The sequence below is a fragment of the Gavia stellata genome, chromosome 12, assembly GCF_030936135.1.
Source record: "Gavia stellata isolate bGavSte3 chromosome 12, bGavSte3.hap2, whole genome shotgun sequence".
Classification (NCBI taxonomy): domain Eukaryota; kingdom Metazoa; phylum Chordata; class Aves; order Gaviiformes; family Gaviidae; genus Gavia; species Gavia stellata.
The window spans coordinates 17094856-17216751 of record NC_082605.1 but is presented as its reverse complement, the minus strand read 5'-3'; the positions used below and the strand labels follow the sequence as shown (position 1 = coordinate 17216751).

The 121896-nt window shown below is 45.7% G+C and overlaps 1 protein-coding gene across 2 annotated transcripts; it reads right to left on the bottom strand.

Moving 5' to 3' along the window:
* Positions 1-347: 347 nt before the first annotated feature.
* Positions 348-110050, bottom strand: SYNPR (synaptoporin). 2 transcript variants are annotated; one of them, XM_059823358.1, is made up of 6 exons: positions 109894-110050; positions 109749-109814; positions 28831-28955; positions 10712-10910; positions 1382-1573; positions 348-614 (listed from the first exon to the last, which is right to left on the bottom strand). In XM_059823358.1, the coding sequence occupies exons 1-6, from the start codon at positions 109909-109911 to the stop codon at positions 348-350; spliced, it is 867 nt and encodes a 288-aa protein (XP_059679341.1). In that variant the 5' UTR covers positions 109912-110050. The 2 variants fall into 2 exon arrangements, with proteins under 2 accessions (XP_059679341.1, XP_059679340.1); XM_059823357.1 differs by lacking the exons at positions 109749-109814; positions 109894-110050 and adding an exon at positions 32286-32429.
* Between the last annotated feature and the right edge of the window lie 11846 nt (positions 110051-121896).

Here is a 121896-nt window from a genome sequence, read left to right as displayed (position 1 = left end):
ATATTAAATACTACAGACTTGAGGCTACAAAATGCTTCTACCATCTTAACACATACAAAACTACCATAAAGTTATCTCTACAGTACATACTACAACACTGACTCCAGATCACCACCTGCGATGAGTGCGTCCCCTGGATCTGCCTAGTCAGGGAGAAAAAGGCCAACTCCAGCCCACCGGCCACCTCCCATCTGTCTCAGGAGGTAGGCTTAGATCTTCAGTCGCCATTAAACACCGTGTTGTAGTAGTAATTTATGTAAAACCCTTAAAAACCTGGTGCCACTGAAACTTCAGACCTGTTAAACTCTCTACATGTGAGGGATGCAAGAGCTTATGCTGCGGGAGCTCTAAATTTGATTAGTGAAGGAGGTTGGCCCGCTCTGGCCGTAGCTCTGGGACTGGCCGTATTCACCCACCTGGCCGTAGGAGCCCGGCTGGTTGTAGCCGCCGGCCGGCCCGTAGCTATCTTGGTTGTAGCCACCTTGGTTGTAGCTGCTGGACTGCTTCTCCATGGTGTCTGGAGGGTGCCGCTGGCCCGAGGAATGCCAGCCCGTCTCCTTAAACACAAACCAAATGTTGCCTGCCCAGAGGATAAAGTTCAAGAAGCCAAAGACCTGGGTGGGGAAAAGAGCAGCTCATCATCCTTTAGGCAGCCACGGTCTCACAGCCCAGCCTGACGTTTTGGACCCTGCATGGTCCTGGGAGAAATCAAAGCTGCTCCCAGTCCATCCTTCTCCCCAAACTTGATGGAAAATTTTCTCAGCTTTGGAGCAAATTCCCAAATTCACCTTTCTTAGCTGTAAGCTCACAAGGTGACTGTTTTCCTTTTTGTTTCCAAATAAAGGTTGAGTTTTTAGGCCAAAATATTTTTTTTTGCTTGAAAACATAATCTAGTTTAAAGAAACTGTGGAAAGATAAAATTGAAAGAAAATATTTAAAAAGAGAGAAATTAATTGTTCTGCTGGCCTAAAGTATTTTTTTTTTTTGTTTTCTAAACATACTGAAGACCAATTTTATGTTGTATTTTGAGGATTTTTAAAGGAATCTGTAAGACACAAAACCTTTTCTTCCAAAAGGTGCGCACAGACCCCTTTTCAAAAGTGTTGCAGCGAGCAAGCTAAAAGCAGACAGGCCAACCAATGCACTTGGACAGACACTTCGCTTTCTCCCCATCCCAACCCTGCATGCTCATCCCGCTGCTGCTCCACTGCAGAGAGCTGATGTGAGTCACGCTCTGCTTCCCCTGCAGCAGGACTGTACTTCCAATTAAATCATTTCAGCTAAGTGGTTTACACCAGCTGATTTAGGTCAATACATGGGTAAAAGAGATGAAAATAGGTTTGCAAGGTAAGGGTGAAAAGTGGTAATCAAAGTCACTTACGACCGAAGTGTTGAGGCTTGACATAACAGGGCTGCGAACAGGCAAGCATTTGTTGGACTGCTGTTTGCAGGCAGACATCAGTAATAGCACTTCGTCTGGGTCGGTCGCAATCTTTACGTCTGACAGTCCTTTAGCCCAAGCAGATGAGCTCACTAGCCACAAGAATGAGAAGACCACTGTCACAATGAAATCCTAAAAGACAAATTAGTTAGAATCAATATACTGGTGTGTCCATTGGGAAGAAAAATATTAAAAATCACCAGAAAACTGAAAGCTTGCATCAGAGGAGAGAAAAAACAAGAGCTTGTTATTTCGTGGAAGGTTATGATTACTGTCATCACCTACAGAGCTAATTTTCAGAAGTGCTTGATGTGCCTAACGGGGCACAGCCCTTCGGCTGCCATTTGCGTCTCTGACCCCGAGGCCAGATTCCCACAAGCATGTGGCTGGTACCCAGGATGCTGAGCTGCCTTGGAAATCTGGCCATTCATGGCACCTGGCTGATGAATCGGGATCAACTAAAAAAAATATAGATGCCTGGAAAGGAGCTGGGCCTTCCTGAGGGCTGGCTCTCACCCCGGGTGCTCCTACAGAGAGCCGGGGCGGGTTTCCGATAGGAAGCGTTTCCATCCGCGGCAGCATCTCAGGGAGAACCTGGAACTGGCTAATCCTCGGCTACCGGATGAGGAGTTTTCTCACCAGCTACAGGTAAGGCCAAATGTCCCTGCTCTGCACGAGCCGTGCAGCTGCTAATTATGAGCAAACAAATAAACAGCAAGACTTGCCAAGCACAGAGACTCCTCAGCTCCTCTCTGTCCCGGTAAAGCATTTGCTCCTAATTCCCGTTCACATGAAAAGAGGGGAGAAGGGGTGGCGGTCCCTCCAGGATCCAGTGCCTCCAAACAGCTCTGCTCTGAACCACTCTGCTCACTTTTCCCTCGAAAGACTCTCAGGAGCACGCACAGGCATAAACTTCTCCTTGTCTTAGCCAGAACAAGTGGCCAAGTGACACTGTTGTTGTGTGGGTTTGGGGGGAAAGGAGGGAGGAGGTGTGATTTTTCAAGCTTTCTTATGTCTTGCTAAAACAGAAGAGCCTTTCTGCTGTCATATTTCATCCCATCTGTCAGCCCACAACAGATGGTAGAGGTGCCAAAGTCTAACATACCACTAACTGCATTGCTGCGTCTTGATATCCCACCTCCCATGGGGGCTGCTTCCCCTTCCCCCTTACAAAGTAAAGGTGTACATGGAAGGAAGAGAAACCGTTCATTAAGGACACAGCGTCTGGGGCTGCTATCCAAAGAAATAAGTGATCCCTGGGAAACATCATTCTCCTTTTCTACAAGCACACCTGACATTTGGGGAAGGAACTCTCCGCAGCACTGCAGGGACGGAGGATGCGAGCTTCTTCCATGATGGAAGGCGCACCAGTCAATAAACCAGCCGCACAAGTAAGCCATGAACAAAGGATTTCTCCGCTCACACAGATGGGATTAAATTAACTGTGCTTGGATGCTTTCCCAAAGGATACATCCTTCTCTTTTAACAGTGCCACAATTTGTTTTCTGCAGGCCTGTATCTGCTGCCGAGCTTTGAGTTCCTCTGACCTCCCTTCCTGCGGGCCAAATGGGCTTTCTTGAAGAGCGTGAAGCCCAGGAGCTGACAACTATCTTAACACCCAGAAAGACTCTGGGTAGGCAGAGGCATATAGCCCAGAGTAATTTTTCTTCTCAGGGAGATTTCCAGCAAAAGAAATTACTGTATCTTATATGTCCTAGCAGTAACTGAATGAGAAACGGACTCCTAGAGGCAACAGTTCAATTGCAAACATTTCCTAAAAATTCCAGCTGGTAGAAACACCATTGAGCTACGAACTATGATGGAATACGCTCTTTATTTGCTATGAGGCTTGCCATGTTATCTACCTGGATGCCAAGCCTCCATATAGGTTCTGATTGACACAATAGACAGGGACACACCAGAGTTTCGGAGAATACGTTTTTTAAATGACAAGAAATTTTCTCTCCATGCCACCACACTATTAGACTTCGCAAGGTAAATCAAGCTCTGCAATCAGTGCATTGGCAATAACGCTAAAATAAATGCATAACAGCAGGTAGAAATTCGAAGCAAACAGAGACAAATTGACCAAAACTAACACAATGTAGGAGCTTAAACTTGCTAAAAAGAGGAAAGTTTTAAAAGTGAGCAAAGTTCTTCAAGCAGGTGACAGCAGCAGGGGTACAGACCTGTTGCTGAGCTCGTAGATCCTGACCCCATGTTGGTGAGGCATTTGCACAACTCGTGGCACAAATGACTGCAATCTGCAAGAGTCCCTCCCTCTAATTGCTAGTAGCTCATGTCTTGGGCTATAAAGTACTGCTAGGAACATCGAAGAGCACTGTGCAGTTGAGGGGCTGGTCCTAAAGGGACTAAGTATTTCACGTTATTTCTCAGGTCTTGTCTTCTCCATCTCACCCCATCCTCCAGCCTTCTGCTGACTTCCTCCGCTCCCCTGCACCAGGGTGTCCATACAAGCCTACCCCCGTCTGATCCTGCCCTCTCTGCCTCCAATTCCCCTGTCTGAGAGCAGATCAGAGCCTTGGGGAAAGGGTCTCCCCTCCTGGGGGGCTGAGATCAGCCCTTTTATACAGGAACTCCCAAAAACCATAAAGTCTGGCCAGGTGCAAGAAACGCACAAAGCAAAGATTGCACAGCGGGACTTGGAGAAGAACCCACCTAAAGCCCTCCACCAGCCAGAGGACATGACCGCTCCCAGAAACATGTTACGAGGCCAACAGCTTGGCAAGAAGACGGGACAGAAAGGCTAATGAAACATGAGGAATTTTTCAGTGGGTGCTCTCACCAAGGCTACACAGCCAGACTCGGGCTCTTGGAGGATTTGTTCCATTTCCTCTGTGCTGTGCAAGGAGCAAAATATACGACTAGAGCAAACTTGCATCTTCCTATTTATTTTGAATCTTTGCTAACCTTCAGCTTTGGCTGGAACCTGAACTTCTCTTGTTTTCAAGTGGGTTTGGATTTCTGGCTGAACATTTTCACAGCTCTGGGTGGAACAGAGTTACAAGATAATGACATGCTGAAAATAAAAGTGAATTTCAAGCTAAGCTGTTCTGTGGCTTAATGTCTATCTGGGGAATTTCTCCTTGGTAATTAAAGCCAGAGCGTCTGCATACTAAAACAAATCTTGCATTTGAATGTTTAATATCCCCATAGCACGGGTGATTTTTTTTTTTCCTTTGGAACAAAGCAATTTTTGTAGTTGCTCTCTTGAAATGGTGTCTACAGATCTCTTCAGTGTGTGGTGTTGTACAGTTACGCTATACTCCTAATTGCAAAGTTTCTTTCTCAGATCTCAACTGAGATACTTTGGTCTGCCTACAGGTGCCTTTGGGAAGGAGGCAAAATAGGAACTTGTAGGAGAAAGCAGAAAACAAGATTTAAAATGTGCTGAATATCCAAGGAGGGAGTTTTTAAGAGCCTGAAGTATGTGTAACAAGAAAAAAAATTCTTGCTGCCTTTTTCAAGTTGAAACTTGCTATTACTGAGTTTGCCAAAAATGCCTACTTGGAACAATTTTATATATTATATGTTTTAGAATAGAACTGAGAATGCGCCTTTTCTTTTCATGGTAACTGAAACATTTCTCCTTGCTATCAAGATACCGGCTTTTACAAAATGCCCGTCTTGGGAGGGGGCAGTCACTTAAGTCTCCTGAGCACAGTTTCGGATCCCCCAGTGTCCAGCACAATCTCACCCAGCCAAAAGCATCTGCAGAAGCGGCTTGTTTGCTCGGAAAGGGGACGCGTTTCGCCTGCTCTGAGCTGGTCGGTGCCTTCAGCAACCCCCGGAGCGCTGTGACACACGTGTCCCCGTACGCTCTCTGTGCCCTGCTCTCCCTCCCGGCCAACGGGGTCCAAGCGTGGCATGACAGCCCTGGGCTGTTAAGTTTGAAAAGATGCAAAATCTCAGCTCTGGCCTGGCTGGAGGGCACCTGGCCTCCCTGCAGTGCTAACGCTCCCTCCTCCCTCGCTGAACCACAGCTGCTCGCTCCGTAACTGGCTTCCACACAGGGCTTTCGGTGCCTCTCTGCAAGCGTTTCCATCTGCTAATGCTCATGCTACAAAACCTTTTCATTTGAGTAAACCCTCTCATACATTTACAGCATACAAGGGAGCAACTCCTCAAACACTGAAGCCTATAAACCCTCCCAGCCAGAGCCTGTCTAGCCCGGCGGCACTGCCAACAGGTTTCAGGCAGAGCCACGCAGGAGCATAGGGAGATTTCCTTACTCCAGGAGGGACAAACCGCTCAGGGGATTTGCTTTCACAGTCACAACCGACCCAATAATTCAAGAACCACCCCAGCGAGAGCCATAACCCCAGCCCCAGACCAAAAAAGTGGCCAACAGCAGGTTGCTGCAGGCACCAAACGCCTTCCTACGGTGGCATTTTAGCTCTCTTTTGGTTTGAACAAGGTCCCACCCCAGATTTTCTGCAGAACGAAGCTTTGAAATAATTACACGCTTCTTGCAACGGTGTATGGCCTTGCAAGCTTGCTTCTGACAGGGATGTGCGGAGCCCTTTGGGAGGCACCAGTGTGTACAGCAAGGTCACCGTAGCTTGTGTTTCAAAAAGTAGATTACAAAAGAGGGCTGAAATTGGTCTTTGAAATGCAAAGAATTATTCAGGTCATTCATAAGTTCATTTTTTAACTGCAAAGGATTCAGTCTTTGTTTTTACAGATGGCTCTTTATTCTTTCCCTATCTATTTTCTAGAAAGCCAGACAAAGGGGCGGAAATAAAACAAGTTTAATCAAAGACATCTCCAAAGACCAGACTAGGAGCGTACTTAACTCACTTGGTCCGCAACATATGTAAAGAACCAAATGCCTTTCTGCTTAATGTGATTATTCACAGGACTCCAGATGCAAAGGAAAGATCTCATCTTCTTACATGTAAGCATCTTTATGCACTGTAAGAATGAGATTATCAAGTAATCACTATAAAAATGAAATATCTCTTTTCAGGACTATGTCAGTCACTTTTCTTGGCTAAATGATTTTATGCTTTTCTACTAATTAATTGGAATACTAATAAAGTGATTTACATTTATACATGAATGCACATGGTTTTTCATGGCCAATCTATAACTTCCCAAAGACAAACTTGAAGGCTCATAGAGATGGAGTTGTCAGAGTGTGGGTTTTAAATGGGGTATAGAAACTATGGAAAAAGAAGTAAGAAGTCTGAGTGATGGGTAGTGATATACATTGACGATGACTATTCTTTCCTTTATTTTCCCACTCCAGAGGTAGAAGGAAGCGTGTCCCCCTGATCCCCTAAAACTTCAGCACAGGACTAACTGTTGGGTCGGTTACTCTGCTTGCAAGCAGCTGCAAACATACAGATCTGAAACAGGGCGTCGAGACAGAGGTGCTTGGAGTGGCAGTCCCAGGGTGCAGCTCATCTCTGCTCTCATTGCAAACCAGCAATACCTCCCCAGGGTGGTACATGGTGTTACACAAGTGGAAATCAGCTTAGGTTAGGCTTAGAGATGCAGATATACTGAAAACTGGGGAGATTTTGTACATCGCATTCATTAAAAATCTAAGTCACCATCTCCAATTAATTTCTTTAAAATGTTTCTGGCTCTTGAGCACTAATCAGTCATTTAAGAAACTGGCTTGCACTTGTAGTAACCGCCTGATCCACACACGTGCATCGGGTGAGAGTTTGCAACTAAATTAAAATCACAGCTGTGGTTTGCACAGCTCAGAAACACATTGCACATATCTATTAGGTATTTAATCCCTGGTAAACTGTTCCTTGTTCCTTTAGGAACTGGGAATCCAAGGTCCTCTCTTAGGTTTGTCTACCTAGTATGAACCCCCCCGAAGATCTCTCCACGGAGCCAGCGAGGCAAGCGGAGGGCGCACACGGCAAGGGCTCGCTGCTGACAGCCCCGTGGGAAGGGGTGACTCCCACCTCCGTCGCAGATGAATAACACGACCGGGGCCCTGTGCAACCCAAAGGAAGATTTTTATCCCCAAAAACCTGACAGAAAATGTTAGCAACAGTCACAGCTCACTGCGCAGTGAATAAAACATGCCGGTGCCATGCAAACAGCCGTAGAAGGAGTTAACGGCTTCTCCTACTGAAATATTTCCTTGCCATGATGTCTCACTTCACACTGAACGTTAAAATATTTTTCCACAGTTAAAGTGATGCTTCGCTGAGATCTCAGCACATGCAGTTGGGTTTCCCTATATTTTTATAAATAAGGTAAACTTGAAACATTTGTGACTGAAATTTTATCTGGGAGTTTCTCATGACTTAGTGGTCATTAAATTCTTTATAATCATATATTCTGCATCCAGTCAGGCCACTGCAAGTTGGTAATGCATTGATGGTGCTCTGACTGTCTGTGCAAGGGCTTCTTAAAAAAATATTTTTAAATTTCAAGTGAAAGGGTTTTTTTCCTCTCTCCACTTCTCCTGTCATACTCCTTTTTCAAATCCTGAAAATTTTTCAGGAGGAAAGGCAGCCAGCTCTGAGAGGGTGCCGCTTAAAGGCAGATGTCATCCCAGACTGAGCAAATATCAAGCCAAGAGGAAGTACAAGGCTTAAAATGGGAATGGTTTTAAAGATGAGATTGTGATCAGGCGCTGCAGCAGAAGCAAGGACAGATGAAACTATCATCTTCTAACTCTTCACTAAGAGGCAAAAAAACTGGTGGTCTGGAAATGGTGCCTGACGCACGGTGAGGAGGAAGGAGCGAGGACTGCCCTGCTACCTGCACCCACATGTGCTGAGTAACTGCTGGCGGGAGTCAGGTGTGCACAAAGCACCCGAGCAGCACTTTTCTGTGGGAGAAACAATCTCAGGGATGAGACATACTCACACATCTGATTTGATATACGTGTGATCTTGCTGGGTACATCAGCTCAGTGTAGCATCTGCCTGGAGCTGGAGGATGCATCGCCTGCCTCCTTTGCACAATGTGTTACATCCCTTAGGTGAATCCTGCAGCCGTGGGAAGCTGGTTTTCACTCTGAGTTTCCCTTCACCCTTGAATTCCTCTGCCTACAGCTGCTTGTTCTCTGCTTGGGGCTCTGCATTTTCCCTACATCTCCACTGCACAGTAGGACCCACACCCTGTCCCAATCAGGCTGTGATGCTGCAACCATTGCACTGGGAAGAGACCAGCAGGGACGTTGTCCACGTGAAAAAGGGTCTTTTTTCTAAAAATACCCAACACGACAGAGCTGGCAGTGCAGAGGAGATGCTGGAGCATGTGGCTGGGGCAGGCATAAGCCAAGCGTAACCCTAAGCCACTTCCTAACACCACTCACCGGCAGCTTTTGCTGTAGGACACACTCAGAAGCATATTCTGAACAAATAAGGTCATTTAGGCTTGGTTTAAAGACTGGGAAATTGCAAACAGTGGCTTTGGTAACGGACACCGGTTAAATTTAACCTGTAGATTCAATTACAATCCATTACACAGAACAAATTAAATCAATGCCACGTTAATGCTGCAGCGCATTGCACCATGCATCCTGTGACAAACACGACTGCAGCAGCTGTATCAGGAAAGTCCTGGACAACGGCAAACGGCCACATCACAATCTGACACATTAGTGTCATTTTTTCTCTTTCCTTTTTCTATTGCTACACAAGACAATGTTGTTGGTCAGAAGAAAGAATTATTTTCCACAAGAAAATTAAAATGGCAGATCTCTGCAACTAATCCTTTGATGAGACAGTTTGAAATGAGGTATTATTTGATATCAACTGAATCAAGCAGAAGCAAGGCACTTTATTTATTTACTGTTTCTGTAGGGACCCCTTTATCTTGCCTGTTCTACCTCTCCTCTGTGAAGATTTCCCCTCCTTTCCTCACCATTTTCTAGGGAGAGAAGAAAGGTCCCAACAACCCCAAAATGAAGAGAATTAATTTCCTTTGATATGGAATGAGAATTTTTCCTTCTGTAACAATTCACCAGTTTTGAATTACGCAAACTTAAATAAAACAACTCCCATCTCCTTGCAGTAGGAAAATCTTTCCCTCAAAACCCCGTGATGCTAAGATTACCTTCCTACAGTTTAATCTTTTGCTTACTGTTACTGTAGTTATTTCCTTTAACAGGTATAGCCTTTCTGTGCTGGTGATTTATTTTCCTTTCTGTTATATTTTTCTGATGCTCTTTATTGGTGGCTTTCAGTCATTTAAGGCACAAGCCTCAGCCAAATGTCTGGTTTCCGTCAATCATAAACTTTGGTTTTTTCTTAAAGCCAGAACTAACTCTTTCCTTACGGCGGTCCTCACTAAAGTCCTGCCGCCTCCCCTTTGAATTGCTCTTCACACCAAGACTTCAGAGAAATATTTCCTCTCCCTTAGTGTAACCTTATAGTTGCAGTCATGGAGGAGAGGGTTACCCGTGGAAGGGAGAGTGTGAAGCAACCCTACAGCCCGCCGATGCAGAGACCTGACCCAACTTCAGCGCAGCGGAGGATCAGCACACAGCTGCCTAGCAAGACCAAGGGGTGCATCCCGGGGCGGGATGCACTAACAGGTAACAGACACCTAGAACAAAATAGCTCTCACTGGCTTCACAGTCTTGATTATAAGAAAATGAATGCACAGCAGCACTTGCTTTTTATCACAAGCCTTCAGGAATCAGTAAAAAGAAAAATAAAGGCACAATCAGCCACAGCTTGATGGGTGCATAGAATGATAAACTGGAAAGTGAGAAGCCTCGTAAACCAGTGGAGACACAAATGTGCTGGGAGCTCAGGGTAATTCTGGAAAACCAGCCACATAATTCTCCAAAGCAAAATAATTTGACTGAACCCAGCAGTAATGAGCAATAAACAATCTCCCTGGCTAGGCTTTGGTCAGGGGCATGGTTTCATTTGTCTGCTAGGATGATGCCTAAGATCTCCTCTTCCCTTTTCTCCCCACTGATGAAGCTTTGCTGTCACAGACATACAGCTCAGACCCCAATCCTGCAACCACCCAGCTACACGTTCATTATTTGTGCGAACGTCATCACTGCAGGCTGGGAGAGAAGCAGGGCATCCCACAAGTACATACAAGATTAGGACTAAACTCCACTTGCATATAGTCTCTGTTACCCTTGATGTTACAAGTTTAAATCATCATTAAGATAAAAAAAACCAGGTGAATGCAGAGATGCTTTGGGCATTGGGCCACTTGGATCTCCCAGACCACGCCACAGCCTCAACCACCAAAAAAGCAAGAGGTTAAGATCTACGGCTGAAAACGCTGCAAATGCACACTTACAATTAGAGGTCCTCTGTTGTTTTCACGGTACTTGTTCTGGAAGAAGATATAAACCACGGTGGCAGCCAGCGAGTAGAGGAAGGCGAAGACTGCAATGGTGACGAAGAACTCCGCCGAAGAGGAGAAGTCCCCTATCAAGGAGAGCTTTTCTCGCTGCTTGCCTTCACAAGTGGGAGCATCGAAATTCACTTGATGCAACCTGGAAAACATCCCAAGGAGTGGCAGGTGAAGTATAGAAAAAGGAAACTGTTACCTGAATAAAGATATAAATACATTCACTCTGTCTCCCTATCTCATTCCTGATGCATATTGATCCCCTGCTTGAATAACTGGCCCTGTAAGTAGTCTTGCTGTCTGTGCCCTTCAGAGCTGCTCATACACGTGAGGTTACTTCCATGTGAGTGTCTAGGTATGACTGAGGACCTGAACACATCTTTTAATCAATCTCAGAGAAAAGTTGATGTTCCGATGGTTTGGTACAATCCCCCCCTTCGTCTCTGGGGTTTTGCTATGGCAACAACTGAAAAAGGATAAGATGAGAAACGATTTGATTCTTGAATTCTTACAATCACGGTGGCGCAAAACAGGTCTTATCCTCTACATTAAGGCCATGGGATACCTGTGTTTGGAAGCTCACGACTTCCTTGTGTAAAACTGCCTAGTGCAGAGCTACCTGTGGCTGTCAGCCCATGGGGCTGCGAGTCATACAGTGCCTCTGCATTAAAAGCTTTTAAAACAGCAGAAATACACAACCTGGGTCGAAGAAACAGTCCGCATGCCCCGGTTTAATCAATCAAAGCCCTAACCTTGTACTCACGCAATGTTTGCAATCAGCAATCAAGCTAATAGTTTTGTGGTTCTGTCTGGCAGCTCCTGCCAGACCCTTTTGGCTGTAATAATTTTAATTTCTGATTCAGAAAGAGAAGGGGGATCCTTGGAGGGGGTACTGTGGCAGGTCCCAGATAACCATCACTGGGGACATGGGACCCAATAAGGGATCACGCTGTTCTGTTCTGCACAGAGAGAGCGGAGAGGACGAAGCCAGCAGCAAGTTAACAGCAGCAATTAAAGAAGTTATGATCTGGTGCAGAGAAAGGATGAGGCCTTCTGGGAGACATTCCTCTGCTCAAGGGCAATTAATGTGTGCAACAGCGAGCCAACAGCAGCAGCAGCCATGAATATATGACTAAATAAAAAGTTAGGTCCCCAGAGGAAAATGAAGGACCCGCAGTAGAAATCACAGAAGATGGATTAATGGATGTTGAAGGATTGCATGACTTTTTTGCTTTTCCTGGTCCAAACCAAATGTACCCGAACGTGTAGGCAGAACCTTTTCATCAGTGGTTGATGCATAACGCCGGTTATTTGCCTCAGGCACTTTCTTCCCTGAGCTTCTGTCGCTATAGTAGTGGTGGGATGAAAACAAGAAATGCGTCTGCCTAGATTGCGGAGATGAGCAGCAGCTGACTCGCCTCCCCTACGCGAACACAGCAAAGTCTGATGAAAATTGAACACATGAGAGAGACTCTAATGCTCATGATCAGACAGTTTCCTGACTTGGTTTCCAAGTTTCCTGGCATCAGTGCACACACACTTTTCGTCAGGGCTTATTGTTCTTTCCTAAAGGAGGGGAAAAAAGGGGAGGATTTCCTAGCGCCTGTCATGCCAATTCTGCAGCCTGGAGAGAAAGCGGCTTTGTTTTATCCCTCACTAGGATTATGGAAAGATTTGAAATGCATGATTCGCATGGTCAGAAAAGAAAGCTTTCTCTGCTTTCCTCATGCACAGATGCTTGGGCGCTGTATTGACACAACGAAACTGGGAACCCGGTCCAAAACCCCTTGAAAACAGTGGCAGCCACTGTGGAGTTTTGGATCAGGAAGAAACTTGACCCTATCCCTCTTCCCCAGGGGAACGCAATGCTGGGTCGCCAGAGGCTGTGCCCACAGTCCTCCTCAGGTCCCATCTTCAGGGCTTGAGGCTGGGTTCCAGCCAGGTTTCACCTTCCACTCAGCCCATGGGGCTGCAGCCTGGGACAGGGTCGCAGCACCTGCGATGCTGTGCGGAGCCAGAGCTGGGGACCACCCTGTGCTCCCATCCACTGGCAGATCCAGGGTCCCCCAATCAGCCCAGGCTTTGCAACTCAACACGAAGGCATTCAAGGTTGGGTGGCGATCTTTTGTTTGTTTGTTTTTTGGTGTTGGTCCCCCCCTAAACCACCAAATGCTTAAGTGGCATTTTCTGGTTCTTAAGTAATTAACCACATTTGCTGTGTTTGAATGGCCACACTCAGGTACTACAGCTGCTTTTTAAGGGCCCCGCTGCAGGATGCAGTATCTGCTTTTCCAGCTGAGCACAGCAAGAAGGCTCTGTCCCCTCATGGGAAAGCCAGGCTTTGCTGCGATGGTGGGAGTTCCACGGTTTTACGTTACCACCTCACACTGCAAATAGGCTTTAGAGAATTGCTCTGGCCCTCACATTACTTGCACAAGCACAATGGAACTGGGCCGAGCTACATTGAAGATAATCCAGTTGCTTTGGGGAAAAAAAAATAGGAGGCAATTCTGCATACATTTTATTGTGTAAAACACAGCTTTAGGCTGGGTTGTTTTTTGTTTTTTTTTTCTCTCCTGGAGTCCTGAAATAGCACACCGGGCAAGGCATGGTGTTGCAAGCAGCAGTTCAAACTCCTGCGCATATCAAAGATGAAATAACTTAAGGAATGTTTCTATCAAGATTTAGACTGGAAGTTGCTGCCCACCCTCGGCACCTCCGACTGGCCTCAGTCACCACAGCCCCATCCAGTCTAATCACCAACAACCCACAAGCCTTTCTGAAACATGGTAAAGTAACTGAGACCGCTTTCCTCTTCTATTCCCTGTTTTCCTGATTGCACCTTAGCTCTGAATCATAAGCCAGAGAAAATGTTCATGAGTGAGATGTTAATATAATATATATCTTCCCAGCAGAGCTTTTGTGGCCAAGCATCTGTCAGGGATACCAGATCACAGAAGCCTTCTTCCATCAAGTTATTTTTATTCCCTTGCTTTTCTTTTTAGATTTCCCTAGCCTCTACGAGGACGTGCAGTAATTAGTGCCTCTTGTGGCCACCTCACCTCTGCCCAAACAACAGAGATCTCAGTTGTGCAAAGGGCCCCAAAATAGACCATGACTCAGACCCGGGAAGAGGAGATGGTGGCAGGGAAGAGAGGTGTGTGAGCCAAGCCCTGGGGTGGTTAGGGTGGATGCTGACTTTGCAAGATGCGTTTGAAAAGTTTCTTTAAAGCAGGGGAGGATCACTGACAGAAAATCCAGTTTTACTAATCGAAACCTCTTTGATCTAGAATGGCATCTCAGAGAGAAAGCTCTGATTTTTCCACCGATGTTGCTGAGTCAGCCTTTCTGGGGGCAGGATGGCTTGGTGATGACTCACAAAAAATTAATTGCCTCTATCTCTGCCTCCCACTTTTGATGTAATTCTACCTGTTCTGCCTCTTACTTCCTCTGACTTATTCTTCTTTCATCTTCTCTTATCTCTCATTCTTTACACCCCACCTTTTTCTTCAGGTGATCTGTGGCTGGTGTCTTCCTTCTGCTGCTTTTCTACCTCCAGCACCACCCCTGCATTTCACCTTTGCTTCTCCATTTCCTAAATAAAATCAGGAGCCCCGAGAGTGACCCTTTGCAATCACACCCTTTGCACGTTGTTAACATCTGAGCAATACTGTTGGGCTGCATTAGAAGTGATTTTCACTGACTGATGGACAATGCAAATAAGGAACACTTTGTAACAAGTTTACCTAATTAGGGGAAAAAGAAATGAAAAACCTTTCCCCCCAGGTTCCTCTAAAAATGAGCTGGACAGTGCTTTTTGCCTTATATAGTGCTAAGTATTGTTATTAATTCAGAAGCAAAGCTGATGACTCAGGAATGTGACCTTGCACCCCACACTCAGCAGAGCAGCACTAAGGTCAGCCTCGCTGCTCATCGCTACTGGCACCATCCCCTTCGCCTGCTGGGTCTATTTGCTAACTACAACCACCATTGCCAAGCCATCCAGGTCTGAATTCCCTCAAATTCACTTGAATCTGAAGCAAATCCACCAAAGGCAGTCAAGTTTCACTGATGAAGTCACAGTAATTAAGGGCTTCTGAGGTTTCTTCTACCATTTGGCAAACTTTCTGTTGCCGTGGGAAATACGATGACATGAGAGCTGTATTGTCTAGCTTGACAAGATCAAAAAGAGGGCAGGAATGTTTTACAGTAAAAAAAAGGATTTTTACATTGTTCCACAATAGCGAAGAGCAGTTACGTTTTCAGACACTAATTACCCCTGCTCTGAAAACAATACATGGAGCCAGAAACGCCAAACAAAGCTACAGCTGTTACATGTGCGTGGGGGAGCAGAAGCTGTGCTCTCTCCATGTAAATGCGAAGTTGCCTTTCTTTCCTGAATTTCTTCGTACAATATTCAGGCCACAATTTGCTTTTAATTATAGTCTCTTTTTTTCAGGCAGCCCAGTACACCTTATGATCCTTGAGCACAAAAATGGTCAGAGCCAACCACCTCAAAGACTCATCTTGTCCCATGTCCCACTCTACCAGCAGTCACAGAAGAGCCCAAGCAGGAGAGTGTGCACCAAGTGATTTAATCTCGTCCCACTCACAAACCCACCCCCACCCCCCTGCTTTAGCAATGCACACAGGGCTTAGACTTGAAACCAACAGAACATGCAATTAACAGCAAGTATGTGCTCAAGTATTATTGATGAACTGGCACAGATTTCCTCTCCTGGGTTTTGATCAATGCCTGGATTAATGAATAACAGATAAAGTTCTGTCTCCAAAAATTCTCAATGGGGGTTAGTGTTCCTCCATTCCTTTACTAGGATGTGGGGAAAAAACAGGCAAAAAAAAAAAAGCTATCTGTTTTGGCAGGTTGTCCTATTTTCTGAAAATAGCATCTTGTAATCCACCCTCCAACCCGTCTATGACATGCTTGAACAAAATCTGCAACACCCACACACGTGCTTGCAAAAATGCAAAGATCCATTTTCTTTTCATTGGGATTTATTTCCCCCTCACTTGTTTCTGGTAGTCAAACTGTCAATTGTATTTACTGTCTGCAAAGCAATGAGAGAAATACACCACTGGAAATTAGTTACTGCAGGTAGCGCTCATGGAGGAATTTGTCACGAAATGTTTATCTTGGCTGATAATCTCCAAAATGAGGGAAAAATGAAATTTCAAATACAATAGTGAAACGCTGAAATGCACAGGCCCCCTTAGCGAGTCAAACTGCTCTGGAGAGACACAAGAACAGGACAAGGGGTTTTGCCTTTCTTTCTCTGAGATACGAAGTAAAGGCATTTCTTTTAGTTAGCTCTGGAAACACTGCAGCTCCCTCCTTTCAGAGGATTGTGATGACGTACTTTCACACCAGTGCCTCCAGCCAGCCAGTCCCTGGGCAAATGCCCCTTCTCGAGGTGCCGAATATGGATTTTCCTTAGGTTTAGTGGAAGAACGCTAATAAATGAGAGCCTTTCCTCTCACAGCAGAGCTCATCAATCCCATAAGGCTTCCCTAGAGATATTACCGGCATGAAGAAAAATACTTTAAAAGTGACCTTTAATACTCAAGTGAAAGTAGAAATCTGCCTGAGAAGGAAAGGGCTTTTCTTTAACGAAATCGAGGTCCATTGACTCTTCCAACACTCTTCACAGCCTGTTCTCAAGGAGGAAGCAATGCACACAGTGCTCCTCACTGCAAAGAACATTTGCCCCGGTGCTGGGCATCCCTGCATCTTCAGTGCTAAATCCTGGCTATCTGGAAGGCTTCCCACACAGCAAGGAACAGGCTTCCTTCCAGCCGTTGGGAGGGTGGATGGAGCTGAGCTCTGCGGCTTTCTCCTCCTGTCCGCTCTCCGAGGACAGACTCCTGCGGGGGGGAACCCTGCAGCAATGGAGCCGCGCTATGAGCTCTCATACACACCACGAACTCTTGCAGAGGCAGCCACTGCTAAGCAGTTGCCCTCAGTCCATATTTTTTGCCAATTATAACCATTATCCAGTAATTCCCGTAGGATCTGAATGTTTGCACCCAGGCACCCTGGAGCTGTTAAAGTCAGTCTCTTTTTGAGGCAGCCAGCCTGGTAATACCACATTTGAACTGCTTGAAGTCATTAATGCTGAAGTTCTCTCCAGCCCTTCAAAGTCAAATAGCTGAAGTGTTACCAGAGCCCTGGACAGCTGTGGGGATGCGACGGGCTTAGCCCAGCAGCGGGACAGGAGGTACCACGGAGGGAACTGCTCCCTGGACCTTTTGCACCTGTGACGTTCTGGCAAAACCAGAGTTTTCCACCCCTTTGCTAGCAGTGACAAGACTGTTTCTCACCCCAAGCCTGCTCTCTAACAGCTCTTTTCCCAAGATGAAGAAATAACCATTTACTCGAGCATTCCTGTCCCCCACCTTTCCACTGCCCATCTGCCATGATGCACATCCCAGCGCTGCCTGCATATGCCACAGCCATTTGACACTGTGAGGTGCTTATCGATATTTCCCGTGTCCCAGCAATTTTCCATACCTCAGTCTACCAGCCCCCAAAAAGCAACACCCCCTCCAGACTCCCCAGCATCCAAAGGTGCCTTCAGTACCCTCTTCTCCTTGATCTCCTCCCCTTCCAGAGCAGCAGCGCATAAGTTTGTACCACATACCCATTCCTACAAAATCAGTTCATTTTTCTCTGGAGAAAGGAAACAAAAATAAAATTCTCCAGCTGACTCAGCAATCCAAGCTTGGTCTTTTGTTTCTTTGCTTTCTAGAGAAAGAAAGAATGCAGTTTGCTGATCAAAGAGTATTTTAAAGTATTTAACTTGGAACTTCTGCCCTCTCAATGAAACCTCTCAGTTTCTTCCAAAAAATATCCTAAAGCCCATATCTCTCTAGAATTAGTCAACACCACCAGTAGTTTCACACAAATACATATTTCATCTTGCAAGCATACATTCGTAACTCCTGTTCTGGACATTTGAACATCCTAAAGATCCCCTTTGTCGCAGCTGCCTTCAGTGGCTTATACCCATCCAAATGCATGTCCAGAGCAGCATCACCAAAAAAACCCCAGAAGACACTGCTGGGAAGCTGACCAGGAAAGCTGTAGCAACCTACGTTCTCTTCTGCTTTATGTCCAGTCAAAATAATGGAAAATATTCCTCCCCCCATACTGTCAATCTCTTAACTTGTCAGGTTCCCAGCCCTCACTCGCACATAGCTGTTGTGCAAACATTTGGCCAGTACTATTTTCCTACAGTACTGTTTTTAATAGGACAAGCTGTCAGCCACAGTTGCTGTCTCAACACACCACATTGCGCACGCCGTGCTGGGAGAGGTGGTAATTCCTCCAGCGCCGGCAGCTCGGAGCAGGCACGCAGCGATGCCTACCCAGAGCACTGCAACACGCATGTCCTCTGCTCCATCCCTCTCCACCTCTCATGTCTTCTCCCATTAACATAGCAAGTCAGAGACCCTCTGAGGTGCTCAGGTCTCCAGGAAGAGAAGCTACAAAACCCTTTTGAAGATGGAGTCTAAAGACATTGGAAAAGGGACAACCCCAGCGGTGGTGGGGAGAGGGTACCAGTACCACGCCTGCAGCTTGGGATCCCTCTTGCAGGACCCGCTCCCAGTGATTGCGTTCACAAAACTCTTGGAAAACAGCCTGCACAACAGCTTCATCACACTCCGGAGGAAGAAACGTCCCAGACACGTGCCAGCCATACCAATGAACCTCCACAGACTGTACATGTAACAGTAATGCAAACCGTAGTACTCCGCCGTAGCACCAAAAAGGAAATAAAGTGGCTCGTTATAGAACACACGCTGCCGGGAGCACTTGGAAAGCTGAGTGGGTGATCCCAGCCCCACTTCCAAGCCTACATCCAGACCCAGATTTATCTCCCGAGATATTTTCACAGCTCTTCTCAGAAACACACGCTTTTCCTTGCTGTGAAAGCACAGCATAGCACTCAAAGACATGTTCCACTGGTCTTTACAAACCCAAATACCTTCTCAGACTGGGGGCTTACATTCTTTGTGGTACAGACTGGTGGCATTGCTCTCTGATTTCCCTTCACCGAGCTATCTTCTTGGGGTGAACTGCTTCCTAGTCACTGGAAAGTTTAGCTACTACCTCTGAAGGAAGGTAACCCTTGATTATCTTAACAAAGTTATCGTACCATGGAACAACACAAATTAGGAGGCCTGGAAATGCCACCGGCATATATTTGCATTGCCATATACACAACTGTCCAACATTGCCCGGTCCCACCATGAGATCCTGACTGAACCCATAGCTCTGATGTCCCTCCTCCTGCCCTCTCCTCTGGACAGACAGGGCAATCAGCTTCCAAACTAACAAGCCTCTGTCAGAGCAGAACAAAAGCTTCCATTTGGAGAAAAATCTACAAAAATCTAAACAGCTAGAGATATAACATAAGCAATAGAAAGCATAAAGCAAAGGCCTAAAAAACAAGTCATGGACCATTTCTGAGAAGTGGGTGTATCAAATCCCCAGGTAGTGCTTTTGCATGGAGCAATGTGGGACTGCTGAGCCCCCCCTTCCTGCACCCCAACACGCTCTGCTGCCGCTCGCATCGGTTCATAACACTCGCACCGCTTCCAATCCACCTTGCCTTCCAGAATCAAATGGGCTTTCAACTCCACGTAAAATCAATCCAAATTCTTGCACACCACCTGATGTTCAGCCACAACCACCTGAAAGCATAAATCCTTTGCCCTGTGAGAAGCAGGGTTCACATACAGTTTAATCTAGGTCTATAAACCCTGAAGGCAGCAATTTCACCTCCAAGACCAGCTGAGATAAATGTAAGAGCAATTACAGAAGATGCAGCAATGTTTATTCCATTGTATTTTAACATTACTTTGCATTTTACCTATAATTTTCCCAAGTACATTGTCCTGAGGTACTTAAAGCAATCAATTAAGTCCTCTGTATAGTTCTACAGCATGACTCCAATAAAACTCCCAGTCAAAACATTTTCATTCAAAGTACATGTCAAATCCTTTTCTCAGGGAACCCGTGGGCTCAACCGCAGGCTGAGCGGCACACAGGGCAGGAGTCAAGGCAGAGCTGTGGGTCTGCTGACGGACCTGCGGACAAACTGCCAGTACCTTCACACTGAATAACCCATGGCAAATAAATGCATGTAGAAGCCAGGTGTGAGAGGAGACCAAAGACATCCCACGTATACAGTTCCCTTCGGTCCTGGGGAAACCTTCGGGGCTGCTGCACAGCAAATGCACATTTGGGAGCAGGGAAAAGGGGAAGGATGTGTGTTTGATTGTCCCCTAGCTGGGTCACCTCATGCCGTCTGGGGTATGGGATCAAATGCCAAACAAAGCAAAGCTAAAGGGTTTCTGCTTTGGTTGCTTCTGTACTGGCAGCATGAAAACGTGCAAAAAGACATTTGCAAGGGAAGTTGTAAAAAGCCTAACTTTTAGAAAAAGCCTTTGTGGCAGGCACAGATAAAACACCATCACTGCACAATACCACAGAGAGTATTCATGAATATATATTAAAAATTCAAATTGTGAAAAAGTTGCATATATTAACAAATCCAAAAGTGACTTCCACTTGAAGAACAAATTCTGGCTAAAGTATTAATGAAGAATTTTTCTGGCACCAAAACAGTGTTAAGCATAAAAAATATAGTCTCTATGAAGCAAAATAAACCAGTCAGGATTTTTGCCATCCAAATTCATCAAGAATCCAATTGTTTTGAGTGCCAAAAGAAAAGCTTCTACAATTTAACAATGATATAAGAAGCAGCATTCTCTTGCCTCCATGGCAGACACCATCTCCAGAAAATTGCTACCACTTTCCTTCCCCATTTACTTCCCATCCAGCTGTGTGTCCATGAGCTCTGTGTTCATGCAATGTTTGTGCATGGAGGTTCGTAACAGAAGACAGCAGCTGACCAGTCTGAAGAGCTGCAAAGCAAGATAAGCCTCCTCTACGACCCCAGTTCAGCACTCAAGGATGTGTTTGCTTCAAGGGAATAAAAACTACAAAGTAGAAGCTGGAGAACACTGAGGATAGCGGCAACTGGAGACCTCAACATGTGGAAAAGTAGTCTTGTCTGCAGAGCTGCTGCCCTGTGACAAGCCTACTGACTGGAGCAATCAGCCTCTCCACGGTTGTGCAACAGACTGGGGACATTACAGTTTTAGAAATATTGACAGCCAGACCCTCTCTGACCTACTTAAGCAGAGTATCATTGCGCGTAACCCAACACACCAGCGGCATGAATGAGCAAAGACTTTGCCACTTACGTAGCCACCCTTGGGCTGTGGCTTCTTGGCTGTGTACAAAATAGTTTGGCACAGAAGCTAAGCCATTGGGGGGTGGTGGATGATCTCTTCCTTCATATGACACAGCGCATGGGTTGTGCTAAGGACCACGTGCACTGGGTCAGCCTCAAAGAGAAGGTGAAGATGTGGCTGTATCAGATAACTGGTGGTTTTCTATAGAAAAATGTTTCCATAGAAAAATATGTTTTGCAGGAACAAAGCATCAAGTGACTGGAAGCATCTCCCAGTCCCTCACTGCTGGGAAAAGGGTACTTACATTTATCCGCAGTTGAAACAAAAGCGCAAACTGGCAGTAATAACCATTCTTTGGCCAAGCTGCCAATCTTGAAGATTTCTACAAGGTGGGTTTTGAAGACTGTAACTGGGGTCAGGGAGAGGAACTCAAAACTAGAAAAGCCACAAAGTCATCCTTATTTTTGTCTGTTTTAATCAGACCAGCAATGATTTCAAACTCCCTGACAACAGGAATTAAATTGTACATTGTGCTCACAGCCAGCCACTACTGCAGACCATGACTGTCCAAGTACAAAAGCACAGACATTTTCTCCCATTCTACTATCCTCTTGGTCTAAAAAAACCCATCCCACCCACAGGACACGCAGGAGCAGAGAGAAAAACCAAAGACAGTATTCCCAGAACCAGTGTGGTCCTGGAAGACCCATGGACACTGGATAACACTGATTTGCAGATTTTAATTACTTCAGTAGTCTGTAGCCATGCACAAGTAAACAAAAATCATATCAGGGCTCTGAATTATGGTGTTCACTCTCTAATAACAATTAGAGCTTGTTACAAAAATGTGAAATATTCCTTCCTGTTAAAAACTATGTTCATTCAAAGCTGAAAAGAAACAGATTTATTTTGCAGACCTGGATTACCTTTTCCCTGATCCAGGAGACGATGTAAGAGCAAACAGCTCTAACCAAGCCCGTAGCTCATTGATTGGACCACTCAGCTTGGCTATGCAAGCTCCACGTTCAGGTTGCTTATGGACTCGCTTCAGTACAGAGACTTGACCAAGGTCTCTGATGCCTTCACTGCCAGGGAAGTGATGTGCTGGGGCTATACTTTAAATAGCTCAGAAAGTTCTTGCGTTCATGTCACTATGGAATAAAATCTTTTTACTGGGTTTCCATTGGAAAAAAAGATTTTGAAAAAATGGAGCTGCAATTTTCTGGACAGCCCTATAAATTGTCAGAAAGCATGAATCACAACTAAGGAAAAAATAACATCTTTATTTCCTAGTTAAAAATAAATCTTAATGCTTCGGTCTGCTTTGCATCATTAGGTCACATTAAATATGAAGAGACTTTTGTGAAGGTGTCACAATTAGGGAGAGATAGCTATATCCTGAAGAATTTATTTTATGAATGTTGCTCAGCAGGATGCAACATTAGGCTCCACACTCACATCATTTCCACGTTCAGCTAACAGTAGTTAAAACTTAGAAGTGCTTGTTAGGCAAATCTCTTCAACAAAAGGCAAAAATTAGGTATAAAAAGCCCTGAGATCAGGGTTTGAAACTGTTGTGGAAGAAAGTAATTAAAGCCATGACCAAGCTCTTAGCACCCATCCTAAAGAGCCATTTTTTATAATCAGAGTATTGATGAAAATCTCCAGCTTCACTGATATATTATTGAACTTCACCCGACCACCCCTGCAACTGCTGTTTGTGCAAAAGCACAGCTTTTCAAAAGGCACCAAGTTTTAATCTAAGGAGTTCCAGGACAGAGATTTCTCCCTTCATTAAACTGGAATGGGTCATGCAGAGTTTAACCAGCGCCTCTCACCTTCCCGGGAGCTCTGCCAAATGTGCCAGGGAACTGGGGCATCTACACCTCTGTGCCAAAGCACAGAGCACACCTGTAGCTCGTGCAACTTCTGCTGGCTTGCTTTTGCTTCCGTCTACCCACAGAAGAGTTATGAGGCCACAATTTGCCTTTGCAGAAGGGGCATCTTCTGTGTGATGAACATGTGCAAAATAAAACATGAACCTTAGGGAGTTTAACTGACTAGATGACTTTATTCCTTCCTATCTCCCACCCTCAACTGGTACGGCAGTCCAAGACAGCTGGGAGGAGAGCCTGCCATAGTTGCCTGAAAGTCAGCATTGAAGGCAACTACTTAAAGACTTCCTATTTACCAGCAGCTTCTGGTCTCCCAGCCATAACAGACATTTATTATCTTTTGGCCAAAATGTTTTTCACTGAATTCTGAAGCAAGATTTACTACAAATGGATAATAAGAAAAAAGAAGGCTAGTAGGCTCTGGCACAGAAATGTGCCAATATTAATGGAGGCTTTTTGCAGAGAAAGATAGTTGCAAAGCACAAAGAGTTAGCTACTTTCTCCTTAATTATCATCTGTAGCTTCTAAGTAGGCAATTTAGATCTGGCTGTCATACATCAAATGAAAGACTAGCCTACCCATCGCATGCAGATGAGGCATGCACTTTAAAGGGTGCTCAATGGGAAAGTTTTTATTCAAATGAGATGCTTAAAGAGTGAATGAAAAGCTCCCATGAAATACAATTTCCTTCTCCTTCAGAAGCAAGGATTACTTCAAGAGACAGTTTTACTAGCACACTGGAAAGATACTAATAGGTGATTTAAAATAAAATGGAAAATAACTTTTGTTTTGCTCGCTGCTGTGATACAAAGACGTGCACAGACATATCCTTTCATCAGGCTCTCACGTTAGCACCACCAGGCAACCCATTCTGTTCCACTAGTAACTATGGCTCAATCCTCCTAACAACTATGCACATACTTACCTTAACCATCGGCTTAGGTGAGACGGTGTTTAAAATTTAACGATGTGATCCTCTGGGCCAGTATTTTCCTAGTGGCTCACAGGATGAAAGCCACAAGAAAAGGCAAGATATACTCCAAATGAATTCCTATGCGGCGTTTAACATGGAGATACCCTGGGTATGTAGGCTGGGCTAAAGCACCTCCAAAAGCTAAAGGCAAAGAGGTTTTAGTTCAGGATCTGCCTCAAGACTTAACAGACAGCACACTTACGGGATTGTATTGAAATGCTCCTCCCTGCCATTGCACTGCAGACCTGTGCAGCTCAACCCCTCCGCTCCTGGTGCTCACCCCTACCACGGGCCCTGGGCAGCATCGCCCTACAACCAGGGGCTGAGCACGGCATTCCTCCCTTGGTCAGGACAGGGATTTGCAGAAGTGAGGTGACCACAAAGTAGCAGGTGATGATATCAGCAGATAATATCTCTGGCTGGCAGTGTGCTGCCTGTCCGTGCAGCACAGCATCATGAGAGCGCTTCTACTGTGCAAAGTTTTGTTTAAATCAGTAGCTGAAGCACAAACGTTTCAGTGCAACTCTGCCAGTTACAAGAAAAACATTAAGTTCATGACATAAGCAATTATACAGCAAAAATCTTCAGTACAGACTTGGTAAGTCAAGCCTGACAACTGAGCTGGCAACCAAAAAAAGTTTACTTTTAGGAGGATTGGTTAAAAAGCACCTTAAAATGATGAATACCAGCAACAAATACGTGCACGGCAGGTATACTATTCAACCACTTACTAGTAAAGTAAAACCAATGAATAGCAAAGTACATGATAAAATGTTGCTGGGATCAGAAGAAAAAATAAACAAACAAATAGGACCTTCACCAGGACCCTCGCTACAGAAAAAAACACTGCTTCAGGGCACTTGGATGAGCGACAAATCCGATCTGAAAGGATGATGGACTGCAAAAGTAACAAATAATACCAAGATGCTGATTTCCCCCACCCCCCAAAGAATCATTACTGGGGTGAGTGTCAAGTTGATGAACATCCTAATGTGTGCCAAATTTGCCATAGATACTGTACCAAGCACAGATCCTAATGCTGAGAAAAACTGCTAGTGTAGGACCAGAAGTTTTTTCCCCATTTATGAACCTGTAAAACTTTTGAAATACATATACAGGTATCCAGAAGAAAGGCTGATTTGTGTTTTAAAGCATGAAAAGGTAAAGAAATCCTTTGTGATAAAACCAGAAGCAGGCAGAAGAAATGAGAGAAAACTTCAGGTGATTATTTAAAACAGCCTTATGAAGATCAGCTTGGACATGGAAGGATCTGGCAGAATATGTAGAAAAGCATGGCACAGCTCCAGGAGACACTGTGGAGAGGTATCAGGCTTTGGACTACAGGTTTCTTTGCACATTATAGGGTGACTACAGGGTCACGGATCTGGGTTGCAGGAAGCTTAAATGAATCAGCGTAGTTGTAGATGGGAAAAGTGTTCACCTTGCCTCCTGTTCTAGGAGGGATGGTGGAACCAAATTTGGGTTCAATTACCCATCAGTGACACTGGAGAGACTCCGCAGTAGCAGAAGCCCAGAGCTGTTCCCCAGCACGGGGCACCCCTCAGATGGGGAACAGCTCTGCCTCCCCATGTTCCTGCTACACGACAGTCCCACACAGGTACCCACCACACGGGCTTTTCTCTAAAGGGATCGCTTCTCCCAGCCCTGCGTAATCACCACTTTGCCAAATTACTCTGATGAGCTTCTGTAGTGATTAATGTACTTATCTGTATTTCCTCACTTCTCCCTTTTCAAAGGGCAAATGAATCCAGGTCCAGAATTGAAGGGGGAAGAGAATGTGATTCGGGCAGAAATGAGAAGCAACCACCTTGTACAAGGGGTTTCTTTGGTGCTCCACAAGTTCCTGCTGCCAGAGTTACAATGGCAGCAAGATAATGCAGGAGCCAAGCATAACTATAATCTTATCATAACTTTAAACTAATATTCATTCTTTCTTGATTTTAACTGTACCCTTCAAAACTCCCTGTCTGCTAGTACTAATGATTTCTCTTGAATTCGTTTACATTGTTTGCTGGAAACTGTTGCAACTTCTAGGTTGGTGCTGAGAAAAATCTCAGTAAGAGAGTATGGAGATGCTTCTTGGTTTGCAGGAGCATCTGGAGCTACCTGCTGTGGAGTGCAATGCTTCTCCAGTACATTCAGGACTGGCCTGGGGCTACAGGAATCACTGGTTTGAGGTCAGCTTAGCAGTCGGTATGTTTTAGTCACACATCCCCAGGCCCCATCAGCACTGGTTTTGCCCTCCTTCATCCTCCGTTTTCTTTATCTAAGGTGATTGGCCCCAGAAGCACATGGTCACAAGTGAGATGCCTCCCCTTTCAGTCTGGAAAACTCCCTCCCCCATTCTGATCTTGCTTTAATGGGAACATTTTCAGGCTCCTTCAATCTCATTTCCAAAACATCCAAGTCCTCTTGCTTTGCCAAGCTGTCCTGTTGAGCCTTACAATTTTGCTTACTTGCTTAAAGCACTTGACACTTATCAACTAGCCAAGGTCTAGCCGTTCAGCTTCTAGGCGAAGAAAACAAAGCCTCAAACTCACAGCAACAGGAATGAAAGCAGCTGCTAGCACAGCTGCATGGCTTTCTTCATTTCAAGTCATGCTGGAAGGCACAGCTTGAAAAGCAGCACTCAGGTATTCAACTGCTTTGGTGTCATTGCTGACAGCCACAACAGCACTGTGGTGTCAGATGCTCACCAGCACCTCTCCTTCCACCTACATCTCCCCCAGTTGTCAGCCAATAATCAGAACACTGAAGGCATTTGAAAGGAAAAGGACATGGGAATATGGACTTATTTGGACCTGGATGCAAGACAACTGGTGGGAAAATCATCCTACCTACACAAAGCCTACATGCCCATGCAGGCAGAGAAGCTTCAGGATCACGGTCTTGATGAGGGAGCCTGAACTTAAGATGTGCCTGCTTTTTCCAAGGGTATCAACTGCTTTAATACGAGATGTTACCTTTCCCAAATAAGTTCACTTCTCTTTCTAGAGCATCCCCTCTCCAATCTGTCAGAGGAGCACTGGAAAAAAGTGGAAGAGCAAATGTATGAGGAAGTCATGGAAATATTTAGATGAAACAGTAAAATGACACCAAGTTCCACAGGTAGCACCAGGCCAGGTTTTCCAGGCACACATCTGCTACCCCACATAGTCTGTACATCTTTGGACACTTTTTGCACGTGCCTCAGGTTTGCATGCGAAGTTCCAAATTGCACAGAAATTGAATATCTTCACGCTTCTTCCAAAACACCAGCTGGCCAAGTGTCATCTCCTTTCTCACCTGCAAATTACAGGTATATTTCCACCACGTGGCCAGCTATCCCGCTGTACATGCCATACACGCTGTACATGCCATACACGCAGTCTTCAGGTGCAGGCTCCTCCTATGTCCCACTCTGCTCCAAGCACACCCAGCCACAGCTGGGAGCCACACAGACACTTCAAGGGCCAGCTACAGCCTCAGTTGGATCTCTTCTGCAAATAAATCCTATTTTGCATCATCTTTCCAACATGCTGGAATGCTACAATTACCCAGCAATGTTTGCAGTTTTCTAATAAGCAAGACTGGGGGAAATTGCAGATCCAGCCACATCCTTCTAAAAGCAATGGTCAATGTGCCGGGTAAAACACCAGGAGATACTTGCTGGCTACTTCTCTGTTTTCTTAACTTCTTTACATAAAGTACATTTTATAATCATGCAAATTAAAAGCACTTTACTGTAGGGTGTATTCTGTAATGAATTCTGGAGATATGACCTATTTGGAAGTGAATCACATTACAAATTCACATAACTCAATTTTCAAGATCTCTCTCATGCATACTAAGCAGAAATGAAAGAAAATGCAGACAAGTTCAAGACAAAAAATAAGCATTTGTAATACCAGAAAATGTGACTCTTTGGAGTAATAAATGTGTGTCAAGGAAAAACAACAGTTCAAGGAATCAAATTCAGTTTTCACGGTTTGGAAGATTCTGTATTTTAGATCATGTTAAAGAAGTAGATGTCATTACAACTGGTCTGTGCGTAGCAATCATAAGCAAAACAGCATGTGATTTCCCAAGGAAGCAAAACAATTTTAGAGTCATAGTGTACTGGGCTTGAGATTGGATTATGCATTCTTTTCTTAATCATCTCAATTCCTTAAAGAAATCACTTATACAGAAGTGAAAGGTTTCTACAGCGGACTTGACATCTTTAAAAACAGAACTGCAGATGTTCTTTTGAAGCAGGATCCTAAATGGCACAAATGCTTTTATATATACTTATATATGTATTTTAACCGCACTACAGCTTTCAAACTTGAACAACATAAAATCTGTTTTCTTAAGTCACTGGGTTCCAACGTTTAAAGTATTCAGGCACCGAGAGATGCAGACAGGCAATTAGTAGAATTTTCAAAAGCATTTCAAAATTACAGATCAAACTTATTTTGTCTTTTTCTTCCCCATGGAGTGGCTCTTCCAGGTCCTTACTACTCCAGTGGTTGGGAATCCTTCCTCACTTCCAGCTTAATTAATGGCTACTTTATCTCCATTTTTTTCTTGGGCCAACGTGTTTTTGTTCTTTTTCCTTGCCTGCTATTTTCCACCCGCTGAGCTGTCCAGGCCTTTATGGGGCTCTGCATGTCTACAACTGCTCTTCTCCTTCACTACCTCCCGTTGCCCAGTGGTTCCCATGGCCCCATCCACACCAGGTCTAGCCGAATTAATTCCTCCTGCACACCCAGAGCCTGAACAATACTGTGAGGAGAATTCAGGAGCCCCAGATTGGTGCTTAATCAAAAGCTGCTATAAATGACAGGAAACCCCCCTGAAAATGGGCTTCTCATCAGCCCCCGAACGCCTGCCTCCCTGCAAACGAACCGCCACGAACCAAACGGGGTTACCTGAAGGGGTAGGCAAAGGCTATGTCAATGTTGAGGTCACTCTCTGACTTGTTTGCACAGTCCACACTGAGGCGCAGTCCTCCAGAGTACCCACCGCATGTTGCAAATGCAAAGATTGCAAAAAGCTGTCAAAAACAAACAACATTTTTATTTTGTTTCGTTTCAGCAACCACCACAAGCAGATCTGTGCAGCAGCTCTCGCTGCAGCACCAGCCCCCTCGGGTCAGGTTATCCATCACTCCGTGCACTCAAGGCATTGCCATACATTATTCCTGTGCCCTTCCCGAAAGCTGATACAAAGAACCACAAAACGTGAAGCTCTGGTGGCACACGTGGACAGAAACATCACCTTTTGTCTGTGCCAGGCATCTCAGCCCTCCCCTCTTGAACCCCATTTGGGATTCACAACCCAGGCAGCTATTTAAATCATCCAGCTGACAGGCAAGCTTGGACAAGAGAAGGATGAATATTGACCGAGCATAATGAGTCAGTCTTTATCCAAATAAAACACTGGCAGAAGTATTTATAAGGAGCAACCAGGAGTAGCAATAGTAGGCCAAGACAGTTCATGTGGCTGCCATCCCATTACACAGCAAAACACAGAATCATGCTGCCCCGCTTCCATTTCATGTATGACTTGGAAAAAACAATGCTTTTTTGATTATTTTTCCTAAATTACTAGCATTACCCAAGATGGATATAGAGGTACAGTAAACTGACGCTCAGCAAAACAGAAAAAAGAAAATCAAGACTTAAGATAAGCTCAGGCAAACCGGACAGGAACAAAGAGCTTGGGTGGTTCTGAGGCAAACCCAGATCACATCTTAATCTTCCAGGAGAAAAATGTGAAGGAGATAGCATGCAGGCCAGGGAGACACATCAGCATTTATATTTATATCAAGGGTTCAGACAGAGGAATTGGAAACAGGAATGGGTGTCTTAAAACATCATTGATGTAGGCTTCCTTGGAAGACCATGAGCAGAAGTAGGGACATCTTATTTATGCAGTTGTAATTTAAATTAAAGGACAGGCTAGATTTTGTTGATTGTAGCACTATAGATCTGAAGTGACCCCATCAGCTTTAACAGAGTTACTCTGAGATCTACAGTGGGGCAGATATGGGAAATAACAAGTAAACCCCTGATCCCAGTCACAATTAAATAAGCTAAAAGTCAGCAACACAGAGCTAACAACAGTGCATGCATCTGGAGAAGAATATGTATACTTGGACACTGAAAAAATATACAGCGGCAAATCTAATGGCAAAATAAAGGACTGAATGATTCAGTAAAAGCACTATGGAAATATAACAAATAGAAAAAATAGACCTATCCTTGCTGCACAAGGCTCTGCAAAACATGCCATTAATCCGAGTTCTCCCAATTCACAGCATGAGCAAGGCCAGGCATTTCAGCAGCCTCCTTGGACTTCAGCTTTGCATGTGCATCTTCTCCCCAGACACTGCCAGGTTGCAGGGGTGACTCCTGAGCACTGGGGTAGGGAGAGCCTCCCTGGCTGCAAGGTGATGGGCTGAGCACGATGGAGCACAGAGAATAACAGAAGAATAATCCAAGTTCCCACCCTGCTACTCACTTCCAATGTGACCAGGGCATATCACCAAGGCTAGATTGGCAAAAGTATTTAGGTGCCCAATGATAAGGAGAGTTGATAAAAACTTTGATTGAATCAATTCTTCATGCTGAGCTCACTGAAAAAAGGCAAGCTGAACTTTACTGTGAATTGACTTGTTAAATATGTGCCATGAAATAAATGCTTCAACTATAACTTGAATACTGTTCCTTCATCCTAAATGAGACACTTCCTCTGTAAATACAAGAAGTTTCTGCCCTTACACATAGCACAGCACTGAAAATCAGAATTAATCATCTCAGTTTAATTTGCGAGGTGATGTCAGAAAACAATATATTAAAGGAGAACAAAAAGAAATTAGTGCTGACCTGCTTTCTGGCCTAATTAATGGGGTTGCAAATGCAAGTGTTTTGCAGATACATAGGGAGGCACAAAGATTAATGCAGTGGTATATAAAGGAGGAACAGAAGGGCTGCTGTGTGAGATGGACCTGCCATAAAGGAAGAGCCATCACCTCCCAGCTACAGCACTCAGCTGTAAATCAGCGTAAATGTGTGTCACCGTGTTATTCACCAAGGAGCCATGCCCAAAAACACAGCTCAGGCTATTCCTTCTCAGAAAGGATCTCCTCCAGAGTTCCTAGTTTTTCCTCTCCTCTATTGAGATTTCACAGCAGACTCAGACACCTGAAGCCTCAGTCCCTCAGACAGTTCAAATCTAGCCTTTACTCACCCTTTAGCCTCACGTTCAGGTCTTAACCAGAGGCTTTTCAGATGCTTTCACTCCTTCAGCAAACCCTTCAGCCTCCTTCCTTTCCAGCCACAACCCACCAGGGCTGCCCACCAGTTCCCATCCTCACTCAGCACACGCTCCGCTGCAAGCACCCAGGCAACATCCCCAAGGCAGGTGGGAGAGGGAAAAGGACCCAGCTGGAGATTTTTATACCGAACTTCAGCAAGGCTGGGGCCAACCCGAGCTTGGCTCTCTGCCGTGGCTGGATCAGATGCTGCTAACGGCTGGGATCGCCCCGCTGCCAGTAACGCCCGGCCGGTCCCCACAGCTGTGTGCCGAGGCCACGCAGCACCTTTTGGAAGCATGTTTATGTTTTGCATTGAAGGAGAGCCGGATGAGGGCTGTAGATCAATGCTATTTCCCTGGGGTACCTTGGCCAAGCAGCAGGCATAATTCTCCTCTTGTCCAAGCAATCTTCTCCTCCTACCTCTGCGTTTTTCCTTCCCCCCCCAAGTTTTGCTGCTTTATGTTGTCAGTGGAGTGTCTGGAGCATTAAGCCAAGATTTACTCATCAGTTTTTGTGCACACTGTAATTCTGTGGCAGTTGCAAGAATGCTGTAAACACCACTGTATTTTATTATAGCAGGATTTGTGTAAATGGCAGTTGTAAACCCCATAATGGGAGCCTTATGGGCCAGATTCAATAAAACCTCCATCTGCAAGATAATTTTATTGAATCTGGCCTCTCTGAAATTGAAAAGTTTATGGAGAAAGGGAAAGCGTCTCCCTATGTTCCTATTTACTCTTTGCCTATAAATCCACACTCAGTGCTAGTTCCATCTGCAGTGTGCATGCATAACACTTTTCTCCTTCATATTAGATAAATCTCCCCAGCACACCGTTACTTCTGGTTATCACATGGCTGCTGCCCCAACAGGCCAGTGGCTTCCCCGGAGGAGCGGCAGCCAGGAGAAACACGGTGCCCTTGAGGCAACAAATCTTTGCTGCTGTGGCGGTGCTGGGCTGCTCCTGCCCGTTGGCACAGGAGTGGGGCAACACCCAGCCGTCCCCTGCGCACCCCATCCCTCCTGCAACAGCGATGCAATGGGGAGGTCGGTGCCTCTGCTCCTGCCCGGAGCCTTGAGGGAAACGGAAAATGCCTGTACCCCACCTGGATCAATGGTCCACCGTTGATGTGGGGTAACACCCCAAGCAAGCATCGCATGCGTTTGATGTGCGCTATCAAAGCAGTTAGCAACCCACCTGATGAGGCCATAGACTGAAGGGAGGGGGAGGAAGGGGCACTATTTGTGCTCCTCAGCACAGACTGGAGCAATGCACATCTTCTGTGTCCAGTCTAGCCTGGCTGGAAGATCATTCTTCTTCCACATGGTTTCAGACACATCTCTAACAAGGCAGCACATCTCTGAAGCTCGCAATGTCTTTCTGTGTGGTGATTAACACCCCATCCCCTGCTCCTGTTACAGTGATAGTCCCTCTATGACCTTGCACCCTTGGCCTGCACTATTGGTATAGTTTTGTAAGGAAGTCAGGTGAACCCCATAGTCTAACTTAACCAACAGAAATTATATTTATTATGGTACTGTGCAATAATAAACAGCCTTAACTGTAAAATCGGATTAGCATGTTGTAAAGATCAGTTGGCTCCTTAGCACTTTGAGAAAAAATAGCAGTATAATTTCCAGCAGAGCGCATGCTTCTCTCACCGGCTCAGGGCAGACAAAGGTTCATCAGCTGATTTACAGGATCAGCTGGAAGCCCTCCTTCTTCTGATGCCAGGCTTCAACGCAATGGCAATGGCTCCTCTAATTCAGTATTCAGAAGCTGTTATTTATCCAGACTCCAAACTCAAGGCTGGACCTCTTGTTTCCCAGCCCAGCCATCCTCGGTGGCTGGGGGCTCAGGGCGTGCGATGCCCTGGGGGAGCTGAAGTCCCAGCTGTGCATTAGACAGTTGGCAGCACCTCAGCAAGCGACCCCAGACATCACTCATCCCACCGTGGAAGGGAAAAATGGGATGACTTCCCATCGCTTCTCCACGTTTGGCTTTCCAACAATTCCCCTCAATGCCTGCTGAGCCACAGGCTCACTGTGCACACCAGAAAAAGACAGAATGGTTCCTGACAAGGCAAGTTAAAAGGCTTATGTAGAGCATGTTACAGCTAAAACATCCTGTTAGGAAGATAACACCATCATTTAAAATTGATGAAACTTTTATATAAGCCACTTGTTTTTCCCTGGAGCACGTCTGCCCTGTGCAGCAGCCTTTGGCAGCTCACTGGCAGACGAGATGGAGCTGGCCTGGGGATGCACCCCAAATCCCCCTCATGCAAAGGGAAGATCCCCACTCCGCCTAAGGGCTCCTTGGCCACTCCTCCAGGATGGTGAGACCTTAAAAAGAAACCATGTCGGTCTCGCCTGGAGCTGTGGTGGCCAAAGATAGGCTGCGAGGGACACAGAGCTCACTACGTGGGTTGGTCTTCAACACTTTCTCTTGGGGTTGAGGGAGGAAAATGGGAATCAACTTGCTGGACGCTCTCCCGGAGAGGTGCCCCCCGCCCCCCCACTCCTCCCCTAACACTAGAAAGCCGAGGGGAACTCCTGACACTTTTAAAGAGCAACATGAAATATTGAACCACCTACTCTTTTATCAGCCATTTTACACGTTCGAAGTATTTTACTAAAGACATATTTTTCTGGCATCATTTCTGGATGTAAGACTTCCCTTTCTCCGGATCGCCATAATAAAGAGACTGCAAAACATTTGCCAAATGCTATATTGCTTTACACTTTCTGCTGCTCACTGTGGCCAATGGTGTGCGTGAGAGCGGGGAGGGAGCACGCCGCTCCGAGGGCCCCGGAGACGTCCCCCCACAGCCAGCATCACTCGCCCAGCAGAATGTCTCATTAAACTGAGATTATTTATTTATAGAGCAGAACCAGTAATTGAACATTATTATTAAGACTGTAAAGGGAAGGTTCGAAGGCACTAAATGACTGTACGGGAAAACATTTACTGCAGAGCTGATGGCCCAAAATATGTCACCAGTGAAGGATTAGGAAGCACTGTCTCCTCCAGGTCTCTGACTGTTTCTTTTTTAAAATCTGGCATTTTTCCTGCACAGATCTGAGCTGCAGACTTCCTGGAATCACTTCTCCTACATACAAGCCTTTGTGCACTGGAGATTATCAGATTATTGACTTTGGGATTCCTAATTATATCAACTTGACTGGCTGATGAATTGGAGGTGGATAGCATCGCAGCCGACGCAGTGCTGGGGGGGTAGGCGATGACTAGCAGGAGTCATTTTCCTCCAACAGCTATACAGGGAGAAAGCTGAAATATATTTTGCTCCTGTTGAGAAATAAACCCTAAAGCAATTGTTCACTAATTGCTGGGATTTAGCGTGCCCCTTTACAAGTAAACAGCAGCATTGCAAAGAACGATCCTGTGCCTGCCTAGACCTGGTCTTCTTGAAGGGGAAAGCCCAGGGATGAGGGAACATCTCAGAGTTTGGGGCTTGAAGAACCACATATGCCCCATCCAGGGAATGTTGTACATCTGCCCAAACATCGACCCCAGAGGTGCCTCAATTTTAGCACACCGCTGAAGGACCACTCAAGCAACTGTCCCACACCAGGAGGCACTTGCAGACCACGGGCACCTTCAGGATGTGGTGGCAGCTGGGAAAGGGCTTTTGGTGTCACCATATTGGAGATGGGGACATACAACCTGTCCAGATCTCACGCAAAGCACCTCATAGCTATCACTCGGCTATCAGACTTAATGTTTCCAGCATCTTCTGAAAGGGGAATGGAAACGCAACTACAGTTGTGTTGGAGGAAAATCCTTGCGTCAATGATTTTGTATGGCTTTACACTGAGCTAAGTGAATGAGGCCCTTATGCATGCCATGTGGCGAGGACAGCTATTGCTGGAAAACATCGTGCCCTCCAGCCCCCAAGGCTGGCAGGACCCACACAGCATGAGCTGCCATGTCCCCAGCCACTGCCACCCACCTGGAGGAGACCAACCCACCCCAAGACCTCCCCACTTGGCTGGGGTCTTCACTGGGACATTTGCAGCAGCAATTTTAGGGCTGCTGCAAATTTAGGCATTTTAGGGCACCCTGCAGAGAGCCGCCCTCGATGCTGCCGACTGGACAGAAAGACCTGACCCCATGGTGGGCAGGAACCCTGCAACATCCTCTGCTTGAAACACATCATTTCATTTAATGCTTTGCGTTTTTAAAATGAAAAAAAATTGCTAAATTTGATTCTTAATGGAAAGATTTATGGAAATGAAATTGGGGTATTTTTAGTGAGTAAAGATCATGTTATAACAATTTGGTTCTACAAGACTTTAATCCCAAGGAGACAATTTTCTCTCTTTTTCTTTGAAGAAAACCTTTATCTTTTTTATTCATCTTTCATTGATTATTCTAAAAATCCCATTTAGCTCCACCACATAATGGTATGGTAGTCTTTTCTCATTATATTTTAATAGAATAAAATCCAACTGTATATGAGAGGATTAGATAGCCATTCGTTGAGGTAAAGAGCATTGTTCCTCCAGATGGCCAGACAGAATCTGTGTAATGCCTTTTCTATTTATTAAGTTCAAAATGTAATGCAAGCTGATGAGATGTGTTTCATCCAGTATTTAATGGGTCAGCCATAAAGTTGAAAGCTAATGCTAAGGTTGGCAGGATGCATGGAAGAGTTAACAAGTGGAAAATAAAGACATATTTAGAGCATTTCTTCTTGGACTCAGTGAAATGAAAAGTTGTCAGAGGACAAAGCTACTTACACAAGCAGGGCAGAGATGCTAAGCTCTTCCAGCCCCTCAAACCATTTGTCAAAGGTTTGAGATAATTGAAGATATTTACAAGGACCTGAGGTTTGGTTTTTTTTATTTATCGTATAAATTGCCTTCTGCACGTGGACATTGACAGATTGGCAACGAGTCTTCCACAAAACAAAATACACTGACACTTGCTGCAGACAGATTTACAAGTACCTGGGGTAATTACTGGGTGTATGCTACTTCATTTGGGCTGTATCACAGAGCAGTACTTTTGCTGCATTTCCAGCCTGCAGCCCTTTTTTCCCCCCAGCTGTAGAGCAGTCTGGAAGCTACAGCTCTTCCTCTGCAGTCTCCACAACTCCACATTTGTACCCTCTTCTTTTAAGGAGGTGGGAGCACAAGTTGGACAGATTTGTTTAGATTTGTACATATGATCCCTGAATAACTCATGTTGTGACATATATCATTTCAGCAGAGACATGCGTTCCTTTTTGGGCCTGAAAACTTTTCCAGTCCTAGACTGCTGGTAAAAAAGACAACCATGGTGGTCTCTACCAGGATCCACATTGCGACAGTGCCCAGCGCATCGCAAGTGCCAGCCCAGGAGAGTGGCCACCCCCAGCCTGGGTCCCCTTCCTCTTGCCCATGCCAGCCATCCCCCCCCGTGTGCCCACATCATCTCATGAGCTGCTTTGGCGTCAGTCACCTGTGACCACCACAGGCAAAAAGCAAGGAAAGCCATGGTCAGGTAAAGGAGAGGTTTTCTTACAGATGATCTTAATTCTTATTTTATTTACAGGTATGGTTCGGCAACCCAGCAAACACTCAGGTTCATGCATAAATGTAATTCTGTTCCTGCTCCCTCTTGAAAACACAGATTTTGCGCAGGCTTTACAAGCTGATTATATGGGATTTATTGTTTAACAAGTGTAAACATTTAATTATAAAATAAAAGAGGTTGGACGGTTGCTCATTTCCTTGCTCACTTGGTGCGTTTAAAAGCATCTGGGTTTAAAATAGCCCACGATCGAACATAAACGCATACAGAGCATGATCCAAGCTATTACTAAGTAGGATTTACTCCCTTCAATAAACACAGGAATTTACATTATGGCTGAGTGACATCCACACATGAGAAGCACTCTGAGAAGGGCAAGTGCCCCAGAACTTAATGCCGCTAAACCCATGATGGTCAACACAGCCTCAGGAGCTCAATGACAACCAAGACTACACCGTACCTCCTCCAGCGCAGCACTGGATGGCAGGGGACTGCAAATCCAGCTTGCAAAAGCGGTGTTGTACACGATGCACACGCCATCTGGCCCGGGCTGGGGCTGGGACAAGACACCTCTCCCATCCGGAGAGCCCGGCCCCATCCCCAGCTCTCCCAGCATCACCACCAGGCACCACCAGGCAGGTCGAGGCCCCTGGCAGCACCGTCTGATGACTGCTGTAATTGCTTCGTTATCTGATTTGCATCTTTATTCTTTCCATTAGCTTCAGCTCCTCTTTCCCAGCACTACCTGGTAGATCTGGGCTCCGGTGGAGCATTTTCCTGCTCTGACGACAGATGCATACAGCAGAAGCAAGAGGTGGGAGCGCTCCTCTGACCAGAAAATGCTCTGGCAGCTCCATCCCCACAGCGCGGCACAGCATGGGGGCTGCAACAAAACCCTCCCTGGGTCAGCACCGACTGAAAATTATTATTAGAGGAAAGGCTCCTCTCCTTCAGTCACACTGTATTATTTCTGACCTAATGATTGCCCATTGACTAGCAGGGATTATACATTAGCTAAGATGTTTCTGGGTGAATGAAAGGGCATTAACCTCATTATTATCACATCCTTGCTCATCAGAGGCCATTAGTAGCTTCCTGCCAGCTCCCTGTGCTGCTGTGTAGCTATTTGGTGTCATCTGCTGCCTCTCCACCCGCCTGCCCCACACGCATGCATGCCATGCATGCCATGCATGCCTGCATTCGGCTCTGTCTCCTTTCCGCAGCAGATTTAAGGGAAAGGGTGAAAATTATTTGGTTTGGGAAGGAATCCTGAAAGCCCTTGGGATTAATAATCTGGCGCAACAGCTTTTTCCCATGAGGATTTGAGAGTGCTTTCAAATTGCTAAGCAATGGGGCCTCCAATACTTCTTACACAGCACTCTTTCAGATGATGTCTGGCCATTTTTTTCCTTTTTTTCAGCCCCACAACACCCGTACAAGCAGGACCACTGCAAACCAAGGCTCTGCTTTTGGAAAAGCACGGCTGGTTTTCTAGGCAGTACGTCTGCAAAGCCCCGCAGGGACCACCCAGCCCCAGCCACTGAGGCCCATTAGGGTTGTCCTTCGTTAATCCAGCCATCACAGATGTCCCCTTCTTGCTCCAGACCCAGCCTCGCCATGGCACCTTTAACAATGGAGGATGGCTTGAGCCCTTGGTACTGGAGCTCTGCCAGGCGTCCCATGCAGGTGGGACCCAAATGTGGGACCCATCGGCTCATCTCAAACCAGTTTTGGATGGAAAATTCCACTGGAGCTGGCTCCGATCTCAGGACCCACCTCTGTGCAGAAGGCTGGAAGAAGAATTTGCTCCTGGCTAACTATCAGCCCACATGGTGAAAATAATCTCTTTTCTAATAATTAAAATGATGGGCTATAAATGAATGTTTGCCTTGCTGAGCTCTGGGAATTAACAGAGAACATTTTGAGCAAGAAACATTTTTAAAATTAAAACTTCCCTTTTCTCTTCTTTTCTGCCACTCCTCTTATACTTTGTCCCCAGAGATGGCATTGCTCTCCTTACCCACACTTAATCATAAGAAGCAACACCTAAACATGAACATTTTTAGGAAATGCTAATAAGAGTGTCCTTAAATTGAAATAAAAAAATATTCCTTATCTCACTAGCTCTTGACACACTTCATCTGGACAACTTGAGTTGTCCTGTTTCCTCTACATCCTCCCCCTTACTGTGCTCCTCCACACCTCTTGCCTTTCTCTTTTTCTTTTTCTGCCCTCTCATTCACGTTCCCTGAAATTGGCAGCCACGCCTGCTTCTAAACACACAGAAAGATAACAAAAAACCCTTGGCAAAAACCTTGCCTGAATGTTCCCCATTTCCTTCATGGTTCAAAATACTTAATTCTGAAATAACCCGGCGTCCTTTTCTTTCTCTCAACTGCTAGCAGCTGCTGTACGTCTTCTGTGCCACTTCCCAATGTACTTCAAATCCTCCCAGACCCCGGAAAAAAGCAGGCACTTGTACAAAACCAGTAATGCATCAATATGTTTTTGGCTGTTGCAATCTTTATATCCGCACTGCTGGAGATGATTATCTACCTTTTTTATCTGTAGATTCAGGCCTGTGGAATAAAACCGGGACCAATAAAATAAGGAAGCAAAGAAAACACAAGCAGAATGAAAAAAGCAATTGAACATGCTATAAATTCAGAATCAGGTGAAAGCTAATTATGGTCACGCTCACTAAAAAGATGAGGACACAGCGAGGGAGAGAGACTTATTAATTATTTGTGTTATGGTAGCACTTAGAAGCCCCAATCCTTTATCTGGGACTAGCTGTGCTATACATGGCAAACACTCAAATATATCTTTGGGTAATTGCACACAGTTTTAAGGAAAAGGTGCAAATGCTCTGTTCTTTCACCTTCAGCAGTTTCTGGTTTGTTAATGCTGTTAAAAGAGTCGGAGTTCACCATCAGTCTCATTCTGAGCAGCTCGCGGGATGGTCTCGTGGGTCAAAGACCAAATAATTCAGCATGAGGGCACCCTCCACCCATAGCTGGATTGGGCAAACCACAGCAAACTCCCCAAGGTGGGCATGAGATACATTCATCGCCATCCCCATCCCCTGGCATGGGGGACAGAGCGCTCACTGCTGCCAACAGGGACGTTTCATCCTCATTGACTCTGTGCAACTTTGATTGCTTTTCTAATTAAGGTACATTTTATGGTAATCTACCAAGCCCTTTAGACTAAATCACTCAGTTAATCTGTTGTTAGTGCCCATATGTTTACAGCTTTCCAGCCTGCTGCAGCATATTTGCTTTGCCACGGCGCTGGGGAAGTTTAGTGACAGATGAGCCGCTGCGCCGCCATTCAGGTGATGCAGAGCCCTTCCACCCAGCCAGCCTGCGCACGGCACGGATGGACAGACGGACAGCCCTGGCACCTGGTGGTTTGGAGAGGAGAGGAAAGGTGCAGCACTGCAGATACGGCATCCCATGCTGATCACCTGTCTCTTCCCCTGTCTCTATGTAAGGGCTCAGCACATCTTTCTCATTTTCCTTTCTTTCCTTTTCTTCTTTTTTCCTCCAAAATAAGAGGTTGTACATGACAGGAGAGGAAGGCTGAAGAGTTTGACAGTATTGTCATGTCTCTGGCCCCAGAGCTCACTTACTGAGGAGTTTCACTGAGGGTTCAAGGGCTTTGAGCAGCCCTTTGGGTGAAGGGCAAAAATCACATTTGCATACTAAGGACAGGCAGAGTCAGCCCCCCACCTGCACTGGACATCGAATTAAATAAAAACTGACCAAGCACTCCACAGCTTTGCTCCCGCTGACCCTGCGAGCCCAGGGCAGGAGTGTGTGTCCCCAGCCCCAACCCCGCCTGCAGCCCAGACCTGCCGATGGGCCCCTTCCAACTTCTCCAGGGCTGGTGCTATGCCACCGCACACCCTGGCGAGGAGCTAAAACTCTCCTTCGGGCTCGCCTGGGCTCTCTAGCAACCCTGCTTCCTACCTATGTATATGTGTGTCCTGTGCCGGCAGGCAGCAGCTTCATCTCTTCATCTTGCATCAGGCTGCCCACGCCGGTTCTGGACAAGGAGCAGGGATGTGCTGAACGGTGATGTGGCCCTCGCCTGTCCCAAATCCATGGCTCTCCTCACACCCTCCTACATGCCTGCATCCTGCGGTGGTACCCATGCAGGCAGAGCTCAGGCAGGGACCCGGGGACCCCAGTTCTGCTCAGACTAGCTGGGCTGAGTCCCCAGCCCACCACACACAAATGTGTTGTATTTACGAGGGTGTACCACACTGCTATTTGAAACGACCTGTGCCCAGTTTGCTGAGGGAAAGAGAGCCCAAAGGCAAAATCAGGAAAGACCAAGCTCTAGGTCACGTTGCCATCTGCCGTCTTACGTGCAGGGAAATATTCCCTGAAAAAAATGGTCATATAATTGTACAGGAACTCCTAATGAAGAGTGACATGAAGAATAAAACACCACCTGCCATCACCAGCTGTGACAGGCAGCTGCTATCCACTATCAACACGAATACCTTTCCCCCTGTAGAGCACCTATTGATCTGCACAGGATTAACAGAGGTGAAGGAAGTACTCATTAAGTCTTCCAAGGACTTGGCTAAAAAAAGAGTATCTGGCATTCAGGAGGAGCCAGATATTTAAGAAATCAATTTTTTAAGAGTTTAAGGAATTTCTCTAGGAACTGTTTGAGCTGCTAGAGGAGCAGCCAAGGAGACAGGTCTCAAGGGAAAAGAAGCTCCCCAGGATCAAGGCACCCCTAAAATAATGTTTCAAACTCCTTTCAAACCCTGATGCACCTGCTAGAAAGGGACAGCAAACCCCCCACCCACTGGCACAAATCTCACGTTTTCAGCCCTGGAGCTTGTGAAGCACCGTGCTGTGAACCTGTCCCTGCAGCTGCACCAAGCCCTGGTTTGCTCATCAGCCTGAGGTCATCTTGGAGAGAGGATGTCACACTCCTGGGGAGGTGATGGAGGCTGTTCCAAGGGCTGAGAGGCAAGTGGTGGTTGAGGGTACTGGACTGGGGAGAAGCTGCCCCCAGACCTGTTACCACCAAGCAGCTGGAGATGAAGGAGCACCACACATTGCAACGCTAGGATGGGCAAAAGGCAACAGATGGAAAAATATGAACGCTGAAGACTTTTGTATGTACAGCATGAGGAGCAGGGCCAGCTCTCCTGTCCCCCTGAGTTTTTCTCAGCCATATCCTGTAGAGACGGCATGTAGGGCTGAAGGGATCATTTCTGCTCAGCCACAAGTTCCTCTGCCAAGGGAAAGTCTTGCAGCGACGGACTTAACCATATTATTCACTTTGTGCCTTACACTCCCTTGGTCACTGGTGACCTGTATTTGGGGACAGGGGTGAGACATCCCCTTCCTGCAGTCAAACCAACCATCCCTGGCCACTTTTCCTGCTTCAAAGCTATTGAGATGAGCTGAACCGGCTTCTTAATAAACCGCAGCATGCCCAGCTTTCAGGGCAGTCTGGCACCCCTGCTACGATGAGTTATGTGGCACAGAAACCCCAGGCCTTTAGTTTTGCAGGGTAGGAAGCAGGAATTGTGCTCCTCAGTTCATGCTATCCAGCCCCTTCCCCTCCGGGGTCACTCAAATGTGCTCTTTGACCATCAGCCTTCTTCTCCCCTGGAGGACACTGCACTGAGCCAGGCACCAGGGCTCAGTGAAGTTAGAAACGCTTAACGCTGTCCTCGGGCAAGCAGGATTATACCTAGAAAGTGTGTGAGATGTGCACTGCTCAGACACCCATGCCCTCCACACCTGAGGACTTAAATGACTGTGAAAAAGACTATTATTTTTACGTACCATGTTCTCCAACACTGTGCCGAGCGCATACATTTAAGTTACACAGGTGGTATAAATATATGTGGTCCTTAGGAAACAGCAATTGTGCAAATACCAAAAAGCCACTGAACTGAGTGCCTATTAACTACGTTTTCAGGAAGGAAGCAGAACCAAGCTGCTGGGCTTGCCTGTGCAACGCCCTGCGCCCGGCTGGCTGCCCGTGGGAGGCTGCACGCCAGCACCGGCTCCTGCCCGGCCAGGGCTTGGGCAGCCACGGCACAGACCCCAGCAGAGCTCATGAGCCCGCTGGCGAGGGGCACGCTGCAAAATATTCCCATCAGCTGCTCTTCAGGCAAGTGCAACTATTCTGTTTTGAAAAAAACGGGAACAATTAAACTGGTCCAAATGACTAAGCAGTTATTGCCAATCTGAAATTTCTCTCTGGAAGAGTTTAGCTTGGACTGGCAGAGGCAACATCCTTACCTTCTCCTGTGGGTTTAATAAACGCAGTTACAGTCCTCTAACATCTTATTAAAGTACACTTCATATATCTATTAGCACACCCTGGTATCATGAGAGTAGGCAGATTATTCTGGGACTAATATGTTGATTTTCTGGGCAGGTATGTACTCAAGCATGTTCTCACTGCAGCTCCAGCTTGTGCTACAGCTTGAGTTTTTAAAGACTTCTGAAACACCAGAGCAATCGACTCCCATGGATGTGATTCAAGTATGAAAGAATCAAAGTGCCAATAAATAAATTAATATAGTCCTCCAAATTCAAGTATTTATTATGTAGTCCGAATGTATTACAGCTATACACCTTGTTTTCCTCAGCCGTACTATTACAATCACTGTCTTGTACTGCCTGGAAAGCACACCAGGAGCTATGACAGGGAGAGATAAATAACTACACCTCGCTATCATTTACAGGCAACAAAGAGGTCTCCAAGTTAGCCAAGAGCGCTGAGGAATGAGGCTGCTGAGCCATACAAAGCAGAGGCAGGGAGCAGAAAGTCAGAGCAACCGTCTATTGACTTGTATTAATGATGTTACACTCTGAAAAAAAAAGCTATTTTCTTAATTACTTTAAAGATTTTCTTTATTTCATTAATACATTTTGATGAGGAGCATGTTGCTGCCAACCTGCCATACTTCAGATTGATCTTTCTAAGCTAATATGCAGTCAGATATTCATACTTCAGCTTGATCAATATTAAATAGCTCTTACTAATTTTTTTCCTATCAAATATTGCTGCATTATTTTTGAGGCATCTTTGATTTAAAATGCCAGAAGGAACATGATAAATCAGAATTCCTTTTCCCTTTAATCCTCACTCTCCACGTTTCTGCTGGAAAATGAAGTGCAAAACAAGTTTTCAAAGCAGGCACCCCCCTCTGCAAAGCAAAATACAAACCAAAAATATTTCAACGTATCTAAAAACCATGGAACAGTTGGGCTCAGCATGAGACTACAAAGAAACCAAACCTAAAACCAATTTTGTGGGCTTCACAATTCCCGTAAAATCCCACTTCTCCCCCAAACAGTACATTTACAGAAATAAATAAAGATGCATATAACTTACCGGAGCAAATATCACCATACACATTTACAAAAGGATTTATAATCCAACTTGTGTCTCCTGAAATAAAGCAAGGTTTGTCTCATACTAAAAATAAAGGCTCCCAAAAGCTTCTCACAGTAGAGAGAGCGAGCGAGAGGGAGGGAGGGAGGGAGAGGGAGCAAGCGAGCACCAGCTCCTTGCCTCGCTTTTTATGAAGCAAATAAGGAGAGCAAGAAAATCAATGCCGAGAGAAAGTGAGATGATATACCAATCAGGCAGCAGCCTCAGCCTTATTTGCAGAGGGATGGTAAAATGCTCATATTATTAGACAATGACTACACACAGCCTAAGTAGAGAAAGCGAATACTTTCCCCGCGGTGAGAGGCTGATTGCTTTGTTGTGGTGCAGGTACCACCACAGTGGGCTGGGAGATGCAACCCCTTCCTCCCCACTGCTAATGCAGCATCGCTTTGTTCCTTGTGCCTGCTCTATAGGAAAGAAACAGTTCACAATTCTGGGCTAAAGTTGTACTGAGCTTAAAAAGCCTCCAAACCTCTGGCACCTACAGAGTGTCATCGGAGCAGCGCGTCTTCGTTGCTGGGTTTGAGGGCTTTTTGGACTCTTATATTTTCAGATGCCTTTCAGTGCATCTCAGAAATCTGGCCCACAGCGACAGCAAGGAGCCCATCCCGAAAGGGGAAAAGACCTCTCAGGTCCCCCATACTCTAGTGTGCACTGAGCTCCTCCTGTGCTCGCACAGGACCAGACCTCCAAAGCGCCTTCCTGGAGCATGAGCTTTTGTCCCTTTTTGTGTATCAGAGAAAACCTATGGGAAACCCATGGGTGCCCTTGTGCCAAAAGGGAAAAATTCTGTGCTATTAATCCACCCAAACAAAATCTTTGCTGTTCCCCTGTGTGTCTTGGGAAGAGGAGAAGGTAGCAGGAGGTAAGCTCATTGCCTCAGACATACAGGCACCTGCTTGCAAACAGGGCACATCCGTGACAAATGCATGCCACTTCTTTGGAAAGATGCCACATTTGCTCCCCCCCGCCAGCAGCTGTACAAAGGCACAAACCCCACGCCTTGTCACTGCAAGCCTCCTCACAAGAGGGGTTTCAGGCTGATCCCGTGTCTCTGCTCTGCGTTCAGGACTTCAGCACGTTACGAGCACAAAATGGATCCACGGATCCCTCTCTGCAAGGCGCCTGGCTCTGCGCTGACCCTGCGAGCCTCCGTCATCACCAGCCCATCACCCCAGCGCTGTTTGGTGTAACTGAGACTGTGACTCACGCTCTATGCTATTTATTTATCAGCCCTGGGTTTATCACTAGTTTGCCCTCTTTTCTACACTCTGCATCAAATATTTTCAACTACATGTGAGTTAACGGATGAGACACAGGGTGAACTTTCTCTTTTATTTGAAGACCAAAGTTACATGCTGGTACACGGAAACACCTGCTGGGTGACAACAGTTCCCTACGCAGCAAAATTGGAGCACAATTGCTTTTCCCTGGCAGCTTGGGATTTACATTGTGCAAAGAGAACTGGAATCCACAGGGAAAATCCTGAAGACAAAACTAAGGAGACTGAATTCATCTGATAATTCAATTTATCTGTTCGGGGCTGGCACTTCTAGCACAATCCAGGCACAGAGGAGATGCCAACAGCCCTTTATGAGTGCTGAACCTCCGGGCCCCTTTCCCACGAGCAGGAGCCGCATTGCCATGCTGACAGATGTCACTGCTGATGATGCGGCCCTGCGTTTCCAACACATACAGCCTGATGCAGGCTGATGCTGTTATGAGGAGACATTGTGGTGCTGAGAGAGTTCTCCAGGCTGAAGCACTGTTCTGCTGCTCGGTGCATTTTAACATACGTGAAAGCATTTGCCAGCTACTGTGCGCACTGCCTGAGTCCCAGCCACAAAGATTAAGCTCAGCACCTTTGGTCTGCAGGGCTGGGCAGCATTTGCCTCCCGCTCCACCATAAGCAGCCCTTTGATGCCTTATCCATGCAGGAACTACACTCTGCAGCCACGCTCACAGCACACAGGCTGCAGTAGTGTCTTGGCATTCGCCTCGTTAGAGTTGGCCAACACACCTTCCTCCCCGAGGACAGGGCTCACACATCTCACTCCTTCTTCCCTGCCATCTCTGGAAAAGACAGAGCAGCCCAGACAAGGCGTGGAGGAGCTTTTGTAGGAATAACACAGACCCAAAGAGGAAGATGAACCAAAAGCCAGCCATGGGCAAAGGTGACTGAGGACCACACAAAACTTACCACCCACTGCATCAGCACGAGGGGCGATGCTGGCTCTCCCACACCCCTGGGAGAGCACTTCTCTGGTCTGTGGGCACCTGGGTTGCTCCCACACATTGGTGGAAGACGGCAGGAGGATGCTCAGCCTGCCTGAGCTCCCCAGCTGAGACATCTCATTGCTCGTGGCCTTTTTCATTGCATTCAGCTCTCCAGCTGGCACTGAAACTTGCTGTATCTCATGGTGACCAGCTTCTTGCTGTAAGGTGTGACAGTAAGTGAAATGCAAACACCTCTCATTTTCATTTTCCAGCGAGATAATTTTATTTTCCCTTCCCACAGCTACACAACTGCTGTTACTTAAACTCACTAAAGTCTTCTGAAAACTTTGAAAAACATCCACTAAAATAGTTTTGCAGAGGTGCCCCTGGAAGCTGCTGTATCTCAGCCCTCCAAAACATGTGCCCACTTGGGCATCTGCACGGGATGCAGGATGCAGTTTTAGCCAGAGCACAATGTGTTGCAGCAGGTGATGACCCGTCTTGTCACACAGCTCCTTCAAACAATGCTGCAACACAGACTCCACAGCATAAGGAGATCAAAGCCTGTTTTTTTCCCAAACTGGTGACATGCCATGAATTCTGTGCATCGGGTCTAATATTGCTGAAAGCAGATGTGTGTTTGCTGACAAGGCAAAACACTTGTCCGGCTGCGGGGGACCCTGCAGCACTGCAGGCTAGTGCTGTCTTCAGTTTTAGATTCCTTTGCAAAAATTCATCTGAAACACTGGATGGGGCACTCAGCATCGCAAAGCATAAAAAAGGCTGCTGCCAATGCCAGCACTGTTCTGCCACGTCTCTCTCTGTGTTGTATCACAGCTTTCTGCTTTTGATTTTTAAGTTGGTAGTTTCAAAGCAGACTGAAAAGCTTCATGGGATTTAAGGCCCAAACTCCTTTAGATACTACTGAAAAGCTGTACACATCCAGCAGATTTCCGCCAGCTTTGCCACATCGCTGGAGGGTCTGAAGAGATTTAACCCCTCGCCTGTTCATGGCCAATGTAGCTAAAAGGGATGCAGCAACATCAGTAACGGCAAGGTCTGCAGCCCGGGGAAAAGACCTCTCCTCCCCAGGTACAGCAGTAGTCACAGGAGGCATCTGCATGAGGACAGCGTGAGATATCAGCTCCTCTCCTGGCTCCCCACACCACTTTGCTGTCTCTTCCCCCAGCCCACCGCAGGGTACCTAAAGCCCGCATAGTAGGAGCCCAAAAGCACTGGTTACACTTAGACTCTCTCATTGCTGTGCTGCTTTACTCTTGGCATATTTGCTCCCATTACCCTGGGAGCCCAGTTCATGCTTGCATGTATGCATCCAGTTTTAGAGATGCCTATAAATCACACACTGCATGGTGGAGATGAAGTTTTATTGGTCCTGCCATGGAGGACCTGAGCTGGAGCTTTTTCAGCATCATGGTCCTCAGCTCTGCCCGAGGCTGCCTCGCACCCACGCTCACCCTGGCCAGGCTAAGGCAGGAACAGGCAGCACCACCACGGGCCCGCTGGACCATGCCGCTACATCTGTGCCCACTCCACGTTTAATAATATCAGAGCCTCCATCCCGCCTGTGCTGCAGAGAAAATATCAATCAGGTCAGCAGTGGCTGTGTGAGCAGGCTGGAGCCTGGCAGAGGGTCTGCAGCCCCGGCCAGGGAGAGGGGAATCGGCCAACCTGGAGCTGCTGCTGCAAATAAACCTGCCAGCCCAGGAAATACTAAGATGAGCTGCCCATTTGCCAACAGAGATTTTCACATTTCCCTCTCAATCTTTATTTAAATTCGGGAAGACAGAAAATTAACGAAGTCTGAGATATATAACTGGAAACCATTTGTTTTTCTTGTAGAAATGGAACGTTTCCTAATGAACCTCCCCTCCCCCTGTGCCGTTCGGCTCTAGATGCAAATATTGCTGTGAGTTTATCAATCTGCGGCTTGTTTCACGCAGTTTGCAATGCTAATGAGTAAACCAATTTTGACATATTATGTAAGCCAGTTTCTGAAACAGAGATTCTTGGCAGGCCAAATGTAAACACAGACACCCTCTTGCATCCAATTTAAATGAGCATGTTGCTGAAAGCATTAAGGGCTTGATTCTGTTGACTTATTCCTGATTTACTCCAGTGCAAAAAAAAAAAGAAAAGAAAAACAACAAAAAACCACCCTCCAATTCAATTACTAGTGCGACAGCAATTTGCAAAATGGATCTAATTTTGTAACAAGGAAATGTGCTGGAATAAGCTAATGCAGAGTGGTGACTCGGGCACTGTATGAGCATCAGCTCAGCACACGATTGGGAACACACATGCCGTTTCAGATGGAGCTAACGGGGGAGATGACAGGTCTCCTCTCGCTCATCCTCCCAAGCCAAATTTAGATCCAGGTAGTGCCCCATGGGTTGGGCCAGCCCCTGAAGGTGACTCCTTTCAGCCTCCCTGCTCTTCCACCACGGCTTTGCAGGAGGACGTTGCCTACCTGGGCAGCAGGCAAAGGCCAACAGCAGCACTGGGCTTCTGAGCCACAATCTGCCCTTGGTGCAGTTACACTGGGGGTGGTAACCCAGGGCATGAGGGAATATTTGTCTCAGCAGGCACTGAAGATCTGTGCCACCCCAGTGCATGGCCAGGTGCCAAGATCCCGTGAACCGCTCACTACCTTGTCCACCTGGCCCAAAACTGGCAACTGGCCCCACCACTGAGACAGTTGGACACCCTGATTAATGGATCATGTCCAGTTTTTACAGACTATGATCTGAGCACCAGAATGACGTGCTGGAAGGCACATGCGTTGGATGGCAGACTGGAATGACCAGCAGCGCACCTTCCAATGACACAGGGATGAGCTGAAGGTCACAAGCTCAGAGTGAGGGGTAGGAGAAAAGAGAAGGGATGCATTTTACAGGTCCCTAAAAAAAAAAACAAAAAAAAAAAGGATCTACCAGAGACTTGAACAGGATTTATTAAAGTGAGGAAGGGCTGGAATCAAATCTTTCATTCGCACTTTTCCCAGTACCATCTGGAGCATTTGCATCTGCCAAAAGCACAGCACATTTCTGTCGACAAGCGGAAGCAAATGGGGTAGCAGCATACCTGGAGGTGGCCTTTGTCCTGTTAATGGCTCTGGGCATCTCCAGAGTGTTTTAAAACTAAAACATGAGTGTGAAGTTGAACTCTGATGTTCCTGCCATGGCAGGAAAAGAAATAAAATGAGACATGCTCTGCTCTGAGGTCGGGTGTGCTGCTGCTGCAGAGCATATTTATTGCATGTGTCAGAGATCCCAGTAGGCGCCAGAGCTGCAAAACACAACCTCACGCTCAATCCCCTTCACAACATCAGGACCAGGATATCATTTATCATACCTGTCTCTTTTACATTATAAAGTAAAGGAGAGCAAGAGGAAGAATACTTTTAGCCTCCAAGCAAATACCCCATCCTGAGCTTTCAAAGATGAGAGCAAACCTGAGAGCTCTTTTCTTCGTGCTGCATAGTGCTTTCAAGCTATGATCATAAGCAGCCGAAATGCCACACATTTGCTGGCTCATCAAGTTTTACCCTGAAAGTTTGGAAATACACAGTTGCTAAAGTAATTTGAGTTTTTATGGCATAAGAGAAAACTTACTGTTGTCTAGACACAGAAAAAGAAAAGGACAGTGCTTGAAAGGTGGGCAGCTGACAAGTAAGCATCACTTGGGATGTAAATGACAGGGAGATGAGATGCCTGTACAGCCGCAGCCTGTCAGCATGTTATAGAATCATTTAGGTTGGAAAAGACCTGTAAGATCATCAAGTCCAACCGTAAACCTGAAACTGCTAAGTCCACCACTAAACCATGTCCCTAAGCGCCCCATCCACACGTCTTTTAAATACCTCCGGCGATAGTGACTCAACCACCTCCCTGGGCAGCCTGTTCCAGTGCCTGACAAACCTTTCAGTGAAGAACTTTTTCCCTAACATCCAGCCTAAACCTCCCCGGCACAATTTGAGGCCATTTCCTCTTGTCCTATCACTGGTCACTTGGGAGAAGAGACCAACACCCCCCTCCCCACAACCCCCTTTCAGGTAGCTGTAGAGAGCGATGAGGTCTCCCCTCCGCCTCCTCTTCTCCAGACTGAACACCCCCAGCTCCCTCAGCCGCTCCTCATCAGACTTGTGCTCCAGACCCCTCACCAGCTCCATCGCCCTTCTCTGGACACATTCCAGCACCTCAATATCTTTCTTGTAGTGAGGGGCCCAAAACTGAACACAGGATTCGAGGTGCGGCCTCACCAGCGCCGAGTACAGAGGCACAGTCACCTCCCTACTCCTGCTGGCCACACTGCTTCTGATACAGGCCAGGATGCCGTTGGCCACCTGGGCACACTGCTGTCGACCAACACCCCCAGGTCCTTTCCCGCCAGGCAGCTTTCCAGCCACTCTTTCCCAAGCCTGTCGCGTTGCATGGGGTTGTTGTGACCCAAGTGCAGGACCCGGCACTTGGCCTTGTTGAACCTCATACAACTGGCCTGGGCCCATCGATCCAGCCTGTCCAGATCCCTCTGCAGAGCCTTCTGACCCTCCAGCAGATCAACACTCCCACCCAATTTGGTATCATCTGCAAACTTACTGAGGGAGCACTCGATCCCCTCATCCAGATCATTGATAAAGGTATTAAACAAGACCGGCCCCAAAACTGAGCCCTGGGGAACACCACTTGTGACCGGCCCCCAACTGGATTTTGCTCCATTCACCACAACCCTTTGGGCCCGGCCATCCAACCGGTTTTTTACCCAGCGAAGAGTGCACCCGTCCAAGCCATGAGCAGTCAGTTTCTCCAGCAGAATGCTGTGGGAAACGGTGTCAAAGGCTTTACAAAAGTCTAGGCAGACTATATCCACAGCCTTTCCCCCGTCCACTAAGCAGGTCACTTTGTCACAGAGGAGATCAGGTTAGTGAGGCAGGACCTGCCTTTCATAAACCCATGCTGACTGGGCACACATCACAGCACTGCGGGGCTGCAGAGGAGCAGCAAAGATTGGGAAGAGAAGACAGACCTGAGGGACCACACAGGTTCTTGCCTGAACTAGTACAAGCCCAGCTCTTTGACAGCTGACAAATACCCCCCACCACTCACACTGCCGTCCCAGCACAGAGCCTGAGGTGGGAGCGAAGCCCAAAACCAGATCACCACATCGACTCCCATCTCATCCCATAACGGAGGTGAGGGCAGCGAGCAACCAGCATGCAGACTGATGCACCACAGCACCTCCCTCCCGTTTATCTACGCATGGCACATTACAGTAACAGGCAAGCAAAAGAATGCTTCATTTCTAACACCTCATTTTTACTGTAATTTTAAATGATTTGGAATAATTCCTGTGGTTAGAAGTCCAGCTGTTATTCAGGGTGAGTCAATTGGGAAAGCCTGCATTGTCCATCCAAGCACCCCTTGGATTTCTGATGCTCAGAAGAGTGTTACTGCCACCCCCTTATTCTTAGTGCTTTCTGCATTTTCAACATTAAGTCCTGCTTCTCCATGTCTTAAATACCAGACACTAAAAACATAAAATAACAATCCGAAGGCCAAATGGGCACGGACTAGGTGATGAAAACAGCATGGAATAAAAGAGAGTCAGATGAATTTCTATTGTAATTTTTATAGCTATTTAACAGGAAGAATGAAAAAAATCTGATTACTGTCAACTGTAAGTTTTCAGCTACCCAGCCAGCAGAGCGCTGTTATTGAACTACTGTATAATTGCCTCTTTTACTCTGCTTCCCACAGAAGTTGTGTTATTTCACTCATAGTTAAACTCATAATATTGGCTTCACAACTAATCCTGTCAAACGAAATCCCTGGGGGCTGGTGCAAGGATAAAAATAGCAAGGAGTTTTTTCTTCCCTCAGCTTTCTTTCAAAGCCCATTTCTGCAAGCACCGGGGCTGCAGCTCAGCAGTGCCACGGGCTGTTGCACCCACCACTGACACGTGAATGCTGCTCCTCCGGCTCAAGCAAAGCCCAGGAGAGGGACAGGTCCTTCAGCAGGCAACTCATCCCCCCTGCACTGTGTGTCTGTCCCAGCCAAGATAAATCCTGTCTGTCTCTCCCTCCTGGCACGAGCAGCTCAGGTAAGATATTTGACGTTGCATAGCTGGGCCCCACCTCTAAGCCCAGATGTGACTGCCTACCCTGGGACTTCGTGCCAGCACTGGAGTTCAGCTGATACTTGCCAAGTCTGTGGATGCACGAAAAGCATGGGCTTCTTCCTTCTCTGAACACCGACTGCTATGATGGTATCTCACACAAAACCACACCGAGACACCCAACTACACGTTCAAGCACCAAAGATATCACCCAAGATGAGCATGATTTGTCTGTGCCCTTACTCAGGGGACGACAAAGCACCAGATTTTTACCCATCCAAGTTTTGTAAGCTCTGTCTGAACTCCTACTTGCTCCCTGTGCATTGGACTGATGCTCCTTGCTAACTCCTGGCATGATCCTTCTCTGGAAACAGTCATGGATTTGCTGCAGAAGACCCAGGCAGGGTCTCTTGCCAGAGCTCCACACAGCAGGACGTCCTCCCTACCTGGTGGGATGCTCCTCTTGCCCAGGACACAGCAAGCATGGTGGTGCCAAACCCACCATTCGGCTCAGGTTTAGGACGAGGTGATAGGGCTGGAAGGGGTGAGGGAAAGTGGATTTGGCCTCGCACCCAGACCTACCATCCCTGTCTCAGTTCCTCTGGAGACAACAACCCTGTGCCGGGGTTGCTCTCTGGTGGGCATGCACAGAAACTGCTGAGAGCTGGCGAGGAACAGAGGGGGAAATGACACGTTTCCCAAAGTGGTGTCCCAGAGCAAGGGCCCGGGGTGCCTGTGCCAGGAAGGAGCCAGCGCCAGGGCTCTGCCTGCACCTGAACCAGCTCTGGAGTCACTGCACTTGCCTCTACCCTGCTCAGCCACCACTGGAGCAGCCCCTCGCTTTGCTGCGACTGATGCACGCAGCCTGACAGCACAAAGTGCACCAGCACACTCGCTACACTACCGGGTCCATGGGGGAATCACAGGAGACAGCTTCAGCTGAGGCATTTTTCCTCCTGGAAGAGCCACCACCCTGCCTGCTACAGCCACAGGCAGGTGGTACTGCACCGAGCTGCGGTACTGCAACCTTCACTCACGGTCTGCGCTGTCCATCAACCCAGGAGTAAGAAAAGCAGAGCAGCAGCTTAAAAATCTGTACAAAAAATGCTCACCCTCTCCCCCACCCAAAGCAAGGAGGGACCAGCCCCAGCACAACGCTTTGCAGCCACACAGAAACCATTACTTCCCACACAAGCCTGAGATACCCTGAGCAGCACTCAAGAGGGATCCCAGGGTTAAAAGCCCCTCTGTGTGCACTGTGAGCACACGAGTGGGCTCAGTGCCACCCTGCGCAGGAACATAGCTCTTCCCTGAGCTGCCTTGCTCCTTCCTGCCTCCATCACTGTATTCACTTTACTGTTTGAGACAAGAGGATAGAAGATCATTTATGCCATTGCCCGGGCTACAAAGTGGCACCACAGTCCTTTCAGGCAAACCAGGAGAGCTCCCAGCGAGCCCAGCCGGGAGATCCCCCGTGTTCCCAGGGGCTGAGACGCAACTGCCTTCCAGGAGGTGGTCCTCACAGCTTGCAGACAGCAAGACTGCAAGAGGACACCCCTGGAGCCAGGAGGGCCTGCGGGACTGCTTTGGCTGACACAGTTCTCAGCAGCCCCTTAGGTTCAAAATAAACACAGCCTGATGCAGTGCTCGTTTCCTCACCCATGGTGTTTGTGCAAATGAACCTGCAGGCTGATGGATCTCCTCGCCCAGAAAGCTGCAGAGACCCAGAGAGACTGTATTACAGACCAAAGCTACCCCTGGCAATGGCACTGTCACTGAACTGCCAGCCCCTGGCCAGTGAGCAGAGCCCACAGCCTCCACATCTGTGCCAGACAGAGAGGATGAAGGAGGGAAGTGCCAAAGTATCAGGGCTGAAGCAAACCCATCAGTGTGACTGAGAGCTATCCCTGTGTTCAAGTACAGGATGAAAGGAGAAGAGTAAAGGGCAAACAAGGAAAACTGAAGCTGCCAGGCACAGGGGCACCAAAAACTCCTATGGGAACAAGTGTCGGTGATGGCACAGCATGCAGAGAAGCTCAGAGCACCAGAACAGATAGGGTGGCATGGGCCATCCTGCCTCCACTGGAGGTGACAGCGTATACCTCCTCTTTGGATACTCAGCCAGGTCCTCAAGGAGAGCATGGCAAAGCAATCACCCTTGTAAACACAGGCCTTAATATCTAGACGTACGTCCTTAGGGACTGAGTCTTCAAGGTCTCAAACACTGCTGGGAGCTCCTGATCTTCCTCCATCTCCTCCAGACTCTACTGCTTGTGGTGTGTCCATTTAGATTTGTCAATTCTTCACCTCCAAAGAAGAGGAGGAACAAGAGTCCCAAGCTATTCTGTGCTCCTTCTGATGTGGCACAATGCATTTCAGCAACTTCCCATCAACCAGCAGCAGATCCTTCAGGAGGAATCTGGAAGGGGAGAGCACAGGCCTTGTAAGCACTGGGTAAATGAAGGCCAGTCCAACTTTCAAATTTGCGTATTGGTCTGAGCATGCAAGAAAACGTGTGCAGGGTCTCGCTATTCCCCAAATTAAAGTACTATAAATAAAAGGGTGAAAGTGTATTTCAACTGACTAGTTGGCCAGGGAAAAAGGAAAAAAGTGCTTTCCTGCTTCGATAACATCTAATTAGCAGTGGGATTTTAGATGCAAGAGCAAAGCATTAATCTTGCCACCTACTTTTCATTTAACAAAGTTCAATCGAAGATGCCATCAACTCCTCCTAGACGGAAGTAATTAAGGAATGCAAGGGCTGCTGTGTTTGCAGTTGAGAGGGGAGCCTTTCCTTTTGACAAATCTTGTGCCACTGGATGGATCCAACCCACCAAAAGTTTTCAGCCAGCTTTTAACCCAAGGCTTGTTCCCAGATGTGGAGCACCCCACTGCTCCAGCTCCCATAGATCTGCAATCCTTCCCTGCCACACAACTACATCCATTATGGGAGCAAAACACAGCTGCTTCTGACAAGTGCACACCATGCGACAGACACAGCCACGCGCTTGGGTGCAGGGGAGAGGAGTTGTCTGCACATGCCTGTCTCTCGATGCAGGACACTTGCACTTTGCCTCTGTGATGGATGTACTTCTAGTCACACCCAAAGGAGTAGGTGGTCCTATGTAACTTGACCAGAGACCACTGAAGAACCTCCACATGGAGAAAGAAGCTGGAGGAAGGGAAGGGGTTGGCCATTTGGTGAAAGATTACACCTCTCCAATTGATGCCCAGGCAGACAGGGCAGTGCAAGACCAAGAAGGTGGCTATGCCACTGTGCTGGGTATCTGTTTAGTTCTGTCTGAGACATGCTGACCACTGAATGTCAGGAGGGCATCTTGTATGGTCCCAATGCCCAGAAGAAAAAAAAAAAAAAAAAAAAAAAATCAGTCATGCCCCTAACAGCAAGTAATGCAGCCAATGCAAAAACTAGATAATATCTTACCTGAATCATCAGCAGCAAGGGTCTTCAAAACATCAGCTTCAGGAAGGTCAGGTGGTGAGGTACTGTATTTCCCCTGTGAACGAAGGGGAATGGTGCATTTTTTAAATTTCACACTAGGCAGCCGCACAAGTGCTTTAGGTGGACCTTCCCTGTGGATCGCAGGAGACTGTCCTTGTCCAACCATCAGAGGGTTTCTGTACAAATCAGCTCATTGTCCTTGGGCTTTTGCACATTTTTGTGCATGTAAGATTCAAGTGTTTGTTATTATTTCTTGAAGTGGGAACCCCCAGGAGCACTTAGTAGGTTTGCATGGAAGACGACAGTCTTGCACAGCAGTCGTTTCCAGTCAAGTATTCCACAAAAGTCTGGGTGTCCAGGACATGCTTGTTGGGGGAATTTATGCAAATGTATTCTACAAATAATCTTGACAAATAATGCTAAGAGTGAATTTGAGCTGAGACTGTCTGAGATCGAAGGTGTTAGTTAGGTTATCAGACATAGTGGGTGGCATGTTAATGAGTTCACTTCTTAACTAGTGGGTATAAGTGAGAGGCTTGATCTACAACTGAAAGAAAAAACTGAAAGAAAAATTGAATTTAGAGCACAACAGCTATTCCTGAATAGATTCGCATGTGGGCACTTGTTTTATCGCAATGCCTACACAAACATGCATGGAGAAACTGTTTCAGAGTAGCCCTGTGCATGGACAAGCCTGCAAAATTAGGTTTGTGGTCTAAATATTAAAATTGGCTGTCTGCAAACAATATCAGGTAACAGTCTCTTACAAAAATCACTGTTGCTATGAATTTTACCAGCATTACCTTTGTTTGTCTGGGTAATATGGCTGGGAGGAAGGGGGAGAAGCATCATCAGACAGGCCTGAAAGCCAGCAAAATAATTTCACAGTATTTTCAAGAGGACTGCTTGTCTCACAGTTGAGAAAAAGCACCAGGAGATGGAAGAACAGGTGTAGGTCCCATCTCTGCCACAGTATATTTATGGCAATTGTTAAATCCATATGTTTTTACATGCTCAGCTCACTCACAGCCTAAAGACTAAAGATTAGTGCTCCCAGCCCCTGCCTTGCTGGCCAGCATTGAATTCAAGTCATTTCCTGGAGAGTCAGGATGTAGAAAAGCAGGATGTATTTCTTGCACCAGCCACAAAACATCTTCTCTTACTTCATCCAACACTCAGTTTTCCTGAACAGTTACATCAAAGCACTTAAAGTTCTTTGCACCCTACTGTAGCTTTGTTTTACTGTAATTGTCCTTGGTTTAAAAAAAAAAAGTACCTTCCCTCTTCCTTAAAGCAATTAGAAATGTCATTCACATTACTGTCTGGATGTGAATTGAGCTATTCCCAACAGCCACTTGAAAAATACATAATCACCATAATTACTGGTGGCATCTAATTAACATTCAGCTTCCTCTCTACAGCAGCTACAGCTGGACAACCCATTTATTTCAACCTAAAACTAATGCTCTCCTAATTATTTTCCATCACACTAAGCAGCCCACCTGTGTCCATCTTTGCCGACATCTCTGTCTGGCACAGCGGTAAGAGGGCAGAGCCAGCCAAGCGAGCACCTCCGCACACACCGTGCACGCTCAGCCTGCAACAGGCTCGCTAACAAATGCCCTGTGCAAAGGCGGGGACCTGCTCCCACTGATCATACAGCTGCTGGCTCTGTTAGCTTCCCCGACCAGGATTCACAAACCAAAAAAAAGAAAAAGGGCAAAGGAGCTGCCTACATCAAATGCAAAATACCCCCCGCTTGGCACCATCGCTGGGGCAAAAGGCTGCAGCCACCCTGAGGTACTCAGTGCTCTGGGTTTGACCTCATGGGAAGGGGCAGAGGATAAACAAGCCCATAAAACACATGTGCCTCTTGTTCCTGAGGATGCTGGGGGCTATTTGCCCCTTCCCATGTCCGTGGTCCACGCTGACTGTCTGGGGTACCGCAGCCGAGCAGGAGGGCTCTGCCTACGCATGCGCTGCCTGCAGCTGGGGCACCACCCCGCGCTCGCACCAAAGCTGTTTCTCAGTCTGCCAGCTGCCAAAATTTACTCCCGTCAGCCAGGAGGCAACGGGGTCAGGGTGGGCATGCTGATGGCCCCAGACCCTGGCATGTCCTGGTGCTGGTCTCCAGGCTGGGGCAAACCCTCTGCCATCGCCTTTGTTCTCCTTCCCTGGCTGCTCTGTAGTAGCAACAGGACCAAACACGATTTTTAAAATAAAGACAGGCAGGGATTAGACAGATAAAGCAGCCTGTTTTTATGAACCGCCCACTATCAGGCACGCATTCTGAATAAACTGAAGTACATATAAATCCATGGTACCTCAGTTGTTTCAGTCTACTCCTAGTTCTTTGTAGCTCTTTTTACTCCCATCCACGAATCAGGCAACTTTTTAATTCTCTTTTATTCTCCAGACACACATCACCTCTCTTGGTAGGAAAAGCAATGCCTGCTGCTGCCATCTAGATGAGCTCCAACTCATTAGCTCTCTGTTTCTTTCCAAAACCTGGCTGAAAACTTACTTTCTCTTTTGCTCACATCTCTCCATTTTCCTCTCTCTCTGCTATTATGTCTCTAATTATATTATTTCACCCTGTAACAATTGTAGCACTCGTAGAATTGATGCTTTGCAAAATTACTTTGTATTTGCATTCACATTTGTGCTTTCATCATTACACCGACTAGATATATAAAGGGGGATGAGAAGGGAACTGACACTTACTGGGGGAAGCTCTGGCTGAACTTCTCCCGAACTCGGGAATTACTAATGTCTCTTTCTTTCCTTTCTCCCCCGCTTCCATTAGTCATCGTTGGTGCGAGTCTTTGCAGGCACTAAAAGGTCTCTGCTCAGCCCAGCCACCTAGGATCACAAAACCCACAGTGATGCAGTCAAATTCGGTTAAGACAGGCTAACGAAGTTCAAAATCTATGGGGAGAAGGAAGGAGATCAGACAGCATGATCCTGTAGGCTTCATTTGCTTCAGAGATCAGTGAGAAAAATACAGAAGACCAAGAGTTGTTACGGATGGCCTGAATTTCAAGAAGAAAAAAATTTTAAAAATAAAAAAAAAAAAATCAATCAGTGCATGCAGATTGGTGGGCCATTTATGCAATAACTAAGTAGTTATGATTTTGATGCCAACATAAGAACTGCAAGCCCCAGTTAAAGTCGGAAATTCAGTATCTTTAAATTCTACATGAACTTACCACCACCACCTGCTGAGTGGTAAAGTGCCTCCAAATTGAATTGTCCAGCACTCCCCAAAGAAATTTCCAGCTCCACAAAAGATAATATCATCTTGGGACCTGACTTTTGAAACATTTTAGACAAGGCTATAAGCAGATGATCAAACTTTATGAAAATGCCCTAGCTCTTATCAGGGCAAATCAAGCTAAGAAGGATCAGAAAACTGAAGTCTCAGCATTTCATAAATCAAAGAGCTGCCTATGTGCTCCACTGGCTGTCCAGGAGCACTTGTGTTTGAAGGACTAATTGCAAACCAGAATATTTTTCCTTGCTATTTTTCCAGAAAAGAACTTAACAGAGTTATCACAACGATGCTATTCTCCAGCCAGCAAAACATTGCTAAGGTAGCCCAGGTGAACCACTTGCATTTCATTTACCTTCCCAATGCAGCCCAGTTTGCAGACACCTGGTTTTTGGGCAGCTCTGCAGGCACCGGCAGCTCACCCCACACGCTGCCCTGCCCAGCATCCCACCCAGCAGCTCCGGGCACCGGCTGGGCTCAAACCTCCTGCTGCGCATTGGCTTTCCCGGGAAAAGCTTCCAAGAGTATCCGCAGGCAAAGAGCCCTTGCCAACCCCAGAAGTCAGGTTGATGAGGCAGGGGATGAGGTGTGAAGGTGTCCGGCACAGCGCAGCTGCCTTGCAGCTCCACCACCACCATAAGGACTCAGCAGTGCTCGCGATCAGCCTGACACCTCTCGCATTCAGCAGGCTTGGCTCCTTCATGCACGCTCCCACGGCCAAAGAGGAGACATGGCCTCTGACAGAGGCTGTTGCTGTCAAACCACATGCAATTTGTTGATCGAAAGAGCAGGCAGGCGCTTTTTTGAAGGCAGGAGCTGGCGGTGCTAAGAAACTGGGGAAAATACATCAAAGCAAAGCATGAAGCATTAAAACCCAACAGTCTCCCCAGCCCCTGGCTAGCACTGGCAGCTCTGCATTTCAGCCGATTAGACTTGGGTCTGCGGGGCTCTGCTGACACGCTCTGCCAGCGCACACCAGACCTCGCCCCGCTGTGCTTTGCCCGTTTTAATCTCCAACGAAGCAGAAGAAACCAGCTCTTCCCTTCCTCTCGCATTAGCCCTGGACGCAGCATGCTCCACGATGCAATGCCCCGCCACGCAATCCTTGCTTCTCCAAATGCAGCAACTTGCTTGTGAGCACTAGGGCTAAGGAAGCCCCGTGGATCTGTCTTTCCAGTCCTCTCCACAGTGGATTCTCTGGTGTCTATAAAAAGCTGCACGTACACAACCTCCGCAAGTACTCTCAGGAGGGGCAGTGTGGGAATTGTGGGGTTTCATTTATTTATTTTTACAGAACTTCCAGAAATGCAGACTCTTTGAAACCACACCATGCTGCCCCATCGAGTTGAAGCTGGCCAGCAGATTCCAAATATATTTGTACACCTTGTGGGGCTGCAGGGAGCCAGCCACCATGCAAGCTGAGTCACAACCAAATGATGCTTAAAGACAGGACTCACAAACAATAAAACAAACATCCCCTTCAAAGTAATGGCCCTCTCCAAAACCTAAGCAGGTAGCAACCTATCACTTCAAACCTCAGCTAGCACTCGCTGCATTCCTAATTGCTTTTTGTCTCCTCTTGAGGCAATTAACTCCATACCCACCCTCTGACACTTTCTCACTCCAAAAAGCAGTTCCATTTTACCGGCACAGGGCTCTGCATTGGATCTCAAGCTTCTGTGCTTATTCCCTTTCCTTTGCAAGGCTCTGCATGTGTTTGTGTCAGGGTGTGTGTCTTCTCACCCCGATGAATTCATTATTTATGGGGATGAAAAAGCAAAGCTGCCGAAATGGTTGTTCATCATTTAGCTCTTCTACACGTCTCTCAAAGGCATAATAAACATTATGGGAAAGCAAATATCAGACTCGATGTGGTTGCTTGAGTGAAAACACAGAAATGAACTTGTGGATGCTGTGCAGGGGGTATGCCAACATGTGCCACGCTTCCCTGCCTGGCACAGGGCTAAAACCCTCCTACCTGGAAGCTGCCAGGTTTCAGCTGTTCCCAGGCCCCCCGGCACGATGCCCCGAGCAGCCCCGGCCTGGCACAGGTCAGTGTGCTCCAAGGGATGCTCTGGGTGAGGCATGTTCCCAGGATCACGGATGTGTTAGTTTTTAACAGATTTGGCAAACGGCACTAGAGGGCAGAGCTGTTTACCCTCGGCATATCTGAGACAAGGAAAAAAGCCATGACTTTCAAGCAGCTTCTGAATTCTCCACAATCCTGTCCAATATCAAAAGCCTGTTAATATGCAAAAGCCACCCAACATATTTCCACTTAGACGCGACAAGCACAGGCATTAATGAGCCAACTGAGAGCCTGCGCTTCCTTGCTTTGACTGTCTTTCCTAGGATTGGAAGACGTCCAGGTGTGGGACAGCCTCTTGCCAGCACAGCAGCAGCACTGCCAGCCAGGGCCAGCCCCGGCTTCTCGCAGCCCAGAGCGCACAGGGCAACACGAATAACCTCAGCAGCAGGGAGAGAACAAAGCCTATTTTCTTCCCATCACTGATGTCAATAAAAAGGCTTTACTCATCAGAAAGCTTTGATCACAGAGACCTGAAATTATGGGCCACACTGCCCAGGCTTGCTGCTAAGCATCTCAACAGATGAAAAAAAATAAAAATGCTTTCAAATAGAGAAAACCTTCCAGGCTTTGTTCAGCTTTGGTTTCAAGCAGATGACCAGAGCCAACAGGAACCCCTGTAGCTGGGCGAGCAGGACTGTTTAAGTGCACATCCACTCTACCTACAGCAGGTTCCAGAGAGGACTTCACCAGCCACCACTACGGCTGCCAGACCTCAGCTTGCTGCGCCTTGCTCAGGAGGGCTGGGAGGGACCATAATTCCCAAACCTGACACACTTGTGCTGTTACAGGCAAAGGTTTTTGGACGGTATACACTTGCTAACTTTTTTATTGCACTTTGCTGCAGCGTTCCTGGCACCGACAGCTCCCTCAGTCGAGGATGCCGGCCCCGAGAATCCCACTCCAAACCACTCGCAAATCTTTTTCTTATTTCCCCAGTGCACACAGTGTGCTTTTCTTTATTATTATCAAAATCAGTCATCCTGCAGGCCTGCCTACTGTTGAGTAGGCAAGCAAAGGAGTCTTGTGTCAGAAAGTCACTGTTTGTTCCAGAACCCGAGGAACTGATTCATAAAGTACCACACCACATTGTACCCGAGCACCCGCTCCGCTGCCTACGATGGCACTTCATAAGAAAATCTCTCCTGAGAGATGAAAGAAAATGCCTGCAAAAATAACTCAAGAGCCCAGTGCATTAATGGCTTAGCATTATTCTACGCTGTTGCCTATCTTGATAGCGTGAGAAAAAGAGTCTATTATTAATATTTAAAGAGAAGGAAGGAAATAATAATTATATTGGTTTCAGGTCTCAGTCACATTTTGCCCCTTGCTACAGCTACTTTATTCCACATCTCTTCCTCCTGGGCACACCCTGCATCTCCTTCCTTGCAGAAGAAAGGCAACACATTGACTTATTTTTGTGCAGAATTTGCTTTCCATGTCATCACAGGAAAGAGGGTTGGAAGGAGCCTCAGAGCAGAGGCCAGGCAGCCCATCGCCCCGCCTGAGGCAGGGTCAGCTCTACCTTTTCTGGCAGATGTTTGTCTAACTTCTGACCCCCAGTGACTGCAACTTCACAAGTTCCCAAGGCAAATCTATTCCAGTGTTTCTCATCTTAAAATTATATATCCATTAATATCACTTCTTCTCACCCCATCCACCACAGAGAACTGCCCGTTCCCTTCCTTTCTGCAGCAGCCCAGGAGAACTCAAACACAGTGATCTCATCTCCTTGCAGCTTTCTCTTTTTGAGAGTAAACAGCCTTATTCCCACATCTTTTCTCCCCACAGCCTCTATTCTCAGCTCATTTTTGCTGCACCTTTCTGGACTCTGTTTCCTTAATCATCTCTTCCTTCGATGATGAAGCCCAAATGGGGATGCTTTCCCAAGGTCTAACCAGCACTGAATATAAAGCAGGAAGGATTGCCTCCCCTCCCCGTTAGACAGCCCTCCCCATTTGCTGTAGCCCCATACCTATTTGGCTGCTTTGCAATAGCATACTTGTTACTTCCAGTCTATGAAGCATTGTGTCATAACCAGACCCTTTCCTCAAAACTCCCCTCCCTGCAGAGTCCCACCCTGGGCTGTACTTGTAAAGCTGTTCCTGCACCTTCCCCAAAGGATGCTTACACAAAATCAGACGGTTTCAGATATTCTCTCAGCAGCAAAGTCATCCCTTAAATTACCTTAAGGAGCAGCTTATCTCTTTCCACCAGCTACATAAAAAGCTATCAGACTACATAGCACAATTTAATTATCCTAAAATCTCTTGATCCCCTTACTTACTGGTCACTTTGGCCTGCCTTGTGCACATTTTCAGTCCTGCCCCACGTATCTCTGCACAGGAGTCGTTTGCTCACGCGCTGCAGAGGAAACCAACAGCAAGGATGGGGCAGGTCTGGCTCACACAAGCCCATCACCTGCTCAGCTTGCACCTGCACCAGCCACTTGGTCAAATTTGCTGCTCGCTTTCTCTTTCTCCCTTAAAAGCAATGGCTGAACAAGACTCTGCAAGTGTGATTAATGACAATCTCTTAAACTTTCAGTCGGGTTGACCTGAGCTCACCTGCACTGACTTAGGCATTCAGGGTTTGGTGGTTTTATTTCATGCTCACAAATCCCAAACTCACTGCAGGTGTGGCCAGGCTCCTCCACAGCTCATCAATCACTGCCCACTCCCTCCTTCGACACCCGGCGCAGCCGCACCGAGAGGCTGTGCACATCACCGGCAACTTTTGGTTTGTGCAAAACTTGAGCAACGTTTAGATTTGCAGATAAACTTCCTTCACTCCTTTCTGTGTACTAAACAGTTTGGCATGCAGTTATCTTCTTTAAACAGAATTCTCTCTTCTTTAAACAGAATTGGGCGGAGCACTAAGATGGATACTGTCCCTGTTCCCCAAATAATTACTAACAAATTAGTCCTGGAAAGCAGCAGTAGTATACTAATATTAGATACATTTCTTTCACCAGCTGCATGGCCATCCCTCTAACTGCGACTGTGGTTATCATGTACAGTGGTGTTGGAGCACAGTGCTGGGCTTATTTAACTTATACTTTATCTCCAGCTCAGCTGTAAAGTCTCATGACTGGTCTGGAAAAAACCCTTCATTTTTTCATAGAAGCTGACTCTAAATTACAGTTCAGTCAGGAAAAAAAAGCTTATGAAAAACAAAAGGGATAAACTGCATATGCATATGAGCAATAAATTCAAAAACAATATAAAAGGACTAGCTCCCTACCGAGGAGAACATAAAATATTAGCACCCCTGCATAAAATGAAATGAAGCCAGACAAGGTTTAAGCAGCATTACAAAGATAACATCCCTCTGATGTTAATGACCCAAACTGATCCTGGTTCAACCCACACTCCAGGTTTTAGTATCCAGCAATTCTTGACTCTAGCCCAAATATACCTGCCAAACATGCTTGTATACATCTGCAGCAACTTATATGGTGGTTGTGCAATAAAATACCTGATTTGCACATGCAAATTCTCATGAAAATCATAAGCGCACAATTAGCTTGGACAATTTTTCAGTGTGTACTCAGAAGCTGTTCGACAATTTTATCTTTTTAAGTGTAAAGCACCCGTTTTATTACTGCAAAACTGTGGCCTGTCATGGGGTTCTAAATAAAATGCATACAAATTGCTGTCTGAAGGGTATGAACCATCAAAGCCAAAGAACACCAAGGCCTGGATGGATTTAACATCAGAGCAGAGCTGGCATGAATCAATAGTGGTAAACAGGAGTCTTCAAAAAATTTAATGCATGAATCTCTATATATGTGCATTTGGCTATATGTATTATCGTATTGCAATGATGTGCATAATACACGCTTGTGTAATATTTAGGCATAGCTGGCCATCCAGGAGGAGCTTGCAGAGGGAGCATGCAAGTGCCATTTCACGCAGCAGTTTCGGAGCAGGCTGCGCCTATCCTTGCCCATGCAATGCTTCCCAAGCCCATAAAGGCTGCCTCTCCTGCGCCTGCAGACACAGCCAGCGCTGCACCCCATGGCGGAGAGGAACGGGGCTCAGCTCGGGGGCTCCGATGCGGAGCACCCGGGTCCGCAGGCGGGGAACGTGCCCTCTCTAAGCAGCCTCACAAGGTAGATGGTGGCGCGAGGCAGACGGAGCGGATGGCCGGGCGGCAGATGGGTGCGAGCAGCCATGCAGCGGGGATGGGGTGGGACAGGCGGTGGTCAACCTCCGAGCGATGGCCTGGGGCAGCAGGCGTGGGCAGTGGGAGCTGCAGCCGCACGCTCCCCGCGTGCTCCCCGGCCCGTCAGCAGACGTCGGGCTGCTCTCCCCATGCCCCTGGGTTGCTGCCTCTATCATCTCTGTGCCTCACACCTGCAGCTCACCTCTTCTGTCTTATATGGCTGCCAAGTATTTTTGCAGAGTTATCTCATCAGTTAGGGGTAAAAAAAGGATTACAGAATATCGGATGTGACATTTAAAAACTGAGAATCACCTTGTAGCTGCAAATCCACATAATTAACAAACCCACTTTTTCCTCTTCTATCATGGAAGTATTTTTAAATTCAGACATACCAGCTTTAATAAAAACACGTTCCATATGAAAGAAAAAAAAGTTGCTTTATTTGTAATATAACTATTTGATTTTCTTCTCAAATATTTGCATAGTTTTGTTTAATTTCATAGAAACCCAAAATGGAGACTGAGATCAAAGAGACTGATTTCACTCGAGACGATAGGTTTTATAGAGCTCTGCAAAGTTCTACCATTGCCTGAAGACTTTTTAAGGCAGGAAAGATCTTTATGTTTCTAGCCTGCCAGTTTCAGTTAAGACTAATAATTACAGTCGTAAATGGACTGCTGGTTCTTACCTGAACTGTGATTTTAACACACAGTTTGGTGGCAATATCTTACTGTTCGTACTGGGCAATTTGGAGCAGGGTTAGAAATGTTTGTATCACTCGGGTCACTTACAGCAGATGACACCAGGGCTCGTGTTCTGGATTAACTCAAACTGCAAATACTTCACTGTACTTCAAGAAGGAAAGAGTGGGAAATAAGAAAAAAAAATCTCCAGTCCTATGTTTATTTCAGCCAGTCATGTAGTATTATACTATTTTATTAAATTTTCTTTTCATTGTTTCTAACTAGAGTTTGCTGGCTCCTCTGTATAAGGATTGTCAGCAACAAAATTCAGCAATATTCTGCAGTACATGACTTCAAACATACACAGGTTTAAATAACGCTTTGTAGACAGTGATACTAAGGGGTGTGAAAACAAGTGCATTCACTCAGCTTTGGGGGAATCGACACTGTGACTAAAACTAGTTGCACCAAAATCAAACAGAAATCAGACTCTGCCCTCACTTTTACATCCATTAATTGCTGGGAGGTGATGGGGGAAACAGGCAATTATTCATATGGCATATGATGTCAGCCACCCTCTGAAATAACCACGGCACTGCAAAGTTAATTACAGTTCCACCTTTTTCAGCCATCACAAAAAAACCCAAACCTCTAAAAACTGAGTATCATATTTTCCAAATCCACTGCTAAAGCTCTCTGCTGCGAGCACCTTCCCAGATTAACTCTGGGGAGTGAAATGCAGTTCCCACGGGGAATGCTGCACATGGCCCAACCTGGGGCCACATATCCACACGCTGGAAGAAACTTCTGGCTTCTTATGCAATGGTTTTCCTTGTTTCTCTGGAGCTTGATTATCCTGGAAGAGCAGAGTTCAGTCACTATCCACTCCAAGCCAGGGTGGCTGTACTGAATCTTCAAGATTTTAGCTAATTCAAGAAATAGAGCACAGCAATTTTGCTCTCTCCCCCTCCTTGAGTTTTGGACCCAGGAAAGGTACAGAAGTTTTGAAACTGTCATATGTGGGACTCCTGGGAAAGCTGGCTTTGATGCCGGTGGGATTTATTTTGGTGCCAGCCCGCGCCGGTGCGGAAGGCCCCCCGGGAGTGCTCTGTGGGGCTGGCCGGAGGCATGGCCAATGCTCCCTGCTCCGCAGGAAAGCAGTCCTAGAGGTGCTTTGTGCAGAGGAATTTGTGCAGAAATCTCATATGCTACCAAAACATGCAGTTCTCTAACAGGTCAACCCCTCTTTGGAGAGATTTTTTTGTTAAAAAACCAAACTTATTCATTCTCCAGCTCTCCGTCCCCGTCCCCCTGGGTATTCGGCAGCCCCCTGACCAGCGGGATGCCCCTCGGCAATGCGCCAGGGCTGGCTCTGCTGCAGGGACTGCTGGGGCTGGAGCCGGTCGGTTGAAAGGTGGTTTATCGCGAGGAGATCCAGCTCCACCTACAGAGAAGACGCTGACCCAGTGGCGAGCGAGAGTCTCCTCCAGAGCCTGGTTTGTGCATGAGTCTTCTCTTCTGCAGATCTGCCTCTTTCTCCGCAGGTTTCATCTCAAGCAGGTCAGCAGTTCCTGTTGTCATTAGGATAAGATGCTGCTCCATTAACCCTGGTCCCAGTTTGGGGCTTAGGGAGATAGTGTCAGACCAGAGCTTCCCATGGGGAGGTCAGGGTGGATGTGTCCCCTGGGGCACAGGCCAGCAAGGAGGTGGTATACAAAATAAAAAAGAGCAAAGGCTGCTCCTTCTACAGAGCGTACAGCAAGTAATAATGCAACGCAGGTATTTAGTGATCTTGTCATTGCTATAATTCAGGCAAAGTCACAGCTGAGTCCTTATGGTGCTTTGATTTTAAAGCTCAATCCTTGTAAAGAAGTTGGCTGAACTAAGGATATGGACAAAGGCAGTGGGAGGCTCTTCCTCTGCAAAGAGCAGAAAACAGGTTGTCTTGAAAAAAAAAAATCACAAATACAGGCCACTATTTGAACAACTTCTTTCCGAAAGTTTGGAAGGGATTTCATTTCCCCTTGAACTCAACACCAAAGCAGACATTACATTTGGGTTAACAAGCACCAGAAGTAAAACCAATTAAAATTTTACTGTCACTGAAGACAGAACCGACTGGGTATAACAGCCTTCAAGATTTTCATTGATGCGGTAATGAAACACAAATATTTATGAGCTGAACGCTGCCTCCAACATCATTCAGAGAGAGTCCTTTTTGTGCTCCAACCAACGTGTCAGGATTACAAGAGAGGAGGCTTGCAACAGATAAGCTCTTCACCTTAGGCCTCTCTGCAAGGTGAACACCAGCAGTTGTACTTTATCACAGCGTGTATCTCTTCTCCATCAGTGTTAGGCTAAGGCAAATGAAAATGTGAGACAGGATAATACCACTCAATAAAGAAAGAATGAAAAATCTGGAGATAACTTTGAAGTGATGACTCAAACTACCTCATAGAAATATGCAAAAGAAAGCCTTATTTATATCACAGCAACAAGGCTGGTGCATTATTAAAAGGAACAGCCTTGAGCTCCTGATAGAGGAAAAGAAGATCTCCTTATTTACAGCCGAGGCACAAGAAGAAACTGCTTGCCAGCATCTCACGGAAAGTCTGTGACCCAGCCAAGAACTGAGCCCAGATTTCTCTGTGGCAGTCCAGCATCATGAACACATCCTTCCTATCAAAGGAAGGCTGGAAGAAATACTCTGGCAGTGCAAATCCATACAAGAAAATGAAACCTGCCTTATTAAGAAAATACTCCTCCGTGTCTGTGAAATCTATTACTACATGTCAAGAGGAATTTAACTCGTCTCATAAACGTCACACATGCCTCACACTGCTCTGCACTACCTCAGCGATGCGTTGGTGGAGGTTCAAAGGGATGTGGAGAGAAACATGGCAGTTGAGGCACAGCACCAAGCAGTCACTGCATGGCATCCTCCACGGCACAAACAGGAATGGTCATCCGGGGTCGGCCCACAGGTCCACCTAGCTCAACGTCCTTTCTTCACATTGCACAGCTGAGAAATGATCAATGCCAGATAATGCTTAGGAAAAGGGGAGGAGAGGGGGACAAGCAGGGCATGCACAGACTGATTCTCACTTTCCCCACTTCTATCAATGAGTGGGTTAAAGACTTCCTGAGCTGGAAACCAGCTTCTTAAAAAGCCACTTTTTTATCTTCTCTTCTTTAAATCTGCCTGCTCCTTTTTACTTTTCCCTTTCATGCCATTATCAGGCAATGACTCCTACAACTTCACTCAAGTTCCCTCAAATAAAAAGCTATTCATTTATTTAGGACTCGGCTTTTTAAAAAACTGTTCACCATTGCCTGCTATTATATATCCAGTTACACCCAAGTCACACATTTGAGTTTCTAAGCTGAAGTGTTTGTTTTCTGTATCATTTGAAAACCTACAGCACCAGCTGCAGTAGTACTGTTATGTGGTTATGGCTGTAACTGGATAGTTTTAATTTTTTTGACATACTCTATTGTGCACTTTTTACATACAATATAAAAAGCTAGTCAGCTTAATTTATGCCAAAGCACACTATCCTAAGACTGGTAGTCATCTATTTCAAACTTCCATCTTCTTCATAGCGTGTTACTCCCATGAAATAAATAGAAATAAGAAGTTGGGGGTACTGAAGCACTGTTTTCCTTTCAGGGAGGTAATGGGTATCCATCATGGGACATACTGGGAATAGGCAGGTTAAATAAATCCCTGTCAGGAAAAGTTTAGGCTGATCCTGTCTTGGGGCAGGAGAATGGATGAAATGAACTCTTGAGATTGAAAAGGATGTGAAACAGCTGAATTACACAGAAAAATTATTACTCATTGGATGGACAAAATCGAGCAATTACTTGATTATCTTTGTATTTCTCTAAATGAGAAGAGATCCTGTAAAGCTAAGTGTGGTCACACTGCTGTGGAAAGAACTGCTCGTATCAAGCATCCTATTCCCAAATTCACTGTCTGTGTCACATACCTGCTCCTACATAACACTCACAGAGGAAGAGTAGTTACAAACCTGTTAGGAAAATGATTCACTTCTTAGTATCTATCATGGTACAATATACAGTGTGTCCTCAGAAGGCTGTGGAGGAATATAGCAGCCAGAAACAAGAACTGGGCCAGTTATTAAGTTCAAGCAACATGTTAATTAAGAGAAATACCCTCCAAACCCTTAGGAGGGAGAGAGGGAAAGCACTCCCACCATGTGCCAGGTCAGTTCGATATCCAGCTGCAGGAAATACTCTGAAATAGGAACGAGTGCTGTGTTCTTGCCTGGGATGGTGCAGGACTCAGCTTTTGGTTCCTGCCCGGTCATTCCCTTCTCCATATGGAAGAAGAAGCTACAGCTGCAAACTCTAGAAAATATAAGCAAGAAACCTCGCCTTAAACTAATGGAGGGAGATTCCAGCTTGACCTAAAGGGAAGAACTGAAGGTTAGTTGAGATGCTGAACAAAAACTCCTTTACAATCACCATACTGCTTTTGCCCATTTATCAGTTTGCAGTTTTGTTCTACTTTCATAAATAAGAATTTGCTATCAAACACATTATCTTATGTACCTATCTGGGTGACGTATGAATCTGAAGGCTGAAGTGTGTCGCAGAGCCATACCTCCCCTGTGGGGGTGGCTGCTCAGCTTAATAACTGCCCAGCCCACGTCACCCCATAGGTGCCAGACAGCAACAGCATGAGTCCCCCTGCAAGATTCATGGGCAAGGTAAGGGGTGCAGCAGTTGGGAGGGGAACAGGAATTTTCTGATGATCAGCAAGAAGAAGGAAATTCGTTTGACGTACCACAGGAAAGCAGGGAGTGTGCCTGTAAAGGTGGGGAGTTTGTCACAGTTGCTTAAACAAACACAGAACAGAAAACAGATGCTTTGCCTTAAATTCTGCTGTAAGGGAGCACCATTTGTGCGCTCACTGAAATGCTTGCAATAACTACGGAGACTACCAAAATGAAACTATGCAGTACAATGTCAAAACATAGGTAACCAGGAAAAAATATTTTCAATTATCATTCCCTTAACCTGAATTGATATGTAATATCCAGAGGCAGGTTTCCCAAGGTGTGAGTGTGTGATTACCCACAGGACTTCTGCAGTGCTAGCCTGCCTTCAGGGAGCATCTCCCCGGGTGTTGCTTCAACAACTGAGCTGTAAAAGCTGGCAGTGCAGAGATGCACTTACTGTAAAAAGCCTGTGGAGCGGAGGAAATGATGGCAGAGAGTTTTGCAGGGCAAACCTGCAGCGGTAGGGATGCGGGTGGTGCCGTTGGAGGGGTGGCCGTGCCACCCGCCAGACCATGGGCATCCTGCACCGCTGCCGGGAGAAGCGTTCCCAGGGGCTGGGGACAGCCCTGCCTGCACCCCTCTTTTACCTGCTGGGAAAAGCAGCAGGGAGCGAGGAACAGCCCGAGTGATACCTTCCTTGTGGTGGACTTCAGACAGGGCTTTTTAAGTAGCTTCTTCAACTTATTTCTAACTTTTCTGACTCTCCGGATGCGCATGGAGTGAGGTGCTTTTGGCACACACAGAGCGCTCAGCGTGAGATAATTTGCTGTACCCAGAAATTCTGGTGTTCACTTCTTGACGAGGCAGCCTTTCCCTCTGGCATTGCAGACAACTGAGTAATTTAATAGCTCAGAGCACCAAGAAGCACAGTAAGAAAGTCTATTAAAAGCAAGAGAAGACTCCTAAGTGAGTTACAGGGCCACTACTGTCAGGGAAAGCTGCAGTCACCGCAGACCCCATGAAGGACCAACACTGAAGTTCATTAAAGAGCTCTCAGTAAACATTTCTTATGTCAATCCCACTCCAGAGTTATCCTCCAGCCTCCATCTGCGCTGGCTGTATAGCTGGTTCCTCTGGGGCATTTCAGAGACGAGCACCTCTCAGGACAAGGCACTGCCGCCCTGCTCTGCCCAGGAGAAGGGCCAGGCCCAGGACATCAGCACCCTCCAAGTGGTGAATCGTGCTGGGATGGAAGAGTTTGAGTTTCTCTAACCTGTCCCTGCTTCACAAGCAGCAGCAGCCGATTCCAGCAGATGAGCCCAGTCTGTTAGCATTTTTCTGAGAAAACAACATTGGATCTGGGCTGGGAAAAGACATGTTTGTTGTTTTTGTATTCTCCATCCACAAAGACAGTCCCCTCTGGGCCAGGCTTCCAGCATGACCACTCTAAATATAACATACACACATCTGTCGAGGAACAGCTGGATGTGATCCTGCCTTTTACACACAGTCGCTTATTTGTCATCAGGCCTCGCTGCTAGAGAAGGTCAGGCTGCCTCCTTTCTCGCCTCTGAGCTTTTGCATTGGACTCCACACTATTTCAAATACCATTAAAATATCACTCTTACCGCACCGTACACACAAATATCCACTAATCCATGCACAGAAATACCTTTGGCTGTCTCTGATACTGAAGTCATAACCAATGGCACAGCAAACGGGTACCACTGCTCTTCATACCAAAAAGCTTTTCCCTGTATTCAACTTCATCACAAGTAGGTTCCTCTATGCTAAATTTACGCAAACAAATGCTATTTTGGCAAATTCTTTTGTCAGCATTTTTATGACAACAGATACATACATAATGCAATGAATCCATCCCGCTGAAGAAAAAGGCAAGCATTTCTGAGAGAATGAGAAAGATTTAGAGAAAAAATATTCTGGTCTGAAATGACTGTCAGTATCTTCACAAAATTATTCATTGGTTCCTTCACTGGTAAAATTTATTGCAAATGAAGGAAAAGAAAAAGCAATTAAGGAGAAGCAGATAAGTCTCTTACTGATCACTCTCTGCAAACCACCCCTCCAGAGCTTGCGTGCCATTTACACCACCCCGACGTACGCAAGGATGACAAGGCTGGTTTCTGACGTGAGCTCGTGTAGCGCTCAACCATCAGCAGCAAAACCTCCATCTTTGGAAGCTTTCCAAGGCCCTGATTCACCATCACACACATCTGTAGCACATTAAGCTGTGCATTTGCTACCTCTGAGCTTTGAGAATAATGTCCCCTATCTGACTAAATAAAATCACATTACTGCTTCAAGAGACATCACCGTAAGGGCTTGAGACCCAGACAGATCACATTAGTGGAGCATCTCAGTCCAGCACCTTGCAAGAACATAATCCATTTAGTGAAGCCTTGAAAGACCAGGCTGCCAGCAAAGTTCAACTTGTTGCACCTGGGATCTGCTTAGAGCAGAGATATGTGGATGCCATGAGAGCAGAGCATCCTTCCCCTGCTCCCCTGCAGTGGTGTTTCCCAGGACCAGCCACAGCTGGTGGCTTTCAGAAATGATTTTCTAAACCACAACTGTAGACAGAACTGTGGGCTTCAAGAAGGCTCCCTCCATATTTCTGATGAGAGTGCAAAGCAGTTTGTTGCATAGATAAGGCCAGGTATCTGGGGGTTTTTTGGGTTTTTTTTCAAATGTGCCATGATCTACTGATTTGTGTAACGCAGATTACAGACTCTGTATACATGTAAAAATGGCTACTTGCTTGGTAAAAAGGTCAGTATCACAAGGTTGTCCCAGGTCATGAACAAAAAGGCAACAGCTTTCCTTAAAATTTAAAAAAGTAATTAAAATTAGTGATTTTCTTCAACCTGGTGATGCTGCACTAGCTGTTCAAGCTGAGAGATGTTTTACTGAAAAGACATTCTGTATTTGGAGTCCTCCATCCACATGGCATAACCTCAATCATAGCATTTTTGACCTGGAAAAGTCTCTGCAATTATGAACCCATCACCATTCCCCCTAAAACATAAGAAAAGAGAAATAACTCTTTTTGGTTTGCTTTCAGCAACATTTTATGGGATTCAATGTAAATATAGCCACCTGTACAAAACCAGGAAACTCCCATTCAAAATAAACTTGATTGCCAAGATGACCCAGCTGCAATAAAGCACAATGAAACACAAACCCCCAGCCAGAGAAGGAAACATTGGTTTTTCCTCTACTCCACTTTCCTGACACATGTGCATGAAAGGCCATCTTCAAAATTAAAAGAGGGACAAATTGCCAATTAAACATGGGCTTTTATATGTTCATATTCAATCTGAATAATACAGTACTGAAGTGAGTTTCAATGCTTAATATTTTCACATTTATTGAGATGGAGCATTAAAAAGAATGTAACACAGATTCAGAACAGCTCCAAAAGTTTACAGCGATTCCAACAAACACCCAATGGATCACAACAGCTACACACGGCTGGTGTATTATTAAAAAAATCACCTAGAGTGGACAATGTTACATTCTTTGTCCATTACGGAAGCCAGGTGAGCTCAAAAAGACACCTTTAAGTACTTTAGCCCAGGAGAGCTCTTTATTGACCGCTTCTGAGAGGTATACACAGACTTGACCTTGACTGGAAACAGTCGTCATCTTCATCCATGCACAGGCTGAGCTGCTCACACTCTATTATAAATATGTATACACGTAAAAGAATAGTATATACTATAGTATTTTTATATATGTGTGTGTACATATATGTAAAATACTCTGGCCTTCATAAAACAAGCTTACACCAGTACATGCCTCCCCATCGGCCTCTGCACCAATAAAACTACACAAGTAAGATGTTGTACACTTAATAAACAGAATGTACAGAAAACAGCAATACACGCAAAAATGGACACAAATCTATTTTCAGCCCACCAGTGAAAAGATCTACTAAGAACACAGATAAAGTGATTTTGATATTACCGTGCCTGGGAAAGCAGGGAGATAATGAGCTGTCACAGCAAGTAACAGTTTGGCACCAGTGATGTGGGTCTGAACGGTCGCAGCTACCAAATAATAATGTTTACTTCAGCATTTCTGTCGAGATCAACTTGATGCCTCAAGCGGTTTGGGGAAGAATCACTTAGTCAACATCCAAATTCATCTGGAGGAAACTAATTAAACTGAGAGCATAAAAGACTTCCAAAACATTAAATAATGTCTGAAAAGACACCTTAATACAACTGAACTGACTGGATTTAGGAAAAGTCTCTATTCCTCTGATTTTAAAACACTGGGGGTTTTAGGCCATCCAAGAAATACATTTAATAGTTAATCTCTCACAATAAAGCCATCACTGGAGAAGGACATTAGCAACAATACCTTCTGAATAATCCTTTCATGTCACTCCTCTGATATAATGATGCTACACTTCTATCGACCAGAAGATGTGATTGTAAAGGATGAAAAGTCACTGTCAAGAAGTCTTCATAAATATTTTAATTGGTTTTCATTTTACAGGGTTTTGGGACTGGAACCATTTTACTGTTTGAGATGCAGAAGGATCCTGGCTGCCACCTTGCTGAGGCTCTCCCTTTGGCTCTGCAGTGGCAAACACCACCCTGAACGGTGGCTGTTGCTCATCCCAAACCACTGCTCCATACGTGCACCAGCCCGGCAGGCTCCGGGTGTGTGCATGTAGGGTGCTTGCCCCAAAAAGGGTCAGTGACTCCAAACCTCCCCTAAGTGGGCAAAAGTATTCCTCCAAGTTAGACGCTGGCAAGTATAGCAGGTATGGATAAATGCAAGAACACATTTGTTTTCTTTTTAACTGATTTCCTACGTCTCTATAAGATAAGCCAGATACTCACAAGCGATACAAAACTTATGCATCCTGGTAAGTAGGAATGGCATTTAGTTACTCCAAAATATACTAGATAAGTTGTCAGTTGAGCTTAACCTCTGCTACAGTCTATTCTTCTCCAAATTCCTCATCTTTTACAGAAAGCACACCCCAGGTGATTTGAGAGGAGGGGATCAGCTGAATTCAAGCAGCTAGAAAAGGCATGCACTGTCTCGGGAACACCATCCTGCCTGCACAGCCAGGAACCGCGTCAGAGTCGGGATGCTCCCGCCGCTGCACACAATTACCTACCAGGTTTTACTGCTGCAAACCCCCGGAAAACAATAACTCTACCGTGGAGTGTTTTGCCCTTGTCAGAAAACAGCAGCAAATTCTGCAGCAGCACATTTAAAGGGCAATTGTTGAATCTGGGTCAGGCAGCAAAGCGGTGGCTTTGGGCGGGTGCGGCAGCCAGCTGGAGCCTGCCACCAGGTGTCACCCACTTCTTGGTTAACACAGATCGGATCCGAAAATGCTCCTTTATCGGGCCATTTAGTACTCAAGGGGACGATGTGCACCCCTACTACCAATATAACCAGAAAAGACAGCCACTTTCCCCTCCAAAATGGGGTGCTGTTTGTCTCCCTTCTTGTACAAAAGCTTGCAGTACAGCTGCTTCTGGATAATTGTCTTATGTTTGCCGTCATTCCACCTAACCTGACCATTAGTTTTAACTCTCATTCCTATGAAAGATGTAGGGGCTTGGGGGTGTCGTGTGCTGCCTCTGAACAAGGCAGACTGAAGCCTGCCCTAGCCCATGGGGAAATCCAGTATTGCAGCCTTTGCTTTACTATCAAAAACCAACCCACAGAGTAGTTACGGTCCAGATTTCCAGAAGGGAACTGGTTTGGGTCAATTCCACAACTCCAGCTGAGGGGGAGTTAGCCCCCAGATGTGTAAAGCAAGGTATAAGACATGAGAGTTAGACAGTACCTTGGAAAAAGGTAAGTGATAACTGTAAAAAGCACAGTTACCTATCCTGATGTCTGGAGTAAACAGTACTGAGACAGACTTCCTATGATAATCCGAAATAACACAAAAGTGGGAGCGATGGAAAGAAAAACAGCTCAGATGGGGGGAAATTATTTTTCCAAACAGACTCATCTCTTCATGTACACTCATGACATTTCTATGATCAGCACAATGTAAGAACTAGAGAGAAAATGAGTTACCAATACTTCTGCATCAGTTACAAAACTACCTGGAAAAAAAAAAAGTTATCACAGGAGATAATGTATCCCAGGCCCCCAGTGCCATGCCACGCGTGGAGGCAGGGTTACACAAAAGCAGCACCCAGCACTAGCTCTGGGAACGCTGCCACCATACTCGGTGCCTACAGCCATTGCCACGCTTTGAAGATGATCAATGAGGAAATATTCTTGCAGCATTTTGACACTGCCTCATCATGTGAAAGACACTCCCAGAGGGACTCAAAACTCTCTTTTTATTATGTTTTGAGCTGCCATGAAGACAAATGTCTTTAACTGGGAACAGACCTTCCTTACTGGTCGATAAGCCCGAGGTCCTTTGGTTGAAGCAAGCAAACCCTTGCAGAGTGACAAAACTTAACAGCAGCCTTGAAACCTTCAGAATCATATGAAAATTAGGACTTTGTGTTCTTCCTCTCTGTCCCTCTGATTATCCATCCCAATGCCAGAGCCTTATCAAACATCCCAAAACTTATAGCATCCATCTGGCAGGTCCTCATTTCACCGTATTCTTTGAGATTGTCACTATAATAGCCACTGAAGGCACCATCACTGCGGACACTATCCGTTAGGTTCAGGGAGGATGCTGTCCATACCTTCATATAAGACAGGCCCTGGAATCTCAATGTTTTGCAGATGCTTCATTAGGCCATGTAGATGCTGAATTCAAGAGACAGACACAAGACCAGAAATGTTTTACTTTATTTTCAAGGTACCACTTTATATTTCATCCATTTCAGGAATATTTTCCCTTTGGATGGTCACCAAAGCCCTACATCCTCTACATCAAGCTTAAGCTAAGACCTTCATACAAAAGCTGCCAGAAACCCTTCAAGATTTTGAATTGTATTTAAAAATCTGGAAGTTCTCAATTCAATGCAAAGCTGTAAGTAAAAATGCCTCCAATCTGTATTGATTTTAAAGATGCTAAGTAAAATTTGCCGTCCAGCCTTGCCTGATAGCAATGCAAAATCTCAAGGGTATTGTACAAGGTGTCAAAAAAACCTTGTAATCTGGGACAGCAGAGATTTTGACAGTCTGAAAAAAAGAGCTGCTAACTGTGGTTTTAGGACAGGCATATTACCTGAATTGTTCTGGTAAGATCTTCAATAGTGAGTGACCTCAGCATGTTCAGTTCATTTCTCACCAGGAATCAGAAATCTTGCACCTCTCTCTGGTTCTCTACAGAGCCAGAAAGATGCTGTATTCCCCCCATGGAAATGCACATCATGCCTTTCAGCCCATGGTATGTTTCACACTGCATATTCTGCTGTGAAAAACATAATGCACTATGGAGATGCACAGTGAGTGAGGCAGCAACGTCCCAGGTTTGGCCCTGCTCCTGCAGTCCATCAGGGCAGCATCTTCCTCACAAGCCCAGGATCAGGAACTTCACACTCAGAAACGGCTGAGCAGTTTTCTCAGTGAAGGTACCTTCTCCTCTGACAGCGCCTCAAACAAGCAAAAAGGGCTGGTGTTCTGCTTTGATTTTGCATCTCGTTATCCCACTCTTCACAGTGAGCAGATGTGAGGAGGCTTTTCACTTTTTGGAGCATTGCTGTATTCAGACCGGGTAGAAAATACTGCACGACACCAGACAACTGCCCAAATACATCAGTGCGCTATATCCTCTTATCTCTTAACCTACTGGTTAATCTAGAAGTAATTCCAGACCTCCTCCTCTATTGAATTTTTGTTTTTCTTGCTGTATGATGACAACCAGCTTTGTTAGCAGCATCAGCAGGGGAAGAGGTTGCCGCATCATTAAACCAGCGATGGGGACTCGGGAACCCTGGATTAAATTCCCAGCTCAGACACCCATTGCCTGCATAAGCAAACACCAGCCTTTCCTGCCCTTTGCTTTTCATGCATGAAACAGAGGTGGTGACTGTTTCTCCAGCCTATAAAAGTGGGGAGGATGTTTGGCAGTGCTTACAACAAGCCACGTTTCAATACAGCAAAGGGTGAATTGAATGCCTAACCCATACTGAAGGGTTTTAATTGTGTTTTTATCAATGGTGAGGCATTGCAAGTCAAGAGCTGTGACAATATATCCTAAATCATACAGGATTACTACATAGTGTCAAACAAACGTATAATTAAGCAGCTTTAATATGTTAACAGTTTGGAATCAGATTAGTGTTGTATTAGGCTAATAGAGTTGGTCCCCATTAATCCAGATCAATTGCTCAACTCTGTTAGTTTATTTAAGATTGTTTTCAGAAATTTAAAAACAAATCTAATTCTCAGCAGAACGTGCACATGCTGTAGGGCAGGATGAATTCATCAAGATATCTGGGCACGTGGATAAACCAAGTGCAGCTTAACTGGTTCAACTGCACAATGCAGAACTAAACCCTCTAATCCCCTGTGATGAGATTTTTGTGCTGTACGAACACAGAGGGTACCACAAGGAGAGATGATGTATCTGGGCAGCAAGGTCCTGAGGCACCTCTCCACGTGTGCAAATGACACTGAGCCCCGTGTGGCTTAATACACCCCCAGGACCAGTACTGGAGCCCAGCACCACCTTACGTCGCAGACACAGATGACGGAGGGAATGCTGCTTTTGGAGACAAAAATGCAGGCATGCAAGGCACAGATGCATGTCAAACCTGCTGCCCAGCTTCCCCATGCTATCCAAGCTCTAAACACGGGGCTTTAGGGAGCACACACATCAAGAGAGCAATGCTGGGATGTCTGGATGTGTTCATCATGAATGATCCCAAGTGCAGGGCTTGCACTATAGCAGTCTTTGCGAGCCAGCACAGAAAGGGTCTTTATTTTCCATCCAGAGATTACTCTTAAGGATGACTAGATGGAAGCATCCAACTGAAAGAAGCTGTGAATACTGGGGCAAGGAGAGGGGCCAAGGGCCAACCCATACTGCTAATGTCCTGTACAGCACTGACGAGATTTAATCCAGCCTCGTTTAATGCACCTTACTCTTGGCACATCCAAATACAAACTGCAGCAGAGTGACATCTTGCCCCGTTAAGGTTTGGTACAGATTTCAAACTCAGAGGTGATACTTCAAATCCAGATTCCTACAACCACCCACACATGTACTCTCTACTTAATTTCTCTATGTGTGCATGCATGTGTGTGTAAATATATATATATTGCCCCTACTCATACATATTTTCTACAACCTATACATAGATGTATTCTATATTGCAGCAGGGCAATGGCAAGATTTTACTTCTTTAGTTAATCTGGCTGAGGCAAAAAATCACACATTATAGATGCAATCTCTTTTAAGCCAATTCTATATTGCTTTATACTCACAAAACATGGAATAAGTTTAGACAAAAATCAATGTACACTTGTCTTAAACTGGATGAATTGTCCACATTTTCCTATATCACTGCAAACAATTCATTTTGGCAGTTAATTTAAGCTGATAAACAATGCAGTTTCTAACAAAACAATTTTGGAAGTTATTGTCTACATTCAAGGTAGCATTCAGGCAGCGGGAGAGAGATTTGATTTACATTGCATCAGTACTAGTGAGTCACCCAAGCACCCATAAAGCAGACTACACCCATAAAGCAGACTACACGTGTAAAAGTTAAGTGCCAAAGAGCTAATTCATCATAGCCTTTCTGAGACAAACCCTGTGGTGCAGAAGGCAGGATGCTGTCACCTGACATGTGGCCACCGAGCGTTTATTCACAGCGAGATGTTATTCTCAGTACAGAGTACCAGGCCTTAAGTTACAAAGCATAAATCCTGGTCCACAGTGTTTATGCTACTGGGGACAAAAAGCCTGCTTAGAAATATTGCTGGGAAAATGTCAAGCAATGAGCTATCCATGACAGAATGACATGGAAACGATGGGTTTTGTGCTGAGAGTAAAATGGCAAAATACAGAATGTAAATAGGTTTGGATGGCACTGTTTTTTCCAAAGCCTGAAGCTCAGCACACAACACTAAAAAGAAAAACCACTTGCATCTGGTCATAAACAGCAGTCAGGTATTTTTTGTTTGCTATCAAGCACTTATTGATGTGTAGCTCACTAAGATGAAAATATTTTGTGGCAAAGACATTGGTGAGCATCTTGCACCAGCAGAACACAATAATGTGCCGAAGCAATACGGTACAAACACTTCTCTTCACATATATTGGTATTTACAACATGCAGCAGTAAACGACACATGAAAAAAATGGCCACAGACACTTACCTTCAAGGGTAGCTTCAGCAACGTGTCATTAACAAGTATTTGTTGACCATTTTGAAAGCAAACAGGAAGGCCTGAGCTGCAGCTATGCTGGCAGAGAGCTCACTGGTGCAGTTCTACTCCTCCTCACTTTCACCACTTTCTGATGGCCAGGCATGTTTTCTCATTAGTGTTAGCTACAACGCTAGTACCACAGAATCACAGAATCACTAAGGTTGGAAAAGACCTGTAAGATCATCAAGTCCAATCATCACCCCAACCCCACCATGCCCACTAAACCATGTCCCGCAGTGCCACGTCCACACGTTCCTTGAACACCTCCAGTGATGGTGACTCCACCACCTCCCTGGGCAGCCTCTGCCAGTGCTTCACCACTCAGTAGAGAAATTTTTCCTAATATCCAGCCTAAACCTCCCCCGGCACAACTTGAGGCCATTTCCTCTTGTCCTGTCGCTAGTTACATGGGAGAAGAGACCAACATCCACCTCTCTGCAACCTCCTTTCAGGTAGTTGTAGAGAGCGATGAGGTCTCCCCTCCGCCTCCTCTTCTCCAGACCGAACAACCCCAGTTCCCTCAGCCGCTCCTCATCAGACTTGTGCTCCAGACCCCTCACCAGCTCCGTCGCCCTTCTCTGGACACGCTCCAGCACCTCAATGTCCTTCTTGTAGTGAGGGGCCCAAAACTGAACACAGGATTCGAGGTGCGGCCTCACCAGCGCTGAGTACATGGGCACGATCACCTCCCTACTCCTGCTGGGCACACCATTTCTGATACAGGCCAGGATGCCGTTGGCCTTCTTGGCCACCTGGGCACACTGCTTTTCCTTCTGAAACCTTCTGGCTTCTGCTAATGGGGGGGCAGCAGTGGGAGACGTTTTCCTGAAAGCCCCCCCAAGCACTGTCAGGACAGAAGACCCATCTTCCTTTCCCACCATCAAGAGACCAGCTGACTGAACCTCAAGAGGAATTCCCATTGATTCCCCAAATATGCTACAGGTCTATGATAGCCATTTTCTTTTCCATTAAAATTGAAATAATGTATTAAACAATGCAGCTGGAAAGGAATTTCCCAAAGAACTATTATTGTGCATGTGTGTTTTCTCCTTTAAAACCTTAATTTGCCACTAATAATTGCAGACAGTAAAGATGACATGTTCTGTACAGAAATTTTTGACATTGTCAAAATTCTTGTTCTGAAGTTTTCAAAATGAACAGTTTTAGTTGAAAAATATCGTGTTACAAAATTTTAACACATATAAAAGAGAAAGTATAATGGATCAAACCCAAAATACTTCAGTTGACCAGGTCGGAGTTTTGGGGTGTCGGTATCTTTTTCAAGGCAAACAGGCTTTCAAGATTTCAACATTTCTTCCTGACTCAACAGACAAAATTTTGGCAGTCTTGCCTTCTTTCAGTGCGACGTGAAGGCTGTTTCACATGTGGCTTTGCCAAGTGTCATTGAGAAAGAAATTACCCTCACGTGTAGGGAGAGGGCAGATTTCTCCCCCCATGTCCTGCACACTGTGACAACCCCATGACAGAGTGGTGGTGGCCACAGAAGGAAACACCCATCTGCGGCACCGCAGGGCCACCCTCTGCCCCGTCCTCTCCCGAGGGCATTGCAACCACCACGCTCTCCTGGCTCTCACACAGCTGGAAGCAACCACGAGGGTCACCAAGTCTCCTGCTGCTGAGGAAGCACTGCATCATCACTCATTAATTTCTTAGTTTTCTCACATAACTAGCTTTGCTTCCTTTCTTCCCACCACGCTGGCGGAGGAGCCTTGTCCTCCCAAGGGCTGCAGTGTTCCTCTAACCTATGGTGTGCCTATGGCCACAGAAAGTTGGTTCATTAGCTCAAACAGGTGTTCTCCCCTTCATGTGTTTAAAGAGCAAAGCTATTTTTTAAGTGTGCCCATTGTAACAGAAAAACCAAGCCAAGCCCTCTTTTGTCTCCCTCTTGCACAGCAGTCTCCATTTCTCATCACACCAGCACTTTTTTGCACCTTTCCCTGCTATCAGAAAACAATTTAAAGTCAAACACCAGACAGGAAAGCTCTCCTTGGCCACCTCTTTTGCTCTTTTTGCAAGGTGTCGCCCAACCGTCAAAATTTATCTTCCACAAATAGTGCCTAACCTCCACAAATGCAGAATATTTCAGCCTTTTTGGTGTGATTGCTAACAGATTCGTCACCTCCATCTATTACCTGGCCTATGACACAGTTAAGATTAATTCAGTTTCTAGCACATTGAGAAACAGACCGTGCTGAGGATGAGTTTTTCCCAGAAATCAGACTTCCAGAAGCGTTCAGAAGAAAGGGAGGTACAGGGACCCCCAACAAGCACCCCGTTATCTGCTCCAGCGAGCCAGCTGTGGGCATCCACTGCACCCCAGCATCCAAATGGCTTGATGCCCAAGGGGAGACCAAAAGCTTGTTGCTCCCTTATAGAGGTACCACAAACCCCACGGGCTTCACGCTTAGCCTGGCAAACATGGGTTTGTTTTCCTCATGAGCTTCTCCTTCCGCACTTGAAACACGTAGGAAACGCTGTTGTGCCGCTGCAGCCAGGACACTCATTACACCTGGACCACAAAACCCACAGCCAAACGTTTTATCCCACATAGAGGTAGAGCTTGTGGCTACCACACCCAGCCCAACCTCCCCCCTCCAGCATTTACGTGTATTGAGAGCCTTTAAATGATTGCTTTTAAGACTTTGCCACTTTCAGTAAATCAGATGGGGTCTTGATATGTTTTTATATTTTGGAAAGGAGAAGGAGGGAGGCTCTGATATTACCAAAACACCAAAAAAAAATCCAACAAAGTCAAAATAACCCATTTTCTTATCAATATCAGAAGCTTGAACTAGCATTTTATTTGTGTTTATATACAGTGACGACATTCAGGTGAGACTAATAATAAAGTACTAAGCATCACAGGCTCAAAAGTAATGTTTTCTAGGTAACAAAGCATTTATGAAGACAAATCTGCATCACAATTTCATTCATACTCAAATCTGAGGGAATGAGTTAGCATAATCGACAACTCCATCTTTTTGACATATTTGTAATTTGCTTTAAAAAATTAATGCAAATGCAGAGTAAAAACGTTCAACATAGAGGATAAAGAAACACACGATCAATGTCTCCCACTCCCCTCAGCTGTAGGCAACACGTTCCCTCAAACACGGTATTTATCTTCGCGTTTCTAAATTATTCGCTGTTATTACTATTTTTTTTTCCTAAAGACACGCCAAGGTATTACTTTCCAAATTACTGGTTTCTATTCTTAGTTACCTGCAATTTCCATCTCCTGTGAAAGTCAGGGCAGTCACGTGGAGCTGAAGGCTGGAAGCATGCGTGACTTTGCCCATGAACCCCATGGCCTTCAGGGTGCCACGGCTCCAGGACTCCTCCAAAACCACACCGTCAGAGCTGCTGCCCGTACTAAAGGAGTTGAGATCAGAGGGAGGGGATGGGAAACCAAGTCATGGGGCTGCCACTTCCCAGGCATCACCCAGGAGAAGAGGCGGGTGAGGCGTTCTGGCCATCGACCTGACTGATGCCTGCTCTCTCCCCCATGAGCAGGTTTGTGATGAATACACCACCTTGCACACGGCTACGGCCTCTGCAGAACATATTGCTTAAACAAGTGCCAATTGTTCGGCACTTGCAAGAAATTTGGCCGAGCCCCATTAGAAGATGCTGTTTGGAATCATGTTGATGTGTCATCCTCTTGTCACGGTATTTTTAGAGATATCTGTGATTTCTAGCCCTTTCCAGGCTAGAAAAAAATCCCACTTTGGCCATGATGGGCACATGTCAAGGAAAAGCAGCCACCTAAGCGCCATTATACTATGAATATGTAGCAAGCGCTGGTACCCTTTTGCTGTAAAACAGAGGGAGCAGACAACCAGAGCATTTGGATCCAGATCTTCTTCCTTCAGGTACCAACTTTAAACACTGCAACAGCTAAAGCAGCACAAGGATTCCACATTCAGTTCTGAACTTCTCCTTAACCTTTGTGGTGGCATTAGCATAAGGCAAGGAGACATATTTTGACTCCCATCTGTGCAAATCCTCTCTGTGCTGCAGAATCAACATTCTGTCAACCAATTATTTTATGCTGTATCACAGCACCGGGGAGGCGGGGGGAGATGAGGAGGAATCATCACACCTACAATCAAAAGAGCAAGGTTTTGCAATATAGCATGTACTAAAGATGTCTGTCTTAAGTCAAACTAGCAGCCATATTTTATTCAAGAAGCATGTAAACAAATCTGGCACATTCATTATAAAAAAAATTGTGTACCTAGCATGTTCATCACATTTCAGATATTCCATTCCTCCCTCCCCACTGAGCTCCATGGAGACAAGTCAATCACAGTTAACCATCTGGTAATCCTTAGCCCAGGCTGTGCAGCTGCTACCTACCATTTTTAATCAGGGCTATGTCTTCCATTCATGCTAAATAGGAGGCATGAACAGCTGCTTGGCCAACACTTTCAAGCAAGCTCGCTCTCTCTTTAGTATTCCTGGCTTCTCTTCCTTTCAGCTTTACATTTTGCCCATGTTTTACAAGCTTTCACTTAAAAAAAAAGTAATAGTGAAACAAGAGGAAAATGCTTCTGATTGTTTAGAGGAGATACACCCTCTAAAGATTTAACAAGTTCCTGGGGGACACAGACTGCAATCACAGTCTGCCTTTAGAAAGTAAAAATCAGTGCGTCCATGGGAATACATTGGTTTTTTACCTACAGAGCCCCACAGAATGGCTCCCCATTGCACGTTTCAGGTAGTGAAGTTTCAAGCACATCAGATAAATTTAAATTATTAATATAGGGACTCGTTTTTAAAATGGGCACAGTAATTTCTCTAGCTTGCAGGGAATGTTTCCTGCAGGCATTTCTGTATCCCAGCACCCAAGCAGAAGCCTCCCGGAGATGCAGGTCAAGGGCACATGCCAAAGGCTTGTTATCCAAAATCGCCATCGAATCAGGCTGTCTCACCTGCTTTGCTTGGAGCCAGAGGAGCTGCTCCCCTGTGAACCATGGCTTAAGCTTCTCCCATTGTCCAAAAAACTTTGGGTTTATTTTTGTAGGAGGTCCAACTTTTATAGCAACCAACCATGTTTTCCAGAGATCTAAATATCATAGCATCGGCATGGCCGTATCGCAGCTGCGACTGCTCCGGAAAGCAGCATCTATCCTGCTCAGGTGACAGATAACAGCCCAGCTCCATGCTGGGCACACACACGCAGTCCCTCATTCTCTCTCTTGCATGCATCCAGAGCAGTGCCTGTAAATGTCTTACCACAATAACATGAAAAAAAAAAAAATAATCAACTTTTATCCATTGCCAATGACAGATTTGCTGTGAAGTCAAGAAGATGGTCATGGCAATCTGTGGTGATGCCACCTAGTAGAAATGGCTCGGAGAGAATCAGTACCCAACCCAGCATGACTTCCACCCAGATTTTGCACGTGCAGACACTGAGGTGTTAGTTGAGACTGTTTGTTTAGGTCAACTCCTCCAGCATAGACTGCTTTTGCAAAACATTTCTTTGCATTTGTTTTTTCCTGAAATCCTCCTTCAGCCAAGAGATGTGTTACTTGTATCAGCCTTCTCAGAGAGTGGTATCTTGGAGTGCAGAAATCGCCCATCACCTCCACGCACCGTGCAACAATGGTAGTCACAATTTATACCCCAACACAGTTGTTATAAATAGTGTTGCAGCACTGCAGAACATTGTTACTTGCTCAACCTAACAACAGACAAAACCAACATGAAGGTCACACTGAAAATAATAATAATAAAAAAAGACACAATGCTATAGCTATTAGAAAACACTGTCTTTATTGATGACATGTCACTGGGGAGGTAAAATCTTGCGCAGGCAAATCAATTAGCTTGCCTAAGTAGAGGACATTTCCAGTACAGAACAATGCATAAAGGTTAACGTAATCATGTATTCCTCCTAGCCCACCATGAATTCAGCATTTAACTTCTAAGTTTGCCACAAGTAAAAAAATAAAGAAATAAATAGATGACAGGATGGTGTTTCATCTTGTGGAGGGAAAATTCCTCCAAAACACAAAACATGTCAGAGCAAATTTTAAGAGAAAATAAAACAGGTCTAGAAATGTGGTAGAACGACCCTGTGAAAAAATAGCTCTAGGATAATGAGTGCCATCAAATCGATAAGGTTCACTTCTCTTTATGGTCTTTATGCATACACACACATAAAATTACTACAAACATTCTGCTTTAATGACATTTTAGCATTTCATAGGGGATAAAAAAAGTCTTCACTGCTGTATCTAAATGTGCAGATTCACGTCCACTCTTACATCAGTCAGAGTGGATTGGAAAATCTTTAAGTTTCTCCGTTACAGATTGAAGAATAAAATACGAACACTATGTTAGCCCTTTTGGGAAGTCTTGTTTCAACCAAAAAAAAAACCTCCTCGTGAGTGATGGACCAATGTCTCTAGGCAATGACCAGGCTGATAGCAGTGAAAGTGGGGCAAGAGAGGAGTGCAAGGAAGAAAAACGGCCAGTGAAAAGCACAGGTATGGATGATTCTTTGGTGGGAAAAATAATGCATAATACAGTGGAAGACTTTTCTGCCACAAACTAACTAAATGGAACTATGTGGTGTACATATTAAACAGGCCCTTGCTGAAGGCTGTCCTCTGCTTGTAGGTCAATATTCTCTGTCTGCAAATTCTGGGTATGTTCTCTGATAACCTCTGATGCACCCTTCCCGTTGTGCATCCCTCCGTGTTACAGAAATGAATAAAATGTATATTTAGGATAGAAAACACAGTAAAGGCCAATCAAAAATTTACATACACTAACAACAGGCAGCACCAAACTAGAGCAGTATTAGGAAACCATGAGAGGCAACAGATTTATGGTACTTGCTCTGACTGTGCCAGCTGCTCTACCCACTCTACGGACAACACTGAGAACACCAATGCTTTTCCAGAGGTGACGATGTGGCAGAAACTCAGGCTCAGCAGCACCACCTGAACAACTTTTACACAAACTACCACATGCCAAAAAAGCGCAGAAAACACCTTCTGTGACTGAAGTGAAGAGCAAGAGATTTCCTCAGTCACTGTAATACTACGAAGTTGTGAAAAGCTAAGCTTTGCAGCCAAAATACTCTTACATATTATCCTAAGCAGCAATGCCCGTGCTGGAGCCAGTGGTTGTTATTTCTGGCAGAAAAGCTGATTCTCTAATGACACTCCTGCTAGACCAAAAGGGACCATCTTTTCTGGTAAGGAACCGTTTCTCTGAGCCTTTGATTGCACTGTTACAAGACGAGGCAAGTGACATTACCCCCTCCCCAAGCCAGGGATGTCTCCTATAATTAGGAAAAGCTTATGGCGCTTCAACCCCTTGATAGGCAAGTGAAATCAGTGAAGTACCATTAATCCTCACAGCAATTAATTCAGCGTGGAGCAAGCCCTGGACAGACACACATCCATTGCTGCAAAGACTCAGAATGGCTACGTGCTTCCACACTGGCATAAAATGTGTAGATGTACCTCAGATTTAGAAAAGTCCAGCATGCAAATACTGGATGTGCTGGGATGCTGAGCACAAAACCCATGCAATGAAGGGTTTGGATTTAATAATTTAATCTTGTGGGGTTTTTTTGTGGGGAAAAATCTCATTTTTACAGAATGTGATCCCAAGAAAAGAATGCATTCTTCCTTCAATTTACTCCTGAATAAAAAAACAGCTTGGCATCTTTGTTGGTTGAGACAAAAACCAAATCACAACCTGCCAGATGTGAGCTATAATAATGGTGGTGGTGATGATTTTGAGTTTGGTTTTTTTTCCCCGCATCAAGTATACTAGTTATGAAACAGAGATTGAAAGGACTGAAAGAGAATTTCAGCATCTTTAATTAAAGAAAATAGAATGAACTAGAAATCTGGAAAAATAACTTGTGACTAATATGCAGATTTTATCAGCTTGTGGATCGGAAGCCACAGTTTTCTGTGTGTTGTCTCCTTTTTGCTAATTTTCTCAGATGAAAAAGGCACTTGTGTTCTCTCTCTAACTGAATGCATTGCCTCCATGCCTTTTGCAGCATATGCTCAAGTTTGCAGTTACTATTGATAGAGTAGGAAAGAATTACAATTCTTAAGATTTTACAAAAATTCTTTTTAAACCTAAATGCTGTAGAATTTAAATTATAATTCAGATATTCACACTCAAACATCAGTCCTGGAACCTTCCCTTGCAAAATTCCTACCACAGATGGAATTTAATTTAAATAAAGGCTGCAGGGGTGCACGCGTTCAGACTGGCCTCACCAGAGCCTGCGTACATACATGAAAGCTGGCGATGGCAATAAAACAGTAGAATTGTTCAGACTATTTTAGGCCAAATGTCCAGTGGGACACTTAAACTGCTAATTTGGAAGAGGACAGACACATGACTTTAGAGCATGAGAAGTCTGCTCTGTGATCACTAGCTGAAACCCTGGGAGTATCCGTGCGATTTGCAGAGGGACCCGGCTTAGCAAGAGGGCACGGGCTGGGAGAGCAAAGCCCCACAAGTGGAGGATGCCCACGCTCTACGTACACCTTCATAGCAAGTATTTCTTGAACCCACCAGCCCCAGTGCTAAAGTATGGGATGCTGAAGTCATCAATCATAATCTGCAAAAGGGACAAAACCTGTATCATACATGAGGTTACTCCTGCAGGATTGGGGCGTATAGTGACTCTCAACCAGTGTTCTGCAGGGGTCAAACCCTCGCTTCCCTTCCCCCAGAAAAGGAAAAAAAAAAAGCATCTACTAAAGTGCCAAGGCACTAACGCTGATGGACTCTGGAGAGCATCTCAGAGGCTCTGTAACAGTAGCAGTAGATTTGGTCCCCCTGCGGCAGCAACAACCGCAGCCAGAGCATTACCCCTACCCCAGGCGCTGGTGCAGCACTTGGAGTTTGGGGGAGAAAGTGCACGAGATGGTGCATATGGGCCCAGCGGATAGAGCAGCTCTGCTCCTGCCATTACTCACCTCGAAGGCTGCGCCCATGCCACAGGAGATGGGATGTACTGCAGGGAAAGTGCAGATGGGGCGTTACACTGCTCACCTCTGTGTTTCTTCCTTCTGCTTTGATTTGAGAATTTTGCACGATGTTGCAATCAGAAAATGCTAACTAGACCAAACTTAGATCACATCAGTGTACCACAGTATATAACTGAATAGGAAAACTGATTTCCATGTTATTAGGTATGCAATAAACTAAAGACACCACAAATAAGAAGTATTTATTCCATCTAGCTATAGGAATGCCTTTGTTACACTCGAGAACTATAACTATGAATTAGACCTGGAAACAAAATTTCCATTTCCTAGGTTTTTTTCAAAAGCAGCATCATATGGATATAGACGCAGTTATACAAGCTCACACAAACTCTTAGATGAAGTGACTAAAGCTATGATAATATGTACGACCGGGTAAGGAACATGATACTGTCACTCAGTTAACAACACAATACATGAGAACGTAACACAGAAAATGTATTCCTAAGGAGTGTGAAAATACGTTAACTCCTTGATGCTCTTCACAATCCATTATCAGCTACAGAAGGCATGCCATCACATCCAAATCCTGCGTGTCAAAGATTAAAGACATGATACACAGCCATAATCAATTTTAATTATATTGTTTTATCCACAATCACCCTGTAAACAGGTCAGGAGCTAATTGGATCAATAAATGAATTCCCATCAAGTGTAACGAGCTGCACATTCAGCAGGGTAAGTTATCCCTGCCTATGGCTACAGAAAAAGGGTTCGTTCTCAGCATTATCGGGACAAGATCACTTTTAAATTGGCTCAAGCTGCGGATCACAGCATTGCCAGCCCACTGCTTCCCAAAGGCTCGCTGCAAAGGGCAGGGCTTTCAGAGTGGCTGCGGATAGCTTACGTACCCACCGCAGTGGTCTTCATTATATTCGGTATTTGAAGCATGAAACATTCAACAACAGGATATTTTAACTCCTAAAACCAGTCAATTATGTTTGCTGAATTAGACTGTGTGACTGAGTTGGTAAGTGCAATGAAGGAATAAGAGTGAAACAAAAGCCCTGTTTAAAATAGGTCACTCCTTTAGAAAATTTTGTAATTACACACTGCAAATGCATTTGCATGTTCAATGAGTAATACACGTTTCTTGCTATGAGAAAGCCTGGAAAAGCTTAATCAAAGCCTAGCTTATCAGCAAAGGCTAATTGGCTTCCATAGTGCATCATCCGGCAGAATCTAGCATGAGTGCAAGCTTCGCCAACTATTAGTTGGCAGAAAATCCCAATTTATTTTGATAACAGAGGTCTTACCTCCGGGGGTTTCCATGACCACATAATCAGGTGGTGCATCAGTGGCCCATCCCATGCCCCCCAGTCAGCATCACCCAGCTAATCAACTCGACAGCCAGGAAAGATGGGCACGGACCATGATGCAAAGAGTAATTTGGGAAGGAATAAAGGTACAAGGGTGATACATAATGAGTTGAAATCTTTTTCTTTTAAGAAAAAATTCAAAATAGAAACTAATTAATAAACTGCCATGAGTAATGCAACCCAAAAATGCAAAATAATGATGGACTGAAGTTTTCCCTACAGCGAGCTGTCATCTCAGTTTGTGAATTGTAAGGTTGATTTCCCCAGCGTTATGCAAAGAAATGGCCCTTTTTTTCTTTTATTTAGACTTCATATTTTAGCTGCTGAGTCTTCTTTACACTGAGGTGGGTTTGCAGGCAAGGAACAAACCTAACCTTTCTCTTCCTGGGCATGATCTGCCTGTGCAAAAATGTAGTAATATTCTGGGGCAGCACATCTTAGTACTTCCAGACTTGGATTTCCACCAGGATGACACATGACAACAAATGAAAAAAATCAAAAGAAAGCCAGACCTTATGGGGGGCGGGGGTTAAATGCATTTTATATAAAGATGAATTATTCATTTAACATTCCATTTGAAATCATCTTACATCTGTGTCACAGTTTGAAATTGTTATAATTAACCTAGTAGAAAGTATCACGAGATATCATTCGCTTGGTGCAAGTTAAAAGCAAGGAGCTAGAACCAGAATTTATTGCCATACTAAAGCTAGTATGCAGGAAATATTTTTGTCATTTCAATTCAGTGACTAATCCAAAGGTGAAGAATCAAGTCCCACCAGGATCACCTGTAAGCATCTTGTGGCTATTTGCCACCAGGCCACAGCAAAACAATGTCTTCTTGGAGTCTCACATAGCGATCAAAAAAGCATGTATTGTACAGCGCAAAGGTAAAGGAGATGCCTCTGTAAGCTTTATAGACTCATCCATACAGCACTTCATTGATGAGAAGCTGAGCTAATTAGCACTGCCCCACTGACAGCATCACATTAGGACCCAACCCATCCCCTCCACATGGCACTGTCTGGTGTTGAGTAGGTCCACCAGCTCATCCAGAGCCGGCCAAGGCATCTCTGCATCACGTGCGGTGCGTGTCCCACTAACGTTTGTCATTCAAATCACCCAGCTACAAAACTCCAACTACAACAGTTAAGCACAAGCAAAACAATCTAATTTTGTGCTTCAGAAGACCAACTAAGAGTCCCCTCACCGCCTGTAAATCCAAGTGCCAGACCTGGGCAATTAGGAGCGCATGTTTCCTAGGTGATAAGCCTTTCATTTTTCTGGAAGACATTTGAAATGGAGCATAGGAAGATTAATCCTCCCCAGAGAAGGGAGAGTTCACTGGCTAATTTCTCTTGCATTTAGATGTAATAATTAGGCGTCTTGATTCTTCTGCTTTGTTCCTTACCATTATAATGAAATAATTAAGACAACTTCAAGGAAATATTTGAAAGCTCATTTCACATTGTCTCTTCAAACATGGGCCACCTAACACTTATGTGCACACTCAAAGGGAAAAGCAAAGGCAGACTGTCGCCTTATTTATCTCTGTAATTCATCAGGCACCAACTTCAGGCAGCAAAGTGCTGCCTCAGGCTCCACTCCATTTGCTGCCTATCATGACTATGAACAGCAACACAAATGAGATCCATCTGGTGTGACCAGGACACACATTGCTCTGCTAAGCTCTCACAGCAGCTTCTTATCAAAGGTGACTGGAGAGAGGCTGACCCCCTCCAAGAGTTATGAAGAAAAAAAAGCAATATTTGTAATATTTGTAATTCCTTTTGCAGAGCCTTACAGTAGCATTCTTGCAAAATATTATGCAAATGTTATTTCTAGCTCAAATTTTTAAGTTTAAGATTCTTGGAAGATAATGCTGAAGTGTCTACCCTGGAGAGCGCTCATGATCGCCATTCTCTCAGGCAGCAGCACAACCAGGTTTTTCAAATACAAGTATGAAATTCTCCATGAAGGGCTCAATCTTTGCACTGTATCCACAGGGGGGAAATGTATCCCTGAGACAACCAGTTTTGGGGCTCCCTGATGGTCCTCAGGGATGTAAAGCTTGGCTGAATGGATCAGGGCCCGAACTGTATGCATTGTGCACACCTGCATGGATACTCAGGGAGAGCCAAAACTGGAACAATTATTAGAAAGATGAATGAAGATATTAAACATGTAAAAAGTTCTGAGAAAAGCCACTTGAATTGAAGAGGATATTCTCATGTCTAATTCAACATTACTAATTCAACAGTTGATAAGAGTTCTCTGATCTCCCCAGCATGTCTCAGATTTAAATAATTTTCAACAATTTTGTATTAAACAGCCTTTAAAATATTAATCTTGTAAAAACACAGGGAAATGCATATGCATTTTAACATGTGCTTGCTTCAAAAATACCACTAAGCCCAGCTGATACAAAATCGTATTCTCCCAGCTGCTGAGGGGCAAAGGGGATGACTGAAAAGAAAGAGCTCACCCCCAAAAGCATGCAGATATCCTGTCCTGGAATATGACACCCGATGTGTTAAATGTGGATGAGCACGTTCCTGTTCAAGGAACGTGTGGACGTGGCATTGTGGGACACGGTTTAATGGGCATGGTGGTGTTGGTTGACGTTTGGACTTGATGATCTTACAGGTCTTTTCCAACCTTAGTGATTCTGTGATTTAGGTCCAAAGTGAGCACCAAACTTTCCAGAAGCGAGGCATTTACTGCAGACTGTGATGGCTAGAGCATCTTGACCCAAGAAGTGAAGTCGCAGCCTTCTCCACCTTTTCCCTTTGCGCAAAGCTCACTCTGACTCTCGTGACTGATGTAGCTCTGGCAGAGTATTAGCTATCAACATTTAATAGGCGTCTCCTGTATCTAGTGGTCACTCTGACAGCAGGGGACCAAGGTTTATGACTGAACACTTCAGAGATCTTTGATGTGGCTACCTCTCAGGAGGAGGAAACATCTGAAGAATGTGTTTCTCTGATATTTATATTCTCTTAGAAATGAAGGGTGTTTTCTGTATGACTCACATCCATGTTTTTCACTTGTGATATTTTTAAACTTCGAGATCCAGCACTGACTGGAGTGCAAAAAGTGTGACTTTTCTCCCGTCCTACCCCGAAGGGCCTTTCAGCCAGGTACAGGTGACAGTAGGAACTGGGAATAGCTCATCTCCAGGTTTACTATGGGAACAGAAAGCCTAAAAGAAATAGCTTTGGGATATATGAACATCTGTCATATCTGAAAGCTAAAACCTGGCAAGTGTAATGAAAGAGAAGTACATAGCCCCATTTCCTACAAGAACATGATGTATATTTGAAAACAAACAGAAAACCCCACCCAGAATACAGGCTCCTTTCTCTCCCCTCCACCCAAGAGTATCTTTACAGTCTAGATCAGAGATAAATTTAAAAAATGCAATTAATTAAATAAGCAATTCAAGGAGATATTCTCATGACAAGTGATCCAATGCAGATTGTTTACATGAATTTCCTCCTGCTGCACATCCCTTCTCAAATTCAGCATGCTCATATGAGGGCATCCCGGAGAAACCCATGCCTGTCATAGCTACATGGTAGGGTCTGCACCCAGAGTGTCTAGGTCTGAAAGCTCAAGTCTCACGGTTGGCCTCAAAGAGCCAAAAGACGTGGAAAAGGCATACAAAAAATAACAATAAAAGAGTTTCAATGCTTTGAAACTGCTCCCTGGAGTCCAGCTTCTCTTTCAGCTTGGGGAGGGTTGAAGAGTTCCTTGCTGGAGCAAGGCTCACCATGAAATCTTGTTGGCTTGGCTAATATGTCTTTAACATCAGGCAAATGTAAATGCTGTCTTTCTTTAAATACAGTTTAGTTCCTTTATAGCATCATTCAAGAGACATAAATGCAAGCCTCAAGCTCAGACAGACACAACTAGCTGTTCAAAGGAAAATCACGGGCAAGATTTTGCTCTGGGCGGTAATGGTTTTGCAAAGCATTTTTTTCTGCAGGAACCAGAAAGAAGAGGAAAGTTGAGGCAGAAGAACCACACAAGCAGTCAGAACAATGACAAAACCCAGAAACTTGAGATAAGGCAAGAGAGAGGCCCAGCCAGAGGGGAAGGAGGCTGCGGACGCGGTGTCCCTCACTGGATGCGGGAGTGCACCAGGCTCGTCCGTACTGCCAGTGCAAATAAAAATGAGTGCATCACCAAAACATCTGACGCAACTTCTTCTTTTAAAAGAAATAACCTGCAAAGATCTGAAGATTTGGCTAACGATTCAGATCAAAAGGGGTAACATTATCACAGAAACCCATTCAGCCTATACAAAAATTTCTCCTGCTCTCCAAGTGACAGGGAATACAATGTTTTCTCTGCAGTAACCCAGGACTACACAAGATATAGAGTTTAAATATATTTCCATTCATATATTTCCATTCCACACAGCTTTTAAAAGATGCATCTTGAACTTACAGCATTGGAAGGCTTTTTCCTCTCGGATTTTTAATTCACTGGCATCATAAAGACCTTTTACAATTTACAGTGTGAAGAGCACATTCTCTTCAGATTGCCCTGCTTTGAGCCAGTCTGTACGTTACAGTTACTTCATTACTTACATTGCATTACACAGGGGCAAACGAAGCAGCCACGCTCCTCTCTGCAGCAGATGTGCCCCGGGCCGGGCACGAGCCAGATGTTTCCCAAGGCCCCACATCAGGTGCAGAGGCTGCGCTGCCCGGCTGCTTTACCCCAACTGCCTCTCCACAGCGCCAAGCCAAACAACACACTTCCTGCCCTAATGGTAGCTTGAAAATAGGGTAAATCAGAGAAATACTGCAGAGGAGGCAGCCACATCATCAGGCTACACTAATCAAGGTGTTGCAGTTAGCAAAAAAAAAACCCCCAAAAACAAAACCACACCACAACAACAACAACAAAGACTTGTGGGAAACATCCAAATTCTGTTGAATGATGGAAGGAACACCAGAGGGACCACAACATATTTCTTCCCGCCTCTTGCCGTGACGGTCTCGGCTATTTCTCCTCCTGCGAGTCAGTGGGATGCAAGCCAGACTCCTCAAACCCTGAAGCAATGCTCCCCACGCATGGTTTTGGTGACAGTTTTGTCAGGGGTTAAGTGTCACAAGTTTCAAGCTTAGCAACTGTGACCAACCAACACGCAACGCTTTCGCCCTGTTACTCAGTTACTGTCTAACGAAATGGCACCTTGGCCAGAAAATCCCACGGGTTTTCTTCGCACGTGTTCAAAGCAGAGCGCTCCCGCAGCTTGTCGCCTAATTCCTGACCGCTGCTTCTGCGAGACGTCTCTTTTCCCTGGGCCCTCCCCATCCATACATGCTACGTGTTGGCTTTAAACATGGCAAACAATACAGGTGGTAAAGACCAGAATAGACTGCAAGAAGCTCACTTTCCTCTTCGACGGCACCTGTGCTTTCTTCGTAATGCGGTAAAGCGATGACATACCAGGAGGACAGTCTATAGGGAATATAAGAGCGCTATACGTGGCATGTTGAATCTGATTTTGCTGCGTACCACCATATGGAACAGAATCTCAGCAGCATCAAACGTTTACCTAAACTCCATTAATGTCTTCTCCAAGCCAATATTTATAGCATACACACCAGTAGCTGCTGTCAGAGTGTGTATAAATGTTAAACTGAACTGTTAAAGAAACATAATGACAGATGTAGAGATGCTGAAGAGTGCAATCTATTCTAATTTATGATAATTTATTTCCATCATCTGGAGCCCTATTCAGAAGAGAAAGCTGAATGCATCCCAAAGCGCATCACAGGGTGGAGTATAAAAATCCCCAGAAAAAAACAATCTCTTTTAAACCAAGCAAGAGTACTCTTGTCCTAACACGCAGAACATGCTTAGCAATCTCTCTGTGCAGAAGTAATACAGATGTGGGGTACTTGAGCCCTGCCTCCCAGCAGCCCGGTGACATGCACATTTTATTGCAAGTTGGGAATAGCTGGGAACTGTTTGTCCCATGAGAGATGTTTGATCATTGCCGAGTCACTACTTTTTAGGGACTAAGATGCGCAAAAATACGTTTATTAGCTCTGTCAGAGCTGCATTAACAACCAACAATGCACCCATGGGTGGCCAGCACTAATGAGCACATAAACAAAAAGATGGAAAACTATTTTTAAAAATGAGTGAACTACGCTATGGCGAGCTATATGGCAGAAAAAGCTTTTCTATGTCACTCCTCAGCAGCGCAAGCTGTGCTGGATCGGTTCTGCCATGAGACCCGAGCCCCATCTCAGTCTCCTGTTGCCGTCATTCTGCTGTGAAAACATAATGGAAGGGATGCAAGAAAGAAAAGGAAAAAAAAAAAAAGCAGGGACAGCACTTGGTCCCTGCAGTGGGGAGTACCGCCAGGCCATGGAGGACCGCAGGCAAGGAGCTCATTTTCACAGCATCATCCCTCCCCGGGAAGTGCCGTAACGCGCTCGGTGGCGGCAGGAGGCTTTCTGCCGCGTGGCACGCCCAGCGTCCCCTGCATATGTCGGTCCGCCGCGAAGCCAGCTCCTGCTGCCTGCCAGGGCCTCGCAATCTGGCCAGGCACAGATTTTGTGCTGGAACGGGTGCCCTCTCCGCAGAGCTGCCTGCCACGAGTGACAGGCTGCAATGGCAGAGCGGGAGCGCGTACAGCCCATGGAGCCAACGCAGCAAAACAAGGAGGCTCATGAACGCAGCTCACTGATTCTCTGCTAAGTGGACTGTGCTGCCCCTGCGCAGCTCTGAAAAACTCCATGTTTGACCAAAAAAGGGTTGGGCATACAATATAAGCACAGACTACAACACTAATATGCACACGCTGTCTTAAAAGTCAACTGAAAATTTTCCACCAAAACCATTTTCTGCATTTTAGACTCACTCACCTTTTTCCAAAAAAGTTGTCATCTTCCCTCCAAAAACATTGACTCTTCTTTGCAAGTGCCAGTGCTAAGGGCTTGCAATATCTGCCCTGGGAACACTACTGCTCTGCCTCCAAGGAGTTCGGGTTGGCCCCTCGTGTGCTCTGTAAATCAGGCTCCACCATCCCAAGGCATAGGAGGGTCGCACTCAGTGTGATCCATCACTGACTCCTCCAGGAGGACCGAGCCTGGGGCATCGCATGGGGATGCTCTGGGCTGCGGAGAGGAGGAGAATATGCCCAACCACTGTTTTTTTACAGAAATATTTTCAGCTGAAATATTGTAGTTTCTGGCAAAAATATTTCTTCATTCACAATCTCACCAGAATGCCAAAGCTTCCAATGGAAATTTAGATTAAAAATTATTCTTCCCCCAAGGAAATTACATTCCTTTTTCCAAATCAGCTCTACCAATTACTCTGATACAGCAATGACCGCCGCTTCCCTGGCATTTAGGTACAGCCCAGATTGCAAAGGACAAATACTCCGCATGCTCCTCAATCACCTGCCCCAGGCTATAAACATGAGGGAGCTCACTCCAATACCTTTCCTTGCCATGAAAACACCGCACGCTCCCAACTCGCTTACCTCCTCCCACCATCATCAAAGCCCAGCCACCAACAGCGCAGGGGAAACGTGTAACCACATCTTCATTTGAAATCTTCTCCACGCATTCAGAAATCGGCTGTGGTGGGGCTGCTTGGCTACGTGCCGCTTGGTACCCACATTTTTTTGCATGGCTGCACGGAAAGCCAGCAGCCTCCCAAATACTCTGAAGCTGGGCACTTGGCTGGGACTAATCAATAGATGTGCCCAGTCAATGCCATACAGTGTTGCTTCTGCTCTCTGACTGAGGGATCGAACTTTACTAATTATCCCACTTGAAACTGATTCTGTTTTGCAATAAAATCTCAGCTCCTGGCCTCAACCCTCTCAATGAGTAATTCCATCAAGGAAACTCTTCTTGCAGCACCATTCACAGCAGGAGATTAAAAATGGGGAGAGAATTTGTTCAGATAGAAGCTCTATTGAGCCATACTCGTGAATAATCTCTCTGTCCACATGCCTTTGGTCACCAGTTGGAAAAGTCAGTTTGCAATGCACTCGGTACTTGGCAGCGTGCAGCTTCTGCACTTTTATCCGTACTCAAATGCATCCTTGTGTCTGCGTGCAAGATTAGAACAAAACGCTGCTAAGACACAACAGCAGACACCGTGTATATCAGCTCGCCGGGATCAAAGGCATACAGCAGCAAAGAATTTAATTAATATGTTAAAATTAAACAGGAAGGCATCCATTGTTTAATTTTTTTGGCAGGCATGTTCTTTCAAACCAGGACCTAATTCCACTCCAGCACACTGACTGCCCTTGGAGATGGCAATCAGGAGAGCTCTGCCGGATTTATCGGCTGCTGGATTTGGCAGCGGGGGGAATTCCACACTTGCTTTGGTTTTGAAGCACAGCCTCTAAAAAAGCACTTGGAGAAACCGCTCAACTCCAAAGGATAATGATTGCAATATACGTATTCTGCAGTAATAAGCCAACTTCCAGTATCAAACCTAATCCCACTGGGCTGAGCATGATATACACCCATGGGCATCACTCCCCCTTACAGCCCCAACAGAGAGCTGTGACCTTGCCGCATTCAACGGCTCTCAGTCACCACTCTCTCCATACAAAGGTTGTTTTAAATGGGGTAAAAAGCCTGATGCAGAGCAGCGCTTTTTTGTGTGCAACATCGCCTCTGCGTGAGGAGTAGCAGGGAGAAGCAACTATGTGGTTGCACACAGATGGGGGGCATGTCTTGTTTTGTTTTGCTTTGAGCATACCTCCAGCACACAGCCAGGGAGATTATTCCTAAAAAACTTCAAGCAAGGCTCAGGTTTGCTTGTTAAATAACTAAGATATTTCCTGGCATCCTGGGGTATTTTCACTTGGACACTGAAGGCAGCCATAGGCCATAATATGGCCCACATCAGGGAGGCTGAACTAAGAAGCCAGTTGTCTCCTTGGGTTTTGAGAACCTGGCAAGGAAGATTTTGCTACTCCTATAGTATTATTTGGGGTACCACAGAGACTTTTCACCTAATATTAGGAACATCGGCAAATCCAGTGTCAAACATGGGGCCCCAATACAAGCACCCAGCATGCAAGTGCCAAAGGATTTGAGCTGAATCTTATCACTTCAAGCCAAAGATGCTTTGGATTTGCATCACCTGAGAAATAACACAGGAGGGCAGAGCATTAACATCAGGAAAAGTGAAGGCTGAGGACAGACACAAACTTCTTTTTGAAACTGAAAGAGCTACTGAAGAGCTGTTACTATAAATTACTTCCTGATGTATCAACGAGCTTGCCAATGCTAGGTAGCATTTCCTTCCGAGATCTTCTGGGCAGAGTTTCACCCTCAATACTTCAGGTTCTTGAGCACTTCTGGTGAATATTCAGTCAGGCTGTTCGCAGCAGGCTCTCGTATTTCTCATGGAATAAAGATCAAGTTGACAGATCGGGAGTTTTGTAAGACAATCAAGTCAGATTTGTTTCTGACAGTGAGTCTGGGCCTGTACACCTCCCCTCTGAAAATCTGTTAACACTTTATTGAAAACTTCCTGCTCCACAGTTTTTCTCCTGCTTCCTTAACGCAGAGAAACAGGACACTACCTCCCCGCTGCTGTCTGGCACACCTCAATGCCTAGGATGCTTGTTGGGATCTTCTTAGCAAAGAGACATCCCCAATCCCCCAGCAAAAGCCCCGTGTAGGGTGTCGTGATCTCTGACCACTCTGAAAACACCCATGCTAAATTCTGCTTTGCGATGGTACTGCCAAACTGGGGCATGTGCACCAGCACTCATCTGGGGACAGGAGCCCTCCGAGCTCCCCTCGACTTTTATCCCAAGCTCCAGGCTGCAGCACTTTCTGCTCCCCACAGCATTATCTCAGCAGCTCCCGCAGCCTTGGCCTCTAACACAGCCTCCTCCCCAGATGCTAAGGCATTTTGGAAAAGGCACAGACAGAACAGCTTGTTCAGAGAAACACATTTATCTGTCCGTTAGAACATCACAAAGAAAGGAAAGGTAAAACAGTAACGGGTGATGAGCACATTACTTCAGCCTTTCCTGGCCAGTTTTCCTGGATTGTGCACGTACCCCACTGCTTCAAGGACCAAAGTTGACATTAGGCTTGTGAGACCTTTTTGCTCTCCTCTCCACACTGAGGACCATAACATTGCTTCATGCCACAGATGGCTGCTCGTCTGGAAAACCCCCTCTCTTGAGGGGCCACGTCAGTCTAATCCTCTGCTGATCCTTCTCCCCTAGCAGCATTATGAAAATACTCACCCGTGGCAGTAACCGAGCTGTCCGGTGCAAGACTCCCTGCCTGGACTTCATTCCCTCTCCCCACAACCAACCTCTGAGCGCGACCAACCCGACTTCTCACCTCACCATGCATTTCAGCTTAGGTCTGAGCAGTTTGAAAATGCTTCCAAATGCTACAGGAAAAAAATCTTCTGGGTTGTGTGCCCACGGATGTGCCCGCATCCGTAGGCTGCTAATGAGGCAATACCTAGTATTTTTTGTTTTACGTAAAAGGTTCTTAAAGAATACTTCCTTACTTCACTGAATGCCATTACCAAACCCTTTTAACACCATAATTTGTGTCTACAATTATAATCAGTGAAACCCCCATAATTTTATGTGATTTAAGCGTTTCTTTATGAATGGGGAACAATACTAGCTTTTCTAACCGAGTGAAGTGTTCTGAATGGGAAAACACTGCTTACAAAGACAAACCTGAGAAGTCTCTACAATAGCCAGAAGAGAAAACTGTGCAAATTAAACAAAGCAAAAGCTTACCATTTGTCTATATTCAGTATTCTTTTGCTTTTGCCAAAAAGCAAGCAAGCTGTCACCTTAGCAACTATGTCACACTTTGCAGTACATATGCCACTTTGAACAAACACCTTAAAAGCAGCACCTCCACACTGTATGTTCCTTTCCATAATGTTCTTTACAGCACTTTGCAGAATTCCCCTGAGAGTAAAAGCCATTAAGACCCCTTTGGCCAGTCGCTGGGCTGGACAGCCAGACAGACAGCCAAGTGCTGTTTTCCACACGGCACCCCAGGACCATAATACTACTTAACTGCTTTTATTCGGTGTCAAAGGAGAAAGCTGCACTGGCAGACGTGTGGCGTGAGCACTTTGCCTTCCATCGCCAGCCCTGCGCAGAGCCCAGCGTTACCTGCTTTCTGCCTCTCCCCTTCTCCCCTGTCAGGAGGAGGTCCCCTCTCCCGGAGCGGAGCCTTCAGCCAGCGACCAGGAGGTCTCCTGCCCCTTGCGATCACACGTAGTGCCATGAATCCAGGTTAACTCAGGGACCACAGGATCCGAATGATGAAGGGGTTTTATCAGAAGCACCTCCAAGCCTGTCCCCCCCTCCCCGACTGCAACATTTGAATCTGGAGATGTCAACATGCAGGGCTTTTACCCGGGGCTCCAATTATGCAGATGCTGATTTACAGGAGTGATGACTGAAACATCTCCCTCATAAAAATTGGCAAGGAGAGTTTAACCATGTGTGTCTAATGGCAGAACCCTCTATCTCCATGCATCTTCTTGCTAGTTTGAAAGTCAGATCATTTTTGTTCTTCCTTTCATAGAAACCTGGTTTGCATATATAATCAAATTTAGCATTAATGAGTCTCTCTCCTCATCTTCTATTCCTAATGCTTCGAACAGCCACACTCGGGTAATGCCAGTGGATTCTGCCATCAAGAAGGTGGCTTACCATGAAGAGATTTTACCAGTTTCACCCAGGGATTTCCACAGAAGCAGTACATATCTCCAAAAACTCCTGCCTCCTGGAGCACTGTATCTCAACCATATCTTAATCCTACTTAACTCCTTTATACCAGGTCCCACTCTGGGCTGCTTGAGAATCATCAGGATTTAAATTAATTGTTAGGTGACCTTTTAGAATCAAGTTTTCCACGATCACAACGTGAGCCTAAGTGGAAAATGGTAGGCACTTTTCAGATGAAAGATGTCACTTATTTACAATGCGGTCAGGCATTGCTGACCTTTTCTCTTTCCCTCCTTGCCTGTACCAGCATTTGTACCATTTTAACAGCAACTTTTCAATGGAACGAGATTAGCACAGTTCTCAGTTTCCAACAAGATATGCACACAGATAAACACGCATGTGAACAGCATGCAGAACAGCCAGCTCTCTGCAGTCTGCGTAAAACCATGGGATCACAAGACTGATTTTATGCTCTTTCACTTGTGTTCTGGGTTTTCAGTCTTTAGGGCTTCCATCCTTCTGCTACCCTGATCTAAAAGCATATGGTTTATCAAAGCCAAAGGTTTCAGAATCACAAGACTCCCAGAAGTTGAGACTTTAAGACCACAAGGTAAAATGCCATCTGTCACATCTGTCTTCAGTGAGACTACAAAAACTTTTCAGATCTTTCCTATCGCACACAGCAGAGCCTGATGTCTAATGGCAAAATCCTCCTCCCAGTTCTTTCTCATAAAAAGAACTTGTCCAACAGTTTCCTGCCTGCAGATCACCGATACCCCGATACGTGTTCAGAAGTCGTATGTCCCGTGACAAGGACCGGCAAAGCCTGCTCACAGGGCCCAGGTCTCCTGGACGCTCACATCCCGTTGTTTCACTGTGGCAATTCTTGTCTGTACAGAGCTGCAGTGTATTTTGCATGCATTATGCTAAGCTGCCTATAAGAAATCATCCAATTAATGACAGCTTACAGAGAAGGGATAGTTACACAGTAATTACCTTTCTAATATTAAAATACCATAGAAATGGATTTACATTTTTTGATTAAGTGTCACATGTTTTATTGACCTGACACTACACATACAAGACCTTTGAGGTATTAACTGGGACCAGGTTTTCAAGAACAATTAGGTACCTACATCCCAAGGCAGACATCAAAAAAATTGGCAATATATTTTTTACACGTGTTTGTGTATCCTACACATCAAGATGGATGAACCCAGCACTGAACGCAGCATCCGATCCTGGCATTGCATAAGTAACATCAGCAGGCAGAAAGAAATAAACTTTTTATTAAGGCTTTTCTTTCAATATGAGGGTAGAGAAAATCAAACACTTAACTCTTCCAGCCCTGTATCCATGAGGAACATTAAGCTTCAGCAAGGTTACCCTGCTCCATCACCTAAAGTCTCTGCCCATGCCAGAGTAGACAGCAGCCTTCTGGTTAAGCAAAAGCCAAACAAGTACAAACAAACATGACAAAGTCTCAAGCAACTACAAAATATCTCGGGCCCCTAATACACTATATAGAGCAAATTACTAATCACACATGCCTCATACAAGCATTATCTTCTTCACCTATTTCCATATATTTTCAGCATCTCAAGATATCCAGGCTTTTCTAGGACACACTTGAAAGCATGCAGCTACTTATGTCCATTCATACGCATGCAAATATAATCCAACAAAAGTGCTCCATGGCCAGATGAGCAATCAGCATTAGGACAAAAGACAAGACTTATTATCAGTCTTTCAAGATTCAGATTCCCTTTGCCTTCCAAATACACATCTGTTTGCAAGGCAGGGGTTGCTAACCCTTTCAGAAGCTATACAATCAAAGCAAGCTTGACTCTTGCCAGGCTGGCAACAGCCTGGCCTTTTTGCTGGCTCACAAGTCAAACGATCACATCACGAAGGCAAGGAAGCAAAGCTTGGTCCATGTACACACAGAGTTTTGAAACTGCCTTGCAATTCTTTTGCCCAATTTCCACCAGAGATGAATGGAGATTTGCTGCCCAAATGCCCTGAGCTGCTTTGGAAATCTTTGGCACATCCCATGAAAATGCTTGTGAGCAGGGATGATCTGCAGTCATGCAAGGCCTGGAATGTATTTTTTTCTGCACAAAGGCAAGAATTAAAACAACTCCTCAGACACAACTGGGTTCATTGAGCAGCCTAATGTCCACTTCCAAGTTGTCCTATCAAGAAAAGCCCCAGCATCCACAAGATTTGTCCTGCAACATAAATGGCTCATACCTTCCCTGATACAAGCAGCACTGGCTTAGACAGAGCCACTTACACGGTCTTTGTGCCCAAAATACCCACCCCGCTGCGCCCATGCCAGCCTAGACAGGGCTGCAAGCTGGCGGAGCAGGGAGCTTGTTGCACGGTATTTTAAAACAGCCGCCCGCCGATAATCAGCAAGGCAATCACAGTGCCTCCCAACTTGCAAAACGGAGGAGTTTCTGCATCTCTGCTGTTTATCACGGATTACAGGGAAAGGTGTTATGGACAGCACTGCGGCTCCTGTTATTTGACATGGAAACTGGACAAATGTGAGGTTGCTTTGGGTCTGCAGGGGGAAAGTTGTTTGTGGCAAACCACAGTGAGAAAGCAGCAGAAGTAATTAAAAACCTCAGCCTAGTGATACAAAGTTTCCACTTTTACGAAAATATTTGTGCAGGTGATTATACATGAGGTAGTTCATATACACATCACACTGCCATGGGCAGAGCCCTGCTTTTCACTTGATTTGCTTTTGTAGGGCTCCAGAGAGGCAAGGACTGCAAAACAAATACACAACTGACAAACTTGCTTGTCTTGCTTACTTTTTGTGAACCCTAATGAAAACAGTCTAAACACTGAAATTAATCCAGGGAGACGAATGAATGTTTTCTTCTCTTTCATCTTTCCTTACTCATTATCGTCAGGTGCACGTATAGGAGAGTCATTCCTCAAGTGAAGTTGTAACGGTGTTTGTGACATTACAACTGGTTGTAGTGCCATAGTAGATTATCATGAGAAATAAGCTTCAGAAGGACACCCTCTTCTCATGCAAAGATCTGAGGAGTAACAGCCAAGGGAATAAAGAGGAGCAAGAACAAACACGGCTTTTAAACAGCTTTTCCCTGCCCGCAGCACGTGCCATGAAGCAAGAGCTGACTCAAAGCTGGAAACACCCAGGGCCTATCTTGTACAGCTGTGTGCAGTTTTCCAAGCCCAGATTTGTGATCCACGTACTGTAAGTACACCATCTATTACCAAGGTAGAGTTCAAAAAATGCAACTCTTGCTTAATTGCTAAAAGTCACTTCCCCCTCCTCCCCTTTCCTGGGCCTGAGCCAATATTGTCTCTTAATGGCTTCTAAATGCAATTTCTCGGCTGAAAATAAGATTACAAAGTACCACAGAAATACAAATGAAAACATATTACAGTGCTGTGAATATTCAGAAGAATCAGTCTTATCTCAGCATCTCCTCTCTGGGTGTTAGGTGATAGTCAAAGTAGAAGATCGAAGAAGGTCAGATAAAGTCCCTGCTCCCCAAGACAGAGGTCCATGTCTGAGCCAGACTACAGGTAAGCTGGAATTTGCACACCTATAGATTGCTTCTGCACAGTTACAGTTTCACACCTGAGAAACCTACAGCCACCCCAGTTATCTCCAGACTTGCAAATGTTTGCACTCGTTTATACACAAATTTCAGCAGCACCGTTGTACAAGAGGTTTATTAATAGAGATGCGCTGATCCCTGAGCCACCGTGGGCCCACCCAAATTGCCCAAAAGATGAGAGCGCAAATTCAAGGCTGGACTGCCTGGACCAGCTGAGTTCTACACCGTCTCCACCCTACCAGCCCTTCTGAGGAACCCCCACCTCTGCCATCTGTGCTGCAACACCACAAAGCCTGCCCCCAAGCACGAGAGCCACCCAACGCCCAGAATCGCTGTGTCACCAGCTGGGCTATGAACTTTATTTCTTTGCAGATGCAACCTAGGACTCAGGTGGGAGGTGTTAAGAGGTGCCATGAATAGCATATGGGCTATAGTACACAAACAACAGGGCAGAAACGCCAGTTTTTCCCTTCTTAGACTGCAGAAAGGGCTTTCCCCACCTCTGTGTCCCACCTGCGTGCTTTTCACACTAGAAATCCAAAACTTGGCTTTCTGGGAAATACGCATTAAAAGAAGCATAACTTTTCCAAAAGCAGCAGTTAACACCTCCCTTTTAGATGATAAATAAGCTAAAAGAAGGCAACATTAAAATGACTTGCACTTGCTTTCCCAAATCCTAAAACTCTGTAAAACTGGGTGTTATGCTTCAGCTGCCACATCACACACACGACACCGGTCACACCCTCTGACAGGTGATTACTGTAAAGCTCCGAAAAACTCATCAGTGTTGGCAAGAGCAGGTTTAATAAATTCCACTGTCACCCGCGCTTTTTGCACAAAAACCTCCACTCACACGTCATTTAACACCCAAAATGAAACAGCTGTAAATCCAGCAATTAGCGGTATAATTTGCCTGTTCTGATCAAGTGCACCGAGGGCTGCAAGGTGGCTAGGGAAAGGGGAAGCGGCTGCAAAATCAGCTGGAGCATTTGGTCTTTTTTTAAAGTTTAAAATGATGATTAGGCTGAAAAATGGAGTCTGAGGGAGAAATGGACGCTTAGTTGAGACCCGAGATGGTAGAAAGAGGTGGATAGCAGTTGGCAGGCATGGTGAAAGGAGAAAGAAGATGGGAGCAACAAGACTAAGTGAATAGAGCTGGAATCTGGTTAATCCAAAAGGCCTTTCAAGTATATTTAAAGAAAAAAAAAAGGTCCTCCACACTCTGAGATACCATACACTAAAATGTGCTTAATTCTGCTCACACATACATGTCAAAAGGGGAAAAAAATAATTTCTCACACCTTCTTAAATGTTAACACACTGCACCCTTCTCCCGCATTCCCTTATTGCCAAGGACTGATACACCTCAGCCGTGTCAGAAGAGCTCTGTTTACATACAGCTGCATGTGCATACATATACAAACAAGCAACGTGCAGATAGAGCAGCCAGAAGAGTTCTACATGTGGCTTTCAACCATGACAAAGGCAGCTTTTATATTTGGCTGTTGGAAGAAGTTACAGACCTAGGAAACTGCCAAGAGAAAAGAGTTCCCGCTCGCGGTCCCGAGGATGCCAATGCACTGGAGGGAACAGTTTCCTCGAGGACACAGCCCGCGCACCTCGGCCCAGAGCCCTTCCCCGAGGAGCTCACTTCCCAACCACCACCAGACACAGCTTCACTGGGCAGATAGTCAAGAAACCACACTCCCAGCAGCTATTTGCCATAGAAACAGCTTTGCTCCCCGTTCTTCTGCTTCGCGGCAAGCACTGCAGAGGGGTTGAAGCACCCTCAGACCGGTGTCTGGGGCTCAACCCCTGGACATCCTGACTTCTCCTTGAGGCAGGAGCAGCAGCGTCGTGTGGGTTTGCAGGAGCTCTGGGCGAGGAACACAAGGGACCTTGTCCATCCTCCGCAAGCAGGTCACCCTGCTGCGGGGCCACCTTGTCGCAAGCCCGTGCCACCGCCACATCCCCATCACCCAGCTCCACGGGACCTGGTGCTCCAAGGTGCTCAGCGGGGAAGAGGAGCTGCTGGCCGCGGGCAGGGAGCGGGTCCAGGGCGAGCAGCTGCCCCCAGCACACCAAAACACCCCTCTCACAAACAGCCCGTGGCCGGGCTGCACGCAGCGGGTGCGAACATGTGGATAAGCGCACCCGCACGGGGACGTGCCCCCCAAAATACGTGGCTTACATAATTCCCCAGCCAGTCGGCGTTAGGGGAATGTGATTAATCCTCCATGACATGTTCTGAACTTCCCGTTCAGAGAGGCTCTCTCCTCCCGCAGACCTACTGGCGATGAATGTCATTTGACCTGCAGACTTCACTACGAATGAGCATCAGAGCAACAAACAGTGACATTGCTCCACAAACCAATTATCTGCCTCCTTCCCCGCTCGGCCCAGAGACAAGTTTACTAAATGCATAATGAGGATTTATTTTTTTCCCCGTTTTACAAAAAAAAATTATTTTACATCCAGCACAAGGAGGAGGGGGGCACCCACAAACCCAGCCCCCAGCCCACCCCGCCGGCCACATCGCTGTAGGATGAGAGTCCCCAGCCCCTCGCCCCCGTGCCCCGCGGCCCCTCCGCAGCCCCCGCCGCCGTCCCAGCCCGGCTCCCACCTGTTCCGCGGGGCGCAGCGCCGTGCGCGCACTTTGGGGACAGCCCCCCCCCCCAGCCCACCCGCGGCCGAACCCCCCCGGGACTCACCCACTCGAGCACCCTGAGGAAGGCCAGCGGCTCCTTCACCACGCGGAAAGTGCCCGCGGAGGCGAGCTGCGGGTAGAGAGAGGGAGTCAGCACCGCGCCCGCTCCGCGCTCCCCGCCTCCCGCCCGCCCGCGGGGCTCCGCGTACCTGGTCCACCGCCTCCATGGCGCCGCAGCCCCGCGGAGCCGAGCGGAGCGGAGCGGAGCCGCCCGCCAGCCGGGGATGCGCGGCGCTGCCCCCGCGCACGCCGGGCGGAGCAGCCGGGCGGGGCCCCGCGCCCCCCGCACCGCCCCGCGGAGCCGCCCCGCGCCCGGGCACCGCTCCGGCCTCCGCCCGCTGCCCGAGCGCTGCGTCCCCCGGCGCTCCGCCGCTTTTTAAATGGGCATTAATTCTTTAAAAATAATTTCTATTTCGGGGCAGGAAGGGACAAGAAGACGTCGGGGAAAGAAAAAAAAAAAAGAAGAAACCAAACTGCCTCCCCCGCTGCCTGCGGAGAAACTATGAACATTTCTGTGGAAGCAGCGGGGGCAGGGGCTGGCACCACGCTGCACCGTGTCCTTCTTTCCCCTCTCGCCCTCCCGGGACCCCCCTGCCCGCCGCCCCCGGCAGCAGGGCTGCAGCTCTGCCAGCCCGCTCTCCAAGCGCTCGGTCCTGCTGCTGTAGCATTTCCTTGACAGCAGAACAGGATTTTCTGTCTTGTGTTGCCCTCGTTTCCCAACATAGCCTTAATAATTGTAATATACCCAGGGTGGCACAGCCTGGCAGGAGCCACAGTCCCTGTGTGTGTCCATGCTTCCATTGCTCCTACTTGCTGACAGCGTTTCCAGTTCCTTGTGGCATTAAAACATCACCATGAGGGTTTTGTGATGGAGCCGGGTCCTGCCCCAGCAAAGGCTCAGGAAAGTGCTGAGGGCACAAACCCATGACCCGATTTAACAGCACATACCCAGCAACTAGATTTAGGCCCTGATTCTGCAAACATTTGCATAGTCACTTAACTGCCACCCTGACAACCAGTTGTGCCACCAGAAGGACACCAGCGCTCAAATAGGATTTAGGCCCTAAGTAGGTCAGAGATTGCAATATCTGCCTAAAAAAAATACCTGAAGCTTTTACACCCTGTAAGGAATCAGCCATGTGCAAAAGTTTAATAAGTCAATTAGTTTTGCTCACACTAAAGCTCTATTAAAAAAAATTCCGGATGTATCCTTGGAGTAAACAAGATGCATGTGGGGAGAATGAATGTTTGAAGGTTTCGTTGGAATTTAAGGCAGAGGATTTTGTGTCAAAGTCACAGATCTGCAACAAACCCAGCTGAAGTCTGTGGTGGCAATGGGACTGGGTCCAGTTCTATTTTTTTTTAAGTAATCTTTTTTTACCCTATCAAATCCAGCTTTGAGGACAGAATTACAATTCCATTTCATTTTTTCAAGAAAAAACTAAAAAGAGTTGTATTTTGTGCCCTCCTTTCTTTCTGCCCTAGGAGAAAAAACAGGAAAGAAATGGAGAACTTTTCCTTACAAAACGTTATCAGGTAAGCTTTTTTAATTTAAATAACAACCTCTAACAACCTCTATTTAAATAGAAAACACTTCTCAGCAATTCCAGCAACTGCCTGCTGGTGGCCTAGTGCCATGGGAGGCAGAGTCCCTTCAGAGATACATAGGGACAGAGCATCCTTAAGGCTCCAAAAGGCACAAGCAGGTAGTGAAACTACATTACCCCTCTGACTTTCGGCCACAGCTTCCCCCACTGGTGCAGAGCTGCAGGGCCAGGTCACTGCCAGCCACGTGCCTTCAGCTCTCACACTGGAAGAAGAAATTAGTTCAGTCCCCAAGAAGAGCAGGGCAACCATGCTCCCTCCTGCACAGATTGCCAGCTCTGATGTCTGGTATCAGCCGTAGTTAGTTTGCGCCAAGACAAGTAACCACCAAAATTCTTGGCTGTGGGAAGCTTCATTGCTTGCGGTTTACCGTGACTCTCATGTGCTGTTTCCTTTAATTGGTTTCTTTCATGGAGAGACTTACAGCTGTGGATGTATCAAAGCAGTTCAGAAGTCTCCTGAGAGATTAAAAAATACTGAAACATTTAGTAAAGGCATAACTGAGCAGTAGGCTGAGGAGATGTGGAGAATCTTCTTTCCTTAGTTTTATTGGTAGTATGTTCTGGAAAAAACATATGCCCAATCTCCATTGACTGCCATGGAGAACTGGAGGTCTAATTCACTCACCCTCTTATTAATTACCTCCTATTATAATCCTGAGATTTTTAGTAGCACTTGAACTTCAGTTTTCAAAAATCGTCAAAGACAGAAAAACAAAAGCAAATATTCTTAAGACCCTCATGACCAGCAGGTTGAGCCCTCTGGAAGGCTGGGATAGTTTCCCCACTGCTCTCTAGCTCAGCACACTTGGGCTTGCAGCAGCTACAGCAGCTCCCTCATGCTGCATTTTCCATTCCCTTTCTACCCTCCCAGCTGTGTTTTGGCTTGGTGCTCTTCAGTGCTCGACCATCCCCACCTCAGCTCCCCCTTTGGCTGGAAATCCTTGTAGAACCACAGCAGCAACCTGATTTTATAGTCAGTGCTCGGTGCCTCTTCTAGCCATTATTAAGTCTTCCAGGTGGCTATTAGCATTTGTACTTCAATATGGCAGAGTGTCTCTCTCTGGCTTTCACAGCTGCTCTCTTTACACACAGTCCCAGTTAGCTCAGAGGTAAGAGCATCTCCTTCCCAGTTCTTGAGTCTCCTAGTACACAATTTGCTCTGCAAATAACATTAACAATCCACACCTTTTTTACGCTACATAATAAAACACACTCTGAAACATATGTTCAAACTAGCAGAAATGATATGTCTGCAATTAGTGGAGATACAGCAAGAACCTATACACCAAGATACTAAATTACATTCACTGTTCTCACACCTGGATGCCTGTGCTTGACATGAATTAATCAAAAAATGCCATAAAGGTGCAGTTACAAATCTCCATGATAAATGAAAAATAGTCTGGGGAGACCAAAAGTGTTTCACAGAGACAAAACCTCACACCATGAGTGTGCTCCCTAAAGACAGGAACCTCCTGACCTTTTCTTTCCTTGGAGAGAGCCCACCAGTGCCATAGGGGAAGCAGCAATGCCAGTCCTGCATCACTGCTGGGCCCCAAAGTCCCCCACACGACACTATTGCTTTAGTGCTCTTCCCTCTTCACTTCAGAAAAATAAATTTAATTGCCATAAATCCTGATACAGCAAGCTTAAAAGCTGAAGTCTTCAAGCTTTTCCAGCTACAAGCATGACTTCTTTCCTGTTTCTAGGAGGCATGTACCCTGATTTGGGTACAGAGTGTGGGAAGCTTCCCTGATCAACAGCAAGTGTAAGAACTAAATCCGTTAGATGTCATATATCAGTAGGCAAAACATCTCACTCTTACCTTGAAAAGGTTTTCTTCCCAGGGCTTTACCAAAAGATCTGTGTTAGACAACTTCTCACCTGCCTGAACCTGTATTCTGGCAAATAACTTCCTGCTGTGTCCTCCAAGCACTAAGTCAACTAAATTTAGCCTTTTGTTCTGCACCTGAGGGCTGCAGACCACACTGCACCAGAAAGCATCAGATCAATACAAGCAGCGGATCAATACAAGTACGGCTGTGCCAGGACCACTCCTGAGCACGTGGCTCAGGATCAAATTGTCCCTGTGGGAATGGAGAAACAGTCATTGCAAGAAGAGGACACTGACTTTGGGGATGGAAGTGATGCTGCCCCTGCCCAGGGCTGTGGCAGGCAGAGCTGTGCCAGCCTCGAGGGGCTGAAAGAGGACAGCGGGGATTTGTCTTTGCTTGGGACATCTTTGGTTTAAATCCTACTTTCATCTACTAATGGGGAAATGGTAGGGAGTGATCTCTTTGTTCTGCTGGACCAGACATTAAATGTAAGCCAGATATACTTACATACAGATAGATACGCACGCACACCTATAAAAAGCAAATAGCTGAAAACACATTTCTCCTTGCGTGTGGCAGAGCACGAAGTCTATGACCCATGGGTCGTCCAGGCTGCAGCAGCGAGGACCAGACGGTGGGGTCACCCAGTTTGAAGCGAGTTGAAGGCAACTGGTGATAGCACCAGTGCTATTTTTTTGTGAGCAGTTGGGTGTGGAAATGAGGTCTCGCACACGCGCTAGGAAGACCATATGGCGCTTAGCACACCAGATTTCCCAGCTCCAGCCAGGCCTCAGTCTCACACTCTACCTGTCACTCTTCTCAAGATCCACTGTCGAGGGTCATTTCATCCTCTCGGGGTCTCCATCAAACTCGTTCACAATACATTATCCCCATAAAGGGAGAAGCTTGGTGCTGTCTCTTGGATCTTGCTGTTGTTTTTAAAGCTACCAGTCATTTTGGTTAGGTTACAATATTTTCCCCTGGGGCTGTATTCTGCACCAGGGAGCTTTTAACCTTTTCCTGGCATGGGGGAATTCGCCCTCCCATCCTAATGCCAATTGCCAGTCATTTCATGGCTTGGCTTCATTTGTTTGATGTCTTCACTCTAAAATTTAATAACAATAATTCAATAAGCAACAAAATGTGAGGCCTTGGGATAGCCAAGAATTGCCTTCCATGTGATCAGAAACCGCATGTGGGGATCCGTGGGAGAGAACAGTCTCTCCCCCTTAGGTCCCAGCCAGCTCCTGTACCATGTTTTCCAGAAAACATGATCCTCCCCACTTGTTCTATTTTCCAATTCTAGGTTTGCACCCCTGCCCATAAATAATCCTTAATAAACCTAATTTCCCAAGGAACCTCAGGATAGGGCCAAGTAGGGACATCAATCCCCTGCACCGTATGTTAAGGTCAATAAACTAAAATGCCACAGTATTGCGGACTATTCCACCCTCAGAAGCTGAAAGTCTGCATACAGAAACCCTTGTGTGCTTGTTTCAGAGTAAAATAGCTTGGAAAAAAATGCATGTCTCAATATTTTGCCAGACAGACAATAAAAAGTAGTCAGGATTCAAACTGGTAGAGCATTCAAACTGGTAGAGCAATGAGGCCATTGCTCATTATTAAGCTAAAAGTACAAAAGTATTTTTAAAAGGAGATGTGTTGAGTCAGCATTTGTTTTTCTAGCAACATGCACAATTTCTTTAAGCAGGGTTATTTTCAGAGTATGGTATGAAAATAATTATGGAGCACTTTCTAAAGGTTCAGTGATTAAGGCAAGCGGCCAGCTGTTTGCCTGCACAGCTGATGTTGACCAAGAAGTATCATGTCTACAAGTCAAACTATCTCAATGAGATTTCTAGATCTCACACAAGACTTACAATTATTTCTCTCCTGATCTCTAAGAATAGCTGCAGAAATCATCTTTAGTGTCCCTTTTTGGATTTCAGTTATGTGCATGTGAAATTAAATTAAAAGTCATATTATTGAAAGTCAAGTTTTCCCGAGTCCAAAACAATTGCCTGACTTCGCTGCAACCTTTGTTCCATGTCCAAAGAGCAATCCTGATTTGATTTTAAAAATTAATCAGTCTTTTTTTTCCCCCTTCTTAATCCTTCACTGACATCAAGTCTTGTCATTTTTGATCCTAGCTTCCAGAGCGCATTGTCTGGCTTTAATCAAAAGAATTCTGTAATTAGGTTCCAGCTAATTTAGCTTAGACTATTTGAAAGCAAAAAATAACCTTGCTTCCTGGTAAGACCCAGCTAAATTTCAACGGAGTGAACAGGGGTAGCTTCGTTTCATAAATATATTGCTGGCAACTAAATCCTTCCCTTAAAAGCATGGGGTTATAATTTATTCTGGGCATTTTCAGGGTGATTTTGTACACAGGAACATGAAGAGCACAGATGAGTGCGAAAAGCACCACTGCAGTCATATTCCGTCTCTCTCCAAAAACCTGGGTCTGGAGTTCTAGAAGGGACGCTGTCAGGGCTGGGATCCTTCAAATTCGACCTACTTTTCCATTTCATCCTTTACCAGAGCAAATGTTTAAATGCTAGATTTTTTTTTTCTTAAAGGAAGAGGGAAAATGTCAGTGCACCGTCTGCGAGGTACATCTGCAGAAACAAGAGCTGCTTTGGGGTAACCACAGAGGAAGGTGCTTGCACCACGTCCTGCATGGAGATGATGCCCTCAGCTGCCCCAGCCCCATGAGGGACACATCAGCACATCCGTGCTGTGCCCTGGCCCAATGCCTGTTTAGGACACCAGAACAACAGCAAACCCCTAAACCCACCTTGCTGCCGTTTTGCAGGAGAAAAACTCTATTCAGGGTAAGGGATTAGAGGGTCTCCAGTGGTGGAGAGGATTCACCTTGCCAGCTCCAGGACTGAATGAGAAATACCACAAACCCAAACTTTGCCCCTAAGTACTGGTATAAGGGACATGCACACCACTCACATCCTTAGAAAGGGATGAGGTAGACAATACTGCATGCACACCACTGTATCCCAAAAAGGTATTTCCCCTGTCCTTCCCTTGCTAGGGGAGCATCTATTTGTCTCCCTCAGTCTGAATTAAAGCTCTGCAATTTGGCAGCAAAGTAGGTACAAAGATCCCAAAACACAAAGTAGAAAAAACAAGCTCACCAAACTCACACCAGCACAGCCCTGCAAGTTGGAAGGCATTTTTCACAGCTGGCTGTGTAAGATAGCTAATAAAAAAGCAAAGGATAGGAAACATCCCAAGCACCATCGCTCTCCAAGGCATACTCGTGTAACTCCATGTGCACCCGCAGCCTGGAACCAGGAGCTGGTACCCCATCGCTTCAGAGAGCGGTAATAGCTTCTCCTTAAAACTGCTACTTGCCTTTTACCCTGCTGCCTGCTGGTCTGAGCTCTCACACAAAGCATAGGAGGAAAATTCAGTCTCTCCTCCAGCCAGGGAAAGTTCAAAATCACATCATCCTTGCCATAGGGTGCCCCAAGCACAGGGCTGCAGATGAGGCCAGGCTGAGAGGCAAAGCATCAGCTGCTGCGCAGCCCAGGCAAGGTCACAGCAGCAAGGGGGACGCTCCAGATAAGATCAAAATACTCAGCAGGTTTCACTGGTGAAAGCCAGGCCATGCTAGGCATTAAAGACAGTGACCCACTTGGACATTCTTGTAAAAGACATCTAACCAGCACTTGATGGGTGGGTAGAAGAGTTAGGCACGCCACCGATTCCTGTAATCTGCAACAGTATTTCAAGAAACTTCCAGCAAATGAGCAGCATTCTACATCCTGCTTTTCAGATTCAGAAACAGAAAATGGACTAGACAAGTGTCAATTATGGGAAAGCAAGAACCTACAAATCTCAAAGAGACTGTCTATAACATCCCTGAACATCAGCCCCCACTCCTCTTGTTCTCCTTGCAGGCAATTCACACAGTATCTTTGCTTTCCTCACACTGACTAAGTTTTCCCAAGCTTTGGGGTTGAGCAAGAAACAGTGCTGTAAACCTTCAGGTTTTAATAAAGAGCTTTGCTGGATTTAATTGGAAATTTTGCTAACAGTATGAATAGCTTGCCAGCATGTGCTGAATCAGATTATCAGTAGTACCTCAAAACAGAAGATTTATTACCTGTCATAAAGAGAACTATTTAAAAAATAGATAGCCACCAGAAAACAACTGGAGACATTCCTTTTTGTGACAATTAACCAAACATCCCTTTCTCATGCTAAACTTTATCTGAATTTCCTTCAGATCTGCAATCTGGCTAAAGCTGTTGCATCAGTCATGCTGGTTGCTGACGTACTATTTATAGCACTGTTGAGAACACTGAAATCCATTCCCTCCTCCCAGGACTATGTTTTTAAATTTGTGTTTCAGCATATTGAAACTAGTAAAAAAAAAAAAAAAATCAAAATTTTTTTGAGGTTTGGTGGAAAGATTAAATGCAAGAAAATAAGCAACTTCTACTGCCCTCTGAGTTCATTTTTCCTTGCAGCACTGTGCCTTGCAAGACACTCACAGGGAGGGGTGCAGCCCCCCCAGTGCAGCACCAGCTCTCCCCAGCCTGAGACAGGCAGCGCTGAAGTCTCCCCTCCCCACCAAGGGCTCCCAGGCCCTGGTACATCCTCATTTCAAATGGGGACTCAGGCACTCCACAAAGGTGGAGCAGAGCCTGGATCCTCACAACTAGGCAAACCCTGACCAGGCTCTGCCCCAGGGACAGTGTGAAAGGGGAAAGCCCCTCCTCTTAGTTTGTTTCTGAGGGAATCTAGTTAGTACTCCTGAAGTTACTATCTAGGTACTGTAAAGCACAGATATAACTGGTTAGTGTATTATTCCTACTTACCAAACAACATTCAGTTTTCATGAGCATAAATTAGCCTTCCCATCTGGTTAGAAATACCGTTTTAGAATTGTCCAAACACCCACAGTCCCTGAAACCATTGAGAAAATGATTGTTTTTTGTTTTGAAGACCTTAGGCACCCCCCCCTTCTTCTCTGGAAAGAGAAACATCAGGGGACCCTGCAGGACAGAGAGTAGGCAGAGCCCACTAACACAAAAGTCATAGTGAAGGGGTGTTACCAAACACAAGAAACAGCATAAAAACTGAAATGGAAAAGTAGGATGGAAAAAACCCAAAAAGCAATTAAAAACCCACAAATACAACCAAAAGGTCAATTAAAAAGAAAGCAGACACAGCCCAGCACTGAAATCTCAAGTAGCTGCAGTTGGGCAGAAGATACAAAGGGCTTTGTTGGAGGGAGGGATTATATTGAGTTAGCTCCTCCCAGAGACATCATTAGGTCAATTAGCGAGGGGTGGGGAAGGCTATGGATAGTGCCTGAGGGGCACCCCGGCTTTTTTTGCAGGGGGAGAGGAGAGAGGCAGGCATGAGGCTGATGGTGCAGTAGAGGGTTGTGCTGAGCTATTCCAAAGGCTGGCTAGATCTGCTAAGCATCTCCTGGTTTAGTCTTCTTTATAATTATGTGCTTCCTAAGAGAAATATGTTTTCTTTTCTTGCTGAAGGTTGTTTTTCTTAGAAATGAGAGAAGTCTTGAGTTTTGAGACCTTTAAAAAAAAAGTAGCAGAAGGGAATTCTGCAGCACCTTCTTTCTGTCTGTCCTCCTCCTTGAATTTTACCATCTCTTGTCTCCCTTCCTCAGACTTTGGCTTTTGGCTATATTTCCTGCTGCAGTTTTCAGAAACATCTGAAGTGCTGCAAGGACATCTCTTCAGGTGCAGAAGGAGCTGGGGGCTATGGCAGCTCTCACAGAATCAGTCTGGGAGATGGAAAACAAAGGCTTCAGTCTCCGAAATAACTTATCTGGGAGAAATTATAAGCTCAGGCTGTCTGAGAACATTTGGGAGGCCTGAGGAAGAATGGGAGGCTGGAGAAGAAAATAAAGAAGATTCATTTCCCCCTAGGCCATTGTCAACAAAAGGCGGTGTAGTGACATTGCATTGCTTTTCTCCAAATCTGCCTTGGCAGAAGCAACTTCTAGAGTAGCCTGATCTTTATGAAGGCCATATAGATTATTTCAATGACCTGTATAGACCAGAACTTCCTGGTGAGGCTGGAGATCTATAGAGAAGTCCAATGTGTGTGTATACATATATATTCATACACACGCCTTAGTGGGTGACAGTCCTAGCACTTAAAAGGAACAGTGACTTCATTGGCAATGACTCCCCATAGACGTGCAAGCTATAGGGACACATGTGTAACCAAAGGACCAAATCCAGCTGCTCTGGCTTTAAGCAAGGAGCTCAGCAAGTGTGACTAGAAGGGCAGGGTCTGGCTATTCACGTGTCGGAGGAGAGCTATGAGCCAGCAGTGCGATGTGGCCATGAAAAGACAGACATGGTTATGGACCCTCTCGGGGTGGTATTTTCAGTGGGGATAAAAGAGTGTTTGCACGCCTGTACAATTTGGGATATTGTGTGATGTTATGGCCACCCAGGAGTGAGAGAGGTGTAATCACACGGAAAGGTGCAGAGAGGAGAGTGAAAGAATTTAGCTGCATATCTGGGCAAAACAAGACCTGCAAGGGAGCATTAGTCTTATCCAAGTGTCGTGAGCATGCAAACATACTGAAGGCTCAAGTCTCAAGCTCAGTCTCTCTGGCCAGGAATAGCTGCTCCCACACACCTACTGCTGGCCCCTTGGCCAAGAGGCTCAAAAGCAGCCCTTGACCGTGTAATTGCATCCCTGCACCTCCCTGGATAGGTAACATGGTGTGGGAGCCATCAATCTAGAAAAAAATGAGCAAATCAAGGCTTCAATGGGCAAATTTTGGTACTTGACAGCTGGGGAACTCGCCACGTGGTTCTTCTCTGCTCCTCTTCTCCTGGCTCTCTGGCAGCTGACACCGATGTGGGAGCGAGCCTTAAGAGACAGCGGTTGTCGGGTGGGAGTTTGGTGCTGCGGTTTTGGTTTAAACCTGAAACGGAGCCTGGCTGAATCGGTTCCTGACAGGGGTGCCCTGGGAGGGTGTTAAGATCATCTACTGAAACTTAGGCTATTTCATGGTTTCTCTCTGAGGATGGATCTGACAGTGCCGGTAGTGTTTAGACTGAAAGCTCAATTGTGTTTTGACAACAGCTTTTCCTGGTGTGATGGATAGGAGCATATCCCAAAATCTGTTTTGCCCAGGCTTGTGTCTCAGCAGTATTTAATAATCTGGGTTTGGATGCTCTATAAATAAAGCAAAATGCTCATGAGTCTCCCCAAGACAGTCTCCTGCCTCTCCTCCCGATTTTAACGCAGACTACCTGCAAACCTGAAGTCCAAATACATGCATGAGGAAAGAGGAGTGTTGCATCCAGTGCTCTGCTCCCTGGTTCTGTTGCTGCCTGGGGCAAAGGAGGGGCTCAGATTTAGGGACAGCAGTGACCGACCGATGTGGCCAGGCTCTTTTTGTCTCCATCACATGAGTGAAATGAGGGAAAAGAGGAGATAAGCATAAAACCCGAAGAACACTTTGTTAAATCAATGAATTTTTAATCCTAAAATATTATAGAGGTCTTAAGCAAAGCAGATGATTATATGTATGTGTACAAATACCTGATCTGGTCCTGTTGTGCTGGAGGAAAAGATTTAAGAAAATCCATGATGGGCAGGTAGCAAATTGAAGGAGTAAAAGAAAGGACTCCGCAAGCTGAAGAGTTGATCTCCCCCACATTCATTATTTGCTGTCTGAGCATGCATGCCCAGGACCCACAGGAGCTGCTGCAATTCAGAAGTAAAAATCATGATAATTGATGTGAAAAAGTTGGTATTAAATACGTTATTGGGACTTACTGATTTAAAAGCAAGGCCATATCTTTACAGTGCCGTATTAAACACTGTATCAATTTAAATAATTGGGTTAATTAAAAAAGATACAGGTCAGGTGATTAAAATGCTTTACAAAAAAATATTTCATAACATGTTCCTTTCCTTTGATGTGAAAACAGGGGACAACTTACTTTGTTTTGTAATAAAATCTCTATTGCCACAAACCACCATGCCACCAAATGAAGAAAACAATTAAGTAATTGAATGAACAAAAAAAGAACAACATTCTTTGTGGTTTTAAAGGATATATTATTTTTTTGGTACAAACCTTAGCAGTAATGAAAATTATGTGCATATAAGAACAGGAGCAAATAGATTCTTAGGAAGATTTTCGTGGCTCTCAAGCAGGACATCTAGTGCAAAATCTGCTCTGTGCTGTTCAGTGCAAATATGAAAGCTGCAGAATTTGGGGTTGTTTAGTTGTCTTTCATCTAATTCTTTCAGAGCAACTCAGTTCGTTTTGAGGAAATCCATGATCACATTTCTTTTATAAAAGCAGAACATTTAGATCATGGGGAAAAACATAAATTGAGGACTATTGATAAGCTATAAACATTCCAGCAGTGCGTGTTAAAGATCATGAGTTTTGTATTTTAATGTGTCACTTCTCCAACATTTCAGCTATTTTGTCTATTTTTCATAATTCATATGAAGTATAATTCCATTTCAGAAATCAACAGTTCATTCCCAATCCTCATTTGTACAAAAGCCTTTTTGGTAAAGCAAAAAGGGCCTGAAAATAAGAGTAATTTGCTGGCACAGCATGAAGAATGCAGCATGAGTAAGAATCAGACCCCTAACCTACAATACATCAAAAAGAAAAACCTGGTTGTATTCCATGATGAGAGGAATAATTTTTGCAAACAATGGCATTATT

Excerpts from the sequence above, each read along its gene's own strand:
- SYNPR (XM_059823357.1), bottom strand. The coding sequence starts at position 32,429 with ATGGCCTCATCAGGTGGGTTGCTAACTGCTTTGATAGCGCACATCAAA. Across the intron at positions 10,911-28,830 it reads GCCTTTGCCTACCCCTTCAG|GTTGCATCAAGTGAATTTCG; the intron begins GTAACCCCGTTT and ends GATGTTTTCCAG. Across the intron at positions 1,574-10,711 it reads ACAACAGAGGACCTCTAATT|GATTTCATTGTGACAGTGGT; the intron begins GTAAGTGTGCAT and ends TTTGTCTTTTAG.